The following is a 143,148-nucleotide window of genomic DNA, read 5'->3' as shown; positions in this document are numbered from 1 at the left end:
CCTCCTGCTGAGCTCCAGGGTGGGCAAGTGCAGGATCCAACCTCAGAAACAATTCCTCTGGCAGTTCAGCTTGGTTTAATCTCTTTAATCCTTTCCTCAGCTGCCTATTGGAACCACAGAGAACAAAGGACCTTTTCTTTTTACTGCTTGCTGATGAGGCATGGTGTCTTAATTACAAACATCTACCCCAGAGGGAGACAGATTATCTCTCCAACCCCATTTCAGAGGGGAAGAGCTAGCTGTGCTCAATCACATTGATCCCTGTACAGAAATCACATTCACCTGTACTACCTTCTGTTGTCTGCTTGTCTTTTAAGCTGAAGAATACTTAGATACAGTGCCTCATTAAAAAAACTCAAACAAATCAAACCAAACAATCATGACACAAGAAAACAGATTGTGTAAATGTTATTTTAAAAAAATCTGTATTTGATATTTTTCCTGCAGCCATATATTTTCGATTTCCTTCAATACTCCATTAATTTATTTACATACTGCATGCCAGTCAGTATGGTACCTGCTGGTACAGATATGGATTAATATTTTAAGCTGTTCATTCATAGTGGGTGCAGCTTTCCTCAAAAACAGCTCTGTTTAATTGCATTTGGACAGTGGATGTAAACACAGTGCTCTCCAATACTCAGTTCAGGCTCAAGTATGCTGAGTGGGGTCACTGTCCCTCAAATATCCTATTTAGTAAACTGAACTGCTTCTAGGGCTTTTTTTATATGCACTAGTGGGCAATTCAATCCTTTACACTGAGCATGTGACTAAAGGCACAGAGGAGAGCTCTGGTACCTGAGCCTGGGATCTGTTCCAATGGTCAGGAGATGGAGGATGGCTTGCAGACAGCACACCAAGGTCTCTGCCATGACCTGTAAGAGTTTAAAGTACAATGCAGATGTGCAGGGTTTAGAGTGTAATAAAAAAATGTGTATGTGGACAGACTTCATAAAAAAAAAAATCTTAATTTTGCATTAAAGTGAGAAGAGACCCAATAGTTCATGTACTGAAGAGAACAGCCTCAAACAAAAGAGAAATAAGGCTCCAAGTTCACCTTCCTGTTTGTCATAAGACCACATACAAAGATGAATGACAGGCAGTGGCCTCATGCTGACAGTTCAATAAACTAAGGCTTTGTGCATCTTATCACGTTTAATTAAGGCCTGAAAAACTTGTGGCCAGCAACACTTGTAGTGGCTGTGTTCATTTGTAATTAGCATGTCAATCCCTTGCACTTAAATGGCTGCCAGTCTGAAAGTCCATAGCAGGCCTCCATCCAAGATACAGACTTTTGGGTGGTGTTGGCTGCTGAGTCTTTTATGTCCCTGCTGAAAGAAGAGGTGCCCTCTACAGTGTTTTTCATAAATATTCCTGACTCTCCCTGCCTCTGTTATTGTGTCTTGCTCATGTAGGATTTGATTGTTCATTTCTGAAGGCAATTTTAAAACATGTGGAAGCAATTACTTTGCTATCAGGGATTTTTTGATACTCACCTTTTTTGTTTGCACTTCAATCAATTTCATTGGGCCACTGAGGACTCCAAAGAGCCCCTTTCTGTGCATACCCCAGCACGTGTGAAATAAAACATCATACTTTGTTTACTGCCATAGGGCAGGTTTTATTTCAGCTTAATCCTTAACTGATGTTCTCAGGCCTGATCCTGCTTCCCCATTGTGCTCCAGTGAAGGGAATACTGTCCAGAGCAGGCTGGTGGATCTCTGTGCACTCATCCAACAAAATCCTTGTGCCCGGAACCAAAAAGTCCTCCTCCACAGGTCTGCTGGGAACTTCTCCATTACAGCCCACTGTTGCAGCATGATTTCTCCCATTGATACAGGGATCTTTTCAGGAGTTTCAGATGGAAGTGAGCAACATGCTGCCTGTTCCCAAGAGAGGAAGTTTCTGAAGGTGCTGCATGCTTTGCATTGTATGCTAATACAAGAGTGCTTGTGGCCCTTCTCTTCATCCTTGGCCGCTTGATTCATCAAACATCCTCTTGTGTGAGTCCAGCCTAGCCAACGTGTCCTGTTTGCAAAACCTCTGTCCTGTGTGACTCCTGTGTGACTCCTTGTGCACCAGGGCACAGAAAGGTAACAGCACATTGCACTGGAGCCCCAGAGGTAGGGAGTGTTTTTGGCACTTGTACATGTTTTTGGTAACTATTCTCATTCTTATTATTCAATTATATTTTGATGTTCGACTCTTATTTAACACACCTGATAGAAATTATTAAATCTTGCAAGAAACATACACAAATTTGCAGTATTACTGGAGCATTTCATTTGTTCCCATTGAACAGACTATGCTGGAGAAAGGGAAGAGTATTTTTGTATACAAGATTGCAAACACTTCTAACTTTTAACCATATAAATAACAAAAAAAAAAAAAAAGAGCAATGCATGATACACAACTCCTTCCCTGAAAAAGCCACCTCTGTTTGAAAAAAAATTACTGATGCTTCATCATTTGGGATTCTTACTTATTTTTTTGAATAATCTAATTCAATGGGGCTTTTTGCATCTTACTACTAATTTTTGAAAGTTTTAAAATATACTCATTCTAATCCATGGAAAAGGCACCTCAAAGCATCCTATCTTTACATATAAATGTATATGTATATACGCATATACAGTAAGTCCATCTATTAAAATACACACATAAATATATATTGCAATACACTTCTAAAAGCAAAACCACAAGGAAAATCTTCTCATCTCCTTGACAGCTCTTTGTGTCTTTGACAGATGTTTCTAATAAAGCAGAATGATGCCTAGAGTTAAACAAGAGCTCTGTTGAAGTCAGTGTGGCATCTGCCACTCATTCCTTGTAGGGCCAGCCCTGCACTCCAATCCCTGCCCAGACCAAATTAACAGAAATGTTAACATCACAAGTTTCCACATGGGTTTGGAATCAGTGCACATATCAAATCATCTGTGAGACCCCCCCCCCCCCCGCCTTCCTGAGTGCTGTTAACAGCTTGAAAGGATCATCTCTAATGTTATTAGAAAAAGAGAAAATATTTGAATAATGTAATTTGCTGTTGCTTATGTGTTTGTCTTATATTTTCTGCTCTTGCAATATAAAAATAAAAGGATATATTTCTGTATTTGCATATTATGTCAATTGAACACTTTTATACAACACATTGGATATGTCTCTCTAGCTTTATCTCCAGGAGACAGAGCAAATATTCCCAGATTGAGGGTAATAAAGGGCACTTTGCAAAGTGTCTGAATCCAGAAATAAGTAGGAGAAGTGCTGCTGCAGAGTGTAATTCTCTCTCTGCCTGCTTTTTGCTCCTTTCCTTCCACAGGAAAACAATGGAGGGGGATTATTAGAAACATTTCTGTTACGCATCTTTGAAATGGTTCTGTGCTAAAGTTTAATGGAGACAGGAGACGTTTCTCTCCTCATTATCTTCAGAGTGACCTCGGCACTGGTTTTGCCTATGGAATGCAGGGGTACATCTGCTCCACATCAAAGTTCATTCCACATTTTTCTGCCCTCTGTCATCCCATATTTGCAGTACATTCCCCTCTCTCTCCTTAATTTTCTTTTGCTTTTCCCCATTCTTGGCAGACTTCAAGGACACTGGAAAATTCACCATAGCATGTGTTACAAAAATAAAGAAGAATAAGCCTTTGTTATTTGAGGATCATCAGAACAATTTCTGATTAATTTTCAGCACTCTTGAGTGTGGCCTGCTTTTCTAATGCTGTTATTCATATAATTTCCAATATAAACTTCTTCCATCCACTGTTTATTTTATTAGGTTTTGGTGAGCTTTGCTGCACATGGATCATAGTTTGGATTACAAAGGTATTTTTAACACTGCAACAGCAACCTTTGCTCTGTAAAACATGAGTTTTTCTTTTGTTTATGGTGCAGGGGTGCCAAAATACACACACACACACAACATAAAGTGTGACAAACCTCAATGAAGGTTGACTCCTCAGCATAGCACACAAGCACACATTTACTAAAATGAGATGCTGCTGAGCTCTCTGTTAGCAGATATGTTCAGACAAGTGTACAGGCAGATCTCTGAAGTATTTTCCTCACAAAGATGGAGCCAAAAGATTATTTGAATCTGGTCTGACTAACCTATGAACTAACCTATGAAGTGGTCCGAGTAAATTTGAAATGCCAGATAATTTTGTTGCCTGCTCTGCAACTTTTAGCCATATGTACTGCACTGGAGATACTGAGGTTCTTGAGTTCCCTTTTTAGTAAGGTGTTTGATTTCCTTTAGGACAGTGTCTGGAGCTCATCTTCTAAAGGAATAGATTATTAGTGTTCTAAAGAACAGCATTGGAACTACACAGGTTTTAGTCCCACTCACACCACAAAAGGTTATACTCTCAAGCTGCTCCCTGTGACACAAGTTAGTGCATGCAGTATGCAAACTTCAGCTTCCTGCCATTAAAACCCCCACTCTGGCTGCAATACATCCATTTCAGATGCACTGGAATCAAAAACAAAGGCATTTTTGGGGTGCCACGTTGGGCACAATAGAACTAGGTCATGTAATTTGCAGGGCAGGTGGAACTAGGCTGCCCTGGGGGTGGCTACCATGAGCAGCATGGATAAGACGTTTTCTGTGCCACTTGGCTTGGCCACACAAGTGCCTCATGTCCTGCCATAGATGTTGTTGTGGCTGCAGAGATGTATCTGAAGACATTGAAAACTTCTCCACTAGTGATGACAAGAAGCATCATTCCTTCTTACTGCACAGTGAAGTACACAACATCCCTGAGCATCAATTTTACTGGGCTAGAAGTGAACTGGGCTTCTATGATGGGCATATGGGTAAAAAGAAACGTTCTGTGCATCCTCCCTATTCCTTCTACTCCAGACTATTCCTGCTGAAAGCTGGATTGGTTTATCCCATGTTTACATGTGACCCTCTCAGTACCAGAACACAGCACTGATGGTCACAGCTAATAATTAGATCTGTTTGTAAAATGCTTGGAGATCATAATTTCTTTCTCTTCACACAAATAATCTTATTAATCCATAACGAATTCCCAAATTACTTCACTATTTGTCCCCAGCTACCTAACCCTCTATACAGAATCTGCTGGCATAATTTGCATCGATTTGTGATGGGTGAGGAAGATACAATTTTAGTTTTACTCAGACTCTTGGATGTGACTTTGACATAGGAAGCTCAAAACCAAAGGCCCGGAAGGGTCAGCTGGGTCCTACTTCATTTGCACATCTTTTATCCTCTTCAGGCTTTTAAACAGATATCTCTCTCAGAGAACAAACTTGAGTCCTTTGTCTTTCCCTGTGTTGCCTTTTTTGTGTAGGAAGGCCACTCACTGCTGTAACACTGGATCAGCTTTCAACAGCTTCACCAGTGTGACAAGGACAATTGAAGGGCTGAGATCACTATAAAGCAGGCATGGAAGAGAGTTTGTGGCTCTTCCCAAATACATTGGTGGTGTGCTTTTTTCATAGTTCCCATCTGCATTACACTTAGTGCTCATTTTGCAGTCGCTTTTGTTTTCAGGAAAACAGAAACAATTTCTGCCATCACATTGCATTTCTTGTCTATAGTTATACGAAGGGTAAATGGTGAGAATCCATTGTAAGCATTCACAGATTTTTCTCTGAGCTCCTCACTTCTCTGCCTTTGAATTCCAGGGATAAAAAACTCTGCTATTCTTTTTTGCCTGTGAAGAAACATTTCAGTTTCAATCTTGTCTTTTACATTGCTCTCCTCTCAGGCCCACTGCTGGTTTCACAGAACACAAATAGTTGGAATATGCCATCTATGGGCCTGAGGAAGGCTTGCAAGCTCTAATAATTTGTTACACAGGCCTGTTTTGCTATTTAAAGAGGAGGCAAGCTGTATATTCCATTAAAGAAATAATGGCAATGTTTGGAGACAACTCCCATCCCTCATCTTTTACCACTCCCATTCTAAATATAAACCTGCCTGGCCACAAAAGTGCTTCCTGTTAGGAACCGAATACTGATCGTGTCTGATTCAATAGCACTTTGCAGCGGTGGTAGGAAGGAGAAACAGATGAAACAAAACTCTCCTATTGTTTTGGTGTTTGGTTGGGATTTTTTCAGTAAAATATAAATTAATGTCTTACTTCGCACAACTCCTACCAAAGTCCCAGCTGCTGAGCCAGCCTAGGGCTGTCTAACATCAGAGCTGGACTTTCTGTTACTTCTATCAAAGTCATATTTGGGGATAAATAAGGCTCATTTGCCTTATTTAGCACTTTTTAAAATGAGACATCATTTCAGCCAATAAGAGGCTGGAAGGCGACAACTTCAGTTAGATCTAACAGGGGACTGGGCAAGGAAAGCTTGTCATGAAAGTGCACAGCATGACAAATCGTGAAACATCTCAGAATGTAATCAAATCTCAGCAGCAGTGAGAGGTACTTAGGAAGGGACAAGATTAATATTCTTATTCATGAGTCTGGATTCACTCTTTTTCACAGTGAAGCTGCTGCAGTGTTTCAGTGGAGCCAGAATCCAGCCCTGGTCCATGGTGTGACACAGTGCAGTGACACATTGGAGGAGAACAGAGGATCCAAGGTATAAAAAGTAGTCATTGCTCCATTGTGGAGCAATTTGTGGTGATTACTCACGTGCATGCTCTAGCCCAAGGTTGACTGAATTACCCCTCAATGAGAGACAGTTAGCTGATCAACTCAAATCCCCTGAAATTTATCTTGATCTTGGAGCATGCACAGGGACACTCATTATGAACAGCACAACCTGTGGCAAGGGCTTAACTTCCCCTCACCAGCCAGTGGTGCAAATTCTGCTCTTTGTTACACGTGCCTATATAACCAGACATGTCAGGGACTCAGAGGAATGAAAAGAGGTTCATGTCTCAATTTAAGTCATGACCATGAATTTAAGTCAGGAACTAACTCAGTGAGATAACAATATCAGCCAGCACTTTTGAATTTGGAGTCTTTGGTGCAGACCAATAGATCTATACTTAGCATTTTTTGACAAATGAAGGGACATTGTTTGTCCCGCACCTTTTAAGAGAAAGAAACTTTGGTTGTTAAATACTCTAGGCATTTAAGCCAAAAAGAGCAGCTCTTACTGTCTCTTCAGAGGTTGCCTGTCAAGCCAAGTCTTCCTGGAATGATCCTGTTTCTTTGTGCTGAGTTTATGTTAAACCTGTGTAAATCTGTTTGTTCATCAATGGCCAGAAAGGTCGTTCCCAGAGAAAGAGTCCCCAAATTCTCATGGGGATAGTGCTTAGAATCTATTTCCTGAAAAATATTACAAAGGACATGCAGTAGAAAAGGCAACCTAGTCAAGAGACAGCCACTAGCAGGCACTTTGCAGTGGACACTAAGAATAAGCAAAGAAAGAGGCCTCTGTCCAGAGACACTGAAGCTGCTCACACCACAGGCATAAGCAACATCTGAATTAAATCTGCTGCCACCTTCTTGAGTAAGGCTGACTTTCAGTGATGTGTTTGTGTGGTTCACTAGGTACTCCATCAGAGTAGAAGTGATGCAAAGCCCAGATATTTTTCTCAGTCAGCCTCCAAGTGATTCTTGGTAATGATTCTTGGCCTCCAGTGATGTTATCATGAAGTTAGTGGCCTTGAGAAATGGTGGCCAACTCAATTATACTCATTAAAGAGAATGACAAGGCTGAAAGGAGAAAGTTTTAAAGATGTGTGAGAAGTTTCAATAAGCAGCAAGCTAATCTAGATGCAGCAGCTGCTCTGCACTCTCATTTGATTGTTTTTGAATAAAAGTGTTCTTCAGCCGAGTGTGATATCGATTTTCTTGCTTGCTGCAGACACCATGGCCATAATGCTCCTCTCATACATCTACAGCTTATTCATGAGCTGCTACTTTGACCTGATACTCTTTCTTCATATCCTCAGACATTGGCAGCATCTAAATCATGCCAATTTTCTGCAGAGCTTCTTGCTCAGCTCATACACATATCTAAATATTCATCTTTCTCTAATCTCCTAAAGCTCTCCTTCAGGCTTGTGATTTCTTTGCATCCCTACCACTGATCCCACTTCTTGACAGCACCAAATACAGGCATTTTCAAAGCCCTTCATAAGTAAAATAAGGATCCAGTCTCCCTTTTTGGATACAGACAGGACCTTTGAAGACATTCTGTGATGGGCAGAGAGGACTGTGGGTGTCCACTTCTTGTAAGCTAAAAACCTAAAAGAATAAAATGATACTTGCTAGCTGTACTCAGATGAATGCCAGTGGTCTTCCTCATCACATAGCTCCACAAGGAGCTCCAGAAATTACTGTGGGGGAGACTTGCAGCACAAGCTGCATGTCTTCCCTCCTTCTCCTCTTTCTCCATTGAGTGTAACTCATAGAAGAAAGTGAGTGCCTGGAGAATGTGAGGATCTATCACAGCAGGTGCTGGTGGAGCTCAGATGTGTTTCTTGAGAGCCCTGCACTTGGCTTGAAACAACATGGACACACCACTGCTGGTGTCATGATATTACGAGGTTTTTGTGATGTGAAGCACCAACATGTGCTTTTGCAGAAATCCAGAATTAAGTGGGAAAACAGGTTGCATATACATCAGCCCCAGTTTCCCATTCATTATTCACAGTTTGTTAGATGGAACAGGTAGTTCACTCAGAGTTCTGCCTTCCAAATCCACAGGGTTGCTGGAAGTGATGGTTACATTATTATGCCAGGTGCAGAGGGATGAGTAGGAGTACTTAGCTTCTCATCCACAAATAAACATTTTTCCAAAACATTTTTGAAGTAGCCATCCCAGCATTTAGGTTTCCTTATGCTTAATTCCATTGTTTTTCCTGTGGGTTTGTTTAAAAACAGGAGAGGAGATGAGAGAAAGTTCATGATTTAGTAACTACTGTAACCTTTCCAAGGACAAAAAGGAGATCTGATCATGCCTGTGCACTTTTTGGTAGGACACAGGAAGGCAGAAAAGTAGCCTAGTCAGATTAGACTAGAATCTCAATTTGGAGGCGTAGAGTCTCACCTTTATCCACCATAAGTGCATTCCTCCAGATGCATGCCCTAAGTCTGATATGCATAAACCACATGCTGTGAGCTGCTGGGCCTATCACTCCAAAATATCTGAGACCACAGAATAAATTTCATTATGGCCTGGTAGCTGTTGTGCAAAGCTTTAAATTCATGTTTTGTTTTTACCTTTGTGTTTTCGGGCTTTGGATGGGGAACATAAATCTAATATTTCCTTCACTTGGCAGGAGATGGCTGCACACCCCACACCATGTTTTGTTGCTCCATTTGTGGCTGGCTCTCTTCTTCCGCTGCATTGGCACGTACACCAGCAAAACCCAGTGTTTCCAGCTGGCTGAGTGAATGAGGCCTCTAAAAGAGCTTGCTAAAAGAGCAGCCCTTGGAACCGTGAAGCAATTTACACCTTCATGAGGGTGATAAAATAAATAATGGTGGCGGGGACAAGGCGGCCTCCCAAGGTCACAGCAATGCCAGTGGCAAAGCCTGTGGCTCTCCCTTCCAGGACTTGGCTTCAGTCCCTCTGCCCTGGCTCAGCACTGCTCCCACTGACCAGAGTGCAGGGTACATGCTGCTCTTTGTGACACGGCCACCTTGGTCACAAACAAGAACTTTGGGGTTTAATTCTTCTTTCTTTGACTGGGTCAGATTCATGCAGCAGTTCCAACACATCAGTACTGTAAATAAGAGAGAGATGTGAAACTGAGGGGGTTTTAGGCTGCTACCACAAATGGTTATTTATTTTCCTTTGCTTTGTGGTCGCACTGGCATGCTGCCTGTCTCATTTTGCAGTCCAGAAATGTGGACCTCCATCACATGGTAATTGTCACTTAACTGCAGACAAGATCTGACATCTCCTTTTGTTATTTCTAGATTAACAAAACAGAAGAAACAGCCAATGTGTATAGAGAAATTATATATCTTGTGATTTCAAAAGAACAACATCTTCATATAATCTTTTTGGAGAAGTTTTGCTACTTCAGGAGTCCTTGGACATCTTCCATTTGAGTCTTGGTGAAAGCAGGTGACATGTAGTGTCTCTCTGCTCCTGCATGCTGGACTTTCTGTCTGCTCAGTGAGTTTTACCAGTGCCAGAAACTCAGGAATGGTAATTTATGCTTACTGGAACAAGCATTGCCTCCAACAAGAAGACCTGCTCCTGTGTAAGACACTTGCCACTTTTGCAAGGTGATCAGTCCTGCCTGTCCTTCCTTCCTGCACTATGGTACCTGATTTGAAGTTGCCCCAGAAATCCTGGTTTAAAAGCTTGCGCTGTGCTTGAGGATGGACCACTGAGACCTTCAACATATCACTGTAAGCCCAGCCAAGGAAAAGGGATAAGGCTTGTGCTCCAGGTGTGCAATAACTCTCCTCATCAGAGACTGAAATCCAAACGAAGTCAAGGCATGCGCTTACTTACATTTCATAGTGAAACACCAATCTTCACTCTCATGTAACAAAGTGCAGCAAGTGTTTAATGGACTTTACCTGAGAGCAGTGAAAACATGGATACAAAGTACCAGAGAAGGCAAAACAGGGCAGTGTCAGTCTCAGGAAACAAGTTCTAAGTAAGCAGGACTAGGATAATACATGGGGTTTTTTAAGTTGCTATTTACCAAATAGGACGTATGTCTTTTTGAAATTAACAGCAGCATTAGTAAAAAAATCTACTTAAATCTGATGCACTCAACAGAAAAGAACGTTTGTCACTGAAATATCTGCCAGATCAAAATTTCATGTCTGAATAGGAGGTAGATTTGGAATTTAAAAGGACATTCCATACCAAAACAGGGAAGTCAAAATGCCCTGTTAAATGCTTGTTAAATAGAATTGTTTTTCCTCCCTGTTCCCACTCTTGCAAAAAATTGATAGGTGAGGTAAACAACACATGACTCTTTCCTCCCTTGGATATCTCTGCTGCTGGCTGAAGACAGCGCAGCACTCCTCAGATGGCAAAAGCAGGAGGAATTCCTTTCGTAACATCTGCCTACGTGAGGGTCCTGGAATTTGCATCTTCTCTGAGCCTGCTTTAGCTCACCTCCCTGCCTTCTTGACATTCCCCTCTTGTCCAGTAGATAAGAGCACATTTTCAGAATCAGTTTTGCAATTACCCATCTTCTCAGTTTTCTCTCCTGACCTTTAAAGGGGATGCACTGAATAAATGCCTTTGTACCAGAGCCAGACTTTCTGCAGGGTGGCTGTTTCAAAGGAGTAAATATGATCTTTTCATAAATACCATGTCAGGCCCATGTAACTCACAACTTATTTATTACAGTCCTAATGCACACCGTGGAAGCCAGGGCTAGTGTTGCACAAGAACATCCATCTAAAGCATTTCAGAACCGCAGAGCAAGGTAGACAGCTACATTTTTGTGCAAGCTGCGTGGCCATTGTTGAGTCTAGTTTTTACTTGAGTTTCGTGAAGCTTTTAAAGCTATTCAGAGTTTAGAACAAAATGTTAAAAATATTCCAGCCTGTGAATTGTTTGTTAGGTATGTAGTCTTGATATTCAAAATCCAAACTAGTTTGGATTACCTACCTTTCTGTCCTAGGCAAAAGGACAGAAAACTCTTCTGTGACACTGAGTGTTATCAGTTTATCCCCATTGGCTAAGTATTTCCAGCCTCCTTCAAAGCCTTTTGGGGTTTGCGCACCCCCACAGGGCTCACCTGAGCTGGACAGAAAGCTGCCTTGATGAAAAGCTTTCCCACACTTTGCTGTCACCAGGATATCCTCAGGAGGGGAAAATGGCCCCTGTCTGTGGTGTGCATTGGCTCCACACTTGTGTTCCCGAACACGGGCAGTGGGAAGCCAAGAGAAATTCCTTGTTTTACTGAGAAGCTTAGCAAGGACCACCTAAGGAGTGCCCTCACCCAGATGGCAGTCAGCAAGTGATATTGGTTGGGAAGCATGGCTGGGTCACAAGTGTCACCGCCTCAGTTAACCCCTTCATTTCCCAAACACAGCATGTATGGGAGGATTTCACCCAGTATGGAAGAGCCATGAGTTCAAACCATCACACCCTGCAGCTGGCTTTCCTGCCATACATGTGTAGCATAAATAGCTAAATCTTCCTTCACTCCTCTGTCTTCCCCTGGTGCACACGTGCCTGGTGGATTGTGAACCTTGAGGAGGTGATGTGCTCCAATGCCATTGTAGTCAATGTGGTTGTGTTCAATGCCAGTTTCTGCCGTGGAACTGTGTGTGTAGCTCTGACAGATCAGCGACAAATATTTTATACTTAGCAAAAGCAGAGAAACCATCTCAGGGGGTTTTTTGGTCCCATTGATTATGCCTTGGCATTTTTACAGGGCTGGGTGCTTATTGAAAATGTGGCTCTAAGACCTTTGGTGGAAGCAATTTGCCCTTAAGATGAAAAAATGTTCAAGGCTCTTTCTGTCTGCTGTCATCCTGCACAATAGCATTTGATACCATTTGATACATCCTGAGACAAAGGCTGGCATACCAATAGTAAATGCATGAGATAAAAATAGTTAATGATCAAACTGCACTTGCTTTACTCTGTGCTTTTTGGATAGTCATAGACAGATCTTAACCTAAAAAGATCCAATGTAGCATAGATTGCTGCTGAGGTGAACACACGTATACTCTTCATCTCACACAGCCTGGTTTTCTTTATCAAGATACAAGTAGGTATCAGCACTGGATGCTTAGCTTTCACCTCTAAATCTGGCTTTCAGATCTAGGGGCCTGAGTTCTTCCATTTTTTGTGGGGGTGGGGTTTGAATTAAAAATCGATTCTTTTTGGTGATGAAAATGTTTTAAAAGCAGCAACTCCACCAAGAGGTTTTGAGAATCAGGTTGCTTGAGAGCAAGTAAAAAGAAATTGCGAATAACTTTGCTTTTTTACTGTGATTTTTCAGATGGGAAGAATAAATCAGAACCACAAAAGGGATGTTAGTAGAGCCAAAGTTATTTAGAGTTTCATAGAGCCATTGGCAAGATAAAGTCTTTTGTGGCTCTATATCAAGCTTCTTACAAATAATCCAGAAAATTGTACTATCTGCTGAGCCTGGGGGTAACTTCATTGGTAGTCACCACATCTTATTCGAGTTACACATACAGTTGGGTGTTTAAATTACAGGAAGACTTTGTGTTTAAGAGTTTCCGCATCACGCCAGGGCTTGGGGAAAAAAGTCAGGTTTGACACATAATAGGGATTGATGTGCTACTTCAAATGCTGGTGTTACTGGAAAGGAAGGAACTTCCACAGGAACAGCAAAGGAAATTATACAGGAATCAATAAAGAATGCTAAAAATAGTGCTTGACTTATCTTCCACACGAGTCAAAATACCCTACTCAAGGGATACACATGCTATATCTTGGCTGGTATATTCAAACTGCTCTTTGTGGTGCACAGGCTGTCAGGATTTCCTCCTAAGTCAATGGAGAGAGGCAAGAGTCTCTAGAGGACAGTCCATCTCACCTACCTAAGGATTTGCCTGCAAAAAGAGAGTGCTGTAGAACCTGCCATTTTCCTAATTGCCATCAGCTTCACTTGCTTAAAGTCAAGCATATGCTTAATTAATTTCCTGGAGGGTGCTCAGGGAGCTGAGCACCTGGCAGGACTGAACAGCTAGCTTGGAGGAAAACGAAGAAATTTGCAAGTGTTCTGGATGAACCTGATGAACAAAACTGGGAAACAAGGAGAGCTTGCCTGCAAGGATGACTAAGTTGCAAGCTTGGAAGTGTAATAGGTCCCGGGAGAGAGAATATGATTAGTCAGGTAATTTGCAGGTAATATGCTTTCATGGTTTTCTACTTAGCATTAATTTTCTTAAGCACTAGGCAGAAGCTTGCTCAGAGGGGAGGAGGGAGGTAGCAGTGAAGCAAGGGGTTGGGGTGGCATTGTCCTGCGGGATGTCATGCCGTGCCATGCCATGCCATGCCATGCCATGCTGGAAGCAGAGCTCTGGACCTGAGTCCTGCCATGCCCAGCCTTGTCTGGCTATGTTTTTGCTTAGGCAGAAGCTCTCTGGCAGCATCCATGAGCATCCTCTTTCCATCCATCAGGCCCCTCTGACAGCATCAGCACAGGGCGGTCACGCTCAGAAAAGAGGAACAGCCAAAGCCTATTGCCTACACATTGGAAAAACTTGATATTTTGGGATTTGAAGCAGAAGCTTCAGCGTGGAAGTTCACAGTGATTTTAGCAGTGCAAAGCAGAAGCAAAACTGAGCAGTGTGAGTTGGGAGATGATGCTGTGAACCAAGGCACTAACAAACAGTGGAGAAGGTGACAGGGAAAATGATGGGTGTATGTATGGCAAATTCTGAACAGGGGGTGGGGGGAAGAGAGGATGTCACTTGGCTTTCTTCACACTTGGGATTAACCTTTCTGCACTGCAGTGGCTGTTATATCTGACTAAGCAGCTGGTCAGATCTGTTAATTAGATCTATTTTAAGCCCACGTTTAGATGAGCACTCTTAAAGAACAACAGATTAGATGAAGGACAAGTACAGTAGTATCCAAGGTCCTTCTGCAAAATGTGAGAAAAGATGGTGTGAGCACAATTAAGGAGGAGATTTTTGTTTCTTAGATGCTACTAAAGCCCATTACACAAACTCCTCAGGGCTCTCTACTCTCCTTAATGGGGATTTTGTGACTAGATTGAGAGCAATACAAGGCTCTAAATTTGAAGATTATAGCCTGTAACATGTCACAGAAAGTTTTTAACATCGCCCCTCTTAATCAGCACCAGACAAACATGTGCAAGGAATAATGCTCTCTCTACATGCCTCCCACCTCCAACCTCCCCATCTTGCAAACAAAAAACTGCAAGAGCCAACAGATCTGCTCTGGCTTGTTTTATTTCACTTTGAGCTTATTAAAATGCTGTGTTTGCAGTTTGTATTTGTTGGCATGCTGTTATTTCAACGACATTTAAACAAGAACTACATAAGCAACAGGCAGATCAAGAGAGTAGCTCATTTCATTCTGTGTTTTGAAAGAATCCTATGTAGTCTTATAATCACCAATTGCACTATCTGTGTTATTTATTTGCTTTTGATTTACTCACTTCAGAGGATGACTGACTGACTTCAGCTGTTTCCCTTTGTTTCTACTTGTTTCCGCTTTCAGTTTCTTGAGTACCAGCATGACAAATACAGCAACAACCAAATTAATCTACGAGCAGCAAGTGTTTTCAACCCTAAAGGATTGTCTGTGTGGGTGTTTAAATTAAATAGGAAAAAAAAATCTTTATTAGAAGCAGTGTTTGTAAGGTGTGACTGCACTCCCTTCTCCACTACAAGGCCAGACCTTGGTATCCAAAGTCCCTGGTGTGGAAGTACTGCTTCCATGGCTGGCCATCCCCCAGCTGATAGATGCAGCCCTTCATGGGCAGGTACCATCCAGACCATTGTTGCAGGCCTTTGTTTTGGCTTGGTAAACATTCCTTTTAAAATCATTGCTGCTTCCCAAATAGGTTGTTCAGGAGCATTTAAATCAAGCTGTTATTTTCTCTGTACAACTTGGAGCTACACTGTACAAGTAAATTTATCGTGCCCTGCTCCACTCCCTGGCACTAAGGGCCCCAGTACCATATGTTTAACCTCTGCTACTCCCCAAAGAGTGTGCCTGTCTCAAGCTGCCTCCTGGGAACAGTTTCTGGGCCAGGAGATCTTTGGAAGATGCTCTTTGGCAGGAGTTATGCTAACAATTTGACAATACTTTGCAATTGTTCAACAATTTGAACAAAATTGTTTAACAACAGAACAAGCAAGTTCTGCCTCCTGGGAATGGTCCCAGGCATTGTTAGTGGCTGTGTGCTTGGACTAGTAAATTAACATTTGCATGTGACTCCTCTTCCTGCTGCTCAGCAAAGCTTGACTCAGTCCCACCCCAAGTTCCAGCCTTGTACTCCTTCATCCCAGAACTAAATGTCCATAGCAGCACAAACTTGATGCCATCCACAAACTGCCTGAACTTCGCCCCCTTGTTGTGTCTTTCAAACAATCAGCCTTTCACTTGGGACTCTAATTTGAATGCCCTTAATAAATGTGAGCCTTTTTTATTATGCACTGAGCTTATGCAATTCCCAGGCAATACCTACAACTTTTTCTGAAATTCAGGAACTAAATTCAATTGACTTCAGCAGTAGAGTCAGTATCCCAGCTCTGTGGATGCTCTGCTTCCTGGATACACTGGTGCCTTCATATGATGAGGAGTTGGGCTACAACTAAAAGTTTTAAAGATAAATTCATCTTCTGTGGAATGCACAAGGCAGCTTTAGCTCTATCTCCTGAAACCAAGACAAGATGAGAAGGCAAAATGTTTCCTTTCCCATAGTCTAACAATGATAACATTTTTTATACCAGGTTCTTTTAAGAAAAAAATATACTATGCCTGTGTGATTGGGCTTTATCACCTGTGTATATGGGAAATAAGTTCATCTGACTATTTCATCTCTGTAATTTCTTCCCTTTCTTGTCAGCTTCATTTTTTCCATAGGCTCTGAGAAATGAGCAGTTCTTCCCTCTTTGTCACTGGAATAAAACAACTATCTGTGTGAGTTTTCCATCAGGAAGCAAAGCTGAATCTACTATTCCTCTACACACTGATTATTTGTTTGGTCTTTTGGGTGTAATGGTGCCTTCTCTGCCCTGTCAAGGGTGATATCAATGGTAAAACCTCTGACAAATGTTAGTGAAAATTTGAATCCTGCTATATGTATATACAACCCAGAATAATTCTGGGTCAGGCTTTACTGTCTACCAAGACTTCCCTCATCCTCACCGGGAGCCATGGATGTCTTTGCTGTTCCCCACTTCTCCATCTTCTGAAGGTTAAGGAAGCTGGAGTGACAGTCAACTCTGCAACAGACCTACTGTAGGTTAGCATGAAAGTGCCAGAGTGAGTCAATGCTTTACCTGCAGGAGAGCTTTGCCTTCCTCTTAGAAACAGCATGGAGCATGGTTTATATCAGGTTACCCAAATAGGCAGGGAAATGGACAAATAGTCAGGAATGATTAGGACTTGGTGAAATGAACACAAGGCATTTGGACAGTAAGTGGTGTGTGGCCTGAAGGAAAGAAAGTCTTGTATCAGGACATGACAAGATGATGTGTAAATGCAGATTAAGGAGGGATGGTAAGTTCATTGTAGTATGTTCTCAAAGGCTGGAGGAAAATCTTGTCATGATGTGGGGTCTGGTATCAAAGGCTCACTCTGAAACTTGAGGAGGTACATTCAGTCCAGTCTGATGTCCTGGAACTGAAAAGGCAGAAGAAAACATTTCCCACAGCTTTCTTTTCTGGGAAGAGGAAGTCTTACTGGTATCACAAAGCCACTAGGTTATCCCCAGCTGGGGAAACAAGGAGGTGAATCAAAATTTCCCAGGCTTCCATACGGAGAAGAACAATGGTGGGAATGCCATGGTAAAAGCGAGGAGCTGCTCCATGCTGTGTCAGACTGTGCCCAGCCACGGCAGTCACTTCGGTGCCATCAGCAACCTCACAACAAGGTGATGGTGGACAGCAGAGGAGGCAAAATGTGGAGTATCTGAAAGGCACAGTTGTCTAAAGCCACCTACTTCCACCAGCAACAGGTTTGAGGTCCTTTATTCAGAGATGGGATGATCTGGATGAAACCTGAAGGCAGCAGACAGCAGGATCCTACAGAGCTTCAGACAAATTCCTACAGGAAGAAATAAACAAACAAGAAGGACTCCTGGCCTGTTTTTGATGTTCGTTCACTCATACAAGTTCATTAGCAGACAAAATTGTCTTGCAGGCAGCACAGGCTCTTCCTCACATACTTTTCCAGCTTCTCTGACAGGAGATAATGACTTGCCAACTGTCTTAGGCTCATTAGCAGCATAATTTCACATTTTAACTTTCCTGCTACTATGTTTGAGGGCCAATCCTGGCTTCCCTGTCCCTGTGAAGTAACTCTTCCTGTTGTAGAGAAAACTCTTGGCAGTGTATTAAACAGAAAATATACCTTTGAGATTTTATTTTTCTTCCAGGATCACTGTTCAGCCATTCACTTTGAAGCTGATTTAAACTGGGAGACCTGCTTCTGTAATCTAGTGGCTGGCTTAAAAACTCAGAGGTTCCAAGGTACTGCTTATCTTCTCAGGAGTACTCAAATTGCACATGACAAGCTTTGTGACAGAGGGTTCGCCATTCTTTTTTTATGTTTATGTCTGTCACACACTCCTTTACTTAATCTATTTCCAGAACACCTAACTGGTAGCACATTTTTCAAAAAATAATTTTAAATAGCAAAGCTAGATATTTCCCATGAGAATCCCCAGGAAGAAATATGTAGGTTTTATCAGTATTAATTCTTAGCATTCTGGCACTTCCTCCCAAGAATTGTTGCTCCCTAAGAAATGGTTTTGAGGCAACTACACAAAGTAACTTAAAACATGTTGCGCATTACTCCAATCTCATCCTTTTTATGAAGAGAGAAGATCAGCAGCCAGCCAAAGCTCTCTTGGTACTTGTCTTGCTTATGGCTATTTTATACACTGTGACCTTCCTAAGGAAGCACAACCCACTAAACCTAGCTGGAAGGGACTCAAGATCCAAGCAGTTACTTGTAGAAAATGAACAGTACAAATTGATGTCTGATGTAGTTCTGCTGATGGGATGTTAATGAACTTCCAGCCCAGAGAACCCTGTCTCGGACATGCTGTATTTATTCCCAGTTGCCTCAAATGATAGATGGTGCATTTTCACAGTGGTTGCACTCTAAGTAAAGCAACCACCTTATGTGCAATGCCACATTTGTTATTTTCCCTGAATCCTGTAGCCTCAGAAAAATGTTAGCACTGAATACAAAAGGAATAAATTAAAAAAAAATAAATTAAGGATTGAGACCAGCATACGGTACTGCTCCTCCTCATGTGTTGTTCTGGTTTTTAGCAGCTGGCAAACAGGGGTTTCTAGACCTAAAGAACATACCTGCAGCTCTGTGTTTATTAGCCCTGACAGTGTGTCTTCCATTAGTCTAAGTGCTTTAGAACTAATTTAATCTTTTAGTCTTCACAGCATCCTATGGCATCCCACTGTTAAATGAATTGCTATAGGGAAAGATGTTTTCTCTTCTTTGCTTTAAAACTCCATCTGAAGGCTCCTGATTTTTGTCTTATGAGCAACTGCCAAAAACTACTTGTTATTCACCTTCCTGTCCCTAGCATGGGAAGGACAACAACCTCTTGAAGTGAGTCCAGGGCCACCAAGATGATTGGAGAGATAGAGCACCTTTCCTATGAGGAAAGGTTGAGACAATTTGTTTTGTTCAGCCTGGAAAAGTGAAGGCTTAGGGGTGACCCAATTGTGTCCTTCCAGTAACCTGAAGAGAGCCCAGAAGAAACATGGAGAAGGACTATTTACAAGAGCATGTAATAACAGCACAAACGGATAGTAGGTTAAGATTAGGTATTAGGAAAAAATTCTTTACTCTGAGGGTGGTGAGGCACTGGAACAGGTCGTCCAGACAAGTTGTGGATGTCCCATTCCTGGAAGTGTTCAAGATCAGGTTGGATGGAGCTCTGAGCAACCCGGTCCAGTGAAGGATATCCCTGCCCATGGCAAGAAGTTGGAACTTGATGATCTTTAAGGTTTTTTCCAACCCAAAGCATTCTGTGATTTATACACTTAATGATTTTTTAACCTCTCCCATTTCTCCTCTCAGTCCTCTTTTTTCCCAGACTGTGGAACTTCAGTTCATCTTTGGAATTGGAGAAGCTGTATCACACCATTGGCCAGCTTTGTTGGCCCTTTATGCACCTTTTCCAATTCTGCTATGCCAGAGAGATGGGGCTGGGACCAGACACCAGATAATTGAGAGATATTCACTGTGGATTTATGTGATGACATTGCTGAAGCTTTGCCCTTACCCTTATAATAAATCCGAGTCCACTTGTGTTTTCCATTAACATTGAATCAATGTCCCAGGAAATTGCTATCTCAGAATCCAGGTACCAGGTCTCTGCACGGTGATTAACCAAAAGGCCTCACATCATCCTTACTACGTCACATGCTTCAAACTCCTTTGCATTAAATAAAAAAGTCGCTGTGCTGCTTTTCAGGTGCAGGCTTGCCAGCAGGAATCCATAGGAGAGGCTGCCTGCCATCCACAGCCAGCACACCTGGAATGGAGTGCCAAGTGTCCAGGCCAGCTGAGGGCCAGAGGAGCAGCCTGCCTCAGGTTCAGGTTGCCTGGCATTTCCTGGCATAAGATCCTGCCTTGGCTTCCTCATGGCACTGCCAAAAGTGAGCAAGCTGAAGTCTTCCCCGGGTGCCTACCTCAGGCTAGTTAAGTCTTGTTGGGAGCTGATTTCAGTTTGGGATTTTTGTGGTTTGGAGGGGGTTGTTTGTGATTATTTTGTATTGTTTTCCCAGGCAAAACGGCTCTACCATTGCCAAGGAAGAAGCTAGGGAAGGTACCTCTTACCCATATTTAAAAGAAATAAATTGTGTGATCTTTAATTTGGAAATTACTAACACTAGCAAGACTTAAGAAAAAGATTGTATTCATGCAGATGACATTTTTGCTCTGTGTTTTGCTGAGTATACTGTGTATGAGACTGATGGCATCGCCACTGACATGCACCTAATTTCTTCCAAACATGTGAGGAGTCCTAGTTCAAACAACTTTCAGGGATCTGAGTGGTTAAATTTGCAGAAAACCTTTCCTGGTTAGCCACTCACAGCTCCTGCTGGTGTGTTAAGCCAGGGCACCCATCAGTCCTGTGAGCAGCAAGGACACTTGGTGGGAAACAGCTCCAGGCTGCAACAGAAGAAAAAGCATCCAGCTAAGGAGAAGGAATGCGGTGAAGCAAAGGAAGCAGGGGAACTTTAAAGAAGCAATAGGGGAAGGGCAGAGCAGGAGAATCAAGATTCACCTTGATGCAAAGGACTGACTTGCTCTGGAGAGTAGTGAGGGCAGTTGTTATTTACAGGATCCTGTTTTATCTCTGTTCTCCTGCCTGGATCCAGAGCATTGAGGTCCCAGGCCTTAACTAGCATAGGTCCCTTCATTCCCTCCTGTCCATGTATGCCACCACATCAAGCACCACAGGTACCAACAGATTGGATCTCTGCTCTGCAGACAGGCATTTTTTCTAACAAATTTCAAGTTTGAAGCATGGAGCAGGCTAAAACTAAATACCATCACTTCCCCCTGAATATCAACTGGGGCCCATCAACATTATGCTGACTCCTCCCAAACACCCAGTCTCCAGGGACTGCCTTCTTCTTGAACTCAGGGGAATAATGTCAGATCCTAGCCAGCTGCATGGCGCCACTGCAAAGGGAACAAAAGCCAAAGCAGTTGTGGGAAAAAGGCCATTGTTCCAAAAAATGTAAGTGATGTCAGTCTGTTCCCTAACAGTGTCATAAAGTGTGCTTTCCAACAGCAAGTGCCTCTCTGACAGTTGCCTGCAGTGAGGGTAGAAGGCATGGAACAGATTAATCTGCTTTGCAGAGGCTGCATGACTATCATAAAACACCATTTTTCAGTGTAGTCTCCCTTTTGCCCCAGACATGGAGCTGAGCAGCTCCGTGGTGTGGGGCTGCATCCCTTGAAGGGACCTCACCCAGCACGAGGTGTCTGGGCAGCAGCAATGGCTGTGAGTGTACCTGTCCTCAGGGGCAGGAGAGCTGCTCGTGCTCCTCGTTACTGCACTCCCACCTACAAGGCATTGCTATTTGCATTGTGACATCTGCTAGAAATCTTAATCATGGGCTGCGGCCCCAGTGGAGTAGCCCTGTACAGATGTAAGAGTTAGGTTTCTAATTATCTTAACACCTTTTTGGCAGGGTGTCACAAACACAAGTTAATTAAGCCTCGTGCTAAGCCTGTGATGCAGAGTTTCATCTATTTCTCCTCATTCTGATTTACAAATGAAGAAGATGAGGGACCAGCTTATACTTGCTACTCAAGCCCTCTGCTGGCCTCTACTTTAGCCACTAGGTGCACTCCCAGCGGACAGATCATCAAGTTCTGACCTGTTGTTGATAAAATTAACAGACTACACCCAGTGGCTGTACAAAATTCTAACAAAGTTTTCTTACAAAGATGAAAACCATTAAGAATTTCAATGTTTGTTATTGTCTCTACATCATTGCCCAGGAAGTGCCTCTCCCCTTTCAAAAGCCTGGGAGCTCACCATGGATGCACTCCTGAACACCCATACCCATATGAATCATTAGACAGGCAAGGAATGACTCTTAATTGTCCATGGGTTGTACCTCTCTGTCATTCCCAGCATGGGGCTCTCATGACACCTGCCTCTACAGCTGAATCCAAGGAGTGAAAGCCGGATATTTCACCCTACAATCCACTCACGCTGAGCTGCCTGCCCTGTGGTAAAACCCAGCCAGCATGAAAACCTGTGCAGTTGGTGGCTGCTGTAATACCTTTGTCTTGTGGGAAACATCCTGGGAGACCAGGATACTGACACCCTCTGGGGATGATCCCAGAGCTGTGTGTACAGGAGAACTGCAGGACAGAGAACCATTCTGGTGCACCAGACATACTCAGGTGAACTTTGGGCAAAAATGGTGGAATAAGCCTTGAGTGACATCCTGCCCTCCCTCTGAACCTTTACAGAAAAGGAGAAAACAACTTCAGCCCCTGTCTTGAAAGACATCTCCCTTCCAGCCCTCTTGCTACTATCCATGAGCTGGATACAAACATTTGCAGGCTCCTCTAGCCTGGAAACAAGAGAGGTTGGGGCAAACTGGGCTTGGTGGGCATCACTCTTTACCCACAGGAAAAGCATGTGCACCAGCAAGGCTGACTCCCCAGACCAGCAAAAATCCCTTTCCAAAATGCAATTTCTGCAAGTATTGAAATTGCATTTTATTTTTCAGATCAGATTCTCTAAGGAAAAGCACAAGCAGAGCTGTCAAGGGAATCTCAGTCAGGTGGAGAAATTGTTAAGAGGACTTTGAAGTAACTCAAAGCAGACACTTAGAAATGGAGATATGCATAATTGAGCAACTATAAAACTCTGACCTGGGGTTTCCATAAGCTCTTCATTGCACTTGCTAAGCAAAACTTGCTGATGTTCATAGTGATGATAAAAATCCCAGGCACCAGTCTTCAGTTAGAGGAATCTCATAAATTAAATCCTCTCTCTTTCATTTAATAATCTTTTTATTGCAGGATCGTTCTAATAAACTAGCCCAAACCTAGAGTGCTGCAATCAGGCACCCTTTATTCAAAACTCTTCAAGCTGTCTAGGGAAAAAACAAAGAAGTCTATTTTAGCCCAGTTTTAATCCATCAGTTTTTAGATTAATGCTATTATTATTATTATTATTTATTCATTTATTGTTGATTTGGAAGAATTGGCAAAACTGATCACAGGGAAAGCTAATTTATGAGTGAGTGCTCTAGTGCTCTACTACTCTGCAGTGCCCTTAGCAATCAAAATATTATTTAAGAAAATACATCTTGGCAAATGTGCAAATTATTATGAAGCCCTTTCTACTGGTGTCTTCTATTTTGAAGAAAACATTATCATTGAAAACTGAGGCTCCTTTGTTGAGCTGCTTATTCTGGTGAGCTACAGGCAGAACTGTACTTAGTGGGAACACTGTTGAACAGATGGGATCCCTGTTTTGCACATGATTCTGGAATGCAATAAAATTGTTTGGTTCTGGGAAACAGTTTTTTCCTCCCATGACACTGTCAAAATGACCAAAAGGCCTAATTCTGAAATCCATACTCCTGTGAGTAATTCTCACTTGTGTTTCAGGAAAATGCAAGTTATGAAGGAAACCGAAATACAGGAACATCACCTCTACTTAGAAATATTCTCATTTCCTGACCTTAAGAGGACGGAAAAGTGAACTTGCTCTGGGAGTAAACAGATATACTATGTTCATTGCTAGCAACAGAAACACGGGAAGGAAAATATGTGAATGCTTCACAACCAAAAAGCTGTGCTTACTTCAGCAATCTGGCCTGGAGAAGTGGTGTCAGGAGTCTTCTGAGATATTTCTCTTTTCAGCACCTTCGGCCAGTAATCCTGAACATTTCCCATCCCTCCTCACCTCACAAAAGCTGCACTTCAGCAGCAGAGGTTGGGGAAATCAATTGGCTGAAACACAAAGGGCTGGATTCTAGACTGGCATAAATCACTGTGGCCCCCCAAAAAAGCCACACTGAGGCTCTGTTGCTTTACACCCACTGAACATCTGGCCCTCAGCCTGTGGGAAGAGAATATAATGTGCCTCATGCTTCATGCATTTCTAAACAGCTGCTCTGAAGGACTTCTTCAAGCCTCACATGAGGCTGTTTAGCTCCACTGAAAGCTCTGGAAAGGATTGATTGTGCACAAATGATTTAGATTTCAGTGTTTGCAGGGCACAAAGGCATGCTGAAGGACATCTCCAGTGTAGTAAGCCGCTTCTTGGCAAATCTCTTTGCAAATCAGGTGGTTGAAGAAGAGATTATGTCCAGTCCCAGCCAATTAGAGCTTCACAGTGCCTTTCCATACAGGAGTTTGCTTCAGTAGTTCTGACAGGATCAGGTGATTTCAGCCTGGTACAGCCTGTGCAGTAAACATCAGATGGGGTTTGCTATATGAATATGTGACCTTTCCCTCTAACCTTTTTTTTGTTATTATTTTTAATCAGGAATGACATCTTTGATCTATCTTTATCTTAGCACTGCCACCGGTCTAGCAGATCTGACAAAAAAATTTTGCAAAGAGCAGACTTAAAAAGTCATCTGACAATTTTTAATATTATTTTTTTTTTACTAAGAAGCTTTCAGTTGCAGCATGTTACATTTTTTAGGAATTCAAGTGAGGAAGCAAACAGACAAGATTTATTTCTTGTTTGACTCGCATGGCTAGGATGGTTTCTTATTATTTCCTTTATTAGCAGGTGAGACCACAAACCACCACTTCTGAGAGAGCTTGACTTACTAGCTAGACATAGTGCCTTACAAATTGCCTAAAGCTGCAATTTGGGAATATTTGGGTTGTTTATTAAAGGTGACATTCAGTCACTTCCCAAGTGGAAGTTCTCAATAAATTATATTCTCACAAATATTTTGGTTGCTCCTTGCAGTTAACTGCATTCCATGCAAAGCTAAAAACCTCTTTGTTCTCTTGGTGAGGGAGGGAGAAACTCTGGGCAAAATCCATACTCTCTTACCCTGTTACCAGACCCTACACTTCAGCTGCCAGGATAAAAAGATGGTAGACGGCATTCAGATGAGTTGAATTGTTATCCAAAAGAGATTAAAGCCAGTTTGTGATTGAGAAGAATGGCAGAAAGGTTCCACAGGCAGGAATCTCTGTTCACTGAGCAAGTTAGATAAGCACTTCAAAGGAAGGTGTGATTACATCTTCATGGTAGCAGTTTTCTCCAAAAGACATTAACTTGGAAAAATTAACGACACTAATTTTCTTTCCAGATCTAGTCAGCTTAACTCCACTAGAAAACTTGGTAACTACTGCAGAAAAATTACTCCAGTGTCATAGTGTGTTTCAGTATTCATAGTTTCACACAGAAAATGTGTTTGGGAAGATAATTTATGCCGTCTGCATAAATTATTTGATAGCACTGGACTAATTAGATGTGTGCTGCACTTGCCAACTTCCAACTGTGCTTCAGTTTCCTGTAGAAGTGGGACCAGCAACAAAGGTAGAAGAGAGCCAGGTAGATGCTTGCACACCCTAGGCCTGTCATCAGCAGTACTTCCTTTAAATCAATAATATTTTAAAAGTATTTGCAGTAATCATTCTAACATCATGAGTGGCTGCTATCTGCAGAGTAGCACATTGTAAACAAAGTTTTTAACCTACATGGAAGTAGAAGAACCTACTTCTGGACACTCTGAGGGGATGGTATCTATTTCTCTGCTGCAATGAATGACATCTGGGAAACATTATTGCTTTTCCTGTTTATCTCCTTGGTAAGGAAACAAAAAACCAAGAATCAAAGCAACTGAAAGGATGCTAAAGATCATTAAATTCAGCAGATTCATGTACAGAACAAATAGAGTTTGAATATTTTTGTATTTCATGGGAAATGTTGAATCCTGGCGAGTCATGTAGTTAAAGCATATTTTGGATGCAGAATAAGGAGCATGATCCTCTCTCTTCTCTCCTTCCAATCCTAAACTCATCTCTGGCAACAGAACTCACCTTTCCCATCCTTGAAAAGCACTGCTGCTTTTTAGCCCAGTTGAGGTGTAATTTGGAAAAAGGACACATGATCTTAGGACCCACTTTACTCCCTCTCTTGTGATGCCCAGAGTTTGGCTGCTGGGATTCTGGTATCCTGGCAGCTTTGGTTCCTGCATTATTTTCACACTGATACATGTCAAAGCATAACAGGTTATATAATATGGGAAATAATGGGAAAAGTTTCAGCTGACACAAGAGCAGGTTGGTTTGATCTGCTGAAGCCAGAGTACCTGTGCACAGACAGCCTGGGGACCTCCAGCCACTCCTCCTGGAACATCTCTCTGGATAAACACTGGGAGCTGCAATGGCAAGTGCTCATCCTCATGCTTGATTTTGAGCTCTGTGTGCAGCTCAGCAGGTGCCATTCCCTCAACTACTGCTCTGGTCTCCCCTCTTCAAGAGTTTTGTAGTAAAGTCACACGAGAGGTTTCCTCAAAGACTTCATCATCCTCAGTAGAAAAGGAGCATAAAGTTCCCCATGCCTTGAGAACAAACCTCCCCTCTCTCTGCTCTTTCTCCTCTTAAATGCACATACATCTCTTGTAGGCCTGAAGCCAGAAGCTCTTAAAAGGAAAGAAAAAGAAGATATTTCACTGCCACAAGGGATGAAACAATGGAAAACCATTGGAGCAGCCAGTGTCCGGTCCTGGAGCATCCATTACTGTTGTGGCCAGTGGCACTATTCTTCTTGTTCCCCTCTAGGTAGCTCCTGCACTAGGGCACTGGATGTTCTCTGGCATTGTACTCTGAGTTTGATGAAGTAGAAACCATCTTCACTGTGGCAGGAACATTGCTTGCTACAAGCAAAACAATAGCTGTCATCTTCCCTCTTCCCTGCTTCGTGCTATGCTTCATTTTGGTTTACATTTAAAGAAACCAAAACCAGTCTGTCGTTTCAGCAGTTTCCCCAAGCCCTTGGATGTGCTATTTGTAACTATTGCAAGCTCAGTGCAGGGTGTAGAGTTAGAAAAATAACTCCTTGGATGTGAGTCTGGGGTATTTTTTTCCTCTCAGAGCATGTAGAAGACTTGTCAATACTGACGAGGCACACAGCAAGTCAGAGAGGAGCCCCTTGCAAGCTGAAAACCAGCATTGCAGGAATGAGTGAAATTGCAGAAATGTGAGTCTGGCACATGTTGCAACACTTTTTGTTGGTCTGGTAAATAAAAGGCAGTGAAAACAGGAAAATCTGAATATTTTTAAAACGGCATGTTAGGATCCTTACACTGAGGTTTCTCTGCCCTGTTTAGGGCAAGAAATAAGAGTATTTGGTGAAGTGCTGTGTGCAGGAAGGGGCTGGGTGAGAGCAAATGTGCCCCCCCACATTCCACATGCATCTGGGAGCAAGGCTGCAAGAAAGGGCTGAGAGACCGGCACATGGGAAGAAGCAGTGATTTAAAAGCTCTTCAGGTCAGAAACAGGGGTAAAGTAACCACAGATTACTAAAACAGATGAAGATTTATAGAAATTGTCAAAGGAATGCTGTGCCCTTGGCAAGCGATGAGAAGAAAAAAAACCAACAAAACCCCTGAAAGGTGGCTGAGCAAAAGCAGTTAAATGAAAACCATCTTTGTGACCCAGTCTGAGGAGGAAAGCAGCTGGCAGGGGCTGCAGAGCCTCATGCATCCCTGGCTGGAGTGGCCCCGGAGCAGCCCCGGTGCTTTGGCTCCTGCCGGGGCACAGAGCCCGAGGCATGCTCCGAACAGCACAGCACGGGCATGGAGAGGGGAGGCAGGAGAAAAAGGAATGTTCTCGAGCTGCCCCAGTCGTGCCTCAGCTCTGCTCGGGAGGAAATGGACCAAAGCTGCAACTAATTTGGAAATAGCAAAAGGGGAAGTGTATCCTAGAGAATTTACAAGATGGACTGAGCTGGGTTTCAGGGAGGCTTGATTGAGAAGCATTCACTTTTAATAAATGATTAAATGCTATTAAGAAATAATATTGATAAATCATAACTTATTTATAAATACTTACATAATACTCTATTTTTCTTCGAACAAAAGAATACAGCCAGTTTCTCATACATGATCCCCAATTTTTTGCCTAATTAATAAGCTATCCAGAAGCTGTTAATTTCTCAGATCAGAGTGGGTAACAGGTGTCTACACTGACCTACAAAAGGATGGAACTCATATTGAGAAAAAACAACAGAAATCAGATTTTCGTTAAGTAATTTGAAAGGAATCTTTGCTACCAATAGCCTCTTTGGAGATATAAAAGCATATTTCCTCATATTAGTGTATTCACCTTGTTTCTAGAATAAGTGTTTAATGCAGGGTTGAAAATTTGGGAAGGAATGGAACAGCTAAAAAGCAGCTTTTCTTACAGGTGAATAATAATAAAAAAAAGAAGCAGTAATCTACCATTCCTAAATTCTTGTAGGATAGAAGAAACAGAAAAATATCAGCTCCACTCTTCAAATAAAGTAATTTTTGTCCTCAATATACCTGTTAACTTCAAAGACAGGGTAGATGAGAAGAAGAGGATTGTCTATTCATGGGGTGGTGGAAATATGAACAGGATCTGCAATGGCTGGGGAAAGGAGAATGGAAATCCCTTTAGCTCTGCTGGTAAATAAACCCCTGTTTTGTGCTTTGAAATATGTATCTTCATTCTTTAATAATTCAGCTTACCAGCTTTTATCTCACCCCAAAATATATATATCTATTTTTAATTCATTTTCATTGAATTCTCATTCTGGTTACACACAACTTGGTAGGCATTATTAGTTTGAAGAGTATTAATATAAAATAGATGGTAATGAAACATTGGCGCTCCCTGAAGTAGGCATAAAATAAAAGACAAGCAAGTTGAAAGTGTAGTTCTCAAATGGGCATCACAAATACAACAAGTAGTGAATTTAAAATTAAGACAAAATTGCTTGCTGGTTTCTGTCTATTGTGAGAACTTTGTTTCTTTAAAACAAACAAACAAACAAAAAAAACCCCAAAAACAGACCAAAGAAATTGAAACAAAAAATTTCAAAAAACTGGACTGAAGACAAGTCCTCCAGCTACTGATTAACTTCATGCCACTGAACTGGCCTTGTTGCCACAGATGTTGAAGCACTAAATCACACAGATCCAGCTGCTGGATTTCAAGATCCATCTTTACCTTGAAACATCCCAAAAGGGCTGTTCAGCCTCTGAGCACCCCGGGGATGCTGTATCTTCAGAGCCTGGCCTTGGCCATCACAGCAGGAAAGCAAAGCTGCTGTACTGCTCATGCTAAGATGAAAAGAGGAAAGAGCAAGTTCATACAAACATTTCCTTTCTCAGCTCTCTAGACTTTATTTTTGCAGTTTAACTTACAGCAAGTCTTCCAAACACAATGCAAGCCCAGAACATGTGGCAAACATTCATTTCAGGTCCATTTTCCAATAAGATGGAGCTGGTTTGTATTTGGAGCATGTGCTTTGATCTTCCTACTTGGAATCTCATGAAAAGTCAGCTCAGCTCTTGTCTTTTGCCCCTAAATTCGTGGTTATTCCCATCACTGCCACTGACACCTGCCCAGCAAGCCTGGAGAAGAGATGGGTGGCTTTTAACTTCTGTTAGAGCTTTGTGCTCCTTGCTTAGACGGGCAGACAATCCTAGGAGAAGCCGAGCAGCAGAAAACTGGTTGCACAGGTCTGCACCCTGTCCTGAGCTTCGGTACATCACGACCTGATGTTTTGGGCAGGATTGTGTAGGAAAAAACCACCACTTTCAATGGCTCCCAGTGACTAAAAGATGCTGACTGAAGGAAAAAGTTCTGTTAAAATTAAAAAGATCCTTGGCAGAAGACGTAAAGAAGTTAAGTTCCTACGAGATTCTCAAATTAATAGCCAACCTAATTAGTGAGAGCTGCTAGCAGAGGGAGGCAGTCCACCGATTTATTTCAGGGAGGGCGTGGTGGAAACTCTCCTCCCGAACCCGGTGATCTGCGGCCTCAAATTAACGACTCGCAGCACTTTCCAGATCCCAACCCTCTATCAAGAACAATCAGCGCCGTCTGGAAAAGTTCCTGCGGGTCTCTTTTGTGGCGCACAACGGGCACCTCCGAGCGCTGGGGGGGACACCGGGGGAGTCACCGGGGGCGCTTTGGGCTTCGTGCGCGGCAGCGGCAGCGGGGCCCGGGACGCCTCTTCCCACACCGGGAGGGGCGTGTCCGGGCCGAGCGGGGGCGTGTCCTGGGTTGTGAGGGGCGTATCCGGGGCTGTGAGGGGCGTGTCCGGGGGCGTGTCCGGGGGCGTGTCAGGGGCTGTGAGGGGCGTGTCCGGGGGCGTGTCCGGGGCTGTGAGGGGCGTGTCCGGGGCGTGTCCGGGGCTGTGAGGGGCGTGTCCGGGGGCGTGTCCGAGGGCGTGTCCCGCCGGGCCCAGGCGCCCGCCCGCCGCCGGCCCAGCCGGAGCGCGAGCCCCGCGCGGATCCCTGCGGCCGCCGCCGCTGCCGTTGGCGCGCGCGCGCCGGGAACAAAGTGGCCGCGGCGGGAGCGGAGCGCGGCGCGAGCGGGGCCGGCGGCTCGTGTGAGGCGGTGGCGGCGGCGGCGGCGCGGGAAGGGGAGGCAGCGGGGCCGGGAAGATGAACCGGAGTTTCAACAAATCTCAGACTCTGCGGTATCTGGAGTGCAGCGCGGTGGAAGTGAAGAGTAAGGTGAGCGGACCGCGGCGCGGCCTCGGCCGGGAGCGCCCCTGCCCGGCGGTGCTCTCGAAAATGAATGGAACCCCCCGCCCCCTTCCCCCGTGTGTGCCTTCCCCGCCCGGTACGGCCGGAGCCGAGTCCCGGGCTCAGCCCGCAGAGCGGGGACGGGCTGGCGGCGGGCGGCGGAGAGGCGGGATCGGCGCTCCGGGCGCAGCTCCCGGCGAGCCGCCCCTGCCCCGCCGAGGCGGCGGCGCGACCGCGACCCTTCCCCGCCCGCCGCTCCCGCTCCGTCTTTTGTTTCGCCGCGGGGACTCCGGCCGTAACTTCGCGGGGCGGCTCGGGAGGCGCCGCCGGCCTCGCCTGGCGGGCGGGATGGGGCTCGGCCCGGGGGCACCGGGAGGCGCGGCCGCGGTGCCGCTCCCGCCCCAGCGCTCCGACCGGCTCCCGCTAGGCGGGATGGGCGCACCGACGCGTTCTGAGGAGAGGAGCACCGGGAGGGAGAAGGGCCGGGTCCCCCCGCCGGTGCTGCCGTAGGTGCGAGCCGCAGGAGCCAGAGGGAGACCTGCCAGAGGGAATCCTCCCGCTCCTGCGGCGGCTGTGCCGGGATGCCGGGACCGGCGGCAGCCTGTGCCCGCTGGTGGGGCTGGGCAGGAGCCGGGATCGGCCTGGCTGCCGGAGCTGCCCGCCCTAAGGATGGTGTCGGGGGCTGTGCCTGACCTTGGTCGTGCTCAGCTCCGGTCGAGAGACTCTGGTCTCTCGGCTGAACCAGCACATCACAATCTTGCCTCTGAGGGCGAAAATTAGTAGCATTTAAGCAAAACTGAGAAATCTCCCCCAAAGCCCGTGTTTTATACACGTAATACAGGCAAGGTGTAAGTAATGCATAAGTTGAAAAGAGTATGGATAACGCTAACCTTTCCCGGAGTCCCTGATCACCTGCTGAGGTGGTGTTGGAGGTGATGTCCTTGGGACTCTCTGCTTGGTGCTGCTCATTTTTGTCCATTTTTGCTGTTAAAATTTGTGTTCAGATCAAATGGCCTTGAGCAGCATATGGAGCAGAGATGGCTTCAGTGGGAGAAGTACCTTGTATCCAAGGGAACCTCCAGTCATTTCTAAACATGGCACCTGAAATGCAGGTTCAGGCCCTTATTTCCTAATCGATTGTTGTCCCTTGAAAGGGCTCAACTGGCCTAGAAAGTTCCATTTTGCTTCCATAGCTGGAAAGCTTTGGTTCAGCTTGTACTTGTTCTAAGATGTAACCCACCCACAACATTCCTTGTGGCTCCCAAATGCTCCAGATCCCGTCTTCTGAATTATACCCCTTACATTCTATGAGTGTTAAACTAAAGCCTTGACCACATGCAAGAATTTTTAAGTTCATCCTCTCTCTTCTACTTCAATGCTGCCATAGCTTGAGTTTGTTCTATTAACTGTTAGAAAGCAACCTGAAAATAAAGAGCTCGTAGCTTCCCTTACAGCTGCAGGAATTCTGTAAGTGAATCCTACCTGGTTCTATAGACACAGAGTGATGTGCAGGGAGATTGTAAGCCTAGGTATGATTGAGGATTTTTAGAGGGAAGGAAAATAAACTTACATGGGTGGGACTGAAGGCCTTCTGTAGCTCAGGGCTGTCACTGCTGGTGGCCCAGAAATTAAATGGAGAACTCTGCTGCATTGTAAGAAAACTTGAAATAGAAGCTAAATTGAAAATGCCCTGTTGAGGGCCTACACCCAGCGATGATCTGTGACCCTGCAGCATGTGTCAGTGGAAGCTGTGCTGTTGAATTTCCTGGTGCTGGTGAGTTTTACTGTTAGCATGACTTGGGCACAATAACAGCCGGGCTGTTGATGTAGCTGGCTGTCGGTGCTGACATTGCAAGATGGTTTTATTTTGCCCGTAAAGCTCACAGCCTCCCTCTCACAGAGTTACTCTTCAGTGATCTGAAGGAGGTCCAGTGAAAAGCTCTGGCCAATGGTACCTGGCAAGGTGCTGTATGAAAACCTGATAACTCTTACAAAAACACGGTGCTCTTACAGGGTGGGTTGTGATGCTGGCAGCCTTGTCCCTGTGGATCACTGTGTTGTTGTCCTGTAATGAACTAGAAATACAGAGTTGAGATTTTTTTGTCTGCATGGACTATCTGAGGCTGGGTGAACAAAATGGTTCAGTAATGCTACTTTTGGTAGCCCTACATAGCCAACCTTTTAAACACTTAGTTGCTTGTGTTTTGTAAGTATGAGGCCTGCCTGGGCTTGCCGGAGAACTTGAAAGTTGAGTCTGAGAACTCATGATTTTGCAGCTATCGCCCGGGAGCACGGGCTGCCAGGTGAGCGGAGGTGGGTGCAGCTCAGCCTCTGCGCCAGGGCATGCTGCTGGCCCGGGATCAAGGGATTCTTGGTGGCTTTTCAAAGGCTGGGGAAGTGGCAGTCTGTGGGCAGGTGGAATCCCTTTTAGCAGAAGAGCTGAGTGTGAGAGAGTGCTGCTTTTAAACAGTGGTGTGAAATAGCTTTTCTCCTCTGAAGAGTGAGTTTGATCCGAAGGAGCTCTGGGAAAAAAAAAATGGTTGTGGGGTGTTGGATGGGAGATAGTTTGCAGATGCTGGGGTTTTGATATCCCTGCCTCTGTTATGATAACCAGGTGGTTCCTTCCTTAAGGATAAACCAGCATCCTGCTGGTGTCTTGCATTAGTCACAATTCAAAAATGGCTCCTGTGAAATCTGATTTTTCTGGATTTTCCCAATTTCTTTCATTTTCTCCAAAAAACAAGTTCTTGAAAGTCAGTTTGTGCCCTTGATTATTGAAAGAGGAGAGTTTGTCAGTGCTAAGTACTATGCTGGGTAAGCTATTTCTCTGGAAATCCCCAAGTATCCTTAAGTTATAAGGTTCTTGATGTGTGCCAGAGGTTTGTTAAAAACAAGGAGTGTGTGTATCCGTGTGTTGGAAGGGGTGGGGGGGGAGGGAGGAGGAGAAGGAGGGAGCATCTTGATGGCTGAACTCATTCCAGTTTTCAACATCCTTCTTGTGCCATTGGGCCAAAACCTATAGTCAGTATTCCTCTTTTTCTGTCCAGTGTGCCTGTGAGGTTTGTGGGTGATTGGATTTCTGCGGGTCTGAACCAGCCTGTAGCTCTGCTGAACCTAGCCTGACCCATCACCCCTGCTGGGAACATGGCCCAGAGCATGCTTCAGCTCACCATTCTTGTGTCCATGGATTTTTCATGTCTGTGACTTCGTGGGGGGACACTGGCAGTGATCTATTCCCCGACTCTGTCATTGCAGAAGGATGAGCTTTGTGGCACTTCCCTGTACCTTTTTGTGTGTGCCAGGTCACTTTTCTCTGGGTGACTGTAAGGTACTACAAAAGCTTAATGGGGTCTCTGTGCTGCAGCAAATGCTGAAGGGGAAAACCCTCTGCCATCTGTGCACACCTCTGCTTCAGACACGGCAGTGGTGGAAATTGCTGCAGTTGTCTTTTTTAAGAAGTTCCCTTCTGTCCAGCTCCCTGCTTTTTTCCCTTGTCACCCTCATCCTCAGAGAGCTGGCCCTAAAATCAAAACACTTAAAAGCTTATTGCTAGATAGAAAAGGGGAAGGGTAAAGAAAAACCTGCTTAGAAGTTGGCACATGTCATAAGAAAATATTAATTGAATTGTAATTATACCTTAGCCCTTCTATCCCATCTTTCATGACAAAATAAATTAGAAGCTCTGTTCTTATCTAGGTGTTGTCTCTGTAGCTCAGGATTAATGTTTCAGCCCTTTTAGACAGGATCTGAAAACACATTAGCTTGCTGGCTTAGAACAACTGTGTATTCTCATGTGTCCAGTACTCACTGGCTCCTTTTCTCTGTTGGGTGACAAGTGAAGTATCTGTCCCCTCTCAAGAAACTGCCTCTAATCTCTGAAAAGGTTTCCAGATGACCCTTTCTCTCCCCCTTTTTCCCTTTTACCAAGAGCTCCAGTGCCTGCAGTGTGTGGGGCTTTTTGTGTTTGTTTTGTTTGGGATCTTGTGGCCACAGGCAGAGTTCTTAACCTATTTTTCATTTTCTGTCTTTAGCTTTACAGAGAGGTTACAGGCTTCTTTGCCCATGAATATAAGCCTATAGGAGAACAAATGCTTTTAAAGTAGGAATTCCTACATTAATGGTGGAAGTTCTCTTGAATTCTAACTCCATGTAGCCAATCTTCTTTTGTCTTGCTCAGAGTGAAAGGAGATTTTATTTTTTTCTTCCTTTGAATACTGTATGCAGTTTTTCAAATGGGAGGGTAACTACCAGCCCAAATGTGTATTTCTTTTCCAATCTCTTATAAATTTTGGAATAGTAGAAGTATAAGATTGCCCCGGGCCTTTAAATGATAGCTTGGAATTGTTTGTGAAAGTGTGTTTGGTTTTTTTTTTTTACTTTGAAACTGTCAGGTCCATGTTTCTGGCTTAAAAGCATCAGAGTACTGTTTTTCTGTTACTACTATATGAACTCCTGTGAACTGTATGTACTAGTAAGAACTAATTTTCATGATTTCAAAGTTGGCTAAATGTGCTTATCGTTCCCTGATAAAAGTGCTGTGCAGAAGAACCCTTTGTTGTTGATGAGCCCTCTCGGACAATGGAACTTTTGATAGTGGCTGGGGTTTGTAAAAGCACAGCTACCTGACTCACGTGCTGACTGTCACATTTCTGCCTTACTAATGGTGTCATGTTTCCTTGCATTGCAAACTGATTTACAAATTAACAATAACGTGACTAACATCCTACTGCTATAAACAAACCCATTAAGATAAATAGAACCAGTTAATTGTAACCATATTTTTAATACTCTCTTTTCCTATCCTGTTTTGACTTTCATTGAATGTTGATGTTTAGATGGGTGCTGCAAATGGATTATCAATACATTTTCAATCATTTTCTGATATGTCCTGAGTAGACATGATACTGCTACGGTGTTCAAAAAGCATGTTTGGAGCTGTGCTCCATGCTCTTACGAAGTCACTCACAGCTGAAAGACTGTTTCGGTCTGAGGCATGGGTAGCAGTCAGTGTTGTAGCAAGCCTGCCCAGCTGGTAGATACATGTAGCATTCAAACAGTTTGTGGGTGCTTTGTTCCCCCCTTCTTAGAAGAAGTGTGCCTGTGCTGTTCCATAAAGATTGATGGTTTAAACCTTCTGCATCTTCCTCCCTGCCAAAGTTGCTGGTGTTGCATGGCTGTTGCTGGACATGACTGTTCAGCTATGGCAGTGTATGTACACACACTGTGTATTTGAAATGTATAAAGTGTAGCATCAAGCAGTGTTAAAACTGCAGCAATAGCAGAAAGAGCAAGCTTACTTTTAATAGCCCCCTCTAAAGAGATTTTAAAGGTCTGGTTCTGCACTGTCTGGTGTTAACTGACAGAGGTCTGCAAATTGTGTTTTCCAGCCTTGTGTACTTTGATTTCACTATAACCCTGAAGCTGTACAGGCCTTCTGAAGTTTTAAGAAAAGTTTTCCCTGTGTAGCACGCATCAAAATAAATCAAAAACCAGCGCTCTTAAAATGCTACAGAATCTTAAAACAGACTTTAAGTCTGCTTAAAGATTTTAAGCAGTACTTTAAATTCTTCCAAGTTAAAGTCATACTTTTCATACCTGGCATAAAACTAAAATAAGTGTAGTAAAAAGCCCTGTAACCATCTGATTTAATTTCTGTTTTTGAGCTTGAAAACATATTTGATTATATGCAAACCAAATGTGGCACGGACTCAGAAAACCGCAGTGCTTCCCCCTCTCAAATAAAGACAGTGTGCCACAGTAATAGCAACTTGAGACAGTCTGGATTGTTGCAAAACGTGTCAAGAGAAAGAGACTGTAAACATTAATCTCTTAAGAAGTGTTGCCTCTGTTCCTTTCCCTCCCAATTTGCTGGGCTTTTCACAGCAGGTATTGTGCTTATTCTGATGTGCTAAATAGCACCTACTAAACTCCTGGTTCCTCTCTCATTACAAACAAATGTTTGTTCTTCATAGTAGGATAGCTTTCTGAAGTGGTCATAGCTAGTAACCCTAAGTCTGTCTGCTAGGTGCCATGAGAGAAAGTGAGCACAGCTTTCAGCTGAGCCACAGCAGCAGGTCCTGTGCGTGCTTGCTGCCCTTCACAGACAAGAGGCCAAACCTCTCAGCTGAAGAGTGTGGCACAAACTTGGGATAGTTCTTGGGATAGCATCTTGGGATAGTTCTGTTCAGGTGACAGCTGCAATGAGCACCTGCACAGTGTAGCTCACTTCTCTGACCTGTACCTTGGCACCGTGGGAGCAGTGGTGCCTCCAGGAGATACAGGGAAGGCTAGAACACTGCTTGGAGCTACCTGGTGTCACAGAGCATGGTGTGGTAGAGGACATGCTCTGGTGCTCAGGTCTGATGTAGTTTCAGGTCTGTCTTGTCACAGAAAGATGGTAGTTCCTCCAACAACGTTCCTGAAGCAAGTATATTGGTATGGGCTTGGGTGCCAGCTGTGCTAACTGGGTGGATGGCGCTGCCCTGAAAGCTGCCATCTTATGTTCCAGTATTCCCATGCTTTCCCATTCTTGATCTTGCCTCCAGCAGGATCTCTCCTGTTTGTAATACTTTTTATCTATTAACTTGGGAATTTCTGATCTGCTTAAAACTTCGTCCAGCCAGTCTGTCTTATGTGAGTAGTCTTCTCAAATTTAGTCTCGCCGCACTGAAACATCCTAAAGGACACTGAACAATGGACCTTTCAACTTTAAAGAGCACCTCAGAAAATTAAACGTTGTTTACAGCCAAGTCAGAAAGGAATGTCTCCTGTGTGAGGTTAAAATACCTGTGGAGGCTCTGTCTAACAGGCTCCAGGACGAGCCACCTCCAAGGAGTACTTCAGAGGTGCAATTAATAGTGCCTTCCTCTGTAGTCCCTTATCATTCCCTTTCTGAGAGACTTTGTGTGCACTTAATCTGAACTTTTAGGAACCAAGAAAGGTTTTCCAAGGATTCACTGCTTGTCTCTAATGACCTTTACAATGGCAGGCCGTGAGTTACAAGATGAAATGTACCTTGGGAGATGTTGCCTTCCTCTAAGTGAAGGCAAAATCTCCCTGTACAGATGTATTCCCATTGGAAATTCCTGAATTCAAGCAGAAATGGCTGGTGAGGTGCACCAGCCCCAGGGCCACCCAGCCTTGTGCCATCCCTGCTGCTTCCACCCTGCACAGCTGTTCCCAGTCCCCCTTCAGGTCTGGCCAGGGGTGTGCGTGCATCTGCATCAAATTACTTCTCTGCAGCTGTTGCTGGCACTGAGCTCATGGGGAAGCCTCTGGCGGCAGCTAAAAGGGTCTTAAATAAGTTTGCAACCAGCCAGAGCCCTTACTGGTTGCAGGTTTCCTGTATCCATGTGGATACCTCTCAGTAAGTGTTCTGAAAGTGGTTTGCTCTCGCAGGAGACCTGGAGTAGGGCAGGGCTGCCTTTCTGCAGGAAGCTGTGCTGTTGACCAGACCTGGTTGCTTTGTCCCTCTGGGTGGCAAGGTGCCAAATCTTCCTTTTCTCCCTCATGCTGATGGTGACCACGGCTGTATGCATCCTGTGCTGTGTTTGTGCTTAAGCCCTGTGGTGTGATAGAGTGTGTGTTGCACAGGACCATCTCGGTCTGCATCATTTGCAAACAGACTTTGGTTTGTTCCCAGAGAGGCAGGGAACTGGAATTAAAAAAGTAAGATACTTGCTTTTGGAAAGGTAGACTTGTCACTTAAATCACAGATTTATTTTAAAGGCTTTGTTTTCCTGCAAACAATTGTTTCTTGAAGGAGGGTGGCACTAGGGATTTAAATCTCAGGAGGTGAGGCAGTGAGGAGGGCTGGCAGTGTGCTGCTTGGAGGCAGCACTGACAGGGATGGTAGGGAGAAAGCAGCTACATGGGTGGCCTGATAGGAGAGGAACTGCTGGAGCAGGGCTGGCAAAGAAGGGGATGGTGGTTCCAAACAAACAGGCTGAAAAAATTGTTTTTGTGGATAACTATTTTCACAGACTGCCATGCGGTAGTGAGGCTAAATAAGCAGTGTAGTGGTCTAGTTCTCATAAGTTGTGAAATAAGGTGAGGCAGAGGAAAGGGTAACTTTGGCTTCAAGTTGCCTTTGAGCTGACAGCCAAGCACGTGAGACTGAATGCAAGGTGCATCTCAGGAGCAGAAGGTGGTCTGAGGGTGATGGGAGCAGAGAGAGGATTTCTCTTCCAAGTAGATGCAGAAGAGAGAAAAGTGTTGTCCTGAGCTGAGCCTTACAGACCCCTGGGGAGGGCTGAAGGAGTTACAAAGGTTGTTCTTTAAACAAACAGAGATGTGAAACATTGTGTCAGAGAAGCAGGAAAAAGAAGGGGAGCCGCTGACTTTCTTCGGTAAGAGAAACTGTTGTAAGCATTTAAGATATTAAAGCATGGCTGTGTTTCTCTGGGAGAGTAAAAGGAGTGAATAGAAGGAGGAAAGGTAGAAGCCTGGCATGATGTCAATCAGGAAATAAGTTTGGGGCTGAAGCTAGTGAAACTGTGTCCCTGATGGGATTTTCTGTGAAGGGCAAACAGAATAGAAGCTGTCTTGCTCTTTTGCTCTTGTGACTCTCTCTTGAAAGAAATAGCAAGATCTGAGAGGAAAAGCTCACACTTTCCACTAGGTTGATCATTTTAGTGAAACAGAGCTGCTCTGAAGCAAGCCCTTGAAGAGAAAACTTGTTGCAGAGAGCATCTGCTTGCTTGGTGGCTTCTTGCCACTAGTGACAGCCACTCTGAGGCTAGGAGCAGAGCCAGAGAATGCTGTGTGAGCTGGGAAAGGTGGAACTGGGGCAGAAAAAGGGAACAAAGACACAGAGGCATGAATGTGACAGCAGAGCTCTGAAGTCCCAGGTGAAGTCAGCAAGCACAAAACCATTTACATTTCCCTCCTCCTCTTTCTTGTCCTCTGCTCATTCTCTCTGATAAAGCATGCCTGATTAGGTCTTGCCAGTTTTGCAAATCTCAGATGTAAGCAGAAATTAGAGTCTATGCAAGGATGAAAGTGTTTAGTTTTCTTTCTGTTCTTGATTTTTTTTACTTCATGAGAGAAGTAGGTGGGTAATGTAACTCATGTTTATTGCTAAATGTTGCTCTTTGATGTCTTCTTATTACAATAGCCTGATTTCAAAGTCAGCAATAAACTAGAGGGATGGCACCTCATAAACATAGGGCTTCATTTTTGGCCCTGTAAACATCTTGAAACTTAAAATTTAAAGGAAAAAAAAAAAAAAGACTTGCCCTCTTTTGCTTGCAAATAACTCATTCATTTCACAAAACAACAGCTCTCTAAGTAAACAAACCTCAAAATCCTGCTCCCTCATCTCCTCTGACCTCTTGTACCCTTTAGCCAGAAAAAAAAAGCCAAAGAAAGCAGTTGATTGCTCTTGATCAGCCTGTGTAAGTTTTGATTAGCTAGCTGGGTCTTCCTTCTTCTTTAACACAACTTTTATCAGAACATTTTTCTGGGCATCTGTTTTTGTTTGGGGCTCCTGCCTGATGTGTTGCATTTTGTGGGTGCTTTTTGTCATCAAACTGCAGGCAACAAATTGGTTGATTGGCTGATACTTTGAGGAACTTGGGGCAGAGGTTATTTTTGTGAAACAAAATGTACAGGTTTTTCTGAGTTGTTTTTTTCAGTCATAATAAGCTCTGTCAGACTAAATTCTTTGAAGTTCCCTCCATTCCTCCTGTCCTCTGACTTCTGTAATACTGGATGCAGTATTTGCATTAGTTAAATAGACCTGAGTAATTTACTTCATTATGGAAAACTAATCTGCTTGTTAAAACTGTTAGTTTATCAAATAGTGAAATGCAGTATTGTTCTGGCAGAGACTTTGCTGGCAGACACAGTCCTTGTGTATCTTTCAGTGAAGGGATATGATAAGATGAACTTTGTGGCTTAGAGAAGCAGATCAGTAGTTTTGACTATCAGAACTTGTAGTTTCTGTAAGATACACGGTGGATGTTATCTTGAAGTCCTGGCTGAATACAATGCAGAGCACCCAGTCTCCAAGCTGAGTGGCACTGCAAACCCCATTATTACTGTGATACTCTCAATCAGCCTCATTAGGAATGGTGAATGAGCTGAAGCAGATTTTCCCCTCTTCTGAAAAGACCTGCTGACAGTGGTTGCTGCCTGTGTATATGCACAGGGTGAATAAATCAGCTAAACTATTACTACAGTAATACTAACTTTTAAACAAAAAGAAAGTAATTCTCATTATCTGCTTAAATCTCTTGATTCTTCCCTTCTGCTCTACAGAACCACCTTCTAGCTCCCTTGCCTTAAAAAGCTGGGTCATGCAGAAAGCACAAGTGAAATCTTTTGCATTTGTTTACTATTGTGCTATTCCCAGGCAAATGAAATTGACTCTTGGGCTTTCCTCAGGCTGAACATGTGAACAAGTCAATTTGACTGGACAGCATTCCTGTCAGACCTCAGTGCCCCAAGCCTGCCATGGCATTCCCACATGTCAGGCTCCACTGATCAGTAGTTTCCAGTGTGCCTGCAGGGGCTAGGCTGGGAGGCCTGGCCCTTTTGCCAGCTGTCTTCTCTTGGGACAGCTTAAGCTGAGCTTTGGGTCATACCAGCCAAGTGTAAGGAACCATCCTTGGTTCTCTCCTGTGTCCTTTTCCATGCCACTTTCCTGCTGGGAGCAGTGTCCTGAGCTCTGCCTCAGCTGTGTTGGGCAGAGCAGGATGGGTTCCCTCAGCAGCCCATGGGTCCAGGGGGTTTGTGGGGTGGGTGTTGTGCTGCCTGGGGTGAGACTGCACAGCAGCTGCTTCCTCCACAGTACCATGTGTACTAATGGTCCTGAACAAGCTGTCCAGTAAACAAATGGTTACTGGGACTGGCATCTGAGTGCCCTGGCTTTTTGGCTAAGGGAATCCCAAGGAATCCCACGTTCCTGTTCAGGTGTGCAGAACAGTAGATGCAGCTCTAAGCAAAACCTAAAAAGGTCCTGTTCCTTCCCCTTCAGTTTATCATGTGGATAGGCGCTAAACTTGGCACTTGAAGATGGCTTTTTCTAGCTTGAATCTAAGAAAAAGAAAACTTCAGGTTACTTTTTAAATAAGAAGACTTCAGCTTTTTCTTTTCAGTTTGAAGTGTGTCCGCAGAAATAAGTTGCTGCTCGCATTTTTCTGGAGAGGAGCAGGGGGTGGAGGACAAAGGAGGACTTTTTTCCTCCATTGGAACCAGCTGTGGTTTGCTTGCTTTGTGTGCATTTGGATGGGCACTCTGAAATCCAAACTGGAACTAGCAGTTAATATTACAAACAAGCAGCATAATTTGACTAAACAAGCTTTCAGATGATCACAACTGGGCTTTGATGCTCAAGAGTGGGATTTTCATAACTGCGGAAGTAATTTGAGAACATGCTTGTGCCCAAAGCCAGTAGGGTTATGTTGGCTTCTTTTTTTCCTTTTTTTGCTTGAAGATGATTATGGTGATGATTCATAATTTTGTTAGTCTCAGCAAAAGAGTGACTTGCATGTATAGTTAATTTAACAGCTGAGAACCTCTAAGCAAGTCATTCTCCATTTTGAGGAAGAATTGGTCTAGAGAAAATTCTCCCACTTCTTATTTCTTTTGCGTGCTTGTTAGTTTTATGTCTGGTTTCAAGCTCTGGTATTGGCTGACTTTGCAAATAAGAACTTCCATGAGGTCCTAGTTACAGCCTTACTTGTTCTTGGATTTGTGGCTGTGGTTCCATGTGTTCAAGGGTGAGTTAGGATGGCTTTAGAGGTTTGGTTGATGAACAGTACTTTAATCATGCTATACAATCTAAAATATTAAATTAAATGTACCAGAAAGGTGATTTAAGCTGTTTAGTCTAACTAGATGCCTGTTTTTGTTATCATAATTTCCTTAAATAGAGGATCAAATTCTTCCCACCAGTTCTTAACAGCATATTTTGTTTCTAATGTCAGAAATAAGGACCATTGAAATCTTCTCCTCAGTCACTTTGAATTACTTAAAACAGCTTCATGGATTTATAACATTTTCTATTGTCTTGTGCCAAATCACACCCTCCTACCCCTGCTATTTTTTTTTTTTTTTTTGACAAGCACTTAATGGTCTGTAAAGCTTTAAAAATAAAAACCAGTGGAGTGACAGAAAAAATAAAACCATGAAAACTAACTTTCCTTCTGCTGCATGGGTTGCCAGGAAATTCAGGGGTCATGTAGAGTGAGTGTGTTTTCTAATAACAAGCTGTGTGCTCACATACCATGCTTCTTTAAAGGTCTTGTGGTTGGGATCCCAGTGGTATTGATGGGAAACGTGCAAAGAATTTTTATAAGGTTGTTTGAATAGCTGAGTAACTTCTTTTGAAAGCAGTAGAGTGAATACTTCTGCTTTGGAGAGGAATGGTTCTGTGGATGCCTGGGGTGATGATAATGAATGATGGACCTTCAAAGTTAAGTCCTATAAATGCAGTTATCCTCTAGAGGATTTAATGAAAACTTAATATTTTAAAAATGTGATTACTTTTAACATGGAACACTTGGGTGTACCTGTGATGTCTTGGTAGCCATAGTTATGTTCTGATGGGACAACCTAAAAGGCCACTAGTAGACTTGTAAGCACCAACATGTGACTGTATTCACCACAGAATAGTTTTGAATGGTAGAAGTTGGACTCGATCTCAGAAGTCTTTTCCAACCTGATTGATCCTGTGGCTCTAATTCTGTGAAGAGAGGTGATCCATACCATGTTCAAATGCCAAACTGGAGCGTTGGCCTGTGGTGACACATCTGCTGATGCTCTGTTTGCTTTCTCTTGCAGTTTGGGGCAGAGTTCAGAAGGTTCTCTCTGGATCGCTACAAGCCAGGAAAGTTTGAAGACTTCTACAAACTAATTCTTCACATCCATCACATAGCCAACCTGGAAGTGATGATCGGATATGCTGATGTGCATGGAGACCTTCTCCCTATTAACAATGATGACAACTTCTTCAAGGCTGTTTCAAGTGCTCATCCACTGCTCAGGGTTTTTATCCAAAGACAAGGTAAGATGCAGTTTCATTTCAGTGCCTCAAAGTGTGCTGTGGCAAGGGGAAGAGTGGATTTGGGGCACCCATTTAAAGGCTGAAATCCTGTAAGAGGCATCTAGGAGCCAACTTGTTCTTCCTCACAGGCACTTCATTGCAGCTGGCAGGAATGGCATGGCTGCATGGCAGGGAGCAGACTGCAGTGCTGCCTGTAAGGTGTTTGAAGGATACCATGCTGAGGTGAATGTACCTTGTGCTGCTGTCCTGTCATCACCCAAGCATGCCAGGTGCACCATTCCCCTTGGTGGAAGGAAGGGATCTTAGTACAACTGCTTCACATTTAGAGATCTTATCTATCCATCTTGATAGCCAGTGTCATAGCCAAGTTATTCACGCCTGTGTGTGAATGCACACAGATGTGTAGTTCTGAAAGGAAAAAAATATTGTCACAAACAACATCTTGTTTGACTCTGTTAACCTGGCAAATTATGATTTTTTTCCCCTCTGTCCTTATACTAATGAATGCTGATTCTTCCCATTTTGAATCATCAAGCAAACCTTGGGAAGAGCTGCCTGAATGTCAAGATGACATCAGGTTTAAGGCCTGTGTGTTATTCTCCTTAAGGACCATGTTTTGCAGTCTCTTCAGAAGAGAATTGGCTTTTATAATAAGGTGTCTTCTCACAGAGCTCCTTAAATCCCAGGGAAACCTTACACTGTGTTAACACTTCCTCCACAGTTTTGTTTTTTTTTTTGTTTTTTTTTTTTTTCAGCCATGAAGTGATTTATAGCACAGGGCTTTTGGAATTAAAATCTTGTCAGCAACAGATTCAGAAACAAGACTTGATTTGAGACTTGGAGCAGTCATGTGGCTTTTATTTGGCCTGGCCTTTTGCTGTGTACTGATAAGGATTTAGCAAGAGGATCCAACCTGCTCATTGGTGTGAGCTGGTGGAGTGTGTTTGATTTGGTGTCATCAAATACATCTAGGACTGTGTGGCTCCTGTCTCTTCAGAGCATATAGTTTGTCTGCCACCTTTTAGATGTGATTTTTAGATACTCAAAGAGCCAATTGAGAAGAGGGTTTAGAGCAGTTTGTTTAGTTGATCTATTAGGTGAATGGTAATGTCTATGGGAGAAAACTTGCTTCTTGTTCTTGTGCAGAAAGTGCAAATGTGTACCACAAATCCAATTAGGTCTTCTTGCAATGCCTGTTAGGGCTTGTTCATGGTGGGTCAAGGCATTAGAAATCCTTTGCATGACTTTGTCAGGCCTACTTCAGTTTAAGTTTATTTGTGTCTCTGGATCAGTCCAGTTCAGAACGCATTTCTCTGTGCTCTGGACAGACTGCTGAAACCACTGACCTAACCCTGCATTAGGAGGGGTTTGCCAGTGAAATGCTGATCACAGCAACAGGCAAATCAGAGAACTGTTGTCTTCTTATAGAAAAATGTCTCCCTCTTCTTCTAGGAGAAGTGTGCTGGTTATTAAGGTTTCTAACTTTTAACCTTAATGGAAAAGGGCAATATTTCCTTTTTAAAAAGATTTTACTTCACCTGTTGTGAAAAGAATCATGCTGACAAATGAAGGAAGACAGGCCTGTTCTTCCTGGCATGTGGCAAAGCCTGAAATCTTTCCCAACACACCTTCTCCCTCTATAAAGCTGAAGGGAACAGTAAATTCTGGCCCATCCCTTTGCTTGGTGCTAACTTTCATAAGGGACTCCTGAGGTGAACATTTGAGATTAGTACTTGTGGATGATGGTCGCTAACAGTCATGCTCATCTCCTTTGCTTAGACAAAGCCTTTAGAAATTTTTATCTTCAAGAATGAAGGTGAACTCTTCATCTTTTTTTCCTTTGCTCTGCTGGGGTGATAGATCAGTGCTGGTCCTTCTGTTGGAGACCTGCACAGGAGAACAAGGTGACTAGCACCAAGAAATCATTGTGCCATTCAGGGGAATGTGGTGTGCCTGCACCCTGAATTCTGACTTCAGAGGCAGGAAATTAGCATGACTGGGGTGCTAGTAAAATATGTCAGCAGTGTTCTCTTGGGTCTTTGAAGGAGACTGCAGAGCATGGGCTCTCTAGGCTGCTGGATCAGGGATCACTGCTTTTCAGTGGGAGTAGTCCTGGGAGCTGGCTGCCAGAGGTTGTTCTGTGTTGTGGAATAGGGAGAGTTTCAGGGAACAGAGCAGAAGTATGCAGGCACAGGAGGACTGAATAGTTGAAGGTCAGGTCTCTTTTTCTAGCAAAGCAAACTGTTTATCAACTGCATGATTAGTCATCCTGTCTGTTTTCCCAGTGTGTAGCTGAGTTACCCTTTCTCTTGTCAGGTCAATTTCACAGTCATGTTAAAACACTTAAAACATTCTCAGAGTGGCAAAATAGGTAACTTAGTCTTTGCACAATAATCAAGCAACAGTTTCCTAGTTTGATGTTTTTCATCTAAGCTTAGTCTTGTACTTTTTCAGTTCAAAAGCCTTTCTCTCACTTGTCCCTGGAGGCAAACGTTGTGATAATTGCTTGGACTCTTAATGCCAGGTTGGTGTCCAGGTATGGGATGGCTGTCTTATTCCTCTTTCTCTCTCTCTTTTTCTTTTTTTTTTTTTTTTTTTTTGTTCAAATCTCCTGAGCCCCAAATTTTTCAGGATCACAGTAGTCCCACAGGTAGTCCCACACAGGGGATGTTAGTGCTTTTTAGCCAGCCATTTTAATAAGGACTAGAACTGAAGTTCCCAGTGTGCTTGCAACAATTGCTGTTCATAGCTTTTGGATCTTGAAGAATCTGGGACATTTGTAGGTTATGTTTGAGTAAATTTGTCTGTAGCAGGTTTTTATAGCTCAGTGATTTGTCTGCTTAAACTATATGGTGTGCTTTTTTTTTTTTTTTTTTTTTCCCTCCAATACCAAATTACAGTGAGGCCAAAAATCCTAATTAGAGAACCAGGCTATAAAAAGAAAAAGCAGTTTTCCTTTGACTTGCTTTCCCAGGCTGCAAGTATGGGTCATGTCCTGTGTTGTAAACTGACGTGGCTCTTTTGGCTTTGTTAGTAGAGTAGTGATTTACAACTGATGCTTTGAGCATGAGGATTTGTTCACTCAGCTGTAAGTGATACCAGACACACACAGAATTCCCTATGGAAGGTGCCTGCTGCTGTGGAAGGGGTAGATGTCTCAAAGACCTTAGAACAATGCAGGAACTTGAGGATGTGTTTGACTTGCTCCATAATAACTTTTGCATTTTACCCAAGACCTGCATCAAGGAAGAGCTTATCTGATGATGCTGATCATGTTTTTCAAGACTGTTTGGTCTATGTCTGATTTAAACAACAGCACTTGAAACAATCTCTTGTGTACTGCAAAAATATTTAATTGTGACCTATGAATTCAAGCAGAAACATAAACCAGAAAAAACTGAAAGGAGTTAATATTACATATTGTGAAAGCTTTACATTATTTCTTGTATGATTAAATGGAATGAAATTATTATCAAATCTTGCTTTAATGCCTGTCTCACAGAGGCACAGTATGTGTTCAAACTGATCTGTATTGGATCATTCTAAATAGAATAAGAGGCAGAATTATAATGAGTTCTTCATTGTAAACCTGCCTGAAATGACTCCTTGAGTTTTGCAGTGGGAGTATAAGGTTGTAAGTGGAGGTCTACCAAGTAAAAGAGATTTGAGAATTTCTCCTCTTTTGCTTGTGTTACCCACTGGGGTGTGTTCAATCTAGAAAGTTCAGAAACTCAAGGAAGTGTGGCAAAGTGAACAAGCTGATCACCCTGTCAGTACTCTGTGCAGTGCTTTTTTCCCAAGGTTTCTTTTTTCCAAGTGGTATGTCTTGGAAAAAGGACCAAGTGTAGCAAGCAGAGTGAACAGAGTGGTTAACTGAGCACACTGCTGTGAATCCAGGCTAATGGTTCTGATACTGGGAGAACTGATGAAGGCTGCTGATGTCCAGACCTTCGCTTCCTACCAGGAACAGCCAGGTTTTTATAGGGTTTGCATGGGCAGTAACAGTTGCAAAGGAGGTGGGAGAGGTGGTGCACAGTCTATCTGGTCTCATCCTGATGCCAGACTGAGGTCAAATGAACTCTCCCGAGAAGCCTTTCTGTTTTATCCACAACAGGAGATATGTTCTGAGTCTATAAAAATAAATTAATAAAGGGGGAGAGGGCACTTTGTCAATCGTAAAGCAAATTCTAGATCAAATTCACAATCTTTCCATCAGTAAAGTTACTTTTAAAGCTTTGTAAAGTTTTAAATGGTTTCATTGTGTGTCCTGCAAGTAGGAGACAGATGAAGCACTGAAGTGGCAGGTGACAAATTTGTATTTCAGGTTAACTTTGTCAAGTATTACACTTCCTGCAGGAACAGGAAAGGCAAAAATCTGAACAAGCTGAAGAACATTCTAGTAGCCATTACACTAAACACACTCCACAGCAAGATGGAGCAGGACCTTACATCATAAACTAGTAAAACCACAAATTAACTGCAGCTGTTAATTGACATGGATGGAAGTTAGAGAAGGCTGATGACTTCTGATATCTGTGTTGTCTTGCATTTTGCAGTCTAGAAAACTGATAGTATGTAAAAAGCCATCAAGTAGCACCTTCAGAAACTTGGTATAAGTGTCTTTTCTTTTGTAGTTATATTTTTTAATAGTCCATTACTGTTACAGTGAACCAGCACTGAACACCAGTCATTGCTTTCCTCCTCCAGTGGTTAAAACTGCTGTCTACCATCAGTTCTCACTTAAAGCTTGATCCAAAATCAACAGGGGAAAAATGTGCATTTACCTGGTTGGGTTTTGGATTTGGCTTGTTTCAATGTGAAGATTGGAAGATGCTGTTTTTCTTCAACTGCATACAGTGACTAATGTATTTAAACTGCTGTGCCATGCAATATGTTTGTGCATGTTCAGAAGCAGTTCATAACTCTGCAATTTGTTATTTACCTGGCAAAGTTTTGTGCAGCTCTAAGTACCAACATCTGTGCTTAGCTTTCTTGTATTATAAAATCAGAGCAATCACACTCAGTTTTAAAATAAAAATGTTCTAATGGGAATCATGCCCAGGTCTGCCTGAAAAAGCAATGGTGGGTTGTTTTATTGTCTTTCATACTCTGAGCAGATAATCCCCAGGAATGGTTGTTGGCTGTCTAACCACATGTGTTAAACACAAAAACTGGCTTTAAGGCAGCAGCTATTTCCAGCTACCTAAAACTTTTAACTCTATGCTCAGCCTTCTGGAGTGGGTACAGTTACAAAAATTTGAGTTCAATTGCTTCACATCTTGTTTTTGGTTCTTCAGTAACTCTCCTGTTTGTTTAGCAGCACAGGCATTGACTTTGTTTTCTCAAAATGTCATATTTCTAAACAACAACAATGTGATTTTACTGCTGCTGTCGAAGGTATTTGATATATTAAATAATACAGCAATTTGCAGCACATATTAAGGGAAAATACTGAACTCCTTCTGCTCTTCCTTTTGGTTAAGCTGAGCAGATTTTCACAATGGTCATCTAGAAGTCTGAGAGAATAGAATAAATTTTATTAAGCTGTGCAGAGAAGGTGATTTGAGGTCTTCAGTTTATCAGCTCCAAAGGAGGGTGGAAGAGTGAAGAAGAAACTCTGCTGACACTCAGAGTAGCTGCAGGGTGCACTGGAGGACGTGGCTCTGCTGTTGGTCACTGTCCCAAGGCTGCTTCCCTATCTCCTCTGCCCTGGCACTAACGTGACCCAGTGGCTGAGCTCCCTGAGCCAGCTCTTGGGCAGAAAACAAGTTGCTTGAGTGAGGAGCTAGCATGGGATGGGCAGATTTAAAGCAACTTAACATTGCCATGAAGCCTCTGCTTTCTGGGAGGAAGAACTTGTCTGCTTCTAGCCTTTGGAAGTGTGCAATTCCACTGTGTTTGGAAAGGAGAAAAAGCATCTTGTCTTAGCTTTGACAAGATTAGAGGATGGTGGTAAATTTCATGCTAGTATATAGGAATTGCTGCTGGGCTTATATTAAATCCTTTCATGACTTTCTTCAGAAACATTTCTGGTTTTGAGCTGGAGGGGTCTGTGAAAGCTTGTCAAGCCAAGTAATCTTTGTCCCACTCAAGTCCTTTGATATTTGAAGATAAGTAAAATGCAGCTGTTTGTTCCAGTGAAGTCTGGCAACAAATTACTGTAGCTTCTCTGTTCCACCTTTCATGTGCAAATGATGAGACTGGGTAATCATTATCGTTCTACTGGTTTATTAAGCAACTTTAAAAACATAAAGTTTTTAATCTGGCTTGTCAGACATAAACAAAAAACAGGCTTGGATTTTGTTGCTTGCATGGCTAGTGATACCTGGTGCCTGAGCATAGCCACTGTGAGGCTGCTTCTTTCCTTCTCCTTGAAAACTCCATTTATAGAATATTAGGATATTTGATTTTCATCACCAGTTACTTTTAATTGCAACTAGAACAGCTACTAAGGAAGAATTTCAGTGAAAGAGGGATGGAAATAGCATAGTCTACAGCTAGGTTTTGTGGGGTCAGTGGATAGCTGATAGTGGGAACTGTTGCAGAAATATGTGCTGCATAAATATTTGTAGTTGCAGTGTACAGTAAGCACAGAATAGAAGCCTGGCAAAAACAGCAAGCGTTTGTTGCACTTCTGTGTTAAAGCAACATGGAATTTGTTTTCAGTTTCAAAGTTTAATAACTTAATAATAAATACACATAACCAACTATATTAAGCATAAAAATAGACTTTCACAGTCTTAAAAATTGCATCAAGCTTATGCCACCACCACACACTGTGCTGAATTTAGGCTAAAGAAACTTGTTTACAGTGGGAACTCGTGCAGCCTTTAATAGGAGCCTCTCCTCAACTCCATGCCTAGCTTCAGTTCCTAACCCACGTAAGAGCGAGCAAATAAACACTCTTCTGTCCCTCCAAACTTCTGTTTGTTGTCTCATACTTGTGGATTGCTGCCCTACAAGTACTTTAAAAAACGAAAATACAAGAATTTCCCAGTTACATGTACTCACAGATAGTCTCAAGTAATGCTATTTCTTGGTTCCATCAAACCAAGTGGTTTGATGTTTTTTCTTTAAGATAGTGAAGCTGACAGGTGTCTTGGCTGTGTAGAAACAGTGGTAAGGAAACTTGTCAAATGATCCACCTCTGTTATGGCTCCTGTATGAGGGGAATTTTCCACTATTTACCTTTTCTTACCTTAGTAGCCAAAACAAGAGATTCTGTTTCCTGCTCATGGCTCAGGTTTTTTCCTGTTGGACCTAGTTGTCATTTCCCTTCTGTGAGTGATGGAAACAAGTATAATGTGCAGATAATAATGTGCAGGACAGTTTCTTCTTTGACACTGGATTTTCCATAACACATGAAGGTAGATGGCACAGTGCAAATACAAACATTAACTCAAGATTCAGGCCTTCGGGAATAGATTTTCTGCTGAAATTTTGAAGTATTCTAAACCCTTAAGAACATTAAAGGTCTTAGGACAACTTAATTGGTAGACTCTTGCACTGAAAAGAAGCATGCAATGAAGGATATTTCTGCTATGTGTTTGTAGTAGGCATTGAAAAATTAACTCCAAATATAGTTCAGCAAATACAACTCCACTGAAACTATTTTTTAAAATGAATGAAACCTCCTCATTTTTCTTCAGTCTGCCTGTGTTGTTGGGATTGTGTGTTTCAAATTTAAATGGGTCATTATTAACTCTGCATAAGAACTCTGGGTATTTTTCAGCTCCAAGAGGCAAAGCAGTCTGGGGGAGGCTGAATGAACCCTTTCTTGAACCTGCCCCTGATGATGATCTCCTTGGATCTTATTTTTTCCTCTGCGCTATGTTTAGAGTAGTAACGAATCCTGTGGGAATATTAAGGAAACTATTAACCTAGAAAACTTCTCTGTTGTTCTTGCTGTTCAGGCCCCTGCCATATGCTGATATTAAGTAACCTCTGAAAGCTCCACATGAATAATTTCTGCACCACTGATCTCCCCTCCCACCCCCAATATTCTTGTCATTTTTCTCTTCTGCTTTTTCTCCCATGGTTTGCTTTTTTCTTCCTCTCAGCTGTTGGCTTTCTACTCCTTTCCTCAGGTTTTCAATTGCTCTGCAAAGCTGTTGCTTCTGTGGGCAGGAGAATGTGTTAGGTGAAAGCACTCAAGGGATGGTGTTGCTTTACTCCCAGCACTAGAAAAAGACTTGGAGAGCAGTGACAGAACAGGTATGGAAGTAACACTTAGTGAGGAGAATTGACCTTCTGCTGTGAATCTTGGACTAGTTTGTTTTCTTCTCTGATTATCTCTTTGCATTAGAAATAATAGATTACTTGAGCATTAAAAAAAAAAGAGGTTGTAAGCTTTTAAAGAAAAATGACAATTTAATTGGAATTGATATATAAATAAGAAATTCTGTGCAGTCTGGTGTCTTTAGAAACCAGCTGGAATTCAGTGGAGTTGGGGAAAAGCTCTGTCTGCAAGGGCACTGCAAGGCTGCCCAGCTGCTGGTAGTGGTGAGCTCTGGGCCAGCCTTTCTGCCTCTTCAGCTGCTGTAGGTGAACACAACTGCTTCCTTTAAAGCTGAGTTACCAGCTGGGATTTGAAAAGGGCTAAAGCTGTTTCCCTCATCCCTGGATGCCATGAAGGTGTCCTAAGAGAAGGTCTGTTAGTTATGGCCTCGGGATGGACACTGGTGGCACCGTTTGTTCACTTTATTAGCCTGGTTTAGTACAGTATGGCTTTGTGTTCATTCTGCCAAGCAATTTGGTAGTTTTCGTAGTATAATGCAGTGATTTTGTATACAAAGTAATGTAATCTCTACAGTTTTGCTTTTGTGTGCTTACTGAGGTCTAGTTTGAAAAGCAGCTGACATGAGTAAAGGAGAGGAAAACCCGTTGTGCTAACTAAACACATTGTGTTAATCAGAAAACCATGGAGTTTCTTGCACTTTGGGAGAAGTTCTTTCTGACTCTGAATGAATAAATGAATGCTTTATAATAGAGCCCATAAATAACTCCTAGGGTATTACCTTTGTGGCTAATAAAAATTAAAAACTGAGTTTCCTAAGCTTGTATTCCTTGAAGCAGCATGATTTTAACATGCCTTATCCTTTGGGGCAGTGGAGGGTGGCGGGGGAGTATAAGGCATTTGGAGTACAGTTTGCAACAAGAAATGTTAAAAATCTTGTTTCAAAACAATTCCTAGCTGAGAAAAAGAATATCAATAGCAGGAGGAGTGTTTGTAGCTGCATTATTCTTCAGTCACTTAAAAGTGCACTGAACACTAATGCAGTGTACTCATTGCATTTTAAAATCCCTGTATGTTAGAGAGGAGAAGACAGCTAGGACATTTGTGCATCAAATCCTGGTACAGGATTTATCTGTACTGCTTACAAAATGTGGGATCCTTGCTTTCCGTGTTAAACTGAACTAGGGTCATACAATGCTATGGTTCAAAAGTTGCTTTTTCATCCATGAGGTTCTTTAATGAGGGAGTTACTTTTCTCTATGGGTAGCCACATGATGTCTCCATTTATCAGCTTGTACCCAAAAGTATCCCAAATGTTTGCCCTCGGCAGACAATAATTGAGGGCAAACAGTGCTGACAGTGATCTGCTAGTGAGCTTAACTTGTTCATGGGTGACTGAAAATGCTAATACTGGTCATGATTTTTGCTAGATCTGGCTAACATTTCTTATGTACATAGACCAAGCCCAGAGGCACATCAGATTATGTTTTTAAGTTGATCTCAGTAGTTGCGTGGCTGGTGCCTTTCTGATCTCATCAAGGTAATCTGTGCTTGTAATGGGCTGTGACTCTGAAAAACAGGAAACTTTTTTATTTAACTTAATTTAAATAAACTTTATTTAACTTCTGTTGAAGTCTCTTGCCTTTTGCTTGTGGATGCAAAGGTGCTGCTGATAGTATTGTGGAATTTCCTCTTCCCTGTTTTTTTGGCTGACTTCAAAGGCAACATAACAGCATTACCTGGCAGCTTTTGTCACCCGTGTCTAGAGTTAACATTTCTTGCCCTGAAAAAGAGGAATTGAATGGCTGTCTGCAGGCTGGCCCAAAGGTCCTAGCCTGTCCCCCAGAAGAACAGTAGTTCCTTGTACTGTATTTTGCCTAAAGTGGGATTTTACTTCTCCTTCCTTGATGTGCTTGGCTACCATACCATAGCACACTTTCCCTGCCACAGCTTCCAGTCACCTGGCAGAGGACATGCTGAGTAACAAAGGAGTGTGGTGCCTGTGGGTGTCACAGAGGGTCTGTGTTAGAGGCTGCTCTTTGCTGTACACTGCTCTCTGTTGTACAGGTGCTGCTGGGCACTCTGGGGTGCAGGGAGGTTTTTAGCTCATCTCACAGGCACACCATGCTATAAGGGATGGAGAGAAGAGGAGAGAGGGAGCTCTGGGAGAAGCTGCAGACTGGAGATCTGTTGTGATGGAACATGTTCTGCTGTGGGCAGGGTGGCTTGGCAGTACCTCAGAACCCATCTCCTGTCTCTGAAACATTCCCAGAAGCAGCTGGCTACAGAAGCCAGCTCATGAGGTGCAAATCACAGGAAACAGCTTGCTGCAGCAAACTCATCTTCCTTTGCTCAGGTGACCCCTGAGCAAGGGTACGTGTCATCTGCACCAGCTCTGGCACGTGCACAGTGGTGGTGAGCAGAAAGGATGTTGTGGGAGGTGTGTGCCAAGCCCTCTCTTACAGTGGACTTAGCAGTGTTGATCACCAGACCATGTGCAGAGCATCCCTGCAGCTAGTTTGCCCTGCCTCTGGATGCCTGGAATAATAATTTCCCTGGGTGGATTTTTTTTAGCACTGTACCTCATTCGGTCCCAGTTCAGCTGGTAAGTGGTGACAGTGTCCCACACCCTTCCTCTCAGCAGTTGCATCCTGAGATCCCAGAGCTGTGTTGCATCATGAGGAAGTACTGGAGCTGCAGAGTGTGATCCAGGTGCCTTTCTACCATGATGGGTGTCATACAGTGTGTGGGTAGCACGCTCCTGAGTCTTGTTGGTCTGGTTTATGGGTATGTGCTTATCTTGGAAAATCAGAGTTCCTAGCACCATCTGCCTTCAGAAATGTTATTGCCTCTGTTTCAGACTGCTTCAGTTCCATGTAGGTGTCCCAAGAGAGCAGAAAGAGATCAGTGTGATGAAGATTCTTACCTTTGTGCATCAGCATCAGCTGTGAGAGAACCTGCCAGTGTAACCTAGGTTAGCTGGGCTGCCTGCCAGCATCTTGCTGAATGGTGCCTTTCCAAGGTGACTCTCACAACCGGTGTGAATGGAACAATTCCAGCAAACCAGGTCTCCCTGCCTTAGAGACCTCCCAGCACCACCAGGCGGTGTCAGTAACATCAATTGCTGCTTGCACATGGAAGTAACAAGCATCTCTGCAACAAGATAACAAAAGGTTGCATCCCTGCTCAGGGGGGATCACCCCGAAGGGAATGCTGCTGGAGATACTGCAGGAGCTGTGCTGAGATCCAAAGCTCTGAAAAGGTGGCTTGCTACAGTCCTGTGTCTGTAAGGTGCATAAAGGCTCTGGCATGGCCTTGCATCCCTCCTGCATGATAGTGCTGTGTCAGCTCTGTGCCATGCAGTTATGGGTCTCTGTCCCTGTTCATTGCAGGGGGTTGGACTAGATGACCTTTAAAGCCACCTTCCTCCCCAAACTCCTCTGTGATTACTCACATTTGGTTCCTGCTGTCTTGCTGAGACATTGTTCCCTGACTCTTAGTGTTTGTACTGTTTCAAGACAAACATAAGATTTGCTTACGTTATTAGCTTTCATGCAGCCTAAAATAAATCAGGAGTGCTTGTTATTGCATGCAGTGAACCCTGTCCTGTTGAACATGGTGTTTGGCTACAGCACACGTGGATGGGCCCTGGGAGCTGATCCAGAGGTTGGTGCACTTTGGTGCAAAGCATCAGGGCAGAGGTCAGGATCAAAGGGGAAGTCTTGTCCCTGTTGAGGGGCAGTCTGGGTCTCTTTGGGTCCACTAACTTCCAGCTGTGCACTGGGCTGCTTCATTAGCTTGCAGGAGGTCTGATGGTTCTGAGATTGCTGTCTTCATATCTCTGAGGTTTCCTTCAGAATCTACTTCCCACAAACACAAAGTTCTACTAAAATTCAAAGTGCTGGGGAAGAGAGAATGCCCAGGAAATATCTATGGGAAGGATGGGGGGGGGGGGGGGAAAAAGACAAAACCTCACTGGTTTTAAAAATAAACACTTCAGTTCCAAATTCACATGTTTTATCTGCAAAACCTTGCTTCCTAGATCTTTTGCCTAAAGACTTTTTCTTAATGTAGTTAAAACATGAGTAATTTTAAAACAAATAATCAGCTTAACTCTATAGCACTTAGCATTCTCAACCAACTGGCTGGAAAATACAAGTGCAGAAACAGTAGCTGTTCTGAACAGCAATCTGAGAGACTTAGGTAGCTGAAATCCCACAATCTGGCTAGAATGGCTTTGGAGAAACCCTATCAGGGAGGACATCACAAGGAGGCTGGATGTAGAATTTGGATAGTAAAGTACAGTATACAGTTCAAGTGTTTTATCAGACACTGAAAATACTGGTATTGGGAAGAAACAGAGTCGTTGTAATATTTGTCTATGCTTGTTTTTATCTAAATCTCAACTCAATCTTTGGTAGCTTGAATGTCAGTAAAATTTTTCTAAGGTGTGGAAAAGTAGAGCTATTGAAACACAGTCCCTGAAGTTTTTTGCAGTGTAGAGCTTCCATGGAGGGCTTTGTTTTTCATTCTTCAGAGTGGTGCTTCCTTTGGAAATAGAGGTTGGGAGACTGATCGTTGCCAAGCTGGCAGTTCACTCAAGTGGTGTGTCTGCCAGGGTGGTGGCACAGTCACTGCCACCAGCCACTCCTGAGTAATGTAATCATTTCCATGATAAAGCAGATGAGCTTTTGCAACTTGCAGAATCCTGCTTTCCCAACAGCCGGAGGTGGGTATGCTTCTTTTTGTGCTCTTGTGATGTGCAAGCTGTGTACCTCCTTGTCATCCCAGCAGGAGCTGGGCAAACAGCTTTTGCACTGGTCTGATCTGATTTTATTGAGGACAACAATCATCAGATGTTTTTAAGACATTTAGATCCCATGCCACTTAATTGTTTTTAAAGATGGGGAAAAATACTAAGGAGTTTAGGTCTGTTGTCTAGTGCATCTTCAACTGGGAAATAATTGCCAGCTAATAGTTTTAAAATGGTTATGATGAGTAATCTGCTCAGAACACATGTATACATTTCTGAGTGGTTTACTTTGATTAAAAACACTCTCAAATGCACAATTCCACAATTTTTTTAAAAAGTTCCTTCCAATCTGTCATTTTCTCTGTGTCTCTCCAAACATCAGCATGGTACCACTGCTACACTGCTGCTCTTTATTTGTGCTCTCATCCCCAGCCCTCCCAAGGGGGCAGTGACCAATGACAATCTGAATAGGCAGCAGCCCAGGACCGTTGGAGGATGGTGAGGTTCAAAGCTGATGGGCCAGGTTCAATTAAAGTCCTATAAAAACTCCAAGGAGAAGAATTGTTCCTCCAGATTGGATTAGAAGGTATACAAATATATATTCTATATATCTCCTCATATATGAAGATGGTTGTGTCTGACAGCTCAGAGGATCTGGTGTGACCAGTGCAAGACAAAGAGGCTCCTGTGTGTGGGAACTCTCTTGCCCAGCAGATGTGTAAATTGGGAGCTGTTAAACAGCTTCCACTCTTCAGACGTGTGTTTGTCTGTTTTCAAAGCAAAAGATGGAGTTTAAAGGGAAGCCTACAACCACAGCCACCTTCTTTATGGTCATCTCTGTGGATTCCTCTGGAAATGCTAAATATGGTATGTTATGCCTGTAGTTTAAATACAGGATTTACAGGAAGGAAGGAAATTTTATTTCAACTGTTTTGAAACTGTGTGGTACAATCTTTTTTGTATTGGAATACATTTACAAGAAGTCTTGGGCATATTTACTCCCTGTGCTCTTCGTGTGGCAAAAATTGGAGAAGAACATCACTTCATACATCATAACATCCATTCAGTTACTTTTTTTGCCAGGTCCTCTTTGAAATGAGAGATTTTCATTATTTTTTAAAAAGACCAACCAACCAAACTTAACAGTGGTTGGTTTGGTATTTGGTACGTTGACTGCTTTCTGCAGCTGCTGGGAGGTGTTACATGTCCAGTTTTATTATCTCAGCAGAAGTTGGGTAAACAACTCCTGTGCTGGTGTGACACATTTGAAGCAGTCAAAAGCTGCTTCTGAGCACATCCCTTCTGTAGGTAGAGAGAGGAGCTGTGCTGTGGGTGTGTTGTCTCATGTACCTGTATTATCTTTGAGAGGGAGGTGAGATACTGGCTCCCTAAATAACAACTCTGGTCTTAAGCAAGCATTTCATAATGAAGTTATTTGACTCATCAGCTGCTGGGAATAGCCCAGGTCCATTTTGCTCGTGGGGAAACAGGGCTCTGTGGGAGAGGCTTTGTGAAGGCTTAGCACAATTCTCTGCTTGCAACTGCATTTAGTCCATGTTTTCTCTTGTGGCAGGAATGCAGTGTGGTGGTAAATTGTTTAAGCTTGGGGCATGAGGTCCTCTCCTAGGCTGCTTGTGCAGCTCCATGGTTCTTTTGCAGAAAAAGGAGGAAGAGACCTTATTTTGGAGTGCTGCCACTGTGTCCGCTGAATCATGACCATGAAAACTGCTGAAGGGGGTCTGTGCTAAATAACAAGTGTTGTATGCCAATGGTTATTTTTGGTGGTTTCAATTACAATCCTCCTTTCTCCAAAAACCACACTGGTGTTTGTGTAAATGGATGCTGAACAGCAAAGCCATTGAGTACCAGAGCCAGATCTGAAGAAGCGTGGACACGTTTGCAGCAATGTGCCTGCTCTTCTCAGCTGTTCCACCCTGTGACCCTCAGCCTCTTCCTTGTGTAAACATAGATGGAAACAGCCAGGGACATCTGTATTTAGGAGCAATATCAGGAGCTTAGCTGGGAAGAGGGAGCACAGAGGATGGAGCAGTTGTTAGGCTATTCAGGCTTTGTCTCAGTGGGAAAGTATGAATGCATTTGATACTGTATTTGCATTCCTGGCTGGCTGGGACCCAGCACTGACCACGGTGCCTGCTGATGCTACAGGGATTGCTTTGGCTTTTAGTACATGGGTGAAGGAAGAATACTTCAAGAGCTTATTAATAGGTTGAGAAAAGCAACCTTCTTTCTTTCCTTTCACTTTTTCCTCTTTTTGTATTTCTTTCTTTTCTTGTTCTTCCAGCGAGACTCACTGTTTAGACATCTTGTGAATAAATGGAGGAAACTTTTTGACTTCTGTTTTGAGGGGAAGCCAGGAGTGACTAACATTCCTTAATCTGATTTTATTGCACATTCTTGTCTTGGATATGTTTTCTCTTTTTTCCCTAACCAGAAGAAGAAAACAAACCCTGATGCAAGTGGCTTCTAAGCTCTGTCTTCCTGTAGCTCCACATGTAGCTCTCTGCATCCGTTTGGGAACTGACTTCACATATTGTTTTTCTTTTCATGCAGAAGATCTTTCTGCAAACTGTGGCTTGAATAAAAACAGGAGGGAGTTCAGATACTGGGAGTCCCTGGTGTCTGCTGAGGCAGGCAGCAGATAATCCCTGCTCTGTTCTGTACATTCATTAGCATTCTAGAAATACCTGACGTGTCTGTTTCCTGATTAGGAGATCTCTAGTCAAATGCTTATTTTCTCACAGGAAACAAAGTATTCAGAATTTGTCTGGAAAAATTTAGGAATGCCTTTCCATGTACATAACTGGCTTTCTTTCATTTGCACATGTTGCTGGCCCCTGTTTGTCAGGGACCTCTCTGCATCCTGGTAAAATTTTTGACACACAAACAAACCACACTAACTTGCTCCTTGCACCCCCATAAATTTCAATTTCTGCTTCTTCCTTTAATTGGCAGATGTGGGAGATGGGCTTGACAAGAGTTGAGAGAATTGAAAATTATTCGAAGGGGAGGGTTATCCTAAAGGAATATGATCAAAGCTGGCTGTTATCACTGAAATATGATTGTTGCTATTGATGCTTGCTTGCAGCTTGTTAAGTCTTATGTATGTGTACAGTTTCATTTTGTAGGCAGATGGCTTTTAAGTCAGATAACGAGTTCTAGGTATGCTCTCCTAAAGTGAAACGCTGCTTCCTTCCTTTCCGTCTGCCCCCCCCCCAACATGAAGTTTAAAGTCTTCAGCTAACCAGGAGTGCTCCATTCTACCAAAGACAAAATGTGTCCTGTTTGTTTAATAAATAATCAGCTGGCTTTGATTTTTTGGCTTAATTTACTCCAAGTGCTTGGGGGTGGCTAGATGGGAATGTGGTGTAGGGGGTGGAGACTTCCAAGGAAAAATTCAAGGAGTAGAAAATTAAAGTAGCAGAGTATATCCTGTGCAGGCTGGGGAGGCAGCACTGCAGCGCAGTCTGTTGCTCGTAGTTTCAAAGAATGAAACAGTAACTTCCAAGAACGTATGTTATAGTTAATGTGCTCTTAGCTAGGTAAACTTCAGCTGCTTTATTTAGTTCTGACAGGATGTTTCTACTTGCAAAGCCCTTGCATTCTAGAGTCTGTGGTCAACTTCTGAGACACTTCTGAAAGTTGTCTATTTTTCATAGTTACCAAGGAAAAAAGAATTTGACCTGAAAACACAAGCCGTGCAAGTATCTAGGGGCATAGTGGTACAGGCAGCTGCATTTTGGCTGCTCTGCTTTCTTGGCTGAACATGACCTGGTTTTGCTCCAGAAGCCACATAGCTGGGTTAGTGTGGTGCCAAGCTCATATTCCTGTGCCTGGTGTCTGGAGTGGGCTGGGAGAGCAGCCATCCTCTGTGGACAGGAGAGCAGTGCCCTTGGCCGTGGTCCTTTGTGGGTGAATTAACAGAACTATGTATATTTGTTTTATTTTCGCTGCTCTGTGCCCTGTTTCTGGGTGAGGAAGTGGAGGAGGGGAATTTACAATGTGAGGCTCACACCAGTTATTTGCTATACTATAAACAGACATCTTTCTACTGCACCTCAATTTTTGGAGCATATGTGGTATGGACAGTTCTTTACCAGCAAAGAAAAATAAGAAATTATTATTATTTTTTTTGGCTGCACAAGTGCTCTTTAAAATAAGCACCTGTGCAGCCAAAAGGGTCACTAGGTGACAGCAAACAAATGCATGCCCTCAGGGGGCAGATTTTTCCTGAGAAGTTTGTATGGTCTCTATCACCATGCATTACAGGAAGGAAAAAAATTGGTGGCTAACCTCAATCCTTGGATGGTGACTCACAGCAATGGGGACTAGAAGGAAAGGTGGCCTCAATGAGGAGGAGGGACTGAAGGAGACTGCTGTTTGAGGGCAGAGAAGCAGACCCTGCTGAAAGCACAGGGATCTGGCTTTGCTACTCACACTGTTTCCTAGTTTGATTTCAATCTCCCATTGCATGCACCGAGCTACCCTGGTTGTTGCTGTCTGAACCAGCTGGGGAGAGTGATGCAGACAAATGCTGTCAGCCTCAGGAGCATCAGTGGCTGTGGTGATGGAGGGAGGAAATGAAATGCCAGTGTATTGATGTAAAAGTCCTTTGGAAGAGGAGGAAAACTTACTTGATGGAGTTTTTCTACTTACACTCAGTTTTCTGCCATCCACTGCCTGGCAGTGTCTTTCAGATTGCTATTGCGCCGAAGCTTGGAAGACTTTGAATTATAGTATGCATACTAATAAGAGTTTATTTTTTTTTTCTCTTGAAATAAACAAAACCACTCCCACTTGGTATCTCCTAGCTGGAGAAAAGCACACTGTTCCCCTTGTGCTTTCCTCCTCCCTATCTCAAGCACTCTTTTGTGCTGTGAGAAGTTGCTGCAGATCTGCTGTGTAGATCGTGCAGCTTTGTTCCCTCAGCTGCCACAAGTGCAACCCCTGTCTATGTTCATGTGGGCAACAGTGCATCTCTGGGAGCCTGGGGAAGACATGCATGTGGAAAGAGGGAAAAGTGTATGGTCCTGTATTAAGCAATTAAGCTGAGACAGTAACTGGAAGTCTTGGGAGTGTTTTGAGTATTACTTGAAGCTCTTCAAGGCATGTAAGGGTGTGTGTATGTGTGTGTTTGTGTGTCATTTATATTCACTGCAAAAGCTTCCCACAAGTGACAGTCTCTTTTAAAAGCAAGATTGTTACATAGGACCAGATTATGCTTTCAGACTTTGCAGCCTAAGCAGAGCATCCATCTTTTCTTGGCCCATGGCCCTGCACAGCACTGCCCATATGCCTGATGGTAATGCCCATTTTCTGGAGAAGGTTCCTCAGCCGAGGAGCTTTCAAGTTCACAGAGTGGCTGCTGATACTCCTCCCACTCCACCAGTAAATGCTTTCAGCTGGACCAGAGTCCTTGTCCTGGTTGCTGTTTCCCATCCCTCCCTGCTCCTGCAGCAGCCCAGCACCTGGCCCATGCAATGAGTTTGTCAGTGCAGTGCCTTCTTCCTCCCTCACCACTCCTTGCCTTGAGCCATTTCCTAAGCAATGCTGCAAGTGGCAGGGGAGTGCTTCAAAAACAGTTGTAAAAGCTGTCAGCTGTCTTTAAAGTCAGTGGTTTTGTTCAGTTTTGTCAATGACTAGGGAATGTGACATAAAAACATGCTGCAAAAATTGCATTAATCAATAAAATCAGCACACTGGAAGCTGAGAAGCAATTTGGCACAGAGGGAGCCTCTATTTAATGTTGTGTGCCCTTTTTTACTATTAATCTTTCATCTTATGAAAGAAGGGTCCAGAGGTATGCAGCAAGAAGGCAAAGAGACTTAAGAAACTTTTTTCCTTCTCTTGTTTCTCAAAGTCAGCATATGAACTGAGGGGGGAGACCAAGTGTCTGATACTGGTATGGGATAAAGGCATAAGAAGTTTAGTATGCCTGCCTTTTATATTCTGATTTGGGTGAGGAAAGCACTTGTGAAGTGAACCTTGACTTCCCCCCTGTATTTCCGTGTGTGCTGACTGGCATTGCTGAGTGGCATCAGGAGGTGCAAGCTGGATTCCTTCTACCTAAAACAAAACCAGAGGCTGCATTCTCAAAGTCCGCCTGGGTCACCTGATGTGCTTGGTGTTTGATCAGTGGCAGGAGACCTAGTCTGAAATAAAAGCCTTTAACAAACCTTTAATAATCAGGCTGTTGAAACCTTCTCTATCATTATTCTGTGGGTTACTTCAAGTGAGCCAAGCTATTTGGAACTGCAGAGCCAGCTCTAGTGAGGTGGCAAGAACAGACTGCCCAGAGGGGAGGCTGGAAATGGTGAATGATGAATTGCTGTGGCTGCAGATCCCCTTGTTCCAATGGAAACGTGTGTCAAGCTTTGGTGCTCCCTTTCAATGGATTCACATTTTTGGGTGGGTGGGGTTTTTTGTGTTTGTTGGGGTTTGTTTGTTTGTCTTTATAGCTGTCCTTCATACTGTCACTGAAAGTTGTCAGAAGCCCTTTTTTCATCATCCTGCTATTTTCCCTTCCTGGGAAAAATTGATTTTTGTCTTGCTGTAGAGAATTGCACTAAATGGTCTCTTGAGAAGCTTTCTCAGTCCCTGCATACCAAACAGGTTGTATGTTGTAGGAGCCTTCCTTGGCTGCTGTGTGTTCCTGCAGAGATGTTTAGAGATGTCTGTGTGCCTTTCACCATAAGCATATGCTGTTGTTGCAGTCTTAGCATATTTTTCGCAGATTGAAATGATGGTTAGGAGAGTTAATAAGACAAAAATCAAAAAGAAAGTGGGGGGAGCAAAGCCATGCTTTTCCCCAAAGCAGGTTTACAGAAGGTAACATAAGAAAGGTTGGACCCACCAGAAGTGAAAAGTGAAGTCTCCCTCATGGGAAACACTGGAACAGATTGCCCAGAGAAGCTGTGGATGCCCCATCCCTGGAAGTATTTCAGGCCAAGCTGAATGGAGCTCTGAACAACCCGGTCTAATGAAAAGTGTCCCTGCCCATGGCATGGGGGTTGGAACTGGATGCTCTTTAAAGGTCCCTTCCAACCCAGGCCATCCTATGACTTTATGATTTTGCTTCTTCTTCCTTCTTTCCCTCTCCTTCTCCCCGCTGACATTTGAAATTGCCTAAGATGGAAGAGGAGGGAACATTATGGACTGACATAAATAGTAAATAAATAAAACCTAATCTTAATGAAGGATGCTGTGTCCTAAATGGCACACACCTTGCATAAGCTCATTATGCTGTATGCTTAAATTTGGCCAGCTCAGGAAGCGATTCTAACCATTAACCATCATTAATTTCCCTGTGACTGGATGGCTGGGACATGCTCCTGACACAGGAGAGAGAGATGCATTACAGGCTCTACAGTTGTCGTATTTTGAAGCTCCAAGGCAGATATATGTCAGATATATGTGTTCTTAAACCCTCATGAGTAAAATGGAGCAGTTCCACAACTTAGCTACTTGGTCTTTCACAGGGCCCTCCATTAGTGAATTTGTAGCTTGTGCTCTGTGTCTTGCCTCCTCTTGCTGCTTGCTGTGACTTTTGGCCATGCTCTGCCCTGTTCAGGTGCACCAGATGTTTGCTGTAAGTAGCTGACTGTGAGAAAAGCCTGTCTTTGGTGGCTAGACTGGTTTTTGCCCTGATGATGACTTCATCTTTTGACTATGCAATGTGTCTCAGACTAGGTCTGCTGGAGACACACCTGAGTAACTTCAGTTGTGGAGATTATTAAAGAAAAATGTTCCCCCTCTAGTTATAATAAAACTTCTGCCATCCATTTCCTGAGTCTTAGTGCAAAGGCAGTCTCTGAGTGAACTGTTATGTTAATTATTTTTTAAAATAATTTCTCCCTTGTTGTTTGATCGGCGTTCAATGCCAGCATTGCTGAATCAAGCTAAGTTCAGAAGACCTAGTTTTGCTGCTTTTATATGAGGGAAGGAAATGTCTACTCTGTCCTAGAAAAGGAAATCCTCCCTGGATTGAGGCATAAAAACTTGATTCCATTTAAACATGGCATGTTATAGCAGGAAAGGGCTGGAGTGCCTTGAGCCTGCTTAGGTTTAGGGTTTTACTGTCCAGCCCTGTTTCTGTTAACTTCTTAAAATGGTCTCTGCTGGAATTCACATGTGTTGGAAGCTGCTGTTCACCTCCTAGATCTTGATATAAGTTGGCAAATGTAAGATGAAAGGAGTTCACTGCAGACTCTTGACTGCTTGGTTTCTGCTATTTAGTAAGTAGAATAGACTCCAATGATGTACTGTGAACCTCTGGACTCAGAATCAATTCAATCTATAATTAAGTTTGCATTACATTACAACCTTGTGGCCATTTGCACCAGGCTGTACCTAATTTATAGCAGATGCTTCTGCCCCCATTTCTAAAGAAGAATTTCCTGGCTGCAGCCTCCATCTCAGGGCCTGTGGGATCTGGCATCAAATATTGTTTGTGTTCATTGGTGGGGATAGAAAAAGGAAAGGTGTGGAACTCCTGCTTAGCAGCATCTCTTTTTCTGCTCCTGAGCCAGAAGCTTTTGCATGTGGCCTTGGGTGCAAAATCATGTTCCAGCAGGTTGAATGGGAGGATTAGTAAGAGCCAGCTGTTGGCAGGAGGGCGTCTTACTGTCAGTGTCATGGCGTGAAATCGATTGGATCACTACAGCTCTTGTGTCTCACTGGGGAACTTTTTTAAAATGCGTTAATCACTGTGGGAAATCTGGAATCAAATACCAGACACTTCCCCCACCTCCTCCAGCCCTAAAGTGAGGTGAAAATCCTGGGAATTCTTAGGTTTGTTTTTGATGACTGCTGTATGGATAAATAAGGACCTGGTCTTTATGCAGTGGGCTTCTGTCCTGCTGTGTCTTGACTAAAGCTTCCCAAAATTTCCTCCTTCAGACTCTGAAACAAAGTTGCAGTCTTGCTGGGTGAAAAGCAAGCACCTCATAAATGGCAAAATTTTGAAGAATCTGAGATGTCCCCAGGGAACTGCTTACAGTGAGAAAATTCACTCACTGCAACTGTTGTGGGGTGGCTTCTGGCACATGTGAGGAGTTCTGCATTTCTCATGCAGGATAAAATCATATAGCACGATGTTGCAGAACTCTTGACCTTAGCTAGCAGGCAACATGACTGCAATTCATTTGGTACTGGCCAGTCTCCTCAAGACAGGAGATTAAAGGACTTTTAAGATGGCTCTTCAGATGCCATTTCAGTAGATGGTTGTTTGTCCTGATGTTTTCAGACTATAAGTTTAGTACCTGCCAGGGTAACTTGTCCTTAAGACTGTGTGTGCTCTGTAAACCAAATATTTTTATATCTTTGAGTTTGAGTAGGCTGATCACTGAGATATGACCTGGTAGAGTTAGTGGCTAAGGTGGAAAAGCAATGGGTCATCAACGTGTGGGCTCTCTTGGAAAGAGTATATTGTTTTTCAGAGTTCTTCCATTGTGCACATTGGGTGTTTATCTTGGTTTGCAGTCATCAGTGATTTTCTCCTTAGATAAGTGACCAACAGCTGAGCTGTCAGGCAAATGATTTCATGCCTGCACCACCCCGACTGGGCACCTAAATGAGAACCAAAAACACAAACCTAGGGATGCATATTGTGTGGCTGCTGCATTTCATAACTGCTGTGAAACAATCACAGTGGGGCTTTTCCTTTCCAAAATGTCAAGACAATAGAGATATTTCTTCTAAAGAGAGAACAAATGGAGGAGGAAGGCTCTAATTGCCCTTTAAAAACAAAATCCCTATCTTGCTGTGCTGCTTCTGGTTTAAAATTAAAATGTTAGATTAATCTTTGAAGCAATGCAAGAATGTCCAAGTGGTTTTCCTCTATCCACCCAGCACATGCCTGGGTTTTCCACTTGATTTAGGAGCAGACCTCTCTCTCATAGGGATGAGCTGAATTTTGTTTGTTGTTGCCATGAGCAGTGAGATGGATTCAAAATTGAGGAGGCAAGAGGAGCAGCACACTGATCTCCCTTCTCCTCCTCCAAAACAAATAAGGGTTGGATTTTTATTAAAACCACAGTTAAGTTTTGTTTCTTAAATGAAAACACACGCTTTATTGACTTTTTAAATCAGGTCTAGCCCTTCCAGTCATGTTTTGTTATTAAGTGTGCCCTTCTCTTAGTCTGTCTGAAATCACTTGCAAGTGGAGTTTAATAAAGAATATGTTTTGATGTTTTTACAGTAAAGAGGGAGGAGATCAGGCTCTAGTTGATCTGCTAATGTGACTCTTCGAGGAAATCTATCCCCAGTGTTCATCTCTGTCTCAATTACTTCTGCAATGGCTGACCTTCCCCTGTGCCTTGGCAGAAGGGCATTTGCTTTGCCAGCAGGCAGGGGACAAGATGCTGAAGCTGTTCTGATGTTTGTCTTGCTGATTTTGGCAATACTGCTCCTTCTGTCCTCTGCCTTCCTTCAGCAGCTGCCTCTGCTGAATGAGAAATGCTGTGCCCTGACCTGCTATGTATGAAGGGAGAATTCAATTTTTGGTTTTATCTTATTTCTGTCTTCACTGAAAATGCCTTTGCTGTCTGACTGGGGAGAAGAAATGAACATGTTTCTGCGCTTGAAACATCCAAGATGAATGGTTTTCCATCCTTGCTGCAGAAGCTGGTTACATCTTGTATATGGCTTTGAAAATCTGTTCTCTGGATCCTTGCTTGCTTGCAGGTCTGGCTTAGAGCAGCAGGTGTTAACCACTGGTTTCCCTCCAACGCTGATGCCACTTTGGTTTGCTGGTTTTGGCAGCTGTTTCTGCTTGCCAGCATTCCATAGGTCTCCTCAGCACATGGGGCCAAGCTGTGACTTCACAAGGATGCGTAGGTGGCTGTGCAGTGTGTTGCTAAAGCTGCTTTAATTTCTTCACAAATATGTCTGTGCTGGCAAGATGCAAGCTGCCTGTCACAGCAGTGCCACAGCACCCCGGCTGTATGGCACAACTGACTTCTTCTCCCCTTGCTCCTGTGAAGAGAGGGACTTTTGCTGACTAGAAAGACTTGAATTGTTGGAATCTGGAGGAGGCGAGTGGCAGAGACTGAGAAATGTCTTCTCCACACTACTTGCTGCAGAAGAAGCATTGAAGAAGCAGCACAGTTTTGCTGATGTGAAACTGTAACTTGGTTATTTTGTTTCTGTTCAGTTTTTTCTTTCATGCCTGGAGTCCCAGCAGACCATCCTTGCTGGGAATCCACAGGAAATGGGTGGCTAGAGGTGTCTCAGTACCTTATGAGAACATGTCAGTTGTGTGATGTCTGCTCTTTCAGCAGGTGGTGCTTATACAATGAGTGTGGGAGGGCAGACTGAGTGAGGAGTGGTAGTGCTGATTTGACATACTTGAAAATGCTCAAGCAATTTGTTGGAGTCTTTCATGATCAGGTCTAGTGTGATAAAGAATGCCAGGGGAGTCAAGGGGAGAGAAACAGATGCCAAAGTCTGGATTACACATTCCCCCCCCCTTCCCCCCCAAAAAAGGGCAACCTAAGCAAATACAATAAACAAAGGATTTAATTATTTTCTGTTAACGCTGGTGAAACTGAAGGGTGAAGTTTAAATATAGGCAAAACCCATGAATGTTTTCTCAGTAAGTTTCTCTTAAAACTCTGAGAATTATGCTGATTTTTTTTTTACTTGACATGCCCTCATGCTCCTATTTTCAAGTCCCAGCTTGACAAAACTAACATGCCTATTCCTATTCTGTTCTTGTAAACTCCTGCCTTGTCATAGGTAAAATAATGGAGCAGAAGCTCTGAAATGCTTCTGCTTGCAGTCCAGGCCCTTGCAGGCAGATGCCTTCAGATCATTCAGAGCTAGAAAGATAGGAACTGGGAGCTCATTAGATGGCAAAACCTGGCTATACCAATACAAATATCGCTGTCCCTGACCAGAAAATCATGTAAAGAGGAGTTATCTGGATGTCCATATATGAAGCACTGATGAGACTGGGGAAAGGAAAGGAGGTGAAGAAACTGAAGGCTTGTTTTGGCATGAGAGCAAATGCTTGTGAACTGACAGAAATACACCTGTGCTGCAGCTCATATGGTCTTTAATCAATGGAGCATGTGATTTCAGAGAGCCTTCCCCATGACACAAAATGAGAAAAAGCATCTAACTGGCTTCAGGAGACCACTCTTTGAAATTGAGTATGGTAGTGAGGGATTGGACACATGTGCTCTGTGAAATTCTCCCAACCTGAAAGCCTACAGGTACTTTACTCTGCCCTTCTAGGGCTCTTGTTTCTGGGTTGAGGAGGAGCTGTATTATGAGGGGAGCTTGTGCTGCTACTGGGTGTGCTGTGCTACTCTGGAGAGTTGTTGGAGACCTATATATTCAAACAGGAATGAACTATGACAATTATCAAATCAATGTAGTGATCTAGCAGCACTGAATACTGACATACAGCTATAGCTGCATCATGTTTGACTTAAAATCCCTGTTAAAACCTGCTCTGGTGAGGATAGAGCAATTTTGCCAGAAATAAGAGTTGGAGTGTGTACTCCTGGAGTAATGTGACTGAACTGTACAGACACTCACTGCAGGAGGTGGGTAAGTCTGGTGGTGCTGACTCAGGAAAGGCTTGGTGATAATTTTAAGTCATGACCATATTTATCATATGACAAAGCTTTATAAATTGAGTGACTTTTATAGTGAATCCTTTCAGCCCTTGGCTACGGCAATAGTGAGAGAGGAGTGAAATGGCTGATTAATATTAATCATCCAGCTGTTGAGGAAGTATATGTTCAGTTTTTCAAGTTATGCAGAAGAATTTTTAAGTGGGTTGAATCCAGTATCCAAACTTGAACGGGCATGTTTTCAGGCTAAGTGTAGGGTACAGTTGTACTGGAATACTTTATAGCAAAGGTAGGGTGGAAGATCTTTTGTCTTAATTACCTAAACAAGCTTAGGCTGGAATATGTTTTCGTAAGGCGGCGTCATGTTTTGTGGGATTAAGTCTGTAACCTGGTGTTATCAGGCTTGCTTTTTTTTTCCCCCCCTAGGAAACAAGCTGACCACCTCTTCTGGATTGCTAAAGTTGTGGGCAAGCATGCTTAGTAAACTAATGATGATAGTTCAGTATATAGTTCTCATCATCCTCTTCCACACAATGGTCCTGTGAATTATTATTCTCTTTTGACAGAGTTGCATAACTAGTATGTTGACTGAAAACTCACTGCTTCCTTCCTTCAGCAGCTGTTTGGTTGCAGCATACCAGTCACCACTCCTGAAAAAGAAATGATGTTTTGGGAGAGTCTGATGTAAGTGGGAATATGAAGGAAGTCAGCAATGTGATACTGGTTATTCAAAGGAGGTGAGATAAGAATTGTTCCAGGCATATGGCACATGGGCATTTTATAGGTCTTGGCTTTTCCCAAACATTATGTTTGTGCTGCTTCTTATGCTCTCCCCTTTTCCCATATCTGCTCTTCTCTTCTCTTCCTGTTGAGAGCCTGTAAAGTCTTCCTTCAATTCCCACATTTTATTCCTCAGGAGTTCTGTAGAGCATACGCACACAAGTGATTGATAAGCTTTTAGTTGCAGAACTGCTTTTACTTCCACAACTCCCAAGAGACTGGTGTGGTTTTGGGCCAGCCCTGCTCTTGTTCAGACATCTCTTAACATGTCTGTCAGGCGTGCTTTCTTTCCTATCCCTCTCTCCTGTTTTTCTTGATAGCTGTGTGAGATCATCTTTTACCACCGCCCCCAGCGCACTTATCCCTCCTCCCAACACCTAGCATTCGTTACTTGAGAGAACAGTCACAGGAGTGAGATTTTTCTCTGTGGCCTCATCAGTTCAGGGAACAGGAATTCTCTGCTGAGTGCAGTGCAGCAGCTGGCTCAACCTCCTGTCTCCTCTGCCCTTAGTTCTGTTTTTGTGCTCTAGGAGTAGAGCTGTACAACTCAATTGCTTCAGCAGCTGAGAGGAGAAGCATGGGGAATAGGCATGAAATTACTTTAGGGTAGGATCAGAATTTGTTTTGCACAATGTGTTGCTGGGTTGGAAATGCCATGTCTTTTCCTAGTTGTAAGCAGTGCTTCTATCTTTCAGCAGCACCAAAGTGGAATGGTGTGGCTTCTGTCCACTTGTAAGTTAACCTTAGCCTTCATAGAGAAGTCTGTAAGACATGGTGTGATAGATCTATCCCTGTAGGCTAAAGAGCTTATAAAGCACTATTCATTGAACACCTGTGTAGACTTTGGGCAATGCAATCCACCTCTCTGCATGTTGCCAGGAGTAAGGCTTCAGAGGACATCTCAACACTTAGGCTGCAAACATTGGTGCCACGTTCTGAACAGTTGAGGCAGGTGCTGGCTTTGATGGCCTCCAGAAGACTAGGCCCAGACCTTGAAGACTTGACCAAAAACAGAAGTCAGGATTCACTGTCTTGGTAGAATATACATAAATTGCTAAAAAATAGATAATATTTTTTTCTGCAACTGGACAGCACATCAAGCTGATGTTTAAACAGTGAAGTTCATGAAGCAGATCCAGCTGCAGCTCCACTGACTTCAGTGGAGTCATAGTGATATGTGACACTTACATTGTAAGGAGGCCTTACAGTGTAGAGTCCTTAATCTATCATTTGACAATAAAAACTACAGCTTTCTTTTTCTAGAGGTGAAAATGAAAGATTTTGATGTGAGTTTGGAATAGGGCTTTCTATCCTATTTCCTATTTCTGTCCTCAGTGGAAAGAAAGGAGGATACAAATAAATCAGCACTTGGTATCTAGGTGGGGTGAATTGTAAACTTTTCCTTTATATGCCTCCTGGAATCTGCATTAAGAAGAGCATATCTCAGACTGAAAAGTATATAGGTCTATTAACAGAAGTCCTTTCAGTATTTAGCATTGGTTTTGGTTCCATCCTCTCCCAAATAATGAATCTCATTTTTTGTCAGTGCTGGCCACAGTGTTCTTTCTACTTCATGAGCTGATGCCTTACCCTCTAGTTTACTTATCTTCTTTCCCTGTGGCCAGCATTCTAAGACTATACAGACTTTGACTCTTGTAAATGCTCTCAGTGCTTCTTTTCATTATACATGCTCCTTTAGCTCATACGCTCCTTTTCTTCCTCTCTTCTTTGTTCCTGTTCATTTTTATTATTTCTCTTTCTCCATTATGCTCCTCTAAATATTTCTGTAACTGAATGACAGCCTTTGGTTCTCTGTGTGTATACTGGGCTACTGCCTTGTATGCCTCTGCTGTAAAATCCAGATTCTTAGAGTGGATATCTATACAGTTGACTGTCTGAAGAACAGGCTGTGCTTGCTTTTGTTTTTCTGGAAGTTAACTTTTTTGCTTAAGTAGCCACTGTTTCAGTGAACTCAGCAGATGGTCAGATGCTTTTTGCTCCTGCCACAGTAGCACTTAACACTGCTTTCCATCTGCTGGCATATCACCATAGCTCTGCTGGCCTTTGTTAGTGATGCTGACCAGACCCTAAGTATTGCTTTAAGATCCTGTCAGAACCTCCTAGGACAAACAACCCTGGTTTTTATCTGCTCTGACTCCAAATCTCACGCAACATCAGATGCAAACCTTTCCTTTCTTTAGATTTTCCTTTAGAATTTAACCAGATTGTCAAAGTGAGCTGTGGCACTGTCCCTTCTCCAGATTCCTCTGCTCATACTGAATCAACTTGCTCTCAGTTCTCTCCAGACTGGACTGGAAGAATGTGTGACGTTTAGAACAGAATCTGGGTTACAGCCCTGTGTTTAGGAACTTTGGGTTACATTCATAAGTGGTAAATCCATGGGTCAGCCTCTTTCACAGTGCTAGGCAATGAGCAGCCATACAGACAGCAGGCATCCTTTTGGAGCAAGTTGTTGGCTAGTAACTGTAGGAGCAGCACATCCTGCAGTCAGCAATCTGACTTTAAAGGCCTTTTCCATACAGATATATTCACACAGAGTTTATCACCCCTCTGATGTTGGCCACATGGCCTAGCTTCAGGGAGTGCTCTGCAGAGCTTATCATCTGTGCTCCAGCACATATGTGCGTGTACGTCTTTGTTCCAGAAGGAGCTTGATGAGAGCAGAGGTTCTTTGCTGTCCTTTTGATCCTGGGGCTGCTCAGGGATTGGTAGACAAATTTCAAGGATTTATTCTGAAGCCAGGACAGATGAACAGCCAGTTACTAGCTTGCTATCTTTGTGGTTTTTGTTAATAGTCCTTCAAGTGTTTTCCTTATCTCCAAAGCAGAAGTCATGACTTTACTTCCTGCCTGTTTTCCTCCGTAGCTGCTTCAGAGGTGGTGTCTGTACAGTCAGGTGATAACATGCATAAGATTGCTGATTACTGCTATAAAGGCATCCAGAAATAGCTGATACAGAGCTATCATATGTATTTGACTTTATTTAACAGGCCTCTCTTGACTTGAAAAGAATCCTTTCCAAAGCAAAGTCTGCAAATCAAACTTGGAGCAGGGAAGGCTTAGGCGTTTGAGCTAAGACAACATAGGAAACATTTATCTCTAAGGACAGATGTTTTCAATGTGTGATATAACTTACTCATCCTGAATTGGTCATCTTCTACTACAGACTTGCACATAAACTACATTAAATAATTCTGTCATACCATGGCATGGCTTACAGCAACCTGAGAAGACAGAGGCAGGGACCAATTGGATTAGCCACAAAAGCTAGATGGAAGTGTAGGCAAGAAGCCAACCCAAATTCAATTTTGAGTACAATGGGTATTTAAAATTCTCAGTCTGAGACCTAAACTTGTAGCCTTGAACCATGGAGACATGCTGGAATTGCTCATTAATTGAATCTGTCCTTTCTGCAAAACCACCAATAGGCTGGATGTGGTCCTCATTGCTCACATGTCTGTTCATAGCCGCTTTTCACAACTTAACAGTATTGATTCTTCTTTCCTACTGCCTCTCAAATTGTTTTCCATATTGCTTTTTTACTTTTCATGATGTAAACAGAGAAAAAATTTCACACAGAAAGTCTGTCTGTGACTGAAATGGAATGTAACACTGATATGAGCCTTGCTTCTCTTAGGTTGCCTCTTCACAAGCAGAATTGCCAATAAAGTTCAATTGAGGCAAAGTTGCTTTTTGGGTTGAATCCAGATTGTCTTCAGGCCTGTTCTGTCTAAACTTGGAAACTGTGGAATGTTCAATACAGTGTGGCTGTCTTCCAGACAGGAGTGGGCCAAAGCAAATGAAAATGTGTGATTGAAAATTGTGAAATGCTTGTTCATATGTATGTATGAACATAATTTTCATATATATATATATATATATATATATATGTATATGAAAGACATTGCATTCTTTTTACAGGAAAATGTTGAAGATTGTTTACAAACCAGTGCTTTCTCTGCTTGCATTTTCTCTTCCACAAGCTTCAATGATCTCTATATTGTGTTTAGAATTTGAAGACTCTATGTACCAAAAATGTGGATTCAGTCCCCGCCCTGAAAGAAGTCTGTCAGGAGAGACTGGACGGAGTTGGTGCACGAGCAGAGTGCAGCAGGCCAACGGCTGACAAATTATTTGCTTCTCTAAGCAGTTCATCAGTCAATGGCCCTGTTTTTTATTGGTGTGGTGGTTGGGTTTTTGTCTCCTCAAGCTTTCTGTTGTGTAGAACCAGCTGCTAGAGTGTCGCCTGTATTAGTACAACCAGCAGTAATCAAAAGGAGTTTGCTTATCAGCCAGGAGCATCCTGCCAACCTAGTCTCTTGTCAGGATAAAAGAGCTGAGGGTGGAGTTTAGTTAGCAAAGATCAGGTTTGTCCATGGGAAGCTGGCAGCACTGGAGGTTTCAGACTGGGCCTGTTGGGTGGGTTTGACAGAGCTGCACTGTTGGTACGAGTCAGCCACCCATGAATAGGCAGAAGTGAGATCTGTCTGTGTGTTACAGCTCAGTAATGAGACCTGTCTGTGTGTTACAGCTCAGAAATGAGCCAGCTTGTATTCTGAGGGCCTTGCTGCCCTTACTCAGGGGAGGTGTGGTGATATACTGAGCTGGTGTGTTCTTTCCCAACACTGGGCAGGAATCTGGCTTTTATTTGGGTTGGGGGCTTTCGTGAGAAGACCCAGTGTGTCTACTTCCCCTGTCCCCATTTTGCAGTGATTGAGTACGAGTAGGACAGAGCTGTGCTCAGCCCTGACTGGAGCAGGTGGCATCCACTTGTGCATGCTGCAGGATGTTAGGCATGCTCTCCTTGCAGTGGCAGTCCCAGCTTTGCCAGCTTTATTTAACTCTCACACTTGGATACCAGTGACTCTTTGCCTGCATTTTGTGCTCATGTTTGAGTTTCAAGTCTGAGGTACCTTTTAGCGAGCCAGCTCCAGCTAACAGCTCATGGCTTAACTTTTAAGGGACCTGTGAAAGTAATACAGCATCTAAAATAAAACATCACAAAGTCAAGCCTGTTCTAAAATGAAATGACAGATCATAGCTTTTGGAAGCTGAAGTCTGTGCATGCCTGGCAGCTCAGTGTCAGAATCCATATAGCAGTCTGAGCCCTGACAGTGACATTTGGGAGTGCAATAGCATGACACAGTACACCTCCTTTTGCACAGTTGTCCTCTGAGAAGACAGGGCCATGTCTCTCCTCTGGTACCCTAAAAGGCACTGAGCAATGTTTTTCTGTGTGTCCCATTCCTCTCATGTTAGTTTCTGGTCACCCTTCTGCAATGATTCTTCATCCACAAACTTTAGGTCTGTCTTCTAGATAAACATCTGTGCTAATGACACACAAATTGGTGTGGTGTTTCAGGTATTGGCTTGTAATTGGAAGTCCTTTTCCCAGTAAATTTTCAAGTTTAATGGTAAACAGGAATTCCTCCACTTTCTGCATCCCACTGACAGCATGACTTCTTCTGATGAAAATTGTTTGAAGGATGTGATCTGGCTTTTTTTTTTTTTATATGATAGGTGCCAACAGGTCATAATACAGTCTGTAAATTTTAGAGCTAGAATATCTTGGCTGTACTGCTGGCAGAGAGAGACAGCAGAAGGGATGGAGCAACAGCTTTCATGCTTCATTAGACATGTGAAGGGGGAAAATAAAAATGTTGGAGGAGGGAAGAATACTGATACAGTAGTCTGTCTTTTTTTTTTTCCATGTGGCTTTCCCTGCTAGAGCAATAGAGAGAAATTTCTCAGTATTGATCTTGTGTAAATTCATAGAAACAAAATACCTTCTCCTTCATTCTGAGTCTAGCTCCACAGTGTAAGAAGTCTGAATGTTCTTGCTGTGCTTGGCTGCCTTACCTTGCCCCTCAACTGCAAGGCTTGATACAGAAGTTGAATTTGGAAGCAGTTTTGTCAGGTGGTGGTGCCGGCTGCTGCTGAACTGATGAAAACTGGCAGTAGGCAGCAAAGCTGGCAAAGCCCCCATGAGAGGAATTGTGGTTCAGAGTTTCAGCCAGTTTCAGTGACAGCTTAGTCATCTAAAGAGAACTTGCTGTGCAAACATTCTGCCTGAACCAAATTCTCAAACTTTACAAGTTACTCCAATTGTAAATGCTCTATTAATCTGTTTTCATTTGTTTACTTCTGCTGTAATGTAAATGATTCCTTGAAATGGGTGTAGTGAGAACACTATTATAGAAAGGCAGACTTTCTCTTGAAGAGTCTGCAAATAATCATGGTTGGTGATAAGTGTGTGCTGACAATTAATATCTGCATGAGCAATTAATTCAATTTGCAATAACTGCAAATGCCAGTTAGGGACACTTTGAGTGTGCTGCTGCCCCATGGGCTGATACCTCAAAAATGGAAATCTGAAGGTGAATTTCAGAAAACTGTTTCCTCATAAGAAGAAATGAACGTGGTTCTTGTAAGGCTGCCTTCCTTGAGTTTGCTAAGACACGGTTTCTGTTGGCTTAGAAAATAAGGATGCTCGAAGTGCCCTCACAAGTGGGCAGCAGAAACTTAGTACTTTATTAAAAGAAAATGAGGCTCTTAAAAGGCTTTATTTTGTGAGTTTGGGATTACAGTGTTAAAAGTCTATGGCACCTTTGTTTCTGCGTGTTAACCCATTGGCAGCTGATAGGGCATTGAGTGTACATAATGAGGGAGAAAACACCTGGGTATTTAAGCAGCTTAGTCAAACTGTTGTGCCTTACTTTAAGTCTTACTTAAGGCATCTACAAGTTCCAGAGAGGAATGGGGAGAGTTTGTACTCACAGTTATTTTCTTCCATTTGTGGCCTTAAGGAGAGCATCCTAGAGACTTGGAATAATACACACAAATAAAAAGGCTTGAAAGGATGTGCATGTAGTCTATTATCAGTTTTAAAACTTCTTAGGGAGGGGTAAAGGTGTCAAGATATGTCTCCTGATTTCTGAATCAATGCAGTGGAAGAGGTTTGCAGCCTCATTTTTTGCAGACCATTTTGAAAACATGAATTGTTGCATGTGATACTTGCTCATACAAGTGCCCAGCTTTTTATAAAGCATTTCTGGTAGTGAGGGCAGCTGGCATGCTTTTGAAAGAATAAATCCTCTGAGGGTAATAGATCTGTTGGAAGTAGACAAAAAACAGCTTAAGGGTCTTGCTTCATTAATACACTTTCTCTCAAGTGGCTGCTTAGTGGGATTCTCACAGCTTCCTAGCCAGCCTTTGGTGTGACATTCATCCTAACTCTACCATGCCATAAACTTGGCTCTGTGCTGCTCCCTCACTGTCTGCTTCAAAGGTGCAGTCGATGCATCTCCGTTAGCCCCTTATAAAAGTTAACTTTTAGCTCAAGATGTGAATAAGTCTTGTGCAGAGTGTATATGCCATGAAGTAAGAAAGACTTCCTTAAGTGCACTGTGGAGTGTCTTTAGCACTGCTCCTCAGGTAGCACAGGTGTAAATTGCTAGAGCTTATTGAGTAAACTGATGTGTTGAGAGCCCTTAATTCCTCAGTTTATTCTTAGCCTTAGCTAGTAACTAAGTTCCACCTTGTACAGTATTAACCATCTCACTTGACACATAAGCAGTTCTCTTAATTATTCAGTGCCTTGTTTATTGATATCTCCCTCAAAACTCAGTTTGACCAGTACAAAATGGGTTGGAGTGGGGGCTTTGTTTGTGTTTTCCTAATTAGCTTGATCACACCTTGCAAATTCTTGATGATAGTCAACTGTATCTGCTGAAATGCCTAAACCTTCCTCAGGCTGTCAAAATCAATCAGGTTGACATCTCCCCACCTCATTTATGTCTGTGCTGAGCTGCTGTGGTTGTTGTCCTGTGGGTGCCCTGTGCCACCATGCCTGGCTCCTGTTTGTGAAGGCGTCCTCCTGCTTCCCAGAGATAGGACAAGGTGGCAGCCATTCTGAACTTCTGCATTTCCAGTGTCCAAACCTCCTGCTCTGCTAAAGGCCTTGCAGAGATCAGGCAAGGCCAATATGGTATTCAAAAGAATTCACCACTTGGTGTGATTCTAATATCTAGTATTCTTCTTCAGTGATTGGGATAACTTTTGAAGATCTCTAATTTTCAGACATATTAAATAGTAAATTACTTCTGAGCTGGAAGTTTTATGACCTGTGAATTGGAGATTTGCTGTTGGCCACACTTAACTGAAAGTACTGAGACACGAGCTTGTTTAGGCTGGTAAACATAGCTGCTGCCTCACCAACTGGTGACATTATTTCCTTCTGCATATTCCCTGTTGGCCTGCAAGTCGCTGCCAAGGTATATAGAGTGACTCACTCCTTGTAGTGCTTCCAAGATGGAAATTCTAAAGTCTAAGCTTGGAGGTGACAATACTAATATTTTTACTTGTTAGGCTAGGGGTGAGCCCAAAGGGGACACATTCATATCCAGTAACTCCCCAGCTAGCAACTACCTTTGCTTACCGAGTGGATTTTTGTGAGGCTGGCTTTCTGTTTGGGAAATTCACTCTGTCGGGCTTGTAGTTTTAGGGAGGATTTTATGTTGCTCTTTGGCAGAAAGCTCCCATTGTGAAGGAGCTCGGGCTGACGCTGCATAACGTGAGGAGTCTCCTACGCAGCATCCTCCCCCGGGCTGCCAGCCCGAGAGCACGGCGCTGGCGCTCTGCGGAGCGGCGCGGAGAGCGCTGGGAGCTGTTGGCTAATGTGGTTATGAAGTTAGGAATCTCCTCCTCACTTCCTGTGGGCTGTGTAACACAAGAGCAAGACTTTTTAATTAACACAACAATCTGAAGTGAGCAAAAGAGCAGAGCTCAGCTAAAACAGTTTTCCCAGCTGTTTGGGCAAGCAGATGATGTGAAATCTGGCATGTTAACTTAACATTGGCCTTTGACTGATCTGACAGGAGAGGCATAAAACCAAACAGGACAGTGGTGCTTTCCCAGGAGAAATATGTGTTACAAATGAGATTCTCCCTTCTACTGACTGGTTTTTTGATCTCTGTGATGCCTAGCTGGTCTTGAATGCTTCACCACTCTTTTACTATACTTCAGGTAGTCTTAGTATTAGGATTTTCCAAATTTTTTTTTTCCACAGACAAGCAGGTAATTCATAGCCACAGCCCTTTTATTTCTTAAACTTTCAGTACTGTATCTGTGTACTAAAAAGTGGACAGTAAGAGTTCAAGTGGATTCCTTTCAACTAACATATCATTTGATTTGCCACGGTCGAAGGCCTGACTTGTGTGAAATGAGCTGATACAGACAATGGCAAGATGAGCTGTCTTGTGTAGAGTTTTAGCGTGGTGATGTGGTTGTTAAATTGCATCCATGCAGAAGGAAAAACTGGAGCTGAGCAGATAAATACAATCTGCCTGGGTTTGGAGGAAAAGGAGCTCAGAAAAAAAAATTCTACTTCTCTGTTTTATTTTATTTTTTTTTCACTGCAGCTCCCTGAATTAATGTGGTGTTAGCTGCTAAGCTAAGGACAGGTGTCCTTAACTTTGGAACTTGTTCAACCTGTCTCTGATGTTCTCTATCTGTCCTTCAGCATGGGAGGAAGCTCTGGGATCTTCCTGGTGTCTGCAGGAGGTGCCCTGCACTGATGCTTGTACAGAACAAAAAGATGCCATGCTTTGGTTCTTGACCACCTTAAAACATGTCCATAACACTTAACATAAGCACAAAGAAAACTTCCTTAACCTTGAGACTGAGTTGTCGGTTCTTAATGTTGATCTCTACACTGCAGCTGCAAAACTTTCTCAAGCTGGTAAACTGTAAATAAGATGTTCCATTAGCTTATCTGTTATTAAAATACAGCACAACTCAGTGCTGAGTGTATGTATTCCCCTCCACCAAGAGCACCTTAGCAAAAAAGCATTTTAATCACATCTACGTCTGAGCCATTGTTTTGTTTTATATAGCTATTTGTCTTCACTTTTCATGTCCTTGGAATGCTTTTCTTCTGAAGATAGAACACATCATTGAATAAATATTCTTGTCTTGGTCACCATTTGGCTCCTGTTGTGGGAATTCAGTATGCATTTAGTAATGCTGCCTGATCTTATTATTAAAGATCTTGCCAATTCCTAATGCATTCTAGCAATTTAAGTGAGGTGAGGAAAGACAGAAAAGGGACACTAGGCTTTTGTCTAAAGAAAGCAGAAGGGGGTTTTAATTCCTTCTTGTTTCATATGGGAGGTGAAGATGTGATCTGGCTGCTCACGGTAGAGCCCCTGTGGGACTGAAGGTGGAGAAAAGTCTCAGAAGCAGACACAAGTGGTGAGCCAAGGTTACTGGTAGCAGTTCACTGTCTGTGGGCTGGGACACAGCTTGTGTCCAAGCTTGTCAGCTCAACAGGCACTTGTCTTTTGTATGGAGAGGATGCTTCTGTTGAAAGCATTCTTGGAAACAAACTATGCAGTGTAATGAAAATAAGTCCTAACATACCTCATCTGTTCTTTCCTGCCTTTGAACCCTGTAAATCCCTCCTCTTTCCTTTAAAGCTGCTGGGCTTTGCGTAACCTCTGAAGTATTCTCCAGGTTTTTAGTTTAACCATTTTAATAGGAGCTTAGTCTCCCATGAGCAGTAAACTTTTATTTTTAGCATTTCAGGATTCACAGATGAAAAGGACTTTATGTAATCAGTTCTCTCGTGTGGGATGCTTTTCTTTAAGGTGTCTTTTCTGGAACTTGAAATGGTAGTAAATCAGGAGAGCAATTCCACACTAAGGAGTTGTACAGCAGTAGTCTGGCCACAGCTTAATTTTCCAGCTGCAGTAAAATTCATGTCCTAACATAGTTTGTGCACTTAGAGCACAGATCAGGCTGTCAAAACTGTAGGTTCTGGTAGGTGTGTGCCCCTACCCCCCAACAATCAACAGGCAAATGTGGTGATGTGACTCAGTGTTATTATCTCTTGTGTAACAGGAAAACTGAGATCATTAAGGGAATTCCCAGTGGCACGAATACTGGGTGTACCCGTGGCATTGGGAACCTCCGTTCATTGTGGCAGGAGATTGTTAGCAACAGACATGAGGGCTGAACTTGAGCAGTGCCTGTGTTTAGCATCTCTGGAGCAGCCCTGCCAGTCAAACCACGAGCAGAATTGCCATCACTTGCTGCTCCTACTGGCAGAGTTATGCTTTCATTAAAAAAAAACTTGTTTGGGTAGAAGCTGTACGTCTGTATTTCTGTGTTTGGTGTAACTTTGCTGGTGAAATACATGGAGTAACTGGTGCTCCCAGGAGACATGTCAGTGCTCACATCTGCCAACACTGATACTCATTAAGGAGGCAAAATGTTTGCATGAGGCCTGAATTATATTTAGTAAATAAAGTTTTCTTACATTTGAGCCGGTAAATGTCAGCTTCACTTGCCATGTGTCATGTTTTGTTCTGATATCGTGGAACCTGATCTAATTCTTTAATTTCTGAATAATCGCTTCCTGTCTGCCACTCCCTTGTTTGTATCATGTGCTCACAGGAAGAAGCACTTTTTTAAAGGAAAAAGTGCACCAGCCACGAGTTTGCCACACTCACATAATGATGGAGCATCTCAAAAGTGGGAAGAAAGAAGCCAGGTTTTAAACAGTGTAAACATAGGTGGTGTACTTGGGATCTTTTTTCCTCCTGTTTGTTTTTTCAGTGTTGCAGATCAGTGCTTAATGTTCTTGGAAAAGAGAAACTTCACAGTCCAGTTAGTGGTCATCTGTAGGATAAGTCCCTCAAGTATGCAGGTGCTGTGAGTGTCAGGAGATCTTGGGGAGTCTCCTCAGGGGGAAAGTTTGCCCAAGCAGCAGCCTTTAATTACTTTGTGTACCTAATTGGGTATGGAGCTATAGCCAGTGATGGAGAAAGGAATACGGCATTAAAAAATGTTACAGAAATCACTTAGCCAGTAACTCTACACAGCTGATCCTTCTGCCTGAATCACCATGATCCTTTAAGCTGCTTCTAAGAAAAACATGCACTTTACTGACAGAACTGGGTATGAGAGTTAAGGGCCTCCTGCTTTCTGATGATGACTGGGAAAGGTTTTTGCTAATCTAACATTAAAAGTAACAAGTTGATTTTGTTTTAAGCAGTGGAAGCAATGATTCTTGTATGTTAGTCAAGGCTTAATTTCTGTTTTGAGGATGAGGAATGGGGACATAGCTGTAACCCTCTTGCTTCATGGTGTTAAGGCAGCAGAGGAAACAAGGAGGTGACGTGCTGCTGAAGCCCAGGTAAGGGCCACCATTGCAGCAGGGCTTATGGGAGCCACATAGAAATGTGCCATGTATGTGAACGAGTGTGAAGACCACAGGGATTATGATAAATACCACACTGAGAGTCTGAGAGATCAAGTTTTTTTTTTCTTTAAATATCTACTGTTTAACTGGGGGGGGGGGGGGGGGGGGGAAGTATTGTGGAGCCTCTCCCCCCACCAAGACGGCCAGATTGTCCTTGGCTCTGTAGGAAGGATGTACATGGGGCAAAGACAGGCAGCCCTCCTTGGACTGACATTTTTTTCCTTAGTTTGTGGCAGGACCTCAGGGTACCCCAGTAGCAGTGTTCAGCTGGGGGTGGCTGTGCACTGTGGATGGGGTTGGCATTTTGTTTCCCAGGTGGGAAGTTCTTCCCAGCCCCTCTCTGTAGAGCAGATCGGCTCTGTGCTGCCTGGCACGCGGCTGGGCCTCTGCAGCAGCGACTGAGCTCTAGAGAAAAGTCTCCTTTGCTTCGGCCCTCATGATCATTCAGGAAAATTCTGACTTTGCACTCTGCAGGTAGCTTTTACTGCTTTGCAACCTGTCCTCAGGAAAGAGGGCTTCCTGGCTTTTGCTTTGTTTATAACTGGGAAGAAGATGATTTCCATTTGCAAGGTGAGCAGCCATGTCTTCTGGAGGGGTAATAGTGCCACCAGCCTGGGGAAGTGTTACAGATGCAGTTTGAATTGCAATAGACTGGGCTCTTGACCTTGCTTCTCCTCTGTCTGCATTAGAAAACCAAACATTAAATATTTTTATATAGTGGGTGTCTGCAACTTTTCTGCTTTGCACCAGCAGCACTTTGAAGTGATCCTCCCTTGTCCCCCACCACCTGAGGAGCCCACGATTTTGCTTCACTTGCTGATGCTCCTTTCCAGTGCCATCATCTCCGTGCAGGACACACGGGGTTGTGCTGGCCGGACTCCTTGGTGTGGATGGATGATGGCTGGCTCAGACCTGCTCCTGCCAGGGCTCCGTGCCGCTCCTCCTCCTCCTGCCCGCGGGCCTGCTCCGGCCTGCCCCGGCCTGCTGCAGCCCGGGCCCCGGGGGGCTGGAAAACGTGTCTCTGCAGGGGCAGCGCCGCCTGTTCCTGCCCCGCCGGAGCACAGGAGATAAGCTGTCTGGGATTCCCACAGTCCCAGCAGCCGGGAGGGCATCCCGGTGCATCCGGGAGGCCGCAGGTGGAGGCAGGAGCCTGCCGGTGCCGTAGGGCCCGGGCCATCCGGGGCAGCGGCTGCGTGGGGCTGATGAGACGGTGCAGCTGTCCGGGCTGGCCGCGGCCGCTGTTTGTCTTGTGACTAACCTGACTGCAGCCAGCAAAGTTTGGGAGACACCCAGAGGTCCTGACTTGAAAGACAAGTGTTGTAATTAATTTCTTATGCCACGCTTGTTTTGAAGCCTTTTTAATTCCATGATAAGAGGCAGAATCTGGACTTCATTTACAATCCGCTGGGTTGGAGGCAGGAACCAGAAAAGTGCTTTGAGAAGTACTGCAAATGTTTTTCTCTCCCTCCCCTCCTTTGCAGGATGTATGTGACATTATCACACCACAACAGTGAAGCTATAAAAACATTGTTATGTCCTTTTTTTTTGAAGAGAGAAAACACAACCTTAGAAAAAATGCTCACTGCATAAAACCACATCTTTCTCTGAGAAAGTCTGGTAGCAACTTCAGAACACTCCAGAATAAAGTGTGTGGAAGAGATTGACTTTGAGACTTATATTTCTTTGAGACTTATATTTTCATTAAATATGAACTTCTCCACAGTTCAGTGACTTTTTTAAAAAATTATTTTTACTGGGAATTTTGAAGAATAAGTGAAAAGGCACTTCCTAGCTTGCCTGCCTAAACTAGCTTGGGATGAATAAGGTGTTACTCAGCAAAAGAATGCATGAGAAAGAATTACTTCAGAACAGAAAACAGTCTTTTTGGTAGTATCCTTGTTTGTCCCAGATTTAATGTTTGTAGCCTTTGAGTGTCTCTCTTACCACCTTTGAATAAGTGCTTCCAGTTCTGGGATATCTGTTCCTTCCAAGAAGGAAAACTGCTTGCATGCTACAGAAACATGAATTAGCAGGTAGCTGAGCACGGGGCAATAAAAGAATCTTGATCGCTATCAGTTTTGCTTTTAGCTATGGAGGGAGGATCACCCTAGAGTGGAGAGGAGGAGAACACCTGGCAGAGAAGTGGCATAAGTGGCAGACAGTAGCAGAAGGGAGTGTGAAGTACCACACTGGCTTCAGTTCCCTCGGGTGAGCCGCAAGCTGTGTTATCCGGGTAATAGAGATCCTGCCTTCCTCACCTCTGTTGGCTGTTGAAATGATCTTTCATGCTGATCAAGTTACCTCTGAACAGAGGAAAAGGCTGTGTTTTAATGTTTTCGTCTGTAGGATGATGGTTTTGATCAGGTTCAGTATTGCAGCCCTTAAAAATAATTTCATTTCACCTCTGCCTGTGTAAATAATCTCATCATGTACATTTACCACCTTTATTTTATGCTGCTTGATGTTGTGCTGCTTTTTCAAGCCACATTTGAAGCTTCTCCTGAGACTAGTATGAGACAAAAATTTTGTTTCTTTTCAGAGGTATAAAATTTGTATTCTAAATTCATGTGATCCTGAGGTGAATTTATTTTTATTACTTTTGGTTTTTCTAAATATTGCAGCTATGAAAAATAGAATTATATTCTCCTGAATTTGCTCTTTGGCACAATCTGTAAGCATTTAATGCCTTGCACGCTTTACACTTGTTCAAGAAGTAATATTTTCTACTACTAATTGGGAAACTGTTGTATTCAATATTCACTTGATAAAATTTACCACTTTTTGTGTCATTAATGAGATTTTTATTGTATCTGCACTGGCTAATAAGTTATTGCAGTTTCATCTCTCATTTTGTTTTGCATAGCACATACACATTTTCTGTTGGAAAAAGTGATTCCTTTAGTGCCTGTTTGAGGGAACAAATGGTGCTCCCCTCAATTGTCTGATCTGATTGAATAGGATGGTGTTTGCAGGGGAAAATGGAGTGGCTGAAGTAGAATAGTTAAAGGTTGCTTTTTAATAACTTTAAATCTTAAATGATAACTTGCTGAATAGATTGTTTGAAATTATCGGTTGTGGAGGGTGGTTTTGAGTGTGATTTTTTTTTTTGCTCCCCAAACATCTTTGAATAGGATTGATAGCCCTCCCATTTTGGTGACATCAGCTGAAGGAATACAGTTGTTGATGGTTGCTGGGAGTTGTTGGATACATGGTGCAGGCCAGCAGGAGAGCTGCTTACAGGTGATGCTCTGCATGCATCACCCATCCAGTACTGCTGCTGGGTGTCCTCACTGCTGACTGTCCTGGGAAGCCAGCTCAGCGTCAAAGCCTCCCTGGGGCAGCACCTGTGACCTGGCATGAACATCATAATGATTGATATCTGAGAAGTGCAGCAGAACATGATTCCTCCCAACTTCCGACTGACCTCCTGCAGGAAGTGGGAAAGATTAACCAATACTTTAAAAAAACCTGGCAATGAAGCCAAAGCTTTAACCCCACAATTTTCTAGCGCTGCAATAACATAATCTTGGCATAATGTGGTTTGTGGAAAGCAGCAATGGGAGAAAAGCTGTTGTTTCTGGCATGTTTTAGGATAGAAGAGAAGTCACATATCAAACTTAGAGGAAGAAAACCCTTAAAATCCTAGTAATCACTATTTGCACATCCACTGTAAAATTTGGAGTCCTGTAGTTGGCTTATGGGACAGTTTGGAAAGCTGGGTTTTGATGTTTCTGACAAGGATAACTTTGGGAGGCACATGTCTGGATGGTTACTTATATTTGGTAGCACCCATCTCTTCCAAAGGCCTCACTTCTTTCATGGGACAAACTTGCAGGTCATGCTTCTGCTCCACTGAAGCAGGGCTGGGAGTCAAAAGCAAGGGCCTCCTGCTGGGAAAGGAAGAGATTCAGCAAGGGAACAGTGGCCTCTGATGACAAGAATTGAGAAGTGCAGGAGGCCACGCCAGCAGCACAGGCTAAAGTCCCAAGGAATTGATTGTCTCCATCCTCAAGGCAACCAGCTTAAAAATGTTTCTTATCCATGTCTGACACTGTAAAGAGACAGATAATTGAAATGCTAGTTTTGACTGCTGTAACATGCTAAACCAAAGAACAAAATAACATTTACCTTCTTGAGAGAAGGTAGGATATTTCAAGTTTATAAATATGTTGGAAGTAGAGATACATTTGGATTTTACACCTGTGTTAGGTTGTAACCCTAACCTACTAATGAACACTTCCTAAGTAGGAAGGCAAATCTGTCTCTCTAGTGCTGATTCTGCAGTTCATTAGGCATAGTTCCTGCTTCAAAAGTCCTGTTGAATGTTAATGATAAACTATAACATTTAGGTGGTCTTCTAAATGTTGATCAGATCATGTCCAGTTTCTTCTGATACAGTTATACGAGGGGAGAGAGGGAGTGAGTATCTGCGTGTGGGTCTGTACATGTGTGGGATACATTACTTGATTTTTGACAGAATAACAGCTACAACTTCTTTACCTACAGAGTGGGGTTTTTTTTGTTTGGTTCACCCAGAGGTTGCTGGCAGCAGTATGGCTTTTTTTTTTTTAATATTCCTGCAACACATACAATGCAATGTTAGCATTCAGATAACCTTCTTTTTCCCGCCATTAAATACTCCTTGATGAGCAGTATTGGCACTGGTCCTGCCCCCAAGTCATAGTTCATTTTGTATCTGTTTCCTCTTAAATCCCTTTGCATGCAGTCAGCCTTACAGGTCATAAACGAAAGACTGCCAGCTTATTTGCTGTCTGATTGCTTTCACAAATGCTTCTGGTGTTGATCTTTCTAAGAAAATAGAAAGTGATTGCAGTTTCTGTCAAACATGGACAGGGTTTTGTAGCCAGGACACAGAAAAGTAGAAGGGTTAAAAATGACACGTTCCCTTGAAGTGGCTTTATGACTGCTGCTAATTTGAATGCTCAGTAATAGAGATCTGTTGGATGGAGGGGTTACCCTTCACTATTAATGACTCATTGGCCTCCTTCCCAAGCTGCCTGAAGTGCCGCTCTCCCTAGTGGAAGTAATTTTGTCTTTGAAGTACTTTCCAGGGCTGTCAACTAACGTTCCACAGTTCCCAGAGGAAATAATAAGCCATGAGTGCATGTACACTGAAAATGTAGAGTCTGAAACTAAACTGTTCCTATAGGAGCCTGGCAGTCTGCTTCTCTGTGGAATTCAGCTTGTTTATACAATCTTATCTGGCTAAGCTTTGGTATTTTATCTGGCAGGCAGTTCCTATGAAAAGCAGCTGTCCAAGCAGTGGGAGTGGTGCTCCTGGTGGTTTTTTCAGGTCTATAATTTCTTGTTTCATGTAAATTACAGAAATACAATACTCTCTTGGCTACAACCAAATGCTCTAAGCAGTTTTCTTAGCCTTATAAATAGCCCTTCAGTATGCTCTGCTATGTCCTGTGTGACTTAACGATAGGATTTGTGATGCCCACTAGGAAGATGTAAGGTGTTCTGTAAAGCCACAGGATGACTACAGAATTGTTAGAAGAGCAAAGTTATAGATTTTACAGGTATTTTTTTAACCATCACCATCAGTGTTGTCAAGAAAATGAGCACAGTCTCCATCTCTGCATGAAGAGATCTGTACATGTATCTTTTCTAACAGAAAGGGCCCTATGGGTAAGTAGGTAGTTTTAAAAAACCCAAAAACACCTCACTGACCAAACACATAGTAACAGAAAAGACTCAGCCAAATACTTCAGATTTAGTGTAACTCATTAATAGAGAAAATGTTTCTTCAAACATACTGAAAACTGAAACTTTTGGGGCAAAGAGCACCTACAGCCTACAAAGGCATCTGAGGATGTTTTGTGTAGCTTTGGTTGCACATTCAAGTAAGAGAGAGAAAAGGTCAGTTCTTCTCCAACTGTGGTAAATTATGTTCCTCATCTCTTTTTACAGGAACAGTATTTTCAGTCAAAAGCAAATTATGGGCACAAGTAAAATTCAGTCCAAGTCTGTTAAAGTTTAGTGATTATCCAGGATTATCCATCCAGTTCGTAGTACATCTTATCTGAAAGCACTGCATTTTGTAGATTAAAATTATTCATATAATCTGGTGTGTTCTAAGAAATGAGGAACATGTTCAAGACCCAAAAGACTAATTCTCCCTCTGTCACCTGTATGTATGCAAGTAACATTTAAGTCTAGCCTCCTTTGAGACATAAGAAAATACAAGTCCCTGTAAGATTCAGTGCTTTAAGCATTGTTCAGATGTGCCATTTGATGCCACTTCTCATGCTAGTGTACATGCAAACTTCTATAGACCCCTTCTGTTGTGCAAAAGGGAATTTGATATGGTAACAAATGAAAAATGAGCTCTGTCTGGTTCCATATGGTACATTCTGGTCTTGCCTGAGACCTGGCATCAAGCACAGTCCATTTCTTTAGCTGAAGCAGTATTCCTGCTTGCAATCCTGTATGGTAGAAACTCAAAACCCAACCAGTTGCTGACCTTCATAAAAAGAATGTCATCATAAATTATGCACTGATACAGTTTCCATTTCAGCCTGACACATGGCACCTGAGCAGTTTAGTACTGGTCACCTTTTTGTGACCACCCCACAGCTGATAAAAGTCAATTATGTTGGCTGAGGTCTCCCAGTTCCCTCGTGAAGAAGGAAATTTTATTTTCATTTTGGTGGGGATTGATGACTTTCTGCTGCCACAGCAACAGCTAATTATGTTAAACTTCAGTTTACATACTTTGCTTTATTCCTGCAGCAAGAGTAGTGGTTCTAAATAACATTGAGGGTGTAGCTGTTTAGTTCTGCAGGATTGTTTTGTTTGGTTTTACTATTTTTTTTTATTTTAAGGTGATGTCTCAAGTGAATGTAACCACTAGAGAGTGGGTTATCTTGAATTCAAGTAATGTAATATTGCCTGTATTGTCAAAGAGCATGTATTCTGAACTGCAGATTTTTTTCTAGAAAATAAAGTTAGTATTTTTTCTTTAAAACTCTTCAAATTAACACTCATTTCTCCAACCTGTAATATCTTTTAACAGTTTTTTACCTGTTACAATTCGATTTCATTTTCCTCATATAGAACTCCATTTATTGTCAGAGTTGGAAACTACTGCTTGGCCACTGTTTTAAAAACAAAAACTCCAGTCATCAGCAGGACATGGACTTCATTTTTTAACATGTTCCAGCCCTGTAATACTAAATCCTAGAACAGTCAGTGGTCCCACAGTGAAAGTAACCTGCATCACTTGTAATGTAATCCCTACTCATGCCTGGTTTGTGTTTGGAGGAAAAAGTTAGCATTTTTGTGGTGAGAAGGGCTTTTTGTTATTAAAGGGGGTTGGTTGTTTTGAAGCTGTTCAGAGGTTAGGAATGCTGGCAATTATCTGGGGAGACTGGTTAGTGGGCTGAGCACAGGTGAGGAGGTCACAAGCCCAAAACAATCACTTCTTTTGTGCCAGTGCCCTGCAGTGGTTCAGCTCAAGGGAGACGCCTCAAAAATTACTTATGTGTGTAAGGAGGGCCATCATACTTCTGTGACTTTGCTACTTTATCATCACAAAGTTGCATCTTGTGAGAATTAACTCTCTAGGTTGTTGTTAATTTAAGGGAAAGAAAACAGTTTTGTCAACAAATATTCTCAGATGAATTATTTGGTAAAACTTTTGCAAGTTTGCCTTAAAGTAATTAAGTATTAATATTCTTACAGAGAGAGAGAGGGATGTAACAGCTACCTGCTGTTACAGGGGATAGATGGCTAATCAGGGCATGTGTTTCATTTTACCTGCAGTGCAATGAACTGTACTGACCTGCCTAATTTTCTGAGTCTTTAAGGAATGGAGTTTTTGTTTTAAGCTTTTTTGCCAGTACTCCTAGAGACAGTCTAAAATGCATAAACCCATGTGTAATTTTAATTGGCATCTTAAACTGAAAATTTTGTGATCTTGGATCTTAAGGCAGAGCAGTACTGTTCTACAGCATTGTATTTCAAGTAAGGAAGGAACCTGGCTTCTAGATCTGAAGCCCTAAGTTGTTTTCATAGAACTGTCACAGAAATTTATCAGTGAATTGTGGGGGTGAGCTGGGCACAGTGTTGGAGACTGTGGTGATGAAAGACATCTCTTGTACACCCATACTTTTCAAGGAAAAATATTTGTTGTGAACCTTTGGAATCATCCATCAGAAGTAGCTGAATGTGATGGTGATCTTGTTGATGGAAGAAGAGGAATAACACCTGGCTTTGGCTGCAGTAATTGGCTACTGTACTCAAGAGTAGTCACTGCACTGACTGTTCACCAGGTGGACTTGAGACGGTGCCATCTCTCCGCAGTCACTGTTTTGGCTGTGAATACCCTTCCAGAAACCAGCTGGGAGCTTCTTGTGTTTGGGTGATTGTAAGGACTTCCAATCCTGTGCCTTACCAGTCTAAATAACACAACAGGAACTGTGCAGCTGGTACAGCTCTGAACATCCTGGGAAAGAGAGAAGAGGTGAATGTGGAGTTAAACACAATACATTTGTCCAAGGAATATCTTCATTTCACAGAAACTTTTTCTTCAGGATGACCTTCCAGATGTCCTGTGATGTTACTATAGCCAGTGTAAATAAGTTATAGGAAAAATAAGAAATAATATTTCTGAAGTCTTTAAATTTTTTTTTTCCAGCCCAAAGGACTATGTTGGTTCACTGTATAACTTAGACTGGAAGGGACCACCTCTGGAGCCCACCTAATCTAACACCCTGCTCTGAGGAGGCTGAGTTAGGTCAGGTTGCTACTGACCACTTTTTTTTAGTGTCCTTTAATTAGTGTAACTTAATATCACTTAATTGAAGTCTGTCAATAATGCATCTTGAAAGTGGACTTGAAAATAAAACCTTGCAAGACATAAAAATGCAATTATAAGCTTGTTTTTACTAACACCCTTTTCCCTCCTCCAACCTTTATCAGGTATTTTCTTACTCTTTCAAACATTAATTTGTCAGAGAAGCAATTTTCTTAGTGGCAGCTCTGAAATTGTACCTTGTATGGTACTGATTGTCTTCAACAGGAGAATAAACTGCAAGTCTGTTAGTTTATCTGAAAAGTATGCTTAAACTCCTGGTGAAATAACTTTCCAGCTAGTGCATGGTTCATGTCTAATATACGCACAGTATTTTTATTGTGAGATGCAGTGATGCAATTTGTACACCAACAACTTCATGATTTAAGTATATTTTATGCAAAGCACAACATGAACTTCTTATGTGGAATAACCTAGTTTACTTGGATGAATTAAAGGTGATCACTTTTCATGTGCCCTTAAGATAACTGCTACAGAGACTGAAATATTTAAACAATTTTAAACTGCAGACCCCAGAAAGGCATTTTCCTGTGAATCTTGCTCTCAAGGAGGGAGAGTGGGTTTGAATCCATGTCCATTCTGTGATCCTTAGCATACAGACTAAGCAGAGGAGTTTCCTTCTACCTGCTTCTCTTTCTGCCAGGCTGCTTGCTTACACACTACTTTTTTGTTATATGGCACTTTTAGCACTTTTCATTGCTTATATACTTCAGCTGAACTGAAGTGAAATACTCCAGAGAGTAAAGTGATGTAGCAAGAGATGCATATTAACAAAACTCCCTTAACTAGAAAAGCCTAGACTGAAAACATCTCTAACTACTCTCTTGCACTCTTGCTTTCATGTTTGTACCTAAGGTTAAGGCAGAGTATTGGGTATCAAAACATTCCCCAATTCAGACTTTTAGGTTAGGAATGCATATACGCTCCTTGCCCACTTGGGAGGTATGTGTAAGATTACAGTCCAGCTCTGAAAATGCAGTCTCACGTCCAAGATGGTGTATCAGGCTTGCAGCAAGAAACTGCTTTCTGTGCAGCTGACAAGAGTTGAGAATCAGAAGTCTCTTTTCTCCAAAACATGGAAGAAGTATGGGGAGTTATTGTAAATAATTAATTCATTCTGAGTGTTGTGCTAATGGACATAAAGTGAAACAAAGATTAGAGTAAATGGAAGAATTAATTTGCTTTTTCCCATATTAGTATTATTTTTTCCTATTATTATTATTTCCATATTGCTATTAGTGCCTTCACTGAACCAATTGGAGGAAGAAAATGGCCTGCAGATTGAATTATTCTGTTTGATACATTGGTACTGTTTCTCTTTCAGATGAAGTGGACTACAGCAATTTCGGGACCAATACGCTGTCGAGGAAGAAGAAGGCTCTGGTGACACTGCGCAATGACAACCTCCGCCGGCGTCCCCACATCAACATTAGCATGCCTCACGATTTTAGACCGGTGTCTTCCATAATTGATGTGGACATTCTCCCCGAAACACACAGGAGAGTGAGGCTGTATCGACACGGGTGTGAGAAACCCCTGGGGTTTTACATTCGCGACGGCACCAGTGTAAGGGTGACTCCTCACGGACTGGAAAAAGTCCCCGGTATCTTCATCTCCCGTATGGTTCCTGGTGGCTTGGCAGAGAGCACGGGCTTGCTGGCTGTGAATGACGAAGTCCTGGAAGTCAATGGCATTGAAGTAGCAGGAAAGACTCTTGACCAGGTCACAGACATGATGATTGCCAACAGCCATAATCTCATTATCACGGTCAAGCCAGCAAACCAGAGGAACAATATTATTCGGAGCAGTAGGATGTCTGGTAGCTCTGGCCAGTCTACAGACAGCACTGCGAGTCACCATAGCTTGCCTACACCCCACGTGCTGCAGAACTTCCACCCTGATGAAATGGAGAGTGACGAAGAGGCTGACATTGTCATCGAGGGTGGTCTGGAGCCACAACACATTCCTAAACTGCACAGCCTTACTTCCAGTAGCCTCTCTCGAATCAATGGCAGCAGCCTTAGCCACAGACTTCAAAGGGACCTGGTGCTCAACAACAGCTCTGGCCGAGAAAGCAACGGCAACCTCCACAAATTACTCAGTTCCTTAAAAACTGATCCCCGACACAGTCTGGTTATCCCCAGAGGAGGTATCGAGGAGGACGGAACAGTCATTACACTTTAGTAGCAATTTCTGCAATTCTCCTTACAGTCTTAAGTGCCAATTGGGACAATTGACTCGTGCAGCACGTGCACGAAACGGGGAGCTGACATTCACAGACCTCACGGGTGCAGAAAATTGTTGCTTTCTAGGAAACGTGGCATCTGGAGTTAGACATAAAACTGTCATGCACTGCAAAACTCGTCAGGAGAAAGCCAGAGTGCAAAACCTGGTTTATGTCCCAGCCCTGAAGTGAGAACACAAATTTGTTTTAGTTGGTATAAACCTAAGCAGTCTTACAGGCTACCCATGGCAGTGTTATGTACTCGGGTTTGAAAGCATGGGTAGATGTATTTATACATGCATATATATGAATTAGATTTTAATAGTAACAGGCATGTCTATTTGAAGTGGAACCTGGTTTTCTTCTAATACCAGCTAAGGAGAGAGTGCTTCTTAATAGCTATACCGTCTTCTTGTGTTACATACAGCCAGCCCTTCTGCCGACTTGTTTACACCATCTTTTCAGCGTTATGTCTAATCCAGACGAGCTCTGTAAAAGCAGCCGTTTCCTATTCCGGTGGCAGCAGCGTTCGGGAGACGCTGCAGACCCATTTTCCAAAGGAAACGATGGAAATCCATATCCATGTAAAGCCGCGTGTTGCCCGCGGCCCGAGGGGCGGCGCCGGCTGTGGCCGCGGCTGCCGGGCCATGGGCGCCACCTGCCGGCCGGCGGGGGCACCGCAGCGGGGGCAGCGCCGCTGCCGCCTTGTATTCTCTTACCATATTTATTAGATGATACCTCCTTTTTTTATTTGTTTGGTTTTTTCCCCCCCTTCCCGCATCATCTCTGTCTTTTCAAAATCATGGTTCATGTGAGTTTTTAGGCGTGCAAGCCTCAGAGCTGACACAGGTCCTTGCTGTACCTTTGGGGCAATCCTTGACAAGAGATTGCCCTGCGAAGGGGAGAGGTGCTGACTGACTCTCAAGCCTAACTTAGAATAGTTCTGTTATTTTTGGACTCCTCCAGTAATAAAGCTTAATGTCTACACAGGACTTCGAGAAGGTTAAAATATACTGGATATATGTGAAAGTCAGACATCTTTGCTGGGTGGCCAGGTGGCTAGTGAGTGACCAGTGACTGTTGAGTCAGTACCTGTCTGCTTCTGGAAACACCATGAGTTTTATGAAAGTGGTCTAATCTAAAATATTTTGTTATATCTTGATCAGTGTAAGGAACAAAATATAAATGTTTTAAAATGTATTTTTCTACTTTTAGCTTGTGTCATTTGCTCTTTGTTTTTAACTTTGTAGTACATGAAAGCTTTTTTTATATGGTGGAATAGACATTTCTTAAATATTTTATGAATATGAAAATTCAGGAGTCTTGGTTTGGAAAAATTACATTCCGTTTTGGAATCTGTAATGGCTGGAAAAAAGGATGTGTGGACTAATTAATTGTCGCTAATTTAGAATACCTGTGGAACAAGCAGTCTTCTGCTCATGGTTAAATATCTTTGGGACATTGAACTTAGTTTATTTCTTTTAGATTTGCTTTAAGAGTTTATTTTAAAAGTCTTTCACTTACTCTAATTAAAACTTTCTAGGTATCAAAGCAGCTATAGAGCTGTACTTATTTTTCCCAGCACAGTAAGAATAGAACATTGATCCTGTTCGTCTCAAAACTGTGTTTGTACTTTACCAAAGGTTTTCATTAAAAAAAATAAATCTGATTATTGGTGCAGTCAAACAAATGAATAGCTGGATATGCTTCAGTCAATCAGACCATCTTATCTGGAAAAATTTGTTACACTTTAAATAAGACTACTTTTATGAATAAGTGGATTTGTCTGGCTGAAGTTACTCATTTTACCTTAGTTAACTGATGAAAATGTGACCTTGTCTGCAATAAAATGTTCGCTGTCTTACTTGTACTCTGTATTTTCTCCCTGTGCCTCAAGCATTTTATGTGGAAGTATCTCCCTTCTCTATGAAAACAAGGTATCCAGTTTGGGTGGCTCTTCAACTATGCAACTATTTTAGTGCAGTATCTTTTCTCGGTGCTGATTTTCCTAAAGGTTCCTGTTATTCCAAATTCCATGGGAACTAAATAGCTTCCTACCCTCCTCACAGCATGGCCAGCTGCAGACCTCTGGGCTTTGAGGGGTAATTCTGGCCCCATGGAAAGAGGCCAGGATCCCTCTGATGGCCACTCTGCACCCCTTTGCCCGGAGCCTGCTGGCTCTCACTGTCCACAGAAAGCGTTCCAGTACCATCTATCCGAGCTTTCCACCCCATCCATCGCAGGAGGGATGAAGCATAAATTGTTTCACACACATGTACAAATTACAAACAGAACAGCCAGCTGTTGATGTGTCAACCCTGGATCCAAAAAGTAACTTGGATCTAAGAAAACAACTTTTAAGGCTTGCAAATATTTTGTGCAGCATCGTCGTGGGGAAAATAAACAAGCACACACACACAAGCCAGCTTCTATTTTGAGTGCCCCGTAGCCGCAAGCGGCGCTATGTTGTACACTCTCAGTGAGCTCCCTTCCCAACTCAGGCCCTAACGGGAGGAATCTGCCTGGAAGCGCGGCTGAGCCGCTCGGGTTTCGCGGGCCGGGGCCCCCTCGGGTGTGGGACTGAACTGCCGAAGGGGGCTCTGAGGGAGGGCTGAGGGAGCAGCGGCACGCTAAAGGCCACATCCTCCACAAACGCTCCTGCAGACGGAGCCCCGCTCTTGTCCCAGCGCCTGGCAGGGGCGGCTCAGAGGCGGCGGAGCCTGAGTTTCCTCCACCCAAGCGCGATTCCCAGCCCGGGCACCGGCCACAAGTGCGCTCCGTATGTACGTATGCTCCGTACGCAGCGCCGGGGCGCGGGGGTCGGGCCGCTCCCGCCCCGCCTGCCGGCAGCGCGGCTGCGCCGGCCCGCCCGGTCATGTGAGGGGCGGTGCATCGCGGTGGGAGCGGGACGTGGGATGGCGGCGGCTGCCGGCGCGGGTGTGCGGGCTGGAGCTGAGCTGCCGGACACCTGCCCCGGCGCGGACAGCGGGAACGTGTCCCAGAGCCAAAGCAGGGCCTCCGGCCTCGGGGAGGCGGAGGACGAAGATGCCTCGGAGGCGTCGCTCAGCGCCACCGCCGCCGCCTACTCCGCGTACCTGCTCGCCGACCGCAGCCTCTTCAGCGAGCAGGTGGGCGAGGGCCGGGCCGGGGGCTCCCGCACAGCTCCCGGCTCAGGGAAGGGCTGCCCTCAATGGGAGCGCAGCCCTCTGGAGCTGGACACGCTCCTGGGCTGGGGCTGTGCAGCACAAGACCTAGCGGGGGTCGCGTCCCTTGCGCTGAACGAAGCCGGGAGAGGGAAAAGCCTGTGGGATTCCTGTGGGACTCGCTGTAGTCTGACCGATGTGGTCTTGTTTGTGAGGCTGGCCAGGGTTTCGTGAATGTGTGTCTGTGTATGTTTTCAAGCGCTTTAAGTGACCTCTGTTTTGCAGATAGAAAGCTTAGACAAGAGTCTAGAAGACTTACTGACAAGGGTGGATGAATTCGTAGGAATGCTGGATATGGTACGTATAAGTTGGATGTGGTTGTGTTTTCAAAGTCAGATTAAGCACAGTTGAATTGGTGTTTGTAAGTAAGACACAGAGAGAAAAAAGCCTTTAGTCTATGCATGTTCCAGAATGAAAACACATTTGATAATCAGATGACTTATTTTGGTAATCAGGTAACCCATGGGTGAAAACTACCAAGCTTTCATGTCAGAGCAAAATGTCTCCATATAGCTATATAATCATAGAATCATATAGAACTTAGTAGGGAAAAGACCTCTAAAATCATCAAATCCAACCATTAACCCAGCACTGCCATATTCCCCCCTAAACCATGTCCCAAACTGCCACATCTTTTAAATACCTTCACCACTTCCCTGGGCAGCCTAAGTACCTTCACCACTTCCCTTGTCAGGCTTAAATGCTTGACTACTCTTTCAGTGAAGAAATTTTTTCTAACTGGATATTTGTGTAATTGTATTGGTATTCTTGTTTAAAAGAGCAGTATGATATTCTGCTTATTCTTGGAAATACACAAAGACATCCTTTGTTGGGTTTATATTGAAAGTATCTAATCCAAGTTGCCAAGCCTCCAAAGCTAGATTTGTCTTTAGGGGACCCTCCTTTCAGAAAGGCAGCTTTGTTTTCACTTTTCTCATGGGGTTAGATGGGTGAACTGAATGGAAAGTTCCTGTAAGCTGGCACTGGTAGGTAGGCTGCCTTTTAAAGTGTAGCACATATGGTTTTCCTGCACAATTCTTTGGTAGATTTGAGGTTTTTTTAATACCAGTAAGCTAAAATTTTTGTAGCCTCACTTTTGTAACAAACCCGAGGAAAGGTACAGGTGGTAAAACTTAAGACAAAATTTTAGCTTAGTATGTTTCTTTCTTTAGTGTGTCTTAGAAAATGTTCCATCTCACTTCAGAAGAGATTGTGTTAGCCTACTTTTAATATAAGTATAAAGCTAAATATTAGTCTCTGCAAAATACATTTTGTTCAGCATTTGAAAAAGAAACTATACAAAAAGTTGTGTAGTGTACTGATTTTAATGCTCTATAGTGTATTGAATTTAATCTAGTGTTTTTATACTAATTTATTCCAGTATTTTTAAACTCTAAATTGTAGGCTGTTGATTGGAGTACAGTTCTAGTTTCCAGAATAAAATCTACTAAATATTTTGTTTCATTCATTGATTTTTGTATTATTTCTTTGTATTCTTTAGATTAGAAGTGATTCCTCTCAAGTTGTCAATGAAAGTATACCTGAAATTTACACAAAAGCTACAGAAATGAGGCAGATATATAGGAAGATTGACAAACTAGAGGTATGTATTTGCTGTCTTCTAGATGCATTTTGTTTCCTAACCGAAGGAAAAATCAATGTCTGCATATTTGTGTGTGTATGTGCACACATGTAGAGTGAGCTCAGGTGAGTTGTGCTCTCCATGTCTATGGTGGGTTCAGTACTTCAGGGTTAATAAAGAGGACTACATTTATGAAGAATTTCTGGGGACTGTGGGAATTCCAGATGTGTTTTAGATCTTTTTGTAACGTATTTAAAAAAAAATAAAACTGTTCGTTGACTGTTTGAAGCAAGGCAATTTTTTGTGTTAGCTTTCAAAGTTTCAGAAACAAATAGAATGAGAGAACTCTTGATCCCTAATAAAATTTCAAGACTGTGTTTTAGATCCTTGGTTTTTCTTTTGATAGTAGAAAGGCAGGTAGAAGCCTAGATTCTGAAAAATCCAAATTAGTTATTTGAAAGATAAATTGGAAAAGGAAGATTATTTTATTAGATTTAACCTGGTTTTCAGCCTTTTAAGTATCTCAAGTAATTTCTAGCATTAAAATGGACTTACAGGCAGAAGGGAAATTGAGCATGAAGTTTTTGACGACTCATTTAAGCAATGGATCTTTCACCACTCTTTTGCAATACGTAATTCTGTTTTATGTTGTTAGGGAAAGTGTCATATTTATTTTGGTTTTTTTTTTACACCAGGCTTTTGTGAAAATGATTGGGAATAGTGTAGCTGGACTGGAAGAACGGGTCACAAAGGCAGAAACAGACCTTGGAGCTTTTCCCAGCACCTTCAAGAAGCTCTTGCACACAATCAGCATGCCATCCTTCCTTAATGTAAGTAAAGTTTTGCTGCCATGTGACCAGCTTAGTTGCTGTCCTTACTAGAGCAGATGATTAAAATAATAATGTTTGTTGCACATGTATATGAATGTAGCTGTACATTTTAATATACTTTATTAAAGTTTATACAGAGTTCTCAGGCTTCTTTAAAAAAAATTGAAACAACCAAACTTAAAAATTTAATTTCTTGATTTGTGTAGCATTGCAAAACAAGGCTGAGCACACAAAGAAATGAATGTGAAGGACACAAACAGGCACATAATGCACAAGCCTTTATACTAAAGCACCCCTGATCTCTGGTGGTATGCAAAGCAAGTACAGGCAACACTGCTAAAGGATCCTTCTGCATGGATAACACCACTGCACAAATGTTACCTAAAAGAAAATTAATGCTAATCTGCACAGTATTTTTAAAATAAAGGTTACATTTGTATTCAGTCCACACAGTTGGATAATCATGTTACCACCTTGGTAGCTTTCTAAGGATGCAGTTTTCTCCATCTTTCCTTGTGGACTGTTCTTTTACAAAAGGCTTGAAACACTCTCTGTAGTATATTTCAGAGATGCCTTACCTAACACTGAACTGGCATTGTGCCTCGGGTTTAAAATAATCTTTTGGTTAAAAAAAAGTCACCTGAGTTCCTGATGCTTCTTGACATCACCTGGCAGTACACCATTTGTAAGTTCTACTCTTTTGCATCTTGTCAGCTCACAGATTGTTTTATCTTTTAGTGTATCCATACTGTACTAACTCAGTTTTCTGTGTTCTGGTAAGAATGATGAAAAAATAGCTTTGTAGAAGGGGAGAGGAAGAAGGTTGTGGCTTTTTGAGGTTTTTTTGTTCCTACATCTTCCAAGCATATATGGCAGCAGAGAAAACTACATATAAAAAGAACTTGTGTTGTCTTGTTAAGGCTCAATTCAAGGAACTTGTTCTTCACTGCTGTTTACTGTGCAGTCTTTAAGTAAGTTGGTTTCTCATCTCACTTCTTCATTTTCCTTAGTGTTTAAGTTTAGGAGTTCTGTAGTTTATTTCTTTAAAAAAAAAAAAAACAAAACCTAAAATCAACAACACAAAGTTGCACTTTATGGGCCAGTTAGAAACAAAAAACCTGCACAAGTTGCCTTGAAGAATACTCAACAGTATATTCCATGTTTTTCTATAAGCAGTTACTAACCAAGGAATTACAGTCTTCACTTGAAAAGTTTGCTAGTTCAAAGAAAGTACTTTTTTAGTGTTGTATGGGAGCACTTTGTCAAATTAGCACTTTTTCCACAATTTAAAAGGTAGAAAACCTTTGAAAGTGTCAGGAGGGTGAACCTGGCATCTCCAGTGGTTTCTTAGTTTGATTATGGATAGCAGCAAAATAACACTTGGAACTTACTGGCATTATTTGATTCACTGAAAGGCAGGTTACTGTTCCAAAGTGATTCTGGGTATTGCATAATAAGATACCTACTTCCACTTGTAAACACAAGCATAGGTGAATGAAGATGCCTGTAGAGATTACTCCACTTGCCTGGTATTTAACTAGCTCAATACATCAATGGTAAAATACATGTTTGGAAAAGAAGGTTATTCTGATGTCATGGTTTTCACTGTAGCTGTAGTTCACATTTTACTGCTAGTTTTAATTTACCCTCATTCTCTTCCCATTTAAATGTATCTGTTTCTTTACACAAAGGCTGAATTTTTTATTTCTCAAGATGTGTATTTATAATCTCCCTTTCAGATTTTGCCCAAAGTTCCTCCCTTGTGAGTACCAGGCAGTGTAAAGAACAGTACTATAAGGCTTCTAATATCACTAAGAATGTAGACTCTCAAAAGGTAAAAATGTGTGCTAAGCAGCTGCAAAAATAACTGATCCTAAATGTGTACTTAGGCAATTGTGGGTACTGTGCCTGCCTATAAGTTTCCTCACTGGATTGAAATTACTCCTTTCTTGCACAGAGGCAAATACAGCACCTCTTAAATCTATGTCAGGAGTTACAGAGTACCTGTGACCTTAGTTTCCCATGCTTGCAGATTGTTATGTGATAGGACAGTACAGAGTAGGAAAGTATTTTAAAAATCAGAACTGTGATTTTGAAGGTTGCTTTTACATTTGGCAAAATTTGTGGTACAGAGAACACTGATAATATACACTGTTTATAGATCAGATCTTTGTTTATATTTTTAATTTCATTGCAACTTGAATGACAAAACAAGCTTAGAGAAATTAATGGTATTGTAAAGTTAAAGACATAATTTAATTTATCAGCAATTTTGTGTATAGCAGGAGAATGTGTACTTACTTCATATGGAGTACAAGTATACAGCTCAACTGAATATTGAGAAATTTCCACTTTGTTTTGTAGGCTTGGTTACTTATATCTTCATTTTGGTGCTTTAACACCATTCTAAATTCCAATGCTATCAAACAATGATATTTGGTGTACTTCTAACTTTATTATTGGTGAAGACAAAGTTCCTCATTCCAAACTGACAGGGCTCTACGAAACAGTTGATCAAAATATTTTTATTAGTTGAAAAGAACATTTAATGAGTGAGATCTTGATTTCAAGCATTCTATTTAATGCCAGGCATTGAAAACATACCCTGTGTCTGCATTGTGTTGCAGCAAGGCTGACACAGTAGTCACTAGTGGTCCTTGTCTTTCAATGAGCCATTGGATACAGCAAAACATTGTACAGTTAATATGTAAAAGAAATATGTACACCTTCCCTGAAAAACAGTGTAACAGCTCTTTTCCAGTCCACTACCAAATTATTTTTAACACTGTATCATATGAAGAAGCTCAGCAGGAGCAGCAACCTTCTTGAAAGAATCATTTGCTAGGTGTGTTTCCATAGGAAGACTTTTTGAGTAACTAAATGAGAACCCAGGCCCAGAGCTGACTCAAAAGAAGTGACTGAGGAGAATTTGAAGGCTGGAGCAGAAAAGGTAAAGGTGTATGGCTTGGAAAGGGTGAAGGTTACAATGACTCTCACATCAGCTGGATGGTGCAGTTTGGCTCCGGCAGTGCTGGCATATCATACATGTTCCAGGACTGGGTCCTTTGAGGTGCTGGAATGGTCAAAGGCTGCGTTTCTTCACTAACTTTGGGAACATGCCAGGCTCATCTGAGCTATGATTAAGAATTCATCCAACTAAGTAATATGCCTTAAAACTTTTCTTGTTTTGCATTTTAGCTCTGCAGGCTTTGTTTTAAACTGCTTTATGAAAAAGGTGAAAAATAAATTTCTCTAATTTGCAGAAATCGTCCTCCTCACGACAGCAGCAGACCCTCTATGAACCTCCAGTCCTCTTCAAGACTGAAGACTATTTTCCATGTCTTAATGAAGCACCTTATTGATGATTTTTGCTTTGGGATTGATATGAATCAGCCAGAATAGAGAGAGCCAAGTGAACAAAAGGAATGCCAACCTCAGAACAACTGCATTTTCTAAGCACTATTGATGGCATATTGCCATTCTGATTCTCATTGTCTTCCTTCAGGCAATATTTTCAGGTAATCTTTGTGCACATTATTTCAAAAGCCTTCCTAAAACACCATGTAAGTTTCCAGATTATTTTGGGGAAGGAATTTAAGAATATTTTTGCATTACTTTTTTTTTAATATGGAAATAATAGGAAACATACTATTGTATATAAGTTTTTTAACACATAAATATCTGTGCTGCTGCACATGTAAATAGCTATATTGCAAGCAGAGGGTTTATTTGTCTTTTTTCATAATGTGCTGATTGAGTTGAAAGAAAAACTATGCATTAGGTTTCACATCTATTCCAAGGTATAAGCCTGGTCCCTGCAGTTTGTACAGAGAAATGCACCACATTGGGATTTACCTGTTGCAGGGGCAGGACTTGGAAGGTCGTCCAGGAATCAAGGACATGGCTCAAGCCATGTGATGTAGTCCTAGTTCATAAAGCAAACATCCTACCCCACTGATGATCCTCAGGTCCCAGTGACCCGAACTTTTAATTATTGCATCATTGTATTGTTTGATGTGTAACCAGGTGGACATGAAATAAATTTATATATAGAGAGAGATAGATGTATAAAACCTGCTGTCAAAAGGAACAAGTATCTAAGTTGGGGAGGTATGACCCTGGACTGAACTTCAGTCAGGTACCTGACCAGATTGCTTTTCCTTCACAACTCTGTGTGGATACTGAGGCTTCCCACGCTGATTGCAATTTGTATTGTCAATAAACTAATAGCTGGCTAACCCCTGTTGTGGTCTTGCATTTCACTGGATGGTATTTACCCACCTAGCAGGTGTTAATCATAAATTGATGTATTCCTCTGAACAAGTTTTATCTCTGCTGCACTATTGCCAGTGTAACTCACTCAAAATACAAGTCAGGGAGGATTGCTTTAGAGAAGCAGTATTTCTCTAGATTGCATGTTGCACGCACAAAACAGGTATGTAGTTGCAGAGCAGAGATTATATGTTAATAGATCTTGTCTCCAAAGATCAGCAGGGATTGGGTTCTAAACATCTTAAATGTATCTGAAGAAACATTTATTCAAATTTAAAACAAAGATTTTCAAGTAAAAGTTAGTAGGCTCTAAAAGTGGTTCTGATGTAAAACTTACCTGAATTTTAACATAGGAAAATAATCACATAAACATGCAGAAAGAAACAGACATGACTTTGAAGCAGGGCTCCCCTCCCATCCTCCTTGCTTTCATAAATAATTCATTATTCAGATGTTCCACTGGAGCAACAGTTGCATTTCTAAAAGGTGTGGTGCCTTTCATTGTATGCATAAATATTGCTTGAAGGTTTATCCCTCCTCAGTGAGATCTAATAAAATTACACACTTAGTGTAGCAACAGAAAGCTGCAGTCAAGTACTCTTAAACATGCTAACACAGGTATGAAAAAATAAGTATTCTTTAGAGCAACTTTCTAATTAAATGAATCACCTTCTCAAATAGCTTTGTCCTCTGCTGTGTGGAGCCAAAATGCAGTTTCTTTTAACAAGATGATGTTTGAAATATTAATAAAGATTTCAGCAAGTTTATACAGCTGAATACTTTTTCACACAATATTGTTCATATTAGTAAGAGTGAACATTCATATATCCTGAAGTGGGCATTTTTGTTGAACTGTTGTATGGAAAAAAAAGAGCTGTATCTTCAAGGCACACCACCAATAAAAATCAGATAGTTCCTATAATTAGTATAGCTCTATGTTGGAAATTCTCCAAAATATTTTTATTACTGAAAATAATGGACAATACATGGAAATTTGTTAAGGAAATGCTGCAAAAAACAGTAAATTAATTGTGGCTTTTAAAATACAGGGTACAAAAAAAGCAAGGTCACTGTTCATCTGTTACAAAATTAGGCTCATGGTTATGAAATTAAGGCATTCTCATAATACTGGCAAAATGCACCCTGCTGTTGGTTTGTTTGCACCTTGGCTGCCTCCTTATTCATGGCCTCACCTCGCAGGAATAGCACAAAAAACATCTCAGGTGTTCACACTCACTAAAGAAATACTCAGAATATTCCTTTATTCTGTCTGCTGTTACCTTGGATTAGTGTAAAAACAGTAATAACTATATTGTGAATTAGGTTCAATATTTACTGGGTTTGCCAGCTGTAAACAAAATCTGAATCTCAAAATCCACTGATGCCAATATTCACAGCCCCAGAAGGCTCTACCTGCATGTTTTCCTGCACCATGTTTATCCTCTTGCCTGAGTTCCAAGATACAAACCAGTACCTATGGGGCTACATCACCTGTTTTTACCATGAGAGCTCTTCATATAGAACTGGTGTAAAGCAAGATGTGGTTGTGCTGTGCTGCTAAAGGTTGGGTAAACGAGCTAATGTTTAACATCAACAAAGTAATCTACATACACATCTTACTTTTTTTTCTATGTCATTAAGCAAACGTTTTAAAGCAATCCTAGCAAAAGTAATGCTAAAAGTTTTTATGTTCCTATAGTTAGGAACATAGTCCATTCTAGGCCCATGTTAAAATTAGCATTAGCCTAATGCTAATTGAAACTAATGCAGCTTTCTAAAAGTTATCTGTTTGCTGTACAATGTATGTCAATATGTCACAGAAGCTGCATTCACAAGATATTCACAGTGAGGTTATATCACAGGTTGGACTGAAGGTTAGAGGCCTATACTTTTCATAGCTCCTGGACAAAAATGAGCATGATCTGTCTTGCATAGATATTTAATTATATGATAAACTCTGCTTGAAGTCAGCACATAAAGACTGATATTTATATTTAATTATTTTTGGACCAGCAGATTTTGTTCCAATCAAGCAGTGCTGCAACTGCAGTAAAGCCCAAAGAAATTAGAGAAGGATGCAGATGGCTGAAATGAAAAGAAACAGGTTTGATTATTTATCTGATCAAATAAGATAAATTACTTAAAGATGCACTGGATTGCATTGACATAAAAACCTGTGGCATTTCATTACTTCTGCTGACAATAACCTTCAGGGTTAAGTAGTTTTACTTACAGCACAAGAATTAAGTAGCAAGGTAAAGCTGGGAAGAGTGATCCATAGCAGAATGAGAAGGAAGACAGCTTGCACCTTTATCTGTGGAAAGAACTTCATATTTGGAATTGGTAAATAATGCTCCCATTAAAAAAAAAAGAAGAAAAAAAAGGAAAATGGTTTTTAAGCTATTACTTTTTAAAACTCCCTCACTTTTCATAGAAAAGAAATTGGTCTTGGACCAGCTACCAAGAAAATCCTTGAAAAGCCAGAATCCCTGTCAGATACAGCTGTGGTCAGAGGACCATAACAGGAGTTGGTATTTTTCCAGCCACTGCAGCTAAATCCATCAGGGGTGAGGAGTTTCCAGCTGCTGGGGTTCCCATCCCTGCAGGAGCTGAGCTGCTGTGGCAGGCTGTGCTGCAGCAGCAGAGCAGAGGCTTGGTCCCTCAGCTGCTTTTGCTGATTCTACTTCAAGCCGATGGGTGGTAGTACAACCTAAAGATGGTAGTACAGACTCCAGCTGATCTCAGGGATTTGGAGAGTGTTCTTGACTTTCTTGCTTGATGTTATCTATTCCCAAACTCTTTCAATGCTAGTAATTTTTTATGATTTTGAAAAACTGTAAGGGATATGGAAATGGTGCGTGATGTCTTAATAAGGAACAAGCAAAATAGAAAAAAGGAGGGCAGAAGGTGTCGCTCGTGGGCAGTACAGTGCAATGCCAGGGAGACAGAATGCAATCACCTATAGATACAGACTGTGAAAAGGAAAAATTAAAATAATGCCTTTGGAATTATGTCAGACTAAAGGATATGGTAGGGAAACCAAAATATCCTGTCTAAAATCCACATGGAAGATTCAAAATTATATTTCATTGTCTGTACATTCTTTAGTGGATTATTAAAGGGATACAAATACATTAAAATTGCATTAATAATCATTCCAATGTGCCATCTATATGGGATCTTAAATAGTATATTTTAAAAGTGTATTGAAAATACAGATACATGAATGTGCTGACAGACCTAAGAAAATGAACTGAATGTTAGCAAGAATTTCATCAGAGGGTTCAGAATGAAAAGACACAGGGAAAGAATTCATGGGGGGAAAGTGCACTCACTGAGAAAAGAAGGATAAGTATCCAATTCAATTTCTCATCTCCCACTGTTTCAGAAGCTGAAGGTTTCATGAGAATAGCTCAATGCCTACATTATTTAAAAATAAATTAATTGCCATCTGTTCCTTACAGGTGACACTGTCAGGAGTTTCTTGACAAGCAAAGCAACCTTTAAGAAAAAAACAAAAGTAGAAATTTCCTTAATCCGAGGACATTAAAACTGAGGGCTGGCACTAAATATGACAGAAGCACCTGAGAACTGCAGACTGGCAATAAAGCTGGTTCTGATTGATTCATAAAAATAAAGTCTAAAAAAGGAAAAAAATGAACAATAAGAGCCTTATGCAGGAATGGAAGAGGCAGAAAATAGCATAGCCATGAGAGGAGCCAGGGCATGTGCCAAGGTGTGAAGTTGTGGTGACAGAGCTGTGAGCAGCATTAGCAGACAAGGGCAAGATCCCTGAATTGGAAGGTAAGAATGGAGATCCACAGCAGACATTACATATATATGTGATGTTGTTATTTTTTCACAGTTTAGGAGCTTTTTTTTCTCCCTCCAGTGTGCACTTTTCCCAGGTACATCATTTTGGGAGGCGCTATAACTGTAGTAGAACTGTGGATCAATTCTACTGTGTGTGTCTGGACCAGACTGCTGTTACTATTTCTGGTTACTGCCTCTTTCTTAAAAGCAGTAGGACTTGCAGGTAGCTAGGCAGGTCATTGGACTGTTCTGGCTAAAAATCAGTCCTGCCAAGCCAAACAGTCCAGCCCCAGCACTGGTGTCTTGGCACAAAGGTGAGGGGTGACACTCCTCTACTCCCAGCCATCCCCTGAGCAGGCAAGCAAAGCTTTCACCCTGGAAGTGTGTCCCTGAGTACAGCTGGGGAGATTCCTGCTGTGGAATTAACATCTGTTTCCTTCATGTGTCTTTGATTAGCCCTTTTCTCTACAGGAATGGCTTTGCAATTTGTATAGAAACACAGAGGGAAAGAAGAATAGGAAAGAAGTAAGGTATTGGGAATAACCTTCTTGTTGTCATTTCAGAGATGTCTGTGTGTCCTGCTCAGATGCCTGCTTCCAGCAATATTTATCAACTAAAATGTGATGGTTCATCTGCTAGTGATACACAGTGCCCTTATTCTTGGTGTCAGCTGTTGCTGGGAACTTTTGTGGAAGTGTGCTTGTTGCATCTAAAATCCAGTGTTTTATTAAGCAAAAAAAATATTTGGGAGGAAAAACACTAAACAGTATAATTGAACAAAAAATGTATTTTCTTTCTGGATTTATTAGCTTGACTTCTCCTGAATTTAATTGTGTTTCCGTAGTTGAAGGACAACACAAAGCAGTAATGCAGAGGAATCTTGCCTGAGGAAAATCAAATAGGATATTGTTAGCTAACAAGGTAGATGAGCAGTGCCATTGCAAACTCATTACATGTACCAGTGAGATAAGTCAAGATTCTGCTAAGTGAGTTGGATGAAATTATGAGGACACAGAGTCAAGAACAAAGAGGTCATCAAAAGCAGGGTTATAGGAGATATCAGTGCCCATCTTGAATAGCGTTCTGTCTCTCATTAGTTTGCACTATGGGACTGCCTCTGAGTGTAAAATGGATTCTTTTGGGACTGAATACAGCCAGGGACTTGCTCAGGAGTTTAGCTGACTTGCTGCAACTGCTGTTGGGTGTTCATTCCACACTACTGGCCATGCACTAGTTTTAGGCGAAGATGAAACGCAATGAAACAATAAGCTACAAATCTGCCTGAACACTGAACACTCAGTCATAGCCCCAGGGTGGCAAACACCACTCTGCAGGGGTAAAAAGACTGAACCAAAGCTCTGGGATGAATGCAGATGTGATAGTGCTTGAATATGGATATTGTGGGGATTGTGAAAAGCCTGATGTAAATGTTAGGTAAGAAAGCTGCTGGAGAGGAGATGATGGAGGGGTAGACATAGATCTCCTAACTGGAGTAAGTTCAGTTCAGGTCCACAAAGACAATTAAGGGACTGGAACATCTCCTGTGAGGAGTGTCTTGGAGAACTGGGATGGTTCATCCTGAAGAAGGCTCAGGGGTGATCTCATTAATTTGTATAAATACCTGAAGGGAGGGAGTGGAGAAGAGGGAGACAAGCAATTCTCAGTAGTGCCCACTGGTAGGACAAGAGGCAGTGTGCACAAAAATAAAATATCCTTGCCAAAGAACCTTCTCTGTTGCATCCCACATTCATATTTTTGAACCCTGTTCCCACAAGCTTCTTTTAATATCCTCTAATTCTTGTATTGGAGGAAACAATCAACAGTCATGAGCCATCTGTGTTGCTCATCCTCTTGTAGTAATCTCTGTTATTTCCTTTTCCGTGATCTCTTCCACTGGCTGAAGAATCACAGAATGGGCTGGATTTGAAGGGACCTTAAAGATCATCTGGTTCCACCCCTCACCATGGGCAGGGACACTTTCCTCTCGAACAGATTGCTTAAAGCCCTGTTATTTTGTGTATGAAGCTTCCATGTTTTTGCTGCCTTTCTCTGATCCTTTCCCACTAATGCTGCATCCTATTTGAGATCAGAAAGCTGGGACTACCCATGTAATTTAAGGCAGAAGCAAATCAGAGGTTTAAACAGTACCACAGCCTGCCTTTTTCTTGTTTCTTCACTACTTATTTCCCTGTATCAGATGTGCTTCCTTGTCTTGTTCTGAATGTTTAAACTGATGGTTTCCAGGACGTATCAGAGTTGTGTGATCTCATTTATGAGTAACTGCTCAAATTTACTTTCTGACTCATAATGTGGTTCATGTACAAGGATATTTTAATGTAATAGCTAAATCTGTGGCTGTTAAGCAGGAGCTACTTCCAATCAGTAGGATGAGGTTTTGCTAAAACAAAAGTTATGTGGATCACATATAAAAAGTAGTAGATTGTGGGGCAATGCACAAGAAGGCAAAATAGAGGTGCTGCATTGGTCAATGTGTTTGTGTGGATACACCACTACTGGAGGTCAGCAACTGGCCTGGTTGTGTGACCCCTTTGTGTATTTGTGCTCACCTGGGCTGTCATTTAACTTTTCTTATCATAGCTACAGAGCAGTGGTCCCGATAAAGTGGTGTTTGAATTCAACCTGGGGTACTGTGCTAAAGCAGAGAGCCCATGAAGCACACTCCAGATACTGTTCAGCCCACTGCAGCCTTGGAGGAGAGAAGGAACGCTTTGAGGAAATTACAGAAACTCCCTTTCTTTTCAGTGCTCCCAAATCCTTCTTTGTGTCAAATCTGTCCAGGGTACTTATTCTCCCCCTCTTTCCCTCAACTCCTCTGTATCCTGAGACTGAGCTGCCTCTTACGGAGCCCCTTTTCTCCCTGTTAGGGTGGAGGGGAAGACTCTGAGCACCTGGACAGGTGGGAAATGGGATTTCCTATGGAGGCTCCCGCTTTGAGCAAGTTGAGAGCAACCATGCTGAGAGGTTTACTCTGGCTCTTTTGTAAAGCGAGATCCCCCATAGATCAAGCCATGTTGAGGAACATCCCAAGTCCAAAGTGGGCATTTCACTGCCCTGCTCTGGTGAGACCAGTGTAGGGTCTCTGTTACTGTCACTCTCAGACATTTGGATGATCCTGGAGAATCTTAGCTGGGCCTTGAGAGAGAGCAGCAGTGCTTGTGCTACACTCCTTTGGGCAACAGTATTTACACATTTTGTTCCCCAAACCTTTGCTTGGAACCCAGCCCTTGAGACCATTGTTGGTTCCAAACCCCACCGTGGCAGGGGGATTGGAACCAGGTGATCTTTAAGGTCCCTTCCAACCCAAACCATTTTGTAATTCTATGATGATGATTAATCATGCGCTACTTTTATCTCACAGTGTGTAGGAAGAAGTTGAAGTGAATGACTATTCTGCAATCACAGTCTGCTATTTTCTGTGTAAGAGTTTTGTGGATGTGGCCATTTGATAACAGCATGGTGCTTGGGAAAGAGGTATAGCCTTGCTTTTGCCCTCTTCCTCTTTCCAGCTCAGTTTATTTCATTTTCTTCAGCAACTGAGCATTATGGTCAAACTAAAAAGTAGTATATTGTCTTGCAAGAAAAATTAACATCTCCAGCTGTGTTCAAGTTGACTTTTTTTGATCTGCTACACAACATGGCTTAATTCACAGGTGAAATGGCAATACCAATATAGAGCCCAGAAGTAAAGCCTGGCATAAGTGCAAGAGGAAGAATATTCTTAATTATTCTACCATCATTTTTTTGCCCCATTTCCCTTTTACATTTAAAAAATCAGCAATTTTCTTGTTGCCTGATACCACTTTGTGCATAATTTTTCAGTTTACTTGTGATGTTATTCCTGTGTGATGTTTTTATAGTCATATAAATACTGTTGGGCCTTATTGTTGCTTGTTAATGGTGTCTAGGGAAAACAGATTTGTTACATTTAGAATTGCTCACAAACATTTTGTCTGCATGGTTTGACTTGTGGAGAAGCTGCTCAGTGTTGTATTTATTTAAAAGCAGGATGGGATGTGATGCTGTTCACAGGGGTCTTAGGATGAGGGAAGAGATGAGGATCTGACTCCATGTTTCAGAAGACTTATTATCTTATGATATATATTATATTAAAACTATACTAAAAGAATAGAAGAAAGAATTTCATCAGAAGGCTAGCTAAGAAAAGAAAAGAAATGATAACGAAGGCTTGTGACTGACTGAGACAGTCCTGACAGCTGGACTGTGATTGGCCATTAATTAGAAACAACCAACAGGGACTAATCACAGCTCCACCTGTTGCATTCCACAGCAGCAGATAATCATTGTTTACATTTTGTTTCTGAGGCCTCTCAGCTTCTCAGGAGAAAAAATCCTAAGGAAAGGATTTTTCATAAAACATATCTGTGACAGGGATGCATCCACACCTCCCTGGCAGGGCCTGCATTGACAGTGTGGTCCAATGTCTGTCCCAGTCTGCGTGGACACCTGATTGTACCTGATACATGCCAACTGATGGAGTGAACTGATGACTCAAAACATCGATGATGACAGGCATTTGTATCAACTGGACCCATCAGAGTGTGCACATGTGGGAAGGTTCATCTCAGGCTTCCTTTATGTGTCTGAACCTGCCTGCCAGCAGCTGGGGATCTGCACAGGCAGCAGCTGGCTGGCTGCTACTGCCTCACTTGCCCTGCTGCTGGAAAAGAAATGTGCAGGCTGAAATCCATGGTGCTACTGGGGCTCTCACAACAGGCACACAACCCCACAGCTCTGTGGAGCCCTGCTTAGGGGTGCCCTTGCCAGATGGAAGGGGGTGTTTAGCTGTGTGCAGGCTGACCTCTGGGAAGACAACAGGTAACTTGGCATCTGTCTGGGGCTCCTTGCTCCATCAAAAAGACATCTGTTTAATCCTGAATTTCTGCAGATTTAGCCATATATGGTTGCTCCATCAAAACATCTGTTTAATCCTGAATTTCTGCAGATTTAGCCATATATGGCTGGCTGGTGGAGGGTCCTGGAGGAATATTGAAGGCTGTCGGCACATGGCTGTGAAGACCAAGCTGGATGAGACAGCAGGCAGCAGCAGCAGCACAATCCCAGCTGAGCCCAGAAATCCACACTGCCACTTCCAACACTGGCCTTGCCAGGTCCACAGCCCTGGGGAAGCCTGTGGGGCACCACAGGAGTGCCTGTGGCTACCCAGGGCTGGTCACAAGCAAGCAGCCCATGGGGCAAGCTGGGGCACTGAAGAAAGAAAAAGAGGTGCAGGAAGCTTCCAGAAGAGGCAGGAAAGCAAAGGTGGTACCAGCAGAGGTTAAGAGACTATGTGCATTAGGGTCAGTCACATCAAGGTAAAGAGAAGTGGCTGATGTGGGCAGGTGAAATGGATTTGCTTTATTAGGAGAAAAGGGGAGATAGAATAAAATGAGGAATGTTTTGTCATCTGAACGGCCCAGTCAGTTTGACACCAGAATTTTAGCCACAGATTTTCAGGATGCAGATGAAATTGCTCTACTGCAGATGAGTTATCACCAACTTCCTGATTGTAATGATTCATGCACTTCCTTTCAAATTCCATTTTTCCTTCTCATGTGCTCTACAGCCTATTTCCAGAAAGAATATTTATTACAACAGTCTTTACTAGGTAAGTGTTACTTTTCTTAGCCAGCTGTTTCTGTTCTGCTTTCCTTTTAACAGAAGATGAAACAATTAAAAATTAGTCAGTCCACATTGTACCTTTTTTTGCTCCTTTTCCAGAAAAAAATTAGTAGATGTGGCCACAGGAGGCAGAATACTGAACTCTGGCTGCGCAGGGCATTTCTGTAGCTGTAATGTAGTTTCCTATGTCCACTATTAGGTAATACCAATGTCACTCAAATATTCTCTCTGTGTAAAGGAATCATGTTTTGAAGGTGCTTTGACACATCATAAAGCAAATAGAAAACCCTGTTTGTTACCATTCACATTTGTTTGATACTGTCTGAGTATGGTAAAAGGAAATTAATGGCTTACAGCTTGCAAATTATCACTAGCAGTGGGTTTTATTTATTCACTCCTATTATTTTCAAAGGCTTATTTAAATTCTTAATTATTAGTGTACATACCTCCTCTAAATTTCCATCTGGTAATATTCTTTAGTGTGGAACTTTCAGGTGATGTTAAAATAATAAATGATTATGATTTTAATATTTTTAAATTCTCTTTAAAAAGAGACTTTTAATCTTTTAGAATCTCTTTGATTGTTTTTCCCTCCTTCCTCTTTGCTTTTGTATGTCTCAGCTTACATTGCTTTCCTGTCTTTGATGAGTCATTGCATTTACTTTGTACTGATACTTTTACATTTCAGGCTGGAGCATTGACTTTGGTTTCCTTGTTTTCTGATCAAAAAAAAGCACAATTTTTTTTCCCTGTAGGTATCATTGGATTTTTGTCAGATCAGAGAAGCCCTGTTTTTCTAAGCTGTGATTTCACAGGACGTGGTATGCAGGTGGATCTGGTCACTTTTGAAAATGCTTGGTGCTGTTTCCTACTAGCAGTCCAGGTCCTGAAGGAATGTTGCTTTATAATTCAGCTGAATATTATAAAAATCTAAAACATAAACAGTATAAAATATAACAATCAAGAACGAGAATATAAATGAACATTTCAAATACCAGAGACTCCCACCTATACGAATATAAAATCCCTTTTACTCCTTGTCTCGGCCATAGAGTGGCACTGGCTATTGCTGAGCATTGATGTGTGTCCTAGGAGTAGTACAGCCCAGTATTTTAAGTTTAGCAGAGCATTTTCAGAGACTAGGGATCTGGTTCATTCAGACTGGTCCATGGTTTATTCACTCCTGCAAGCAAGTAAAACAGCAGCTTTTCCCTGACAGGGCTCTGATAGTACCAACTCCAGCTCTCCACCCTCCTCCTCAGCCAACTACTGCCACTTGCAGCAGAGAGACTGGGAAGAAATTTCCTTCTGCACCTTCTCTGACTTCCTTCTCTCTTCTGCTGCCTGCCTTGCTGCCAGCAAAGGCAAATATCAGGCTGCTGTGAGAATGAATGCGGTCTCACACCCTGCGGTTTCCTCCTCTGGGTGGTGCTCAGTTGCCCTCATGCCTCTTCTCTGTGACCCCATCAGCTGTCAGTGACACTCCCCCAACCCGTGTCTCAGCCCTGCCCGTGGAACCACCACAGGAGGAGCGGTGTGCTGGTGAAGGGATGTTGCCTTTCCCCACCTGCTGCTGCTACTTGCATAAGAAACAAAAAACTCAACCCTTGCATCTTTTGTTTTCTTTTACTCACCATAGAGCCAAGCCTACAGAGGTGGACAAAGGATAATTAAATCCTGATGAGCCAGCAGACTTGGCACAAAACCAAGAAGAACCTTGAAATATTGAAAGGCATTGTAAAAAAACGGGAAGCATTAATCTGAGATGATTTTTGTCATGATGAGAAGATGAAAGTTGGAAACACGTAACTGAATTACTGTTTGTAGATATGCAGCACTTCTGAAGTTAAATCAAAGTATCATGTTCACTGTAGCTAAAGTGGTTAATATTTGCCAGATTAACTTGAGGCATTTTGATGTAAAGTGTAGATAACAGTGGCATAGCGTGCTTACACAGATGAAATGAGACATACTCACCTCCAATGCTTTTCACAGAAACACACCATCAGCACAGCTCCTCTTTAACCTGCAAAATCTTATTTTACTAATACCTTCTACAGGTTATGTTGTAACAGTGCAGGAAGTGATTCATTTCAGACATACAAATGTAGTTATACTTCAGAGTGCTTTATCACTTTTCTGTTTCAACTTCACGTACAGCAGGTGGGTAAAACTTCAACATCATTTAGCTGTATGAGAGCCCCATGGGCTATGCCCACTGTGGCAGCAGATCTATTTGTCAGCAGAATTTCTTCTCACAGCCTACTCTTATCGGAAGACAGATGTGATTACTAAGCTAAAATGGTATGTGAAAACATATGGTGTTTTGGAGCTGCTTGGTTACTGTGGAGGATAAATAGCTCCTGACCCTAACCAGGATCTTTTCATGAAAAAAGAGCGGTGTCCCTATGCCTTATAAAGGCATGGGCAGGCTTATTCCAGCGCTCAAGAAGGGGCGGTGCGGGTTCGTGCTGCTGAGTTGCTTGGTTTTTTTTTTCTCCAGCAGCGGTCGCAGGCGAATGAAGAAGTTGAGCTGAAACTGCGAACACTTCATCCCGGCACTTAGCGGCAAAACTCACCCAAGAGAGGAGGACGCAGGTGAAATTAAAAAAAAAAAAAAAAAAAAAAAAAAGAGAAAAGAAAAGAAACCCACTTGGTCATGGGGAAATCAGGTGAGCAAATGCCTTCGTGCACTTGGCTGTGTGTTCGCTGCTTGGAAAGCGTAGCTAAAGCGTTCAGTGGCTTTCCTCGGAGAAGGCTGCTTTCATTTGTGCATGGTACTGCTTGGGAGGAGCTTTCTCCCTGACAAAGGGTTGGATTGAAAAAAAAAGAAAGGAAAAGCCACCCCCCCTCCTCAGCCTGCACGATGTAGAGGTAGTTGTATTTCATATACAACTTGGTAAAGTTTGTATTTTGTAACTTAAAGTACTTTTGCTTTGCTGTAAAAAATAGCTATGAATCCTGTAGCTTTAAAGTTATTTTGTGTCTTGCTGTGGGACAAAACTTATTAGCCTTGCAGATAAGCTGCAGGATGCTTCGAGGGGGGTAAGCTTTATCACCCTTCCTGTCGGAAGGATTTAGATGTAAGATCTGGTTACTATTTAACTGCGGGCAGAGCTCCTAAGTCTCTCCCCAGCTGTGCACATATTCTTTAAGCCTTTCCCTGCTGCTGCTTCCCGTGCTGTTGGTTCCTTCCCCACTGCTGCTGGCTGTCTGCTCCCTGCTCAGTTTGGGCTGGAGAGACTTCTCCAAAGCTGCCAAGGAGCCAGAGACCTTCAGAAGGGAGTGCTCAGTGCCCCGGGTTTTCTCTGCCTTTGTCCTGTTGAGGTCATGAGTAAAAAATTGTCCTGAATTTCTGAAACAGCTGTGAAACTGGATGGGACTTTTTGTTCTTGTTCTTAGGGCATTGTTTCTGTCACAAATCAAAGCCTAGTGGCATGTTGTCTGTCTGTCCTGTGTGTGAACAGCACATATAGGGACATGCTCAGCAAAACCTAGTACTTGATTAACTCAAAACTTTAGGCCTCTTCAGAGAAACTTAAGGAAAATCTTTGTGTGAGTAACACTTTTAAGGGTCTCCGCATGGGTGCACTTTTTTTTTTTTTTAATTTTTCTTTATTTTTAAAGGTCAGCTTGCTAGATGATGCTGCTCCTGCGCCTGCAGCCGCCGCTCCTCGGCCTCCAGGGCCTCCACCCGGCCCCGGCTCTGCTGCAGCTTCTCACGGCACTGAGACACCTCCAGCTCCAGGGAGCCGACCCTGGTGCACAGGCGGCTCTCCCTCTTGCCCACCTCCCTCTGCGGCCGCTCCAGCCGCTCTCCCAGCTGTCGGTTGCCGCCCTCCAGCTCCCGTTTCTCGCTGTCCGGCCCCTGCAGCCGCTCCTGGGCCTTGCCCAGCGCCTCCAGCAGGCCCCCGACTGCCCCCGCAGGTCCCACGGCGGCCGCTTGGAGGCGCCCTCGGAGCTCGTGCTCGTGGCAGAGCCGGCCCGAGGAGCAGCTGCCCCCGATGCCGCCTTGTGAGGGCCATCGTTCTTCCCCGCGGCCGCAGCGGGGTCCTGAGCGGGGCCTTGGGCGCGGCCTTGGCAGCTCCGGGCCCGAGCCCGGTCCGCGATTGTTTCTGCTGGGGAGGTGCCACGGGCGGCCCCTCGGACGGGTCCGCTTGTCCTGGGCCCGGCCCACCGGCTGCCGCGAGAGCCGCGGGCGCGGCCCCGGGGGCGCTGCGGGAGCGGCCTGAGACTGGTTCATAAGAGACGAAGAACAGAGCTCTATTAATGCTAACCTTCTAAAGATATACATTAACTAACCTTGTTGCCATCCAAAAGCCAATTCTACAGAGGCCTATTGTTATTTGTCACGTATGCTCTACTGCTTAGGAAACTTTTCTGCTGTATTTGCAACACTAACGAAACTTCAGTCTGAGGCCTATACTTTTTAAACCATTTCCTAAAAACCCTCTAACTTTATGGATTCCAACAGATGAGATCAGAGCTGTCTGCAAATATGACTGTAGAGGGCTTACTAGTATGATACCCAGTCCGTACAAACCACCTGCTTTTTTTTAGACAAAGTCCAGCTGCCAGTGGGTAGGTTTGGCCTCGTATCCTGACAGCTAGATTGGGATAAATAACCCTATAACAATTTAAATAAGCATAGTTGCTGTGAAGTATCAAGTTCAGCACTTCCCATGCTAAGAAGTACAAACACCAAATCAGTGGAGACATTACATTAGCATTAGCAAAGCACATTGGGCAAAAGCAGTAGAGATGCTCCACTGTGCATCTCACAATCCCCAAAGGAATAAAATTCTCCTTTTGTTTTAATGCGTGAAAATTGCTGAAACAGTCATAAGGCAATTACCATGTTCATTTTTTTCCCTGCATGTGTATTGCTGTGCATTAATTGATTTTTACAAACTTAGGAACAATGGCAGACCAGAAACTCCCTTTGCCAAGGCTTGGGTAATGTTAGCATCCTTAAGTGGTTATACAAATAGAACTTGAGATCTAGGTACGTGTTAAGAATGTTTTCTGTTTGCGTCATGCTTTTCAAACTAATGTTAAACTAGGTCCAGGTTATTGTCTTTGAGCTGTGTGCAATATTTTTAGATGAATCATAAAACTGAGATCCTGTCCTGACAATTGGTTTATTGACTAAATCTCATCTGCCCTTTCTAGTTCACTGAAGTCTTCAAATTCCTGTCTGAGATCATTCAGTGTGGTTTGCCTTTGAATGGGGAGAGCAGCTGTTGCACAGGGTATTGCTTCCTCTGGGTTTTGTGTGAAATACAAAATGTGTTCCATCTAGTACTCTAAAGGTGCGATGCAGGCAAGTTTCTCTGTACTGAGGTACATGAAGGTGTAACAGGTTGCATGACAGATCTGTTTGTCCTCAGAACAGATTCCTTGCTCCTCTTCTGGGTCAGAAAGGTTAAGGCAGAGATTACCTGAAGGGCTTATTTAAGGATGCTCTAATTCATGACAAGTGCAGCCACTACTTTAATATAAGCGAGCAGTTTCTTTAACCTCTTGGTTTTGGTAAATCTCTCTTGAAGTCTAAGTATCCCCACACAAAGAAAACCTGCTGTTGGAAATCTCAGTTCTTTGGTAAAAGCTCTCCAATAATGTTGTATTACTAGGTGTTAGATTATATTTGAAGCAGTGCTCATTCCAAGTGTCGGAGCTAGAGACAGCACTCTGTGTTTCATTGGATAGAGCTGAGTGTTGAAACCATCAGCCCCTCTGACTCAGCTTTCTTCCCTGAAAGCTACAGGCTGATGAAACCAAATTCATACTGAAACTTCCTTGCCAGGGTTAGAAAATGCCTCCCGTGGTCATAACTCCTGCAAAACTTAAGCCAAACTCAGAGACCCGCTCTGCCGTCCCCCAGGTGTTATCTTTTCAGACACCGTTTGGATTAGTTGGAGGTGCAAGCAGGGAGCTCTAACCAAGAGCTCTAACCAAGAAGACAGGGACAGTATTTCTGCAGGAAAGGAGGGGATGGGGATCTGGCAGCTCTCGGCTGCCCTGCTGCTGAGGCTGCCGTGCTGGCAGGGCTCTGAGCCCGCTGCAGCTGTGCGCGGCCGGAGATGGATGGGGTCCTGCGGGCAGCCCTCGCCCCCCGGGGGACATCCATCCCTGCCAGCAGCTGCAGGCGATGCTCGGGAGAGCAGCTGGCTGCGAGCTCCACTCCTCCGCTCTGGAGCACGTGGATTTCTGCTGAGCAGTGGGAGTCTCTGAATAGGCTGGGATGGTGGTAGGAAAGGCGGCTAAAAGTCTTGTTTCTCCCACTTCCCCCTGGGTTCAACCTCGCGGGGGAAGGGAGCTTGTCCCGCTCGCTCCCTGCGGGGGAATAGCTCTCTTTACTCTGGCAAGTGTGTGCAGACGGTGTCAAGGTCGGGCTCAGTAAATACTGCAATCATTTTACAGAATTTGGTTTTGTTGTATTTTTCTGCTGGTTTTTCTTTTTTCTGCCACTTCGACAAATGTGGGCGGGACTCCAGAGAAAGGGCTGGGAGTTACCCACTGCTCTGCGTGTTGAGTCAGTACAAAAAAAAAAAAAAAAAAAAAAAAAAAACACAAAGAGGGGCTGAGAAAGGGTTTTGAGAAAAGGAAAAGAGACAGGAACCAGACTCAATGCAGTTTTCCATGCTGGTTTTAATCTCATTTAGAAGCATGTGCTGGGTTTTTAACTCTTCAGTTGCATCTTCAGAGTACAGTAAAAAGGACTGTTGTGTTTTCTGCAGAACAAGCTAAATCTTCAGCTGAAATGCTGACTTGTATTCAGCATCCTGGTAAGAGACAGCCATAGCAGGTCATGACAAAAATACAGGCATACTGGGCAAGTTGCCTCTTTGCTTTCTGAGAAATCAGATACTCCCAAGCTGCCAAAATGAGACAGTTATGCTGGCTGGTTTTACAGGACTGGAGGGGATAGGGAAGATGGATTGTTGTGAACTGTTAGAAACTCTGCTTTTGCATTTGGTAACATTGGGACATTTGCAGAACTTGCCAACACAAGTTACTGTCTTTTTCTTTACACCAGAGCTGAACTGGAGATGTGGTGGGAAAATGACTTTTCAATACCAAAGTTAATTCAATTCTTAGTCCCACATCTACAGTTGCATGTAGAAGACATTGATTGCTGGGTTCAAGTTCAATAAGTAGCAGAGAAAAAAAAAGTCTTCCTGGAATGTGTCAGGCTTTGGCAGTATTCTGGGCCCAATTTTACCTGTCTGTTGAAGCATCGGGGTTTTGGTGGGGGAGGAGAATGCAGCAGCCCCCCCATGCAAGAGTGGTTGCTCCTGTCAGCTGTTAGATTGTACCCTTAGCTCCTCATGTTCAAGGCAGATAAATACTGAAACAAGTGGGCAGGGCTCAGGAAGAATAAGATAGAATGTGATGGTCTGTAGTAACTGAGATACCTACCAAGGTTTCCAATGCTATTGTGCTGTACATTAACAAAAAAAAAAAAAAAAAAGATTGAGCATTAAGATGGAAACATGCAAACCCTGCATTTTCTATCCATACAGTTAGTAGTGTCTATCTTGCCTAGGTTTGAATTTGCTTCTGTTGATGCTCTATGTGCAGGAACAAAAAGTATGAAAAAACAAGTATTTTGATTTTGTTTTGTTGTTTGTTATTTATCTCAGCCGGCCAGAAGGCTATGTCAGAGCTCTCGTTCTGTAGTGGCTATGCTGTTCTCTGAAAGATAAGTTGGAGTCTATCTCTGTTCTGTTTCTACAGGCAGATCTAAGCAAGTTCTGCCCATTCTGTGAAGGTCTGAACAGCAGCCAGAGCTGGGCTGGGTGGCCCTGCAGAGGGGGATGAGGTGGGGCTGTGCAGGGGCCCAATTTCCCTGGTGCAGAACCGGCTCCTGTGCAAGTAGGTGAGAGGAGGTGGTAGAAGTCTGGGGTGTTGTGTAGGAAGACAATATGGGCCTGTTTAGGTCACTGTAAACAGTTAATGTGTCCCTGGAAATGTTCAAGGTCGGGCCAGATGAAGCTCTTAGCAACAGGGTGTAGTTGAAGGTGTCCCTGCTCAGTGCAGGAGAATTGGGCTAGATGATCTTCAAAGGTCCCTTTCGGTCCAAACAGTTCTATTATTCTGTGATTTTTTGAAATAAATACCTTTTTGGAAAGATTTTGAATTGTGAGAGCTAGAGTTTAACCTGTTGAGCAAAGGGCTAAAATACAAGTGGTGTAATTGATTGTATATGTGAGTAAAGAAAGATTTCTGTGCCTCCCTGCTTGACTTTGGGTACTGGATGGGTGTGTTCACACACATCAGTGATCAGAAGAAATGTGCATGGCCGTATTTCCATGCCTCAGGGAGGTGCATAAATAAACATACTTTGAGCATTGCCACAGCTATCTTGGATGTCCTTGGCAGAAAAGCAAGGTGGGAGGATATTGGAGCCGATGAGATTAAAACTAGTTCAGGTATGCTTACCCCAAGCCATGATAGAACATGAATGGTAGAGATGTAAAATGCAGGAGCATATCCCAGGAGATGTGGGATTGCTCTATCTCCCTTTGATTCTTGTTTGCAAAATTCTTCTCTTTCCAAAGACTTTGGTTGGCACCACACAGCCAGCAGTGCTATGGAAAACGAGCTTGGCACTGGGTAAAAACAAGGTTGTGTCTGTTGCTGTCCGTCTACAGAGCATAAGAACATGCAGCATCCAAAATATGAATAGAAAAAATGATTCAATTTCAATTCAATTACTTCTGTACAATTACTCAAAACAACTGATGTCTGTTGTTACTCATTAATAAATATAGTTGTGCCTTATTTTCTTCAATAAATTTCTGTAATTATAAACTCTAGGCAGATACAGCACTGGGGAGAGAAGAGATAGAGAAGATTACATTAATTGCTTCTCCTGCAAAGTGTGATTCTAACATAAACAGGTCACTTGTGGCTTTGTGTTTGGAAGTGCATGTGCCCTAGGAATTCTGTGGCAGTTGGAATTAAGAATAGGAGGTCTTTCTGATGGGAGAGTCTCCTTAGTCTTTTTAAAAGGGATAGCGGCATACACATTAGCTGCCTACAAATGTTGTCTCTGTGGCTGTGTAGCATGATTACAATCTTCAGGTGTCCTTCCTGGCAGAACAGTAATAAAAACAATACACTTGATTTTCTTTCATGAAAAGCCAGGACTAGCTGCTCTGGAGATGACGAGCAATCAATTCCAACCTTATGTAAGATGAACGCTCCATGGAAGGGAGCTGGATGTTTTGATTGTTGGTCAGTTTGGAGGAGACAGGAGCTGCAAGGCAAGGACTTCTCCTCCCACCCTTGCCTCCAGTGGAAGTGAAAAGTTGCTTCTGTCAGTGCTCAAGACCACAAGACTGCTGATTAGTGCTCTTGTTTTGTAAATGTCTGTATTACAGAAGGCTCTGCTGCCTCTCAGAGCTGTGCAGCCTCCAGTTTACCAGGTGTTCCTCTTTAATCAGGGCAGTCAATTGCCTCACTGTTTATAAAAGGCCTTAAGTGAGGAAGTAATCAGCACTGTCTATTATAGCAAGAATAGGATTTGCAATCAAATAGTGACATGACTAATGTCATTGAAGCATTATTGCATTGACAGCTTCATATTCTCAGGCCACATGCCCCAAATTGTGTGTGGGGGAAAAGAGTGTGTTACATTGTGTGGCTCAGGTAATGCAAGGTTATTAAGTTGCCAGTTTGCTGTAGAGCAAGCCCAGATATTCAAATGAGTGGGGTCCTTGTCCATCAATGCAGTTAACTCAGACATCTCACTGCTGTCCTGAAGCTCACCCCAGTGATAAGCAAGTGTGTGAGCAAATTCAGGCAAAAGTGGATGCTGAGAAAGATCACAGAAATTCCTCCGTGAAGGATCTCCTGAGCTGAAGAGAAAGCTATTTTGAGCAGCAAACATAGGAATGTTCCAGGAAACTACTCCCATTTAAACTGGTATCTAATTATAGCTCCCAATTCCTTTCACTTCCATCAGCAGTACTTTCTCTTCTAACTTTTAGTAAGGTTACAGGATAACTCAGGTTGGAAGGGAAATAACGTACCAACAATTATGATATCTCTCATAAATGCTTATTGTATAGGATGGGGACCTTGCCCCTTTTTTGAGTTCTTGATTGTGTAAAAGGAGACAAGGAAACCCCACCCAGGATACAATACTTTCTAAACATAGTATTATTAAATCTTTCCTCCAGATTTATACATGGTTTCATTTCTTCTGTATATTTCCAAGCAATCAGCCAATTATGTTAAAGAAAAGGGGAGTTTAACACTGGAGGAGATCAGTTTTTATGGCTGGAAATAATTCATGAATTGGAGTGTCAGATCCATTTTCCTAAATGACATCAAGCATTAAGAGCCAGTCTTGGAAGATGTTACAGTCCCAAAAGGGGGGCAAGAAAGTGCAGTTAAATATGTGGAGAAAGTAGCACGGAACATTCACTCCCTGTTGCTGCAGACCCAGCCAGCATGAGACCACCCTGAAGCATTTGTGGCTTCAAGCCAAAGTGCTGAGTCAAAGTGCAGTGGAACATAGACAGTCTTCTTAGCATTTCTCATATCAGTTAGACATCCATCTCTTCTCCATAGAAGGAATGCTATTCTCACAGTGGGAAGGATTCAGCTAGGGATGCTTTCCAGAGAGTTACATTTCAAGGGTGGGTAAAGATTAATACTCAGCTCTCTTAGAAGAGTCTAGATGCAAATGTGGTCTTTAGAAGCTGGGATCTCTTTTACTTGAGATTTTTGTTTGTTTCCAGTCGGTGAATATGCTTTGAGGCATTTGTCACAATAGAAGTATCACTTACCTGGGACAGTAACAAAGGACTTTTTGATGTAGTTACTTTACAGTTCCCTAAAGCTTCTCATTCCAATTAATTTTTTTCCACAAACCTGTTGGGCATACTAAAAGCTGTATTTGCTGCATTCTTATTCCATAACCCACTTCTGCTTCCAGGGTAGAGTAGAGCAGTTCTGCAGAATCAAGGAAGTCTGAAGGGATTTCAGTTTTAAAGCAGAGCTTTAAACTCAGTGTTTAAATTATTATTTAATTACCTTTTATGTGTTTTCTATCTACTTTGCATCTCTCTTCTCCATGTATTCTGGCACTTGGCTTCTGTTGTGGTTTAAGAATGGTTTTCTCCAATTTAGAGTTCCTGCTGAAACCTCCTCAAATGATGCACTGCTCTCTCAATCTCCTCTCCCCCTTCCCATGGGTGGCTGGAGAGGAGAACTGTAGAAACAAAAAGTAAAGACTTGTAAGAACAATTTACTGGAAACAGCAATGAGAAAGCATTTACTGGAAACAGGAAGAAAACAAACAGTAACAATATTAATAGAAAAATGTACAAGACAGGTGAATGATTCATATGCAAATGCTCACTACCACTCGGAGCCTAAAATAGCTGATCGTGCCACACTACCTTGACGTGGATGAGACCCCTTCTCCCATTCCTGGACAATCATGAGAGGTGATAGAGAATAATCTCCAGGTCCTAGCTGTGCTCCCTCCTGGCTATTGCAAAAATTAGCCCTGGCCTGGCTGGAAGCAAGATAGTTTTTTTCTGCCTGGGTTGTGGGCCTGAAAGAGTAACATGGAAGTAACATGCAGTGTCCTATTAATAGAAGAGCAAATTTGTAGGTATTTATTTTTGGGGGAAGATTGAAAGGTGGGGTCATTATCTCAATTTACCTCTAATGCATGCATTGGGTGAAAATTTTGAGGCCTCTGTCAGGATTCAAAGAGAGATTGAGACAGACATAATGGTACCTTTCTCTGTAGGATTCTGAATGAGGTTTGTTTCATAGTAACATAGGGCAATCTGAGTTGGAAGAGACTGTTGAAGCTCCTGTAATACAAACCCCAGAGCAGGCGTATCTTCAGCTACATCAGGTTGCTCAGAGCCCCATCCAACCTGACCTTGAATGTTTCCAGGGATGGGTTATTCACCACTTCTCCAGGCAGCCTGTGCCACTGTTCCACTACCCTCATCATAAAAAAATTGTTCCATACATCTAGCCTGAATTCTTTTATTTTAAACCTATTTCCCCTTGTCCTATCACTACAGACTGTAATAAATTGTCTGCTTCTGTCTTTCTTATAAGCCTCCTTTAAGCAGAGGCCACAATAAGGTCTCCCCAAAGCTTTGTGTTCTCTAGACTGAACAGTCCCAACTCTCTTTTGTTGATAGCATTATATATTAATTATTTGAAGGCTAAATAGAAAAACTTAGTATTTATGGAAAGTAAAACATTACCAGTGAAAATTAATCCATAAACAATAGGACAAAAAGCACTGAAAAGAAACAATTCCTCTGGAGATTGATACAGGGCTCATTTTTGAGTCACCAGGGTGGATACTTAGGCATAAAAATATATGCTTGTTTTGCTAGTCATGTGTGTGCCTGCTATAATGCTGTGTGTCCTGAGTGCTGAGGTAAAGGCTACCCACAGCATTTCTGCTGTGTAGGAATTTGATGCTTTGTGGAACAGTTCACTGTTACCATCTTGTGGCTCCACAAGAGCAGTGGAGGAGGTGCAGTTGACAGCTGCAAAGGTGATGCAGGGCAGCTTGTGTTGTGGAACACACATTTGGGTACGTCACCACTGTTTTGGTGCCCAAACTAAAGTAGAAATGGCAGGAGAAGACAGCTCTAACAAGAAGGTATATGGATTCAGGCATGAAGAGCTCTTCATGCAAGAAAGACTGAGTAGATTGGCACTGCTTAGAGACGGTAAGAATAGAGAAATAGAATTCTCTGAAAAACAAATGTGATGGGAAAAGGCAACCTAGACTCCTCTGCCTATTTTTCCCTGTCACACAAAGCTGATCAATGAACCTGGAAGTCCAAGAGCATAACAGCTGTAAGGTATGCTCTGTACCACATCATAGCCTACAATTTCATTGTCACATGCTGCCATTATCTTAGCCAATGTTCCAGAAGAATAAGAAATAGAGGCAAATAATTGAATATTGAGGAGCAAGCAACTGTATCTAATACCTTCAGTTTTAATTATTAAGGTGTGTAATGATTCATGACCACACTTAACTTTCTGGCAGTAGAAAATAATTTTTTCTAGCAGCTTAAGCAGCTTACATGAAGGGAAAGAAGTATGTCTCCACAGCTGTTTGGGAAGCTGTTCCCATTTGGGTGGGAGCCTGAAAACTCCCATTAACTCTCACTTTTAAAGCCTGGCTTCTCAGTGTATGGAACACTGGTAAAATGGAAAACCTTAACATGCATTCTGAAACAAATCTGAAATATATCTGGCACTTGGGCGTCTCTCTCCACACATCATCAGGCATGGGAAAAGCTGTACAGAGGGAGGTGGTTAGCACATGAGCTTGAGTCACAGAAGATAAGCTTTTCTATAGCAGCCACCTTTGAGGGGAAGGCAGGATGGAGACTCTCCAGGGACAGCATAGCAGTGCCTGTTGCAGCTCGAAGCAACTCAGTTTTGTCCATGACTTGTTACTCTTTGTAAGTCAGAAAGTTTGTACAGAGGTACATTATGCAGTATTTCTGTTAATCTATGGACTAAGCACTGACAAAATCTGTATTTCAGTTGACTTTTTTTTTTTTTAAATTAGAATTTCAATTTGATGTTGTCATTGAGAGCTAATATTTTGGATAGAAACTTCCATACATGCAGGTCAGATTGTTTATCTACTATTTCAGTGCTGAGTGGGTGAGATATTAAGTCTAGGTGATAACAGGCACAAGTTTAGCATGGTCTCAAGAGAAAATAAAGTAGTCTGGAGTATGTGATGCAACTTTCAAAGCTGTGTTTTTCAGTGTCTTTAATTTGTAGGCTGTCCTAACATTTCCTTGTTGGAAGCTTGAACCCTCCGCATTAGGGAAGGGGGAGAAAAGAGTGTGTTACATTGTGTGTAGGGGGTGAATTGGGTAGGCTTGCTTTCCTCAGTGACTTCTGATAGATGCTGTAGAAATTGGTACCTCTGTAACAGAGCAGATGAGAGGTTTAGGACCCTTCACTGATAGAATCGGCGAGCTGTGAGCAATGGTAACGAGATTGATGGGACAGGTTCATTAGCAAAAAGGAGTTTGTGTGTTTGAATACCAGAATGGAGGTGCCTGTTTTCCTGATGATGTGCAACTTGTGATACACAAAATTGAAGGATAACTGAAGAGGAGGAAGGTGGTGGGCAGATGTCACCTTGTTCAACAGGGCTTCTGTGTTCTACCAACAAACAGATACCAAAAAAGTGAGCCTGAAAGCATGTTATGGAGAATATATTAGATATTTGTCCACAATGACACTTCCATCAGGAAAGAGCCAACCCAACTTCAGACTGTGTTCAAAAGATTTAAGGTACTGCATGAAACTGTAATGGCTTTCTTGTGTGCATTGGATACTGAGATTATTTTAGGCTGCTGTATTATCCCAGTGCTATTGAGGAACTGGAGAGAACTCCAAGAGCAGCCTAAAGCATGAGAGTAAGCTGAGTAATCACCTTAGGAAAAAGTTCTGGGGGCAGTGTGTGCAAACTGACAGCTCTATTGTGGAGAAAGTGCATCATTAAAAACAGTGGAAGAGAATATAATACAGCAGAGAATGATTGATTTTAGTTGTCAGGATCAAGTAGTGAGAGGAAGTTGAGAAATCTAAGGTTAATAACAGGAAACTCCTTCTAGTCATAGAATCTGTTTGGGTTTCCCAAATGCCTTACAAGGAAAATTATGGTAGTCATGCTAACTGAGATATTCAGCAATGAAGCTGATGAATCATTAGTAAATATAAAAACCCATGCCACAGAGGTTGTTTCTTTCCTTACCACTTCCTGTTTGTGAACATTTATTTGCCTTGAGCCAAATAAAGGTGCATTTTGAGATTTCTATGAATTTGTACTATAAAATTAATTAGAAGAATGGTGCATGTTTCCAAACACTTGCAGAGATATAAACATTTTAGTATCTTCATTCTCTTTAGGTGGTGCCCTGACTAATACAGACAATTCTTGCATGGGATAATAATTTGCATTTTTAATGCATCTCCTTGGAGGAGTCATTTGTTGCTTACTCTGAAATTGGAATGGTGATGAAGTGCACTGAGAGCTTAAAATGAAAGTCAGTCAAACTGATTTTGGTTTTAAACTGACAAACTGATTGACTAACCTTAAGTCACCTTGCTATTGAGGAAAGCAGTAATGATCACAGTTTTCTTCAACCTTTGGTGAGTCTGTAGCTTCCCAATGGGAGTGTCTGTCAGAGTTTGGTTTTGGATGGAAGTCAGTGGTTCCTTTCATCCTGCTGCCAGGTAATGATGGTGGTACCCCTGTGTTCTTCTGTCCAGCCTGCACCAGGGCTTGGGTTCAGAGTATGCTTTTTCTGTTATCACTAATGTCTGTATTTGACATACCTTTCCAATTTTTTAATGTGCTTTCAGCTTCCAAACAATTTGCTGAAGAAGTCTTGAAAGTACACAATGACTACAGGAAGAAACATGGAGTGCCCCCATTAAAACTCTGCAAGAAGTTAAACAGAGGAGCCCAACAGTGAGTTCAGTCCTTTCTTTTCTCTGAGATTTGTGACACTTTTATCTGTTAGGTTTGACTGTGTTTACTGCAAAGATATTTGCCTTTTGACATGCTGATAACCAGTGAAGACTTACTGAGTAGAAAGTGTGGGACTCTACTCTTTCATCCCCTCTTTTACCATCATACAGCAGTAGTAGAAATTCATTTTCACTCTGTCTCACTGGTTACATGGACACATGTGGTCACAACTGTATAAATCTTTCTTGGAGCCTTTTTCAGATGTGGACCACATCTGTCTGCACTGGTAGGTGTCCTCTGCAGAGGGCAGTTGTCTAAAACATGCTTCACCACCACTTCTGTTAGATGAGAGATTGTCATCTGTAGGAGACAACCTAGTCCTGCTGAAATCTTGGTGATTTCATTTTTTTTTCCTTGAGACATCATTATAACTGGATACAGTATTTCTAAAATGTGGAATGCTAGTGACTCATTCACCAACCTTGTAATCTGCTGGGATTTTCCTTCTGTTCTTCTAAGTGTTTTCTTTTTTTTGGTTCTGTTTTTCATGCTCACAGTGAGGAAGAGATTTCATTGACTTGTCAATAGCACTTGTTGAGTGTCAGAAGTGCAACATTCAGTTTGAACAAGTCAGCTTGTATGAATAGTTCAGATTATTCTGTCAAATATGCATTGCTCCACATTTATCTCTGAGTGTGCTGTTGCCCTTGCTGGGTATTTTTAGATCCTTCAGAAATTCTTCACAACCCTCTTTGGTCTCAGCTGATGTCCTGCTGCAATGAACAACAACAGGAAGCCTCTCTTTGCTTGAGGTCTATAACTTAATTTGTAAGAATTAAAAGACATGAAATTTAAGAAATCTCATATTTTTCAAGACAGATTTTGCATATTCTTAAATTAAAAGAAGAACTTCACCTTTTCTTTGGGTATATTCTATATATAACCTTGGTTGGTATGTATTTGGATGCTTTTGTCTCTGGGTGCTTTTCTGTGCTTCTCTACCTGAGTTGAAAATGGTATGTTTCCTACTATTTTCAGGCCCAGTCATTGTGACAGGTGAACTGACTATTGGATTCCTGCTTTAACATGAGATGAGTCAGCCTCAGCAGGTGTCTGTTTATCTCTGACTGTAATGAAGCACAGGGTGATGATCTCAGATGAAAATCTCATGCTTTCAGCTGCCTGAGCTGGAGTGGATTAATCACCTTTTATCTCAAATCCCTGGCAGCTTCATCCACCTGCAATGTGTACTTAGTCTCAGTCCTGCCTCTAACTTGGGATATGAGGGTCCTGAGGAAAATTACAGGACTGTAGAGATAGCATCTAAAGATCCTCTAGTCCAGGATCTAGCAAACTGACAACTGACAAGTTTTCATTATTGCTAAATTAATGGATGTAGCTAATTACTCTTATTTTTGTTTTGGTGGGTGGATTAGGGCAGAAGGAAATTAGAACCTAATGACTGCAGTGCTAGCTTGGGTTAAATGTTCAGCTGTACAAAATTCATGTCTCTGGCAGATGCCAGTAATTCATGATTAGGGAAGGAGTAGGAGGACAAAACAAATGTGATCCTTCCCCCATTATCTTCTTCTGGAAATTACAGATTTATCCTGGAAATTACCATTTTCCTAAGCAGTAAGTTGTATCCTCATTTATTTGTTGCTGTTGTTTAGTATGCTGTGAAGATTCCTCCCCACATCCAGACACTGAATTTGCCTCTCTTTTTTTCAAACTCACATGTGCTTTGGTGCCTGCATTGTCCTGTGGCAATGAGTTCTGCTCCACAGTGTGGAAGAAGAGCTTTGTCTCACTCGAATTTTAAATCTATGACCTGATGACTCTGTGTTGCCACTATAAGAAATAACAAATGGTTTTTCCAATTTCCCTATCTCTGTACTGAAGCCTTTCCAATGTTGAATAAACAGAGTAATTGCTTTACCCATGATGTAGTTCTTAACCCTATTGTTCTAAGAATATAAAATACATCCCACATTCGCACACATGTCAAATTCTATAGAAACAGTGCTGCTTATCCCTGTGTTGGTTTACACAGTTGTTGTCAGAGTCTCCATGTGATCCCCTTGTCTTCTACCTTGTTGCCTGGTACATTGCTCTTTTTTTCTATTTGATTTTTTTTTCTTTCATTTGTAAATGCAGGGGGTTTGTGCTTGCTTTGACTGAATTACCACTTCTGGTTTTTTTCTAGTCTCCCTGAGAACATTTAATTTATTCCTGTGAGGGACCTAGAAATGCCAGGAGGTGGCACCTGTAGCAATTGCTGTAGGTACTTCCTTTTCCACTGGCAGCTGTGGCTAGGGATGGCTGTTGGATTTCCAGGTGCTGGTTAAAATGTGGTGGAAGGGAATCTGCCCTTTGATTTCTCCTAGGCCCTTCTCAGAATTTATACAGATGCTCATGAAAGACAGGGAAAATGTGTTTTTCCTTTCTCTAACTCATTGATCTATGTAACCTTAAAGCATCTCTGTCCTCAGGGCTTTGCAACTTGACTTAAACCCATCATCTTCCAGCACAATTCCTTTCTTGCATATCCTTCTCTTCCTCCTGTTCCTCCTCCTTTCTGCTCATTGCACCTGTGGTCCCTCACTCAATGTGTCCCTTTGCTAGGTATGCAGAAGAACTGGCTACCACAAGAGTCCTCAAGCACAGCTCCGAGTCTGCTAATGGGAATTGTGGAGAAAACCTAGCATGGGCATCTTATGACCAATCAGGTGAGCTCTTTTCTCTTGTTGTCTCACAGACACCTGATAAATGCCTTATCTCAAGTACTTTGGGTTGTATCTGGTAGCAAGAGCGCTGGAGTTTCCTCTGCTTCAAAAATGTATCCAGCATAGCCCAGCCCAGGCTCCCTGGGGACAGGCTGGTGGTTTGTAGTCTCCTGTGTGTCCTGAGAGCAAGAAGCATATGTGGGCACAGAGGGAGTAAGGGACTGTGATGGTGTGTCCCTTCGGAAGGAGGACTTGGCAGCCACACTGCTCCCTGTGTCCCTGCTGTGCAGCTGTCTTTAGTGGTGCTTGTGGGTCCATGCAGGAGAGAAGGAAGTTGACAATGGCCCCTACTTCACCTTTGTCCTTAGTTTGTCTCAGCCAAAGAGAGGTCTGCCCACAGCCCAGCTGTGGTCAGGGAAGTGGAAAAATGTCTCTTGCACACTGCACAGCAGTTCCTGTTTGTGGGGGCAAAAGCAGGGGATTGGACACCAAAGTAACAGTGGCTAATGTCCTTCCACTAATATCTTCCACTCTGTCACCAAACAGCTTTAAGCTCTTTTCATTATTACATTTTTGAAGACTATTTTGCTCCATGTATTTTCTGATTGTAAATGCAATTTGTAACTGGGAGCCTTTGGTTTGGGAACCCCAGGAGCTGAATTTTGGTCAGGCTGACAGCCTGTAGTGAGCCCTCAACTGCAGAGAGATTCGGCAGGCTCTTCCCTCCTGCCTCCTTCCAGTGAGCAGGGCTCATGCCTCAGCCTGCTGGGACAGCAGGTGGGCTGGATTACAAGTGACCACTTGCTTTCTTTATTCTAATCTACCCCTGGAATTTCCAGCACAGCCCCAAAGAAACAGAAGCTCATTTCTGTAGGCTGGAGGCTCTGTTTGAAGGATCTGGAAATTTTAGTGAGTTTTAGTCCCAGGGATGCTGTTTGGTTCGTCTTCAAGTGCTAACTCTAGTCCCAGTTTTCTTGTTGAAAAAGAAACCCATGGTGGAAAAATACTATTTGATCTGCTCATATTTGGCATTCTGTCCTTTGCAAGGGTGTGAGGAAAGGATTGGGAGCAGCATGGGAAAACACAGATGTATGGCAGAGTTTGCATAGTGGCTATGACTCACTGACTGAGCTTAGCTCTTTCTTGTTTGTGTTACTGGCCTGTGCTCCTTCCCTTGAGGTTAAAGCCACAGAATTCCCTTTTAGAGAGCTGGAAACAATACACACAAATCCTTCTACATAATGTCTGTGTGTCTTTTCTCTGGATGTGGTCTGTTTTCTTCAATGCACAGTTTCCATACATAGCTTTCCAGTTTTGAGAAGTTTTGCTGGTTTTTATCCACAGGATTAAATATCATGTTGAGCGAATTAAGCAACATCTTCTTTTGTTCTGTGAAACATTTCTACTTTTCCAATGCAACAGGATCACTTGAATTACCAGAATGAGAAAGCTAGTTCTTCAAAGGAAGTTATTTTCTCATCTAGGCTTAGTCTTCACCTCTGTGGAGTTGGTTCATTCTTCCTCTTTTTCTCATATAGTTCTCTCTGGATAGTTAATTTGTACCCTGCTCAATGAGGCAGAAATTTGGATTAAGACATCCATTCAGGGGCTTAACAAAGGCAGGCAGTGTCTTCTGGTTTCTTTCCCAGATAAAGCAAGACTCAATAAACCTCTAGAATACTCTGTATTCTCTCTCAGAAAGTGATGGTGTTGTTTATTTTGGCTCTTGCTGAGTTCTGTAATAATGCCAGAAGATGCATTTCTTGTTTCAAGGAAGGCTTAAGCTTTCAACTATAAAGCCTTCTAATATGACTTCTCTCCTGGTACAAGAATGCCTTGAATTCTATTCAGGATTTTAGAGTTACATAGCCTAAAGCTGTTGCTAGAAATATGTTTATCCCTGTAATCCAAGAAAGAGTTGACAGCTGTTTCCTCCCTCCAGTCCTGCAGGAACTGCTCTGTGGCAGACTTTTCTTTGTCTGTGTTCAAATAAGTGAGCTGTCATCTGCCACTAATGCAGAGACTGCAGCCTGCCTTGGCAGCTGTGCTATGTCAGGCTTCAGGATGCCTCATCTCATTTCTCATGTGTTGGGGGGCTGCAGGCAAGCACTGGATGTCTGAATTCTGTTTGGGATGGCTGGTGTGGCTGAGAAGAACCTGCCCTGTTGCTGGTGGAAGCACTGTGGTTTATGAACTCTAGAGAGAGTTTATGTTAAATCAACCCTCTTTCCCCTCAGACTGGTGGAAGGAATGTTGTGAAAACTTAGTTTTTAAGTGGATCACCAAGGTGCTGCCCATTTGCAGAGAAATATGGTCTGTGTGATTCTGTTACAATGTTTTTGGCAATTCAGTGGGATTACTTGAGGATTTAAGCTTTCTTTGGTATGAGGAGAAACAGGCTGGGCCCAGAGAAGTTTAATGTCGAGGGGAGCTGTATACAGGAATAGGGCTGCCACAGCATTGTGTTCCCAATGGTGAGGCTGGGAATGTGTGTCCAGTCTTGCACAGGCTGGGAATGTGTTTCCAGCCTTACACAAACACACATATATCATGGACATGTGTTTATGTGTGGAGCAGGACAAACAGATGCAGTCAGTATTAAAATGAACAGCACCAGTGGCCTCTTCCTCTTTCCTTTTCCAGATGATGCCAATATATGTTCCAATATACATTACTGCAGTATATATAAGTAAATTAATATAGTATATCAAAATACAAGTATCTATTGCTCAGTAAATTATTTAAAAGTAGATATAATTTTTATTCTATGGTGTTAAATTACATATGTTTATATATATATATATATATAATATAGAAATATAATTCCAGTGTGGATCCCAGCAGTAACTGAGCTCAGTCTGCTCAGTAGCTGTCCCTGGATCCTGATCTCACCAGTAGCTTGCACCTGGACATACCCTGAGGCTGCAGTTCCACTCCAGTCACCAGCACAGTGCATCTCATACACACAGGTCCCTGGCTGCTGGCCAGAACCCATCCTGCAATGGCCATTCACTTCTGCAGCTCCCCCAGAGCACTTCACCTGCTCACCAGCTGGTCCCTCTCCTGCTTTGCTGGTGCTCCAGTTGCTGGCACCACACAGAGGTCCCTGCAACCCTTGGTTGGCACTCACACCCTCAACATCTACACAGAATGGAGCTCCTCACCCAGGAGAATAGCTAAAAATGACATTTAATGAGATAACAGCACAGCTGATGAGATGCAGAGCATGGCCATGTCACTGCTTACATGCAGTGACCCCTTGTTAACAAGGGGGACATTATTTAGACATTATTTATGTTAGTCCTGCATCTGGACTGAACCCACACGGTCACTCCTCTGACCCTCTGAGGAAGCTTGAGGCACAGTCAGTGTGGCCATGTTGCAAGCATGTTGCTCCTGTAAGTAAAATCAAACCACTGTGCTGGTTCTGGTCCCAGTCTTGGGCAAAACTATACTTGGGCATTAGTTCAAGGATTGTTGCAGCAAGTTTTCACTTGGGCAAGATTGTCCATCATGACTGAAATTCATTAGAGTGAGATTCAGCCTGTTCTGAAATGAACATCTAGAAAGCCTAGCTGAGCAGGTCATCAGTGAGCTGCCTCTCACTGGGACAAGGGTGGAGTCAAACCGTGTTTCCATAGTCAAACCGTGTTTCCATAGTCAAACCGTGTTTCCATAGTCAAACCGTGTTTCCATAGTGAAAGTGTTGAAACTCTGAGTGTAGTTTACAGCAGTGCAAAGAGGAAGGGTGATAAAAAAGCCCAGAAGAATATTTATTAATCAGTTCCACAAGCAGAGCAACAGAAGAGAAGCTGCAGCTCCGACTTCAGGGCAGATCCATGTGCCTCTTGAGAGGAGTAAACTTTATCATTTCTGCTCTGATCAGGAATGAAGAATGTGAGCAATTTCTTTTCTGTGTATTTTTCCTTCTGACTGGAAAGCATTGTGAACAGCAACCAACTTCCTTTGTTTTGGGGGAACTTTGGGAGCAGGGGGAGCTGTTTTCAACATTGTAAAGCAATCCAAACAGACTCCAAATATGACTGCATCATTTATTCCATAATACATTTAAATGGAAATATCATGGTCAGTTTTCTGAAACAATAAGTTTGAGGATGCAGGTTGCTCCTAAAGCAGGTAGGCTCAGGGCACTCCTCAGCCTACCTGCTCAGGAGTAGGTGACTTATGACCCTTGTGCTGTTTTCTCTCTGGAAGCCTGGAGGTCACTGGGCTCTAAACAGGGGTTTTCCTTGGTCAGCTTTCCTATGTGCCAGCTGTCACTTTCAACACTGGTTTGGCTGGTGTCCCACCAGGGCACTGTTTACTGCTCTACAAAGGGCAAAGAATCAGAAGAAAAGTATTTCAGAGGAAAGAGAGACTGTTTAATCCCTAGGTACCTACCAACGTGTCTTCTCACGAGGTAATAGCTTCCACATTGGATTCCCCCTCACTTCCCGTGCCCTGTGACAGATACCATTCATTTCCTTCACTTACAGGACACTTCTTTAACATGATTTCAAGACACAGTTTGTCAAAAGTTGCCTAGTCCTTTGGTGACCTTCTCTTTTGCTGGAAAAAAGCCAGTCTTTATTTTCTCACAGTTTACGAGGCCATGACTCTTTTAATTCAAGGATGATGACAGCAATGCTATGTAATGATCCTGCATGTGAAAAATGGAGAATAGTGATCAGCTTCTCAGCTTTAACTGCCTGGCCTCAGTCAGTTGAAAGCTTTCATCCTTGAAATCTGGGAATTAACACATGATAGACTGTGCTGTCCAACTATGCTCATTGTTTTTCAGATACAGGACTGAGGCAGTCTTACCTGATGCCATTGCTATCTCCCTTGAATTAAAGCAAACAAATTTTCAAATGATAGTATTCTTTAAATTAAAAGCAAATTAATTATGAAGATATATTGTGTTTGTCAAAACTTCCATCTGCCCTGCATTACTTGCATTATGGAGATTTTGAGTTCTGTCACATGCAGCCTAGGCACACTTCTCAGAGCTACAGTAAGCAGAGTGGGGGTGACTTTCTGTTTAAATACTGTTTCTACCATATCCCACTGATACATTACCAGAGGGAATAAAAAGCTGATAGCAGTGAGAATGCAGTCCTACATCTGCTAAAATCCTGCTTATGTAGTATAGTCACTTCAGCACTAGTACACGTAGAATACATGGGCTTCATAAGGCCTGATATGTTGCCAGTCACCTTCTGTACTTCTGTTACACCCAGCTTACCACAAACCCATCTAAATCCTTCACAGCTATGAAATCTAGAGTGGGGCAGCATGATCTGATTGGCTTGTTGTGTGGTTTTTTACTATGTGCTTTTTCTTTTCCCCTTGTATTGCATAAAGGTCACTGTTTGCACTTTCTTTTAATCTTCATTTTAGCTTGAGTGTGAGTAAGAAATGAACAAATAAGTAAGTGTAACATACTTCAACCATAATACAGGTCTACTGGGTTTGTTTTTCCAGTGCAAGAAGAGCAAGAAAAGAAGGAACCAATTGTTATTCCTGAAACTTTTACTTTGGGAGGCAAGAGATATTTTGTTACCTTTTTATGTAGAAAAAAAATATTTATTCTACTAAGCACTATTCCTAACAACCAGTGTGGCATATAAGTTCATAGTACTTCAAGTTCATAAACCTCTCTAAAGATAGCATTTCATTGAATATTTGCTTATCAGCTAGGGCTCTGACAACCAGCTTGCCTGGCTAACATCATCATCCCTTTAGCTGACTTCAGTCATAACAGACTGAAGTTTAAAGAAGTTAACACAGTGTCTGACTTCTAGAAGTGCACAAGTTTAAGACTTTTTGCTGCAAAATAGCAAAGCATGACTCATTGCTCTTCTGCAGCCAGCAGTCCACCAGGGACCAGCATTCTTCATGATGTCAGGCTTAACAGCTTTGGCAGCTTGCTTTGAAATCTCCTGGCCTTGTGTGGATGATACATCCTGGAATGCTAAGCAGAAATTTAATTATTGAGGTTGCTCAGGGAAAAACCTGACCCCTCTTGTCCCCCCAGTGTTTGGCACAAGAATTTCCTAACAACCAGTAATGGAAAACAAGTAACATTTGACATTTGTCTGCACTGCGTCTCCAGATTCTGGTCTGAGCTACATCCCTGGCTGTAGTCATGGTCCTCATACAGCTGTTGTCAGGGAAAGCCTTGGGTGGAATGAGACAATGCTGGACACACAGGCTTCCACACAGAAGCAGCTCCTAAGTATGAATATTTGAGGTATCTGTGGTACCCCAGATTACAGTGCCTCAAAATGGACCTTCACAGTGGCTTTAGTGCTAGGTAGAAACCACTAAAAAGAAATGAACTCAGAAATCAGAAATATTCAGTGTTGGCGAGAACACAGGAAACTAAAAAGACATCAGAAATTTAACTTTTCTTTGGGTTACCTGGAGCTGGAAGGGGTAAACATCCACAGGTGTGACCTTTTGCTTAGAAAACCTGGCACACTTAGGCATTTTCAAACACATTTCAAGAGGAAGAAGAAGCTGGTGAGAGCTGTATGTATAAGCCTGATGACAGGAGCACTTATCCAAGATGAGGGAGATGTATCTTCATTATCTTCCAAGCTAAAAGTTACAGAAGATCCTACTGGCCAGGCTGTAAGAGCTACACTTTTCTGTTTATGTCATGATTCTGCAGCACATTTCTTTTGTCTTTCAGGAAAAGATGTGGCTGACAGATGGTACAGTGAAATAAAAAATTACAGCTTTCAAAACCCAGGGTTTTCTTCTAGGACAGGTAAGTTCAGAGTTGAAACTGTCTCTTCAAAAATGAAACTTCTACTAGTATGCTAAAAACTGACAAAAGTGAAAAAAAACCTGAAAAATTTGAAAATAAGCAAAAGTTGTAGGGTTTTTTCAGTACTGTATTTTTCCCTTGACTTCAAAGTTTTGAACAGGCGACTTATTTTTAAGGTAAATTAATTTGTATGAAATACTGAATAGGAATCTCATAGGAATCTCACTAAATGTACTGTGTTGTTGTTTACATTGACCTGTGACTTCTGCTGAATTATATCACTCCACTCACAGAGACCACTTCAGCTAAAATTTGGAGACTGGGAACAGGTTGTTGGCTGCATATTAACAACCTAGTGCAAAATGAATGTTGTTCCTCAAATAATGCTCAAGCAGAGAGGTACCTGACCTTGTTTCAGATTAAGAAAACGACGCTTTTCTCCCTGACTTTGGGATTTGCCTGTGCACAGTGGGAACAACAATGTGGGGGTGGCTATTAAACTAGGCAGAAGAAGCCACAAAAACAGTGGGGTTTTTGAAGAGCTGCACATGCAAACACATGGGGGAGTATGAGGCAGTTTAGGCAAATGAATAATAGTCACTCCCAGAACTGCTGTTCACACTGCAGGGAGTACAGACTGTGATATCTTTGTCAAATTTTACATCAGATACTTACCAAACTACTCCCTCCACAACTCTCCTGCTACATGTTCTTATTTGGATACAGAACATGGAAACGGGAATAGTAGTGTGAAAACAAATCAGGTTAGGGGTTTTCAAGATAAAATGCTACAGGTAGGGTTCCTTTTCATGTCCTTCTCATGTTACACAAAGAAACAGCTGTTTATTGTCCTTTTTTCCCCCAGCACCTCAGATGTTAAAGGAAATGTTACAGATTTAGTAGCTAAAGGGAATGTTTATGTTTCTCTCTCTTTCTTCAGGTCACTTTACAGCAATGGTTTGGAAGAACACAAAAAAGATGGGAGTTGGAAAGGCATCTGCTAGTGATGGCTCAACGTTTGTGGTGGCTAGATATGATCCAGCTGGAAATGTAGTAAATCCGGGCTATTATGAAGAAAATGTTCTTCCTCCAAGAAAATAACTATTTTTTTAAGGTAGTCTTATTGCTTAATGACAAGTGAACCTGGATTTGCACCTAATAGTGTTGAAATGAAGCCCAATTCAATGAAATCCATTTGATACTTCTGTTCATGTCTCAGTGTGGAGGAAGCAATTACATTTTGCTTGAGTCAATCTGCACATCAGGCCCCTGCTGTTTCTGAGGGGACCTCAGGTTATTTGAGGATGAACTATAAGCAGCATTTCTGAAGGATAACATGGGTAATTTTTTTTTAATTGTTTGCATGAACTCTGTGTCAGCATGTGAGTAAACACATGTTGGATGTCTATTTTTTTTTTTTTTGAACAAACAAATGTATAGCTTTCTGGAAACTGAAGACACCAGCTTGTAATTATATTATGTACTCCCAGCTGTCCAATACTTCTTAATAACTGTACCTTAGTTGCTCTGTCTTTACCTCCTGCTGTTGTAGGACCCTACTCTCTGCAGATGGAACACATGCAAAACTTCCTGTATGAAAGGTACCTGTGTAAAATGTAGTGGAATTCAGACCTGTGTGTTTTTATTAAGAGGATCTTGCAGAACACTAAAAGGCTGCTGGCAAAACTGTGGACAGCAAGCAAGCTGTACCTAATGCATGATCTAAAAAAAAACCCTAAAATTTTTTAATCCCATTTTAGATGCTGATATGTAAAATATGTTTGAGATGAGTATATTTTAAGTTCAAAGTGCATCCTACAGTTTACAGTATGTACCTTGTATTATAATCAAATTGTTTACTTCCATTGCATAAAAATAAGATTCTACTTTTTTGATATTTATGCACAAAAATGTTTCTTTGATGGTGTACTTTGGATTTTGTTTCTCAGTAACTTATTTTTATTTCCTAAGGAATATCTTTTAAAGGTGCCATGCTATACAGGCAATAACATTCGCAAATCATCTCATCTTCTTTAATAATGTAACAGTAGGGGTATTCACATTGTCATAATTAAAAGATGTTTGCTCTTTATTAATATTATTCAGTAATAGTACTATTTCATGTGCTGGATTGATGCCTTGAAAACAATGAAGATTTAATTTCCTTAAGAACAAGCCAAGCAAAAATTCTGGGGACACTCTTTTCTCTGATTAAATGTGGATTGGGCCATTTTGGCCAGGTTCATATATACTCTGCTTCAATTTGGGGGCTTGTTTTCTTTGTAAAAGTTTCTCTTGACTTTTGCTGGGATTCTATATGCCATAATCTGGTTCATGGACAGTGCCATTACAGAAATATTTCTTTTTGTTTACACAGTTGTAATAAACTGCACTCTTATGGCTTGATTATTTGTCACTGTGATGCTGTTTGTTACAATTTTTTTGGTGTAACCAAGAATTTGACACATATCATGAACAACTGAAAAATAAATATTTTTTAATATGAACTACTCAAGCCTTTGCTGTTACCTGATTCTTTGTTGAATAATCATCCAATTTTATTTCCAGGACATTAACATATGACATTATTTCTTTTCTAACACGGGGGGAAATAAAAGCAGCAACTATTCTAGTCCAGGAAAGAAAGAAGAGAGCTTCTAAGAGAGGCTAAATCATGCAGCAGATGACAAATCCTCACTTGATACAAAGACTGAGGGAATGGTTGAGGCTGAGGAGCTGTACCTCTTTCTCTCCCAGCGCCTGCTTTGTACCTTGTTTCACTCTCCTGCTCCCTCTCCCGGCTGACGTGTTGTCAGTAAAGAAAACCCACTCGACTCCCACTCAGGTGTGTGTGTGTGTGTGTTTCAGGAAATGCAGCCTTGGGGCCTTCCTCCCCTCAAGCCCTCAGCTGACAAGAGAGAGGGAAATGAAAACAGAACTTTCTATAAAAAATAACAGGCTTACTGCGACTGACGTAAAGTTAAAAGCTGATGTTAAAGAAATTGCCAGTATTAAAGTACTCTGTTTTTTTCCCTAACTTTCAGGCTATTGGCCCTATAATTCCTTGAATGATTGATGCAAAGCTGTACATATTGTAATTGAGTGAGTCAAGTCAGAATCTTTCTCTGCTGCCACCTAGGTTTTAAGTCCAGAGAGAACTGGGGAGGTAGGTAAAGAGAGAAAACAACAAAACAAACCCAAAGCTTTACTTATCTTCATTTAAAATGATAACAGCAAGTGAACTTCTGGAGGTTTTGAGAAAGACCATTTTGAGGGAATATCAGAAGTAACTGGAGATGGAAGAAACACAAAGCCACTCAGATCGCCTCAGTGCTTGCTTCATGCACTCCACAAAGAGTCCATGTAAGTATGACTGTAACAATTAAAAAACAAAGAGTTCAAGTATGACTGTAACAATTAAAAGATCCCAAACTGTTAATCTGTTTCTTCATGACCCAAGATTATGATGCTGATACCTTCTGCAAATGAACTCTGGCTGTGCAGCAAACCATGGTGTATGTAGGAGTCCAAATGCAAAGGGAAGGGTAATGTTGCTGATGTGACTCACTCAAAAGCCACATGATTTTTGGGAATTGTACACTGAACCTTGACTTGCCAGCCATCAGTATTAAAAAGAATCTGTGTTGGTGTATTGCCTCACTCTCTCGCATGTCTTGAAGAGTTGTGGAGGTTGGGAGGTGGCAAAGAAAGGTTATCTCCTGTCAGGTTAGAGCAAAACAACATGTTCCTTAGACAGAATTTTGGAGGTAGAAGTAACATTTGCCCTAGGAACAAAGAATAGGCTAAACTGAGAAAAATACCTAATTTTAGAGGCCTGCAGATGATTTCTAGGGTCTTTTTGCAGCACGAGGAAGAGGAGGAGAAAGAGGAGGAATACTTGTTATTGGTCTGAGGCTTAATTCTAGTCTTCTGGGTTAAATAAAAACAGAGCATTTGGGGAAGTACAAGAATTGGTCTTTAAAAGGTGCTGAAAAAGGAGGTCTGCATTAAACATTTTCAATTACCAGCTTCCCTCCTTTACCTTCCCAAAAGGACAAAACCTCTTCCTGAGGAGACTTGAGGCTATTGGTTGACTAGGAGTTCATCATGACACAACAATGGGCACTCTCAATCCAGGAAGCCAACGCTGTCCTGGGCTGCGTCCAAAGCAGTGTGGCCAGCAGGGAGAGGGAGAGGATTCTGCCCCTCTCTCTGGGGAGACCCTCTGCCTGCTCCCAGAGCATCTGGGAGCATCTGGGGCCTCTGGTGTGAAAAGGATGTGGGGCCTGTTGGGCTGAGTTCCGAGGAGGGGTGTGAAGATGATCAGGGGGCTGGGGTACCTCTCCTGTGAAGACAGGCTGAGAGAGGTGGGGTGGATGAGCCAAAAAACGAGAAGGTTCCTGGAAGTCTTTGTAGCCTTCCAGTGTGTAAAAGGACCTGCATGAGAGCTGGAGTAGGGCTTTCTACGAGAGCATGTGGTGATGTGGGGAATGGCTTAAACTGACAGAAGGTTGGTTTAGATTAGATATTAGGAAGAGATTTTCCACTGTGGGGATGGTGAGGCACTGCAACAGGGAAATTGCGAGTCCCCCCATCCTTGGAAGTGTTCAAAGCCTGGCTGGATGGGGCTGGCGAGGAGGATTGTAACTAGATGATCTTTAAGGTTCCCCCCAGCCCGAACCGTTCCGTGATTTCACGATCAGATATCCCCTTAGTCCAGTGCGTAGTTCGCCGCTTCTGACAGCTTACCTTTCCCAGCACCACACTCCGGGCCACGCCGGTCCCGCTCGAACACCCCAGCCGTGTTCCGGCGCTCTCGCGGCGCTGTTCCCGGCGCGGCCCGCAGGGGGCAGCCGAGCCCCGCGCATCCCGCCCGGCCCCGCCCGGCCCCGGCTGCGCTCCCGCCGCCCCTCAGGCCGGAATTCTACCGGCCCTCCGGCTGGGATCCTGCTGCTCCTCCGGTTGGGATCCTACCGCCCCTCTGGCTGGGGATCCTGCTGCCCCTCTGGCTGGGATCCTACCGCCCCTCCGGCTGGGATCCCGCCGCCTCTCGGGCTCGGTTCCTACCGCCCCTCAGGCTGGGATCCCGCCTCGGCCTCGGATTCCTAATCCCACGGCAGCCGGTGGAATAGCTCAGGCCGGGATTTGAGGCTGTGCTGCACGAATTTGACGGAAAATGCAATTTGGAAGGGGTTTAACTGAGCTCACCCATATATACACAGTGAGATAAAG

General features: G+C 42.6%; 3 protein-coding genes across 5 annotated transcripts; all 3 read left to right on the top strand.

Moving 5' to 3' along the window:
• Positions 1–30,699: 30,699 nt before the first annotated feature.
• PARD6G (par-6 family cell polarity regulator gamma) lies at positions 30,700–94,163 on the top strand. Its single transcript, XM_063164833.1, has 3 exons — positions 30,700–30,806; positions 43,605–43,827; positions 92,644–94,163. Exons 1-3 carry the CDS (start codon positions 30,735–30,737, stop codon positions 93,501–93,503), a joined length of 1,155 nt encoding a protein of 384 aa, XP_063020903.1. The 5' UTR covers positions 30,700–30,734; the 3' UTR covers positions 93,504–94,163.
• Positions 94,164–96,428: 2,265 nt separating this feature from the next.
• Positions 96,429–103,396, top strand: BLOC1S4 (biogenesis of lysosomal organelles complex 1 subunit 4). Its single transcript, XM_063164820.1, has 5 exons — positions 96,429–96,671; positions 96,972–97,043; positions 98,248–98,349; positions 99,024–99,158; positions 102,422–103,396. Exons 1-5 carry the CDS (start codon positions 96,459–96,461, stop codon positions 102,518–102,520), a joined length of 621 nt encoding a protein of 206 aa, XP_063020890.1. The 5' UTR covers positions 96,429–96,458; the 3' UTR covers positions 102,521–103,396.
• Positions 103,397–115,516: 12,120 nt separating this feature from the next.
• On the top strand, positions 115,517–140,423 carry GLIPR2 (GLI pathogenesis related 2). 3 transcript variants are annotated; one of them, XM_063164801.1, is made up of 5 exons: positions 115,517–115,576; positions 128,307–128,415; positions 131,041–131,144; positions 137,839–137,916; positions 138,857–140,423. In XM_063164801.1, the coding sequence occupies exons 1-5, from the start codon at positions 115,564–115,566 to the stop codon at positions 139,015–139,017; spliced, it is 465 nt and encodes a 154-aa protein (XP_063020871.1). In that variant the 5' UTR covers positions 115,517–115,563; the 3' UTR covers positions 139,018–140,423. The 3 variants fall into 3 exon arrangements, with proteins under 3 accessions (XP_063020871.1, XP_063020880.1, XP_063020864.1); XM_063164794.1 differs by lacking the exon at positions 115,517–115,576 and having other exon boundaries at positions 119,504–128,415; XM_063164810.1 differs by lacking the exons at positions 128,307–128,415; positions 131,041–131,144; positions 137,839–137,916; positions 138,857–140,423 and adding an exon at positions 116,532–117,012 and having other exon boundaries at positions 115,540–115,576.
• Positions 140,424–143,148: the final 2,725 nt, after the last annotated feature.

This window comes from Melospiza melodia, chromosome 1, assembly GCF_035770615.1.
Source record: "Melospiza melodia melodia isolate bMelMel2 chromosome 1, bMelMel2.pri, whole genome shotgun sequence".
Lineage (NCBI taxonomy): Eukaryota > Metazoa > Chordata > Aves > Passeriformes > Passerellidae > Melospiza > Melospiza melodia.
This window is presented reverse-complemented; position numbering and strand designations above follow the sequence as displayed.

Excerpts from the sequence above, each read along its gene's own strand:
- BLOC1S4 (XM_063164820.1), top strand. The coding sequence starts at position 96,459 with ATGGCGGCGGCTGCCGGCGCGGGTGTGCGGGCTGGAGCTGAGCTGCCG. Across the intron at positions 98,350-99,023 it reads GGAAGATTGACAAACTAGAG|GCTTTTGTGAAAATGATTGG; the intron begins GTATGTATTTGC and ends TTTTTACACCAG. Across the intron at positions 99,159-102,421 it reads GCATGCCATCCTTCCTTAAT|AAATCGTCCTCCTCACGACA; the intron begins GTAAGTAAAGTT and ends TCTAATTTGCAG.
- GLIPR2 (XM_063164794.1), top strand. The coding sequence starts at position 128,240 with ATGCTTTTTCTGTTATCACTAATGTCTGTATTTGACATACCTTTCCAA. Across the intron at positions 128,416-131,040 it reads TTAAACAGAGGAGCCCAACA|GTATGCAGAAGAACTGGCTA; the intron begins GTGAGTTCAGTC and ends TCCCTTTGCTAG. Across the intron at positions 137,917-138,856 it reads AGGGTTTTCTTCTAGGACAG|GTCACTTTACAGCAATGGTT; the intron begins GTAAGTTCAGAG and ends CTCTTTCTTCAG.
- PARD6G (XM_063164833.1), top strand. The coding sequence starts at position 30,735 with ATGAACCGGAGTTTCAACAAATCTCAGACTCTGCGGTATCTGGAGTGC. Across the intron at positions 30,807-43,604 it reads CGGTGGAAGTGAAGAGTAAG|TTTGGGGCAGAGTTCAGAAG; the intron begins GTGAGCGGACCG and ends TTTCTCTTGCAG. Across the intron at positions 43,828-92,643 it reads GGTTTTTATCCAAAGACAAG|ATGAAGTGGACTACAGCAAT; the intron begins GTAAGATGCAGT and ends TTTCTCTTTCAG.